At 41.4% G+C, this 140,771-nt stretch overlaps 1 protein-coding gene across 7 annotated transcripts; it reads left to right on the top strand.

The window, feature by feature from the left end:
- The first annotated feature begins 26,256 nt into the window (after positions 1 to 26,256).
- Positions 26,257 to 130,442, top strand: tada1 (transcriptional adaptor 1). Of its 7 annotated transcripts, none has more exons than XM_072274275.1 (10): positions 26,504 to 26,591; positions 34,657 to 34,747; positions 50,641 to 50,755; positions 51,776 to 51,867; positions 60,766 to 60,831; positions 62,082 to 62,179; positions 70,931 to 71,140; positions 79,001 to 79,152; positions 90,979 to 91,141; positions 129,149 to 130,442. In XM_072274275.1, the coding sequence occupies exons 2-10, from the start codon at positions 34,705 to 34,707 to the stop codon at positions 129,296 to 129,298; spliced, it is 1,089 nt and encodes a 362-aa protein (XP_072130376.1). In that variant the 5' UTR covers positions 26,504 to 26,591; positions 34,657 to 34,704; the 3' UTR covers positions 129,299 to 130,442. The 7 variants fall into 7 exon arrangements, with proteins under 7 accessions (XP_072130379.1, XP_072130376.1, XP_072130380.1 ...); XM_072274277.1 differs by lacking the exon at positions 26,504 to 26,591 and adding an exon at positions 28,787 to 31,726; XM_072274279.1 differs by lacking the exon at positions 34,657 to 34,747 and having other exon boundaries at positions 26,505 to 26,591.
- The last annotated feature ends 10,329 nt before the right edge of the window (positions 130,443 to 140,771 follow it).

Genomic DNA, 140,771 nt, shown 5'->3' with positions numbered 1-140,771 from the left:
TGGAATGCACTGCCTGAGTCAGTGGTAGAGGCAGATACACGAGTGAAGTTTAAGAGACAGCTATATGGAGGAATTTCAGGTGGGGGGGGTTGTATGGGAGGCATGGTTTAAGGTTCAGCACAACATTGTGGGCTGAAGGGCCCCTATAATTTACTGTACTATTATATGTTCTATGTTCTATATTGAATAGATTAAAATCATGCAAAAACAGAAATAATATATATTTTAAAAAGTGAGGTAGTGTTCATGGGCGCAATGTCCAGTAAGGAATCGGATAGCAGAGGGGAAGAAGCTGTTCCTGAATCACTGAATGTGTGCCTTTAGGCTTCTGTACCTCCTACCTGATGGTAACAGTGAGAAAAGGGCATGCCCTGGGTGCTGGAGGCCCTTACTAATGTACACTGCCTTTCTGAGACATTGCTCCCTGAAGGTGTCTTGGGTACTTTGTAGGTTAGTACCCAAGACGGTGCCGACTAAATTCATGACCCTCTGCAGCTTCTGTCCGTCCTATGCAGTAGCCCCCCCCCCGCCCCGCCCGTACCAGACAGTGATGCAGCCTGTCAGAATGCTCTCCATGGCACATCTATAGAAGTTTTTGAATGTTTTTTTTTAACATACCAAATCTTTTCAAACTCCTAATGAGTTCTAGACGTTGGCTTGCCTTCTTTATATCCACATCCATCCTCTCATCCATAGGTTAGGTCCTCGGAGATCCTGACTCCCAGTAACTTGAAACTGCTCACTCTCTCCACTTCTGAGCCTTATATGAGGATTGTTATGTGGTCCTTCGTCTTACCCTTCCTGAAGTCCACAATCAGCTCTTTCGTCTTACTGATGTTGAGTGCAAGATTGTTGCTGCGATACCACTCCACTAGTCGATATATCTTGTCACAAAGACTATAAAGTCTTCAGATGCTGGAAATCCAAGCAACACACACAAAATGCTGGAGGAACTCAGCAGGTCAGGCAGCATCTCTGCAAATGAGTAAACAGTTGATGCTTCATGCCGAAACCTTTCATCAGGCCTGGAAGAGAGTGGGCAGTTGTTTGCAATTCACCTGGCGAGGGCATCAGTCATTGAGCTGTTAGTCTGCATACCAGTGAGTGTTCAAAATGGCAGGAATGGAATTTTTGATATGTGCCATTATCAGCCATTCAAAACACCTCAAGCTGATCACCGGCAGTACCACTGGCCGATAGCCGTTAGTTCTGAAGGTGTAGAGTTCTTTGGTACAGGGATGATGGTGGCTGATTTGAAGCATGTCGGGACAGCAGCCCGAGTGAGTGTTGAAGATGTCCTTGAAGATATCAAAGAGGTGATGTGCTCACTCCCTGCGTACTCAGCCTGGGATGTTGTTTGGCCCGGCCACTTTATGTGGGTTGATTCTCTGCAGAGTCCTTCTCACAGACAGTGGCTGTTAATCTGGGAGAGGTACTTCCCTCAGCTTTTGTGGCTGGCATTTTATTGCATGCCTCAAAACGTGCATAAAATTTGTTTCACCATTTGGAAAGTTTTGCTTTGAATAATAACAGGAAAAATAAAATGAAATAAATTTTGCTTTTAATCAGTTATCCAGCACTGGTGCCCCAGTGCTAGTTAAAACAGGAAATTCTATAAATGTGTAGAGGATCAGGCAACATTTGCAGAGAAAACATAGTTCAATGTTTCAGTTCAAAGGCCCCTCATTAGAACAAATATAATATGGAAAACATTAATTTAAATCATATAACCATATAACAATTACAGCACAGAAACAGGCCATCTCGGCCCTTCTAGCCCGTGCCGAATTCTTACTCTCACCTAGTCCCACTGACCTGCACTCAACCCATAAACCTCCATTCCTTTCCTGTCCATATATCTATCCAATTTAACTTTAAATGACAACATCGAACCTGCCTCAAACACTTCTGCTGGAAGCTCGTTCCACGCAGCTACCACTCTCTGAATAAAGAAGTTCCCCCTCATGTTACCCCTAAGCTTTTGCCCTTTAACTCTCAACTCATGTCCTCTTGTTTGAATCTCCCCTACTCTCAATGGAAAAAGCCTATCCACGTCAACTCTATCTATCCCCCTCATAATTTTAAATACCTCTATCAAGTCCCTCCTCAACCTTCTCTGCTCCAAAGAATAAAGACCCAACTTGTTCAACCTTTCTCTGTAACTTAGGTGATGAAAGCCAGGTAACATTCTAGTAAATCTTCTCTGTACTCTCTCTATTTTGTTGACATCTTTCCTATAATTCGGTGACCAGAACTGTACACAATACTCCAAATTTGGCCTTACCAATGACTTGTACAATTTCAACATTACATCACAACTCCTATACTCAATGCTCTGATTTATAAAGGCCAGCATACCAAAAGCTTTCTTCACCACCCTATCCACATGAGATTCCACCTTCAGGGAACTATGCACCATTATTCCTAGATCCCTCCGTTCTACTGCATTCTTCAATGCCCTACCATTTATTATGTATGTCCTATTTTGATTAGTCCTACCAAAATGTAGCACCTCACATTTATCAGCATTAAACTCCATCTGCCATCTTTCAACCCACTCTTCTAATTGGCCTAAATCTCTCTGCAAGCTTTGAAAACCTACTTCATTATCCACAACTCCACCTATCTTAGTATCATCTGCATACTTACTCATCCAATTTACCACCCCTTCATCCAGATCATTAATGTAAATGACAAATAACATTGGACCCAGTACAGATCCCTGAGGCACACCACTAGTCACTGGCCTCCAATCTGACAAAAGGTTATCCACCACCACTGTCTGGTGTCTCCCATCCAGCCACTGCTGAATCCATTTTACTTCTTCAATATTAATACCTAACGATTGAACCTTCCTAACCAACCTTCCGTGTGGGATCTTGTCAAAGGCCTTACTAAAGTCCATATAGACAACATCCACCGCTTTACCCCTCATCAAATTTCCTAGTAACCTCTTCAAAAAATTCAATAAGATTTGTCAAACATGACCTTCCACGCACAAATCCATGTAGACTGTTCCTAATCAGACCCTGTCTATCCAGATAATTATATATACCATCTCTAAGAATACTTTCCATCAATTTACCCACCACTGATGTCAAACTCACAGGCCGATAATTGCTAGGTTTACTCTTAGAACCCTTTTTAAACAATGGAACAACATGAGCATTACGCCAGTCTTCCGACACCATCCCCATTTCTAATGACATTTGAAATATTTCTGTCAGAGCCCCTGCTATTTCAACACTAACTTCCCTCAAGATCCTAGGGAATATCCTGGGAGGACCTGGAGACTTATCCACTTTTATATTCCTTAAAAGCTCCAGTACTTCCTCTTCTTTAATCATCATAGTTTCCATAACCACCCTACTTGTTTCCCTTACCTTACACAATTCAATATCCTTCTCCTTAGTGAATACCAAAGAAAAAAAATTGATCAAAATCTCCCCCATCTCTTTTGGCTCCGCACATGGCCGTCCACTCCTTTCAATCTAACAGGAACATAAAGATTCCGTACTCTCAAAATTTCACCTTTAAATGACCTCCATTTCTCAATTACATTCTTCCCATAAAACAAATTGTCCCAAACTACTCCTTCTAAATCCTTTCACATCTCCTCAAAGTTAGCCTTTCTCCAATCAAAAATCTCAGCCCTGGGTCCAGACCTATCCTTCTCCATAATTATAGTGAAACTAATGGCATTGTGATCACTGGACCCGAAGTGCTCCCTAACACGAACCTCCATCACCTGACCTATCTCATTCCCTAACAGGAGATCCAACCCTGCCCCTTCTCTAGTTGGTACCTCTATGTATTGCTGCAAAAAACTATCCTGCACACATTTTACAAACTCCAAACCATCCAGCCCTTTTACAGTATGGGCTTCCCAGTCTATGTGTGGAAAATTAAAATCTCCCACCATCACAACCTTGTGCTTCCTACAAATATCTGCTATCTCCTTACAAATTTGCTCCTCCAACTCTCGCTCCCCATTTGGTGGTCTATAATACATACACCCCCGTAAGTGTTACTACACCTTTTCTATTCCTCAATTCCACCCAAGTAGCCTCCCTAGACGAGCCCTCTAATCTATCCTGCCAGAGCACCGCTGTAATATTTTCTCTGACAAGCAATGCAACACCTCCTCCTCTTGTCCCTCCGATTCTATCACACCTGAAGCAATTAAATCCAGAAATATTTAGTTGCCAATCACACCCCTCCTGTAACTATGTTTCACTAATAGCTACCACATCGTACTTCCAGGTATCAATCCATGCCCTAAGCTCATCCACCTTTCTTACAATGCTCCTAGCATTAAAATAAATGCATTTCAGAAATTTTCCACCTCTTACTCTCTGTTTATCACTAAAGGTGCAAACAACTTTACTATTTTCTTTTTCTTCCTTCTTTCCTACATCTGTTCCTACACTCTGGTTCCCCTCCCCCCTTGTATCTAGTTTAAACCCACCGGAGCCTCTCTAGCAAACCTAGCTGCAAGGATATTTGTCCCCCTGCAGTTCAGATGTAAACCGTTCCTCTGGAACAGGTCCCACCTTCCCTGGAAAACTGCCCAATTATCTATAAATCTGAAGCCCTCCCTCCTGCACCATGTCTTCAGCCACGTGTTGATCTACGCTATATTACTATTTCTAAACCCGCCTGCATGTGGCACTGGTAGCAATTCTGAGATTGCCATCCTGGAAGTCCTGTCCTTTAACTTGGCGCCTAACTCCCTAAACTCACCTTTCAGGACCTCCTCACTGTTCCTACCGACGTCATTGGTCCCTACATGGACCACGACATCCGGCTGCTCACCCTCCCTCTTGAGAATACTGAGAACATGATCCGAGATATCGCGGACCTTGGCACTAGGGAGGCAACAGACCATCCGGGATTCTCAATGTCTTCCACAGAAGCGCTTATCTGTCCCCCTAAGAATCAAATCCCCTATCACTGCTGCTTTCCTCTTTTCCTTCCTTCCCTTCTGAGTTGAGGGTCCCATCTCTGTGCCAAATACGCAACCACTGCAACTTGTCCCTGGTAGGTCATCTCCATCAACAGAATCCAAAATGATGTACTTATTATTGGTGGGAATGGCCACAGGGGGGAACAGCCACAGGGGTGCTCTGCTCATTCTGCCAATTCCCCTTCCCTTTCCTGACAGTCACCCAGCTACCTGTCTCCTGACTCTTAGGGGTGACTATCTCCCTGTAACTCCTGCTCATTTCTACCTCTGCCTCCCGAATGATCCGAAGTTCATCCAGCTCCAGCTCCAGTTCCCTAACTCGATTTGTCAGGAGCTGCAGCTGGATGCACCTTTTACAGGTGTAGTCGTCAGGGATAATTGTGCCCAACTTGACTTCCCACATTCTGCAAACAGAGCACTCAACTGCCCAAACTGCTGCCTCCATTACCTACTTTTAAGGTAATTAGATTTATTAAAAGAACTTACCCGGCCTTGCCTCACTTGGAGTGAAGCTCGTCCTCAGCCTCTGCTCGCCGAAGCCGCTCAAGCTAAAGCCTTCCTACTCTGTCTCCCTCTACTCTGTCGCCCGCTCCGTTAATCTGCTCTCTTTTAAGTACTCCTGCTGCCTCACGGTTCGACTTACACGCGCTTGCGCAGTCGTGCCCCATTCAACTGCTGAAGAAATGAACGACTTCCACACACTTCTCTTTTTTAAACACACTCCCGCTGCCTCACGGTCCGACTTACACGTGCTTGCGCAGTCGTGCCCCGTTCAACTGCCAAAGAAATCATTAAGTCATTCACTGTGTTTCTCTCAGCATTGATGGTGCCTGACCAACTGAGTAACATACACATTTATTTTTCTGTTTCAGACTTCCTGCAGCAGCTGAATTTTGCTTTCAAAAACTGTTTGCTCTTACTGTAATGACTGATGAATGTTCACAAGTGCTGTCTGTGAGCTACAGTGCTATAAAAAGTATTCACAGCCCTGTTTTCATGTTTTATTGTTTTACAACGTTGAATCACAGTGGATTTAATTTGGCTTTTGTGATACTGATCAACAAAAAGAAGACTCTTTCATGTCAAACTGAAAACAAATCTCTACAAAGTGATCTAAATTAATTACAAATATAAAACACAAAATAATTGATTGCATAAGTTTTCACCTCCTTTAACATGGCACACCAAATCATCACTGGTGCAGCCAATTGGTTTTTGAAGATACATAATTAGTTAAATGGAGATCTGTTTTTGGACACTTGTGTGCAGTCAAGTATTTCAATTGATTGTAGTAAAAATACACTTGTATCTGGAAGGTCCAGCTGCTGGTGAGTCAGTATCCTGGCAAAAACTACACCATGAAGACTAAAGAACACTCAAAGCAACTCTGGAAAAAAAGTTTTTGGAAATCATAAGTCAGGAGAAAATTTCCAAGTCACTGAATATCCCCTGGAGTACAGTTAAGTCAATCATCATGAAACGGAAAGAATATGGCACAGCTGTAAATCTGCCTAGAGCAGGCCATCCTCAAAAATTGAATGACTGTGCAAGAAGGGCACTAGTGAGAGTGGCTACCAAGAGACCTGTGACAACTAGAGTTACAAGCTTCAGTGGCTGAGATGGGAGAGAATATGTGCATACAACAACTGTTGCCCGGGTGCTTCATCAGTCACAGCTTTATGGGAGAGCGGCAGAGAGGAAGCCACTGTTGAAAACAACTGACGTGAAATCTCGGCTGGAGTTTGCCAGAAGGCACGTGGGAGACTCAGAAGACAGCTGGAAGATGATCCTATGGTCTGATGAAACTAAAATTGAGCTTTTTGGCCATCAGACAAAACGCTATGTTTGGTGTAAGCCAAACATGGCACATCATCAAAAACACACCATCCCTACCATGAAGCATGGTGGTGGCTGCATCATACTGTGGGGATGCTTCACTGCAGCAGGCCCTGGAAGGCTTGTGAAGGTAGAGGGTGAAATGAATGCTGCAAAATTCAGGGAAATCCTGGAGGAAAACCTGACGCAGTCTCCCAAAGATATGCAACTTGGGAAAAGATTTGTTTTCCAGCAAGACGATGACCCCAAGCATAAAGCCAAAGCAACACAGGAATAGATTAAAACAATAAAGTTATTGTCTTGGAGTGGCTTGAGCAGTTTTGTAAAGAAGAATGGGGAAAAATTGCAGTGTCCAGATGTGCAAAGCTGATAGAGATCTATCCACACAGATTCAAGGCTGTAATTGCTATCAAAGGCGCATCTGCTAAATACTAAATTGAAGGGGGTGAATACTTATCCAATCGATTATTTTGTGTTTTGTATTTGTAACTAATTTAGATCACCTTGTTGAGATCTGTTTTCACTTTGACACAGAAGAGTCTTTTTTCCATTGATCAGTGTCAAAAATGCGAATTTAAATCCACTGTGATTCAATGCTGTAAAACAATGAAACGTGAAAACTTCCAAGGGCTGTCGATACATTTTATAGGCACTGTATGTGTGCACAGTGGTTTTAGTTTATGTTACAGCAGATGTGTACATATTGCTACAGTTCACACTCACTACAGTGAGGGGCACGTCCTCACCAATACTGGATATATTAGCTCTTCCTCTGGAGAGTGAGTACCCACCGAAACTGAATTCCCTGGTTACTTTTAAAGACACCTGCCCACCCCAGTACTGCTTCCTGAGTTACAGGGAGTAATGTCCATCACCAGTTGCGGTTCCTCTGGCAATTGTTGTAAGTGTGCAACCGCTAATACTTGTTGTTCTTGTTCTATTGACAGATAAAGTATGTACCCACCAGTCTGGTTTACAGTAACGTTATCTGTTTCTTCACAGAAGCTGCAGGACATAGTCAGTATTTCCAGCAGGATCTGTTGTTACCTATAGCTTTTCCTGAGTTTACCGATCTGGCAGCAGGTTCAATGAATAAAGAAGTGAAGGAGCATTATGAGCAGTTTTGGGCCCCTTATTTAAGAAAGGTTGTGCTGATGTTGGAGATTGTTCAAAGCAGGTTCATGAAAATGATTTCAAGAATGAAAGGCTTATTGTATGAGAAGCGATTGATGGCTCTTTACTCACTGGAATTAGGAAGATGGAAGGGGTTCTCATTGAAACCTATCTAATATCGGTGAAAGGCCTTGAAAGAATAGATTTGGAGAGGATGTTTCCTATGCTGGGGGAGTCTAAGACCAGAGAGCACTGCCTCAGAATAGAGACTTGTCCATTTAGAACAGAGATGAAGAGAAATTTCTTTACCCAGGTTACTGTGGAGGCCAGGTCATTGAGTGTATTTAAGGTAAGTTCTTGTATTGTCAGGACATGAAAGGTTACAGGGCAAAGGCAGGAGAATGGGGTTGATAGGGAAATGGATCCGCCATGATCCATTTAGGGAATGAGATAGGTCAGGTGATGGAGGTTTGTGTTGGGGAGCACTTCAGGTCCAGTGATCACAATGCAATTAGTTTCAATATAATTATGGAGAAGGATAGGTCTGGACCCAGGGTTAAGATTTTTGATTAGAGAAAGGCTAACTTTAAGGAGATGCAAAAGGATTTAGAAGGAGTGGATTGGGAAAATTTGTGTTATGGGAAGGATGTAATAGAGAAATGGAGGTCATTTAAAGGTGAAATTTTGAGGGTACAGAATCTTTATGTTCCTGTTAGATTGAAAGGAAAGGTTAAAAGTTTAAGAGAGCCATGGTTTTCAAGGGATATTGGAAACTTGGTTCAGAAAAAGAAAGATATCTACAATAAATATAGGCAGCATGGAGTAAATGAGGTGCTTGGGGAATACAAAGAATGTATAAAGAATCTTAAAAAAGAAATTAGGAAAGCTAAAAGATACGAGGTTTCTTTGGCAAGTAAGGTGAAAATAACTCCAAAGGGTTTTTACAGTTATATTAATAGCAAAAGGATAGTGAGGGATAAAATTGGTCCCTTAGAGAATCAGAGTGGACAACTATGTGCGGAGCCAAAAGAGATGGAGGAGATCTTGAACAATTTCTTTTCTTCGGTATTCACAAAGGAGAAGGATATTGAATTGTGTAAGGTAAGGGAAACAGGTAGGGAAGTTATGGAATATATGATGATTAAAGAAGAGGAAGTACTGGCGCTTTTAAGGAATATAAAAGTGGATAAGTCTCCGGGTCCTGACAGGATATTCCCTAGGACCTTGAGGGAAGTTAGTGTGGAAAGAGCAGGGGCTCTGACAGAAATGTTTCAAATGTCATTAGAAATGGGGATGGTGCCAGAGGATTGGTGTATTGTTTATGTTGTTCCATTGTTTAAAAAGGGTTCTAAGAGTAAACCTAACAATTATCGGCCTGCGTTTGACGTCAGTGGTGGGTAAATTGATGGAAAGTATTCTTAGAGATGGTATATATAATTATCTGGATAGATAGGATCTGATTAGGAACAGTCAACATGGATTTGTGCGTGGAAGGTCATGTTTGACAAATCTTATTGAATTTTTTGAAGAGGTTACTAGGAAAGTTGACAAGGGTAAAGCGGTGGATGTTGTCTATATGGACTTCAGTAAGGCCTTTGACAAGTTTCCACACGGAAGGTTAGTTAGGAAGGTTCAATCATTAGGTGTTAATATTGAAGTAGTAAAATGGATTCAGCAGTGGCTGGATGGGAGATGCCAGATTGTGGTGGATAACTGCTTGTCAGATTGGAGGCCGGTGACTAGTGGTGTGCCTCAGGGATCTGTACTGGGTCCAATGTTGTTGATCTGTACTGGGTCTAATGCATTAATGATCTGGATGAAGGGGTGGTAAATTGGATTAGTAAGTATGCAGATGATACTAAGATAGGTGGCGTTGTGAATAATGAGGTAGGTTTTCAAAGCTTGCAGAGAGATTTAGGCCAGTTAGAAGAGTGGGCTGAAAGATGGCAGATGGAGTTTAATGCTGATAAATGTGAGCTGCTACATTTTGGTAGGACTAATTGAAATAGAACATATATGGTAAATGGTAGGGCATTGAGGAATGCAGTAGAACAGAAGGATCTAGGAATAATGGTGCATAGTTCCCTGAAGGTGGAATGATGTGGATAGGGTGGTGAAGAAAGCTTTTGATATGTTGGCCTTTATAAATCAGAGCATTGAGTATAGGAGTTGGGATGTAATGTTAAAATTGTACCACGCATTGGTAAGGCCAAATTTGGAGTATTGTGTACAGTTCTGGTCACCGAATTATAGCAAAGATGTCAACAAAATAGAGTACAGAGAAGATTTACTAGAACGTTACCTGAGTTTCACCACCTAAGTTACAGAGAAAGGTTGAACAAGTTGGGTCTTTATTCTTTGGAGCATAGAAGGGTGAGGAGGGACTTGATAGAGGTATTTAAAATTATCAGGGGGATAGATAGAGTTGACGTGGATAGGCTTTTTCCATTGAGAGTAGGGGAGATTCAAACAAGAGGACATGAATTGAGAGTTAAAGGGCAAAAGTTCAGGGGTAACATGAGGGGGAACTTCTTTACTCAGAGAGTGGTATCTGTGTGGAACAAGCTTCCAGCAGAATTGGTTGAGGCAGGTTCGATATTGTCATTTAAAGTAAAATTGGATAGCTATAGGAACAGGAAAGGAATGGATGGTTATGGGCTGAGTGCAGGTCGGTGGGACTAGGTGAGAGTAAGCATTTAGCATGGACTAGAAGGGCCGAGATGACCTGCTTCTATGCTGTAATTGTTATATGGTTATATGGGTATGATGAAATGGAGCATACCCGATGGGCTAAACAGCCTAATTCTGCTCCTATGTCTTAGGCGTGAAGTGGTAATGAGGCTTTCACCAGGGCAGCAAGAAGGCAGTGGGTATCAGTGAGTATGGCAACAAGAAGGCAGACTACGGCTTGTGTGTCAATATACATGACTATAAATAGCAATATCTGGTGATGTGCACTTCAAATTTAAAAAATCCCTCAAACGTAGTTTCTTTTGTAAATGTGACAAGCCGTCTAACATTTTTAGGGACAGATGTTTGCCTATTATTACTATTTCAGTTTGCTGCAATGCAGTGTCAGAGCTGTACATCCCAATCTGATTCAGTCCAGAACAGCCCCAGTCAAGGTACAAGACTCAATCCATTCCCTCACTGCCTATTCTGGGCTCATAACTCACGCAATCCCTGACTTTCTCATCTATATTGTTATGTCACTACTGTCCAACACTCAATATAATGCACCAGATCTCATTTCCTGTTCGAAGTGTGTGGTTCACTTTAGTGTTAGTACCTCCCCACTAATCTCCCTTCTGACACTTATCCCTGCAAGTGGCCAAGGTGCTACACCTGCCCATTCACCTCCATTCGGGCCCCAAATAGTCCTTCTATAAGTCCATAAGACCATAAGATATAGGAGCAGAAGTAGGCCATTTTTAGGTGAGGCAAAACTTCACCTGTAAATCTGCAGGGATCATCTATTGTATCTGGGGCTGCCATTGTGGCCTCCTCTACATTAGTAAGAACCAAAGTAAATCGGGTACTGCTTTGTCAAGCACCTCAGCTCCATCTGACAAAAGCTGAACTTCCTAGTGGCCAAACATTTTAATTATGATTCCCATTCCCATCTGCCATGTTGGTCCATGGCTTCCTCTTGTGCCATAATATTCCATCTGGGAAGCCTCTAACCTGATGGCATGAATATTGATTTTTCCCTCTGGTAAAAAAAAATTCCCTCCCCTTCCCCTCTTCTTCAATTCCCCAGACTGGACTCTTATCTCTTCTCACCTGCCTATCACCTCCCCCTGGGTCCCCTCCACTTTTCCTTTCTCCTATGGTCCACTCACCTCTCCTATCAGATTCCGTTTCTCCAGCCATTTACCTTTTCTACCCACCTGTCTTCACCTATCACCTTCTACCTATCGTCCTTCTCCTCAACCCACCGTTTTTTATTCTGCATCTTCCCCCTTCCTTTCCAGTCCTGAAGAAGGGTATTGGCCAGAAACATCAACTGTTTATTCATTTCCATAGATGCTGCCTGACTTGCTAAGTTCCTCTGGCATTTTGTGTATGTGCGGCTGTTAACAACAACTGTACTTTTACTTTATCTCGTCCCACTATTTAGCATCTCAAAACCTCCCTTTGGCTGGAGAGCAATTTGTGTGCATTTCTCCTGCACTTAATGCTCACAATATGGTCTCCTTTCCATCAGGGCAGACGGGGAAAACACCTTGCAGTATATCTCAGGTCAACTTAAAAGAGTAATTTTGAGCTTCAAGTGCCCTTAATTCTCCCTCCCAATCTCACCCACATTGCCTTTTCTCCTGTGGCCTTCTATCTTTGTTTATATTAGAGATACAGCAACGTAACAGGCATTTTCAACCCAACAAGCCTGTGCTGCCCAGTTATTCCACGTGACCAGTTAACCTACTGAGTCATATATTTTTGATGTGAGAGGAATCCCGAACACCCCAACAAACCCCAGTGTAAGCTCACAAAACAGCATCTTGCCATCTGACAGCATTTACCCCTCACAGCCTTTTTCCTAGGGCTGAAATGTCTAACATGAGAGGACACAGTTTTAAGGTGCTTGGAAGTAGGTACAGAGGAGATGTCAGGGGTAAGTTTTTTATGCAGAGAGTGATGAGTGCGTGGAATGGGCTGATGGCGACAGTGGTAGAGGCGGATACAATAGGGTCTTTTAAGAGACTCCTGGATAGATACATGGAGCTTAGAAGAATAGAGGGCTATTTTCTAAAGTAAGATAATTTCTAAAGTAAGCACATGTTCAGCACGGCATTAGGCTATTGTGCTGTAGGTTTTCTATGTTTCTAACTCACTAGTGAAGATAACCTCAACCACAAACTGTTCCAGCTGCTACCATCTGGGAAACCGTACCGCAGCATTAAAGCCAGAACCAACAGATTCCGGGACAGCTTCTTCCACCAGGACATCAGACTGACTAATTCACACTAACACGTTTGTATTTCTAAGCTATATTGATTGTTCTGTTGTATATCTTACTGTACATACTATTTATTACAAATTGCAATCATTTGCACATTGCACATTCAGATGGAGTTGTAATGTAAAGATTTTTACTTCTCAGATATGTGAAGGATGTAAGAAATAAAGTCAATTTAATTCAATATTTTTAAATGCATTCATATTTGTGATTCTGATCATTGCTGGCAAGGACAGTGTATATTACCCATATGTAATTGCATTTAAGCAGATGCTGGTGAGCAGTCATCTTAGGATCAAAGTTGTATAGCACGGATGCAGGCTGCTTCTAAGTTAACAAATTTCACGACACATGCCGGTGATAATAAACCTGATTCTGATTCTTCAGCCCACCGTGTCCATGCCTAAATATGCAATTCCCATTGCCCACATCCAGTCTGTATCTTTCTATGCTTACGCGAGTGCCTGTTTAAATGTCTAGTAATCGTAGTGATTGTATCTGACTCCACAACCTCCTCTGGCGGTGACTTCCAGATATCCACTACCTCTTTGCATAAAACAAATTTCCCCTCTAATCAACTTTAAAACTCTTTACACTCACTTCAAACCTATAACCTCTTGCTACTGATAAGCCTTCTATGCCGGGGTAGGGATACATGTCTATGAAAAGAGGTGTAAGGCACTCCTTCCCTCCACTAGCCCACAGGTCACCCTTGGGCAAGGTATAGCACCTGCATAGATCCCCTCCTCCCACCCCAATCAGGGTCATATGAAGTTGTGGGAGCGAGTGGTGGATGGGTGTATGAGCAGCTGGTGCGTATGACAAGTCCTGGATATGTGACTACTAGACAGCCAATGATAACGGCTGAGGTCACCTGTCTTGTAAAGACACTGGACAGAAGAAGGCAATGGCAATCGCTTCTGCAGAAAAATTTGCCAAGAACAATCCTGGTCACGGAAAGACCATGACCACCAACGTCATATGACATGGCACATAACGAACGATCTATGGGAAAGAGATTCTGGTGATCTAGCCTATCCCTGTTTCTTAAAATTTTTAAATCTTTAATAGGTCACCCCTCTGCCACCTTTGCTCAAGGGAAAACAAACCTAGCCTCCCCATAACTGAAGTCCTCCGATACAGGAATCATCCCGCCAAATCTACTCTGCACCCTCTCCAGTGCAACTATATCGTCCCTATACTGTGAGGATCAGAACCACACAGCATATTCCAAATACAGCTGAACTAGTGCTTTGTAAAGTTGCAATATAACATTTAAATTTTCCCTGACCTATGAAGGTAAGCATGCCATGCGCTTTCTTCACCGCTCTACCTATCCCTGTTACTGTTCTCAGAGAACTATGGACATGCCACACACCCAATGGGCCCACTGCTCATCAACATTCCTTACTCTATTTGTCCCACCCCTACTTACATTCCCAAAATGTATAATCTTTTTGGGATTAAATTCCATTTGTCTACATCCTGCCCCATTTTCCATCTCAACTATATCTTGCTATAGGATGAGACAACTTTCCTTCCTATTCATCCACAATACAATCAACTTTCATGCCATCTGTAAATCTAGCAATCATACTTCAAATATTCGCATCCAAGACCTTAGTATCTATCAAAAACTTAGACTACTGGTTACAGACTTGCAATTGGAAAAGCATTCTTCTACCACTGTATCCTATCACTTTGATCCAATTAACCAGTTTGTTAGATCCATGTGCCTTTATCTGCTACCATGAAAGACCTTCTCAAATACCTTACATATATACATCATCTACAGGCCTGATTTTCATCACTCTAAGTTCCTCAAAAACACAGTTGAATAAATAAGGCAGGATTTCCCCTACACACAGTAACTATCCCTAATCAGCCTCTGCCTTTCAGATTCAGATATAATTATCACATGTACATTGAAACATACTGTGAAATGTATCCTTTACATTAACAATAATGTTCTGGAGGCAGCCCGCAAGTATTGCCACATATTCTGGCGCCATTATGGCATGCTCACCATATTGCACCGAACAACACGAGCATACAGTAAAACAAGACAACAGCAAAACAAGCCCCTTTACCATCTCATCTACACACCCATTCACAAACCCAGAAAGACCTCCGATCCAGAGACAGGCTACCTCCAAACCTCCAGTCCTTGTCTCCAGGTTCTCAGATTCCGTGTATACAAGTCCTATCACTTCAGATTTTCTCTAATGATTTATCTACTACTGGCATAAGATTGACTGGCCTGTTGATACCTACCTTATCCCTGATTTTCTCTTGGAATTCACCGGTGGCTAGCGTAAAGGCAAAAATCGCTGTCTTGGCCACAGCTACTGCGAAACTTCTCTCGCTTCCCATAACAACCTAGGGTATATCACAGCCAGCCCTGGGATTTATTAACTCATATGACATTCAACCTTTCCTCCTTCTTAGTACCAGACTTGCTCCAGATAATCTGCATACCTCTCCCTGAAGTCACCACCTCCCTTGTCCTTTTCTTTGGTGAATACAGATAAGTATTTACTTAGGATCTCACCTGCATCACCTGGCTCCGCACATTAATGACCCTTTTGGACATATTCAAGAGATGGTGCCTCAAGAGGTTAGCATTCATCAGGAAGGACTCTCAACATTCAGGACAAGCCCTCCTTGCATTACTAACACAAGGGAGGAGGTACAGGAACCTGAAGACCCACACTCAATGATTCAGAAACAGCTTCTTTTCAAATCTTTTTATTGTTATATTATACAAAAAAGTAACATGAGTACATTGAAGTAACAACACTTACAATGTCTCAAAAAAAGACATTATCTTAAAGATTGAAAAAAAAATTTTTGTGATAACAAAAAAAACCTACTAAGCAGCAAAGTGAAGAAAAAAAGAACCCATTAGGTGTACAACCCCGGAGTCATGCGTCATACAAAAAGCTTCTAAAAATAAACATCAAACCGCCAGCAAGAAAAGAAAATATTAGTAACAAAGTAGAGTGACCTTGTAAAAGAAACAATAAAGTCTCAGCAAAGGTATTTACGTTCCATCAACTAATAAACAAGAAAGAACCAAAATAATGTTATCTCTTAGAGAGAAAAACCAGCGCCATCTTTAAGTTTAATATTAATTCCCTAAAAAAGCTTTAAATTCAATTATAAAATGTTATAATGAAACAGAAAAAAAAATTAATAGTCTATTTGACCCAGGTGAATTTTCAAAAAGTTTGATTAATAATAAGTAATTAAACCCTCCCAAATATATATATAAAAATATATAAAGCCCTATTTATATATATAAAGCCCTGTTAGTAGGAAAAAACTACCAATTAGCTGATTAAAAAAAGAAACAAACCAAGTATTAAAGGAACAAATCCCCTTATCTTCTTCTCTCAGTCAGATGTTCAGATGATCATTTAGACTGTCATACTTGAGCCATAAATCTTCTTTCCAAAGGAAAACCAACAATATGCAATAATGAACTCTCCTTGTCTTTTTTAATAAGTCTCTGAATGAAATACACAAATAAACTTCATAAATTTTCTTTCCAAAATGTGAATAATATACAGATAGCCAAACAGCCTTTCAGATAGTTCATTCAGCAGCGGCGTCAGTAATAGTGGCGGGTATAGCCTGAACAAAGTCCAGTGCAGCTTTTGGATCAAAAAAGCTACGAGGAGGAGAATTAGCAGGAAAACTTTAAAACAGGAAAAGCTTCTTCCCCTCTGCAATCAGATTTCTGAATGCTCCATGAACACAGTCTTATTATTCCTTTTTATTTTGCACACTATTTATTTTATCATTTACAGAAATTTCATGTCTGCACTGCTGCCAAAAATCAACAAATTTCCTGTTATGTAAGAGAGTGATAAACCTGATTCTGATGAACACCTACTATTTGCCTGACTATATCCTTGCTCCTGATATTAGAATGTCTTATAATTCTCTATAATCTTATTTGCCAAGCGCATTTCATGGCCCCTTTTTTGCCCTCCTAATTTCTTTGTTATCTCCTCTCCTACACACTCTGTATTCCTCAAAGGATTATTAGATCCCATTTGCCTATACCTATCACATGTTTCCTTTGTTTCCTGATCAAACCTTCGTCCCAACCTTACCATTTTTTACTTTTCACCCCTACTGCTACAGGTTGCCCCGAGCTCTTACTATCTTTTAACAATTAACACTTGTCAGTAATTGTTCCCAGTGCAAGGCCCTCACTTACACACTCGTCAGCCTGGGAAGGCAGTCCATCTAAGAGAGGGAAAACTCCGATTTCAAACGGCTTCGGGAGTAAACCCTGCAGACAAATCCAGAGCTGGCGTCCCTAAGGCAGTGTCACGTTGCTTTCAACCTTGTTCTGGCAACTCCTGTGACAACACTGGTGCCAAGCTGTATCGGCCCTTGCCCTTCCCTTGGACAGCATCGGTGTCGTGGCGAGGGGAGACTTGCTGCATGGGCAACTGCCGGTCTTCCATACAACCTTGCCCAGGCCTGCGCCCTGGAGAGGACACTCCAGACTTTCCAGGAACAGATCCATGGTCTCGCGAGACTAACGGATGCCACCACAGTATTTCATTTCGGCCACAAAGCACCAAATTTCACAGTATGCATATACCATGGATAATAAACTAGATTCTAATTCTGTTCCCAGAGCATCGCACCACCACCTGCCCAGCTTGCAATCTTCATGGTTGATGTGGTTCCTTTGAAGGCATTCCCACAGTGCTACACTTTTCAATGCCTTGGTAAAGCAGCCAGAATAATCAAAGATCTCACCTCCCCTGGACATTTTCTCTTCCCCCATCCCACTGGGCAGAAGATGTATCTCCAGGCTCGGGGACAGTTTGTATTCTACTGTTACAAGGATATTGGATGGTTCTCTAGCATGATAAGATGAACAATTGAACTCATGGTCTAGTTCATTGTGATCTTGTATTTTACTGTCTACCTGCACTACATTTTCTCTGTACTGTAACATGTTATTCTGCACTCTTATTATTTTGCCTTGTGCTACCTTGATACACTGTTGTAATAAATTAACCTGTATGATAGTATGCAAAATAAGTCTTTTACTCTACCTCAGTACATATTACTTTAATGAGCCATTCCAATCCAACTTGGATATAGTTGCAAAATTTGTTGACGTGGCAAAGCTAGGTAGGAAATTAAATTGTGAAGAAAATAAAGAAGTGGCTGAGAAATAATAATAGACTACATAAGTGGTCAAACATCTGTTCAGTAATGTTTAAAAATATGAAATTACTTTAAACTGTATCAACCTATGCTTAGCACATACAGAGGATGAATTCACCAACTGAAGAATTTTTTCCCATTTTTCAGTCGGTATATTAATCTCAAGTTCTCTTTCCCAGTCAGCTTTAATTTTATTAGAGGCATCAGGACATAAATTCATAATTATATTATATACAATTGCTATTACACCTTTCTGAGAAAGATTTAAGTCTAAGATTTTTTAAAAAGTGTCCATTGGATATGGGTGTGGAAAATTAGGAGAAACAGTAATTAAAAAGTTTCTAATCTGTAAATATCTAAAAAAGTGAGATCTGGGTAAGTTATATTTATTAGAGAGTTGATCAAAAGACATAAAACAGTTATCCAAGAATAAATCGCGAAAAGATATTATACCTTTGGTTTTCCAATCAAAGTAAGCTTGATCCATCATGGAAGGTTGAAAAAGAAAATTTGATATAATGGGACTTGCTAGAATGAATTGATTAAACCCAAAAAGTCTTCGGAATTGAAACCATATACGTAAAGTATGTTTAACTATTGGGTTATTCATTTGTTTATATGATTTAAAATAAGTAAAAGGAAGTAAAGTTCCTAAGACCGAACCCAAGGAAAACCCTTGTAATGAATTAGATTCAAGATTTACCCAATGAGGGTTTAAAGATGCGTCCAAATCTTGTAGCCAAAATTTTGATACAGTTGATACAGGTTGATACAGTTTAAAGTAGTTCACAGGGCTCATATGTCCAAAGATAAACTATCTCGTTATTCCTCTTATATTAATCCAATATGTGACAGATGCCAGTCTGAGATTGCTTCTTTAACTCATATGTTTTGGTCATGTCCCTTGTTGGAGAAATATTGGAAAGATATTTTTGATATTATTTCAACGGTCCTAAATCTAGACTTACAACCTCATCCAATTACTGCTATCTTTGGATTACCAATGATAGACTCAAATAATTTAACCTCTTCATCACAAAGGATGATTGCATTTCTTACTTTAATAGCTAGAAGGTCCATCTTGTTGAATTGGAAAGAGATCAACCCTCCTACAGTATTTCATTGGTTTTCACAAACTATGGTGTGTCTGAAATTGGAGAAAATTAGAAGTGCAGTTTATGACCCTTCTATTAAGTTTGAAAAAATTTGGAGGCCATTTATTCAGCACTTTCATTTGATGTAATTTGATCATTTCCAAACTGGTTTTATTTCTCTGTACTGTTGTTGGAGGGGAATGGAGGCGTCGACGCTGAGGTTTTCTTCTTTTCCATTTTTAAGTTGTTAGTTTTGCCCAAGTCTTTTAGTTTAGTTTAGTTGTTTTTCTTTCTTTTGGGATGGGTTTTTTTTTCTTTTTTTTGTCTTTTTCCTTTTTTTTTGCTTTATATTATCCGTGATCAGTTCTACATGTATGGGAGTTTTGGTAATTTCCACTATTTGGTTTTGCAATTACTCTTTTTTTAAATGTAACAATACATCTCATATTATCTGTATTATTGCTATGTTTTGTTTCTATATTTTGAAATTAATAAAAAGATTGAAAAAGAAAAAATATGAAATTATACCTGACAACAAAGATTTTGCTTCCTAAATACTTCTGGATGTATCTTATGGATTTTGAGCTACTGATCATGAAAATCACCATGAAATTTCCTTATCACACACTTCTTTAAAAAATTGCCTATATATTTGTAATTTCAATTCATAATTAAGGTCAGAATAACTGATGCCAAGATTAAGAAAGGCATTTTTGTTGGTCTACAAATCAAACAAGTCATCAATGACAGGCAATTTGAAGAACTTCTGGTTGAGAAGATTGCATGGAAACCATTCAATGATGTTGTTGAAAATTTTCTTGGCAATTACAGAGCACCAAACTATGTGCAGCTAGTTGACAACATGCTTCAAGCACACAAAACCATGAAGAGCAACATGTCACTAAAGTTTCATTTTCTGCATTCCCATTTAGACTTCTTCCCTATAAACCTTGGTACTGTCAGAGATGAGCACGGTGAAAGGCTTCACCAGGACTTTGCTGTCATGGAGAAATGGTATCAGGGCAAATAGAATCAAAGCTGGCTGATTATTGTTGGACTCTTAAGATAAAAGTCCCAGACAGTTCAAACAAAAAACATCAACAAAACAGTTTTACCTTAGTTGAACTATTGCTTAGTTGGTCTATTGCAAACAATTGCATTATACAATTAAGTGCATTATATTCAATAAAAGCAACAACAAAAAATGCTGCAAGAACTCAGCAGGCCAGGCAGCATATATGGAAAAGAGTGAAAAAAGATGTTTCGGGCCAAGACTTTTCATCAGGACTGGAGAAAAAAGATGTTAAGTCAGAGTAAGCAGGTGCGGAAGGGAAGAAAGAAGTCCAAGGTAGTAGGTGATAGGTGAAAGGTGAAACTGGGAGGGGGAGGGATGAAGTAAACAGCTGGGTAGCTGGTGAATAAGATAAAGGTCTGGAGAAGGGGAAATCTGATAGGAGAGGACAGAAGGCCATGGAAGAAAGGGAAGGGGAGATGATGGGCAGGTAAGGAGATAAGGTGAGAGAGGGAAATAGGAATGGAGAATGGTGAAGGGTAGGGAGGGGGGAGTTACTGGAAATTGGAGAAATCGATGTTCATGCCATCACGTTGGCGGCTACCAAGACGGAGTATAAGATGATGCTCCTCCAACCTGAGTGTGGTCTCATTGTGGTAGTAGAGGAGGCCATAGACTGTCATGTTGGAATGGTAATGGGAAGTGGAATTAAAATAGGTGGCCACTGGGAGATTCTGCTTTTTCTGGTGGATGGAGCATAGGTGCTCAGCAAAGTGGACTCCCAATCTATGTCAGGTCTCACCGATATAAAGGAGGCCCACTAGGAGCACCAGATAGAGTAGGTGACTCCAAAAGACTCACAGGTGAAGTGTTGCTTCATCTGGAATGACTATTTGGGGCCTTGAATGGTAATGAGGGAGGAGGCGTAGGATCAGTTGTTCTGCTTACAAGGATAAGTGCCAGGAGGGAGAACAGTGGGGAGGGATGAATGGACAAGCGAGTTGCGTAGGGAGTGATCCCTGCAGAAAGCGGAAAGTGGAGGGTGGGAAAGGCACTTGGTGGATCCCACTGGAGATGGTGAAAGTATGGGAATTATGGGCTGGACACAGATGCTGGGGTGAAAGGTGAGGACAAGAGGTACAGTTCAGGTAGCTGTGAAAATCAGTGGGTTTATAAAACATATCAGTAGATAAGCTTCTCCATAGATAGAGGCAGAGAGATTGAGAAAGGGGAAGGAGGTGTTGGAAATGGACCAGGTAAATTTGAGGGCAGAGTGGAAGTTGGAGGCAAAGTTGATGAAGTTGACAAGCTCAGCATGGGTGGAGGAAACAACACCAATGCAGTTGTCGATGTAGCATAGGAAAAGTTGGGGAGTGATACCAGTGTAGGCTTGGAATATAGACTGTTCCATGTAGCCGACAAACAGATATGCATAGCTGGCACCATGCGAGTGTCCATGGCTACACCTTTGGTTTGAAGGAAGTGGGACCAGCCGAAGGATAAATTATTTAGAGTGAGGACCAATCCTGCCAGATGGAGGAGAGTGTTAGTGGAGGGGAAATGCTTGGATCTGGTGTCCAGAAGGAAACAGGGAACCATGAGGCCTTCCTGATAGAGGATGGAAGTGTGTAGGGTCTGGACATCCATGGTCAAATAAGACAATTGGGGCCATTGAACTTGGAATCTTTGAAAAGATCAAGAGTGTGTGAAGTGTCATGGATGTAGGAATGAAGGGGCTGAACCAAAGGGGATAAAACATAGCCAAGATATGCAGATATAAGTTTGGTAGGGCAGGAAGAAGAAGAAACTATGTGTCTACCTGTACAGGCAGGTTTGTGGATCTTGGGCAGATGGTAGAAGCGGGTGGTGTGGGGTAAAGGAACTATGAGATCAGTGGCAGTGGATGGGAGAGCCCCAGAGGCCTGTCCTGCTGAGTCCCTGCAGCATTTTGTGTGTGTTGCTTTGATTTCCACCATCTGCAGATTTTATTTTGTTCCTGATATTCAATAAAAGTTAACTTCATGTTTCTTCAAATTCCTATGCGATACAAGTAGTCTGAAATTATATTTGTGTTCAGCTTCAAGCAGTCTATCATAACCCAAAAATAACTCTGAGGAAGCAAACCTTTCAAAAAAATATTGTTGTCCAATGCTATCTATTTTGGCAAGAAAAATTAGTAAAGAAGCACGTTATCTGGATGGTGAGAGACAGCAGTGCTGTGAAAAACAGAGGGGTCTGTGTGTCCCAGGACAGGACTCGAAAAATGCTTGTTAAGTAGGAAAGATAACGTTGCTATTTATTGCTAGAGGAATAAATATAGATGTTGGGAGACTATACTTCAGTTATATAGAGCATTTGTGAGACATATTTGGAATTCTTTGTACTTTGACTGCTTATCTACAGAAGGATGTTAATGCCTTGAAAGAATTAGATCAGCCATGAACTTCTTGAATGTTAGCACTGGCCTGAAGTCTTGAGAAGCCCAATGGTTCTCAATGTGGACAATATGGCCCCCGGGGGGGGGGGCCACGCCAAATTTTGTAGGGCCACAAGTAAATAAACAAGAAACTGGGGCCACAGGAATTGCTGAATAGGCCATGATAAGTTTACTGTTTTAATGAAATATTACTGAAATATATAAATAAAAAAGAAATGAATATATGTAAGTTAATTGGAATGGGAAAATATGCAAGTTGGCACAAATGAGGCAGCAAAACAGGTGTGTGTGTGTGTGTGTGTGTGTGTGTGTGTGTGTGTGTGTGTGTGTGTGTGAGAGCACATCAATTGTTATCTTCAATCCTGCTTTACCATGCCAAAACACCACTCACACCCTGCGGAGCAGTCTGCTAAGCCCCGCTCCATGTCCACCCTAAATCACTGATTTTACAGTGAGCAGGCAGGTGTGACCCTGCAACGTGCTCTACCAGCTGGTGATTATGAATACTTTGTTATTCAAAAAAATTGCATGGATATTTGCATGACACCCTTGCTGCTGTCAACTTCTGTGACGGGGTCCTGAATTACCCCTATGAACTGTGCTTTTGAAAAGAGAGAGAGCGAGTTATTTTTAACACCGACATCTTGTTTTTGAGAGAGAGAGAGATAGAGAGAGAGAGCGCACGCGCGCGCGCTTTGGATGATGTTACGGGTTTTCTGCAGCATGTTTACATTTTTACAAGGACACTGGTTTCAGCTTCTATATTCTTACAGAGAGAGAGGGGAAGAGCTGGTTGATGGACAGTTAGTATTCAGTACAGTGAGATAAACAGAAGGTCAGATGATAAATGGACAGACACATGGGTTTGGACACTGAATGAGCTTTGATGTGCCCACAGAAAAAGTGGGTTTTGGAGGATCGATCAGTGGCTCTCGCAGTGTGAACAGGGGGTGATCGTTGGGGAGTTATTTGTGTGCTCAACCCTTGCCTGGGTTGATAATTCCACCATGGAAGAACGGTCCCCTTTGTTGTGGTCACAGTCAGTGACTTCTAAAGGATTTCGGAGGACAACGGGAAGATTGAAGGCATAAGCTCACCTGACGGACTCAAATCTCTCCCTCTCGGTCTCCATCACTACTCAACTCAATACCACGAACTGAAGTGAACTTTACTCATCATCGTAAGACTATCTATTTACCCCTAGGCTTGAAGAAGCTTGGTTTTCATATATTCCCACACTTACTCTATATAATCATTGCTAACCTGTTTGATATATCTGATTTTATATTACTGTATTGCGTAGATACTAATAAATACCATTAGTTAATAGCAATACTGGACTCCAAAGTGTTTTCCATTTCTGCTGGTTCTTTAACCCGTCATGGGGTACGTGACACTTCATCAAATTAAATGCACTTTGAGATCGTCAGACTGAAGCTATTTTTTCTATATTATTATGTATTGCATTGTGCTGCTGCCGCTAAGTTAACAAATTTCACGACATATGCCGGTGATATTAAACCTGATTCTGCTTCCTAATTGCAACAATGTTTTCTTTTCTCACTGCTATCCTCATTCATGGCCTTCCAATTACAGCAGGGGTTCCCACCCTTTTTTATGCCATAGACCCCTACAATTAACTGAGCGGTCCATGGACCCCATGTGGGAACCCTGACTTACACCTCTCCAGACAGAACAGCTGAGAATAACAAAACTTTACCACACTCTCAGTCTTTCTCTCTTGATCTCCACCCTGCCATGGACATTGCAAATATTTTTTCTAGATCAGTCTTCTTTAAAAGTATCACAATAACATTGGAAAATCAAGTGACTATACATGGAGAGAAATGAACTTAAAACAATTCTCTAACACCAGAGACAGATACCACACAAACTACTAAGACCCTAAGACATTAAGACAGAATGGAAAGAGTCACCAAATCCCTTGAATTTATATCAACACATCTTAAAGGAATTGGTTACAATTTTACAAGATGTTGGTGAGGGCACACCTAAACTACTGTGCACAGTTTTGGTTCCCTTACCTAAAAGGGGGGGGGGTGTACGCATCATATAGGAAGGGGTAGTACATCTGGTAAAGGGGGCTTGTTGTGTCCATTCTGGGGCAACTCACTCACCTTTGGTCCCCACTGGACACTCAGCTCTCATCTGTGGCTCCAGGTAGCTGTTTGCATGCAACAGCGGCCACACCCCTGAATACCACTTCGACAGGCAGGCTGAACCAGGTGAGGGGTGCCAGCAGCCTCATACCCTATGCCTATCCCAGCACGTAAAGACAGCTCCAAGGGACTGGGTGGGTGAGATCTACAGTAAGATGCAATGGCTAGGAAGGCAGTACTGCAAAGCTCTGTGGAGAGCGAAGGGCATGACAAGACACAGAAGATGTCATGGCCATCCATTACAACCAAAGAAGACCCCAGTTTGTGATGCTTGTTCGTTCCACTGCACCAAGATTTCTGAGGTCAAGAGAGTGGCACTGCACCAGTGCAATGGCTTTTCCACTTTAAAAATTCTCCTGCATAGATTCTGTCATTGTTGGTCATGACACACAACTACCACCTAAAAGAGGATATAGCAGCAGTGGAGGCAGTCAAATAAGGTTCCCAAGGCTACTTCCTAAGATATCAAAAGAAACTAAAATGTTTGGGTTTATAGTCCTTCAAGTGTAATAGAATGAGGAGTGATCTTACTTAAACATTAACATCTTGATAGGGGCAAGACAGGGTAGATGAAAAGGTGCTTTCACTAGTGGGTCTCAAACACAGCAAACAGTTCCAGGATAAGGGCCAGTGATTTAAAACCGAGCCTTGTAGAAATTTCCCCTTTCAAAAAATGGGGATAGGTAAATATTTTAAGGATTGAAGTATTGAGGGAAAGGGTGAAGTGCACAGATGAGGAGTTGGTGTCAACACATCAACTATAATCATACTGAATTGCAGGGCAGGTTTAAAAGGCTGGCCCATCATTCTTTTGCGAGTTGTGGAGATAATGGATGGTTGTAATCTATTCAAATTATCCATATTCTGGAAAGCTTCCAGAAAAGAGGAAAACACAAATGTTTAAGAAAGGAAGAGACAGAAAGCTGTAAACGATAGTCCAGTTAACCCAACGCGATAATTAGGAAAATGTTGAAATCCATTACTTAGGCGACCATAGGCTATTTAAAATAGTCAAAGGACAAACGACTCCTACTCCTGATCTCTTTCTGGTTATTTAAAACTATGTGATTTTTCTTACTTTTCACGAACGTCACTAGGTCAGTGTGCTGTTTACTGCTGCATGCATTTTGAATATTTCATTAACATGGTAATAACTTGCTTGAAGAGCTGTGTGGGTGCACCTTGGTTTGGTTGTATATGTATAGACAGATGACAATAAACTTGAACTTCTGACGCAGGGTTATTGACCCTGATATTTTGACGCAATTTCTCCTTTCACAAGTGTTGCCTGACCTATTGAATGAAGGCTTCCAGCACTTTCTGGTTTCCTTTCAGATTTCTAACATCTGCAGCTTTCGATTTGTGAGCTGCCCGATTTACTTAGGTTAAAATGTGACCATTACTGTATCTGTCCGTCGGTGTAGAGGTATAGTTCAGATGCTGGCAGTCGCGTGTAACCAGCAGGGCGAGGCTTGGGGATCTCGTCCCACTCTGAAGTAGGTTGCAGTGACTCGGGTGGCGTGGCGGAGTTAGCAAATCCTCCCGACCGGGCAAGGACGGCGCTGCGGGTAATGAACCTTCCGGCCGGCAAGCAGTGGGGCGAGCGGTCCTCCGCTCCGACAGGGGGCGCCTGGTGGCAGATTGCTGCCCATCGCCGTGCGACAGCCACTACCCGCCCCCCTCCCCTCCACCCGGGCTCCGGCGAGGAGGAGGTCGCGTCATGGCGACTCAAGTTAGCGAGCTGGAGGCCGCCAAGAAAACCCTGACGGAGGCGCTCGGAGAGAACGTGAAGCAGTAAGTGCAGTGGCCTGTCGGCGATATCGCTGTTGAACGGCGACAACTCTCGGGAGTGGGCCTGAGCTCAGGCCCCGGGCTCGGAGTCCACGGCTCCCGGTACCGTGTCGTGGGGCTCCGTCGCTCCATTCAACTGCAACGCCCCCGACTCGGGTGGCAATGCGCACGGGGTGGAGGATTCAGCCTAGCTGGCTGGGGTGACGCTCCAACTGGGGTCTAGAGGATGGTGGAGGACCTACTTCCACCTTAGTGCCCTGGATTCCGAGGTGGCTAATGAGGCCAATCTGCAAAACACAGTCTCTTCCATAGGGCAGCTGTTGAGTGGCTAGTATTGTACTTGCACTGCAGAAGCAAGGTGTTTGTGACCTCCTGATGCCTGGGTATCAGGCTCCTCTTTACCATTCCGAACCTTCTTCCTCCAGTTTGAGTGGTCATGAACTGTAGACTCCCAGGATCCACTGGGGATGATTAAGGAAGCTTTGGACAGTGCCCTTCAATATTTTACCCTGTCATTTTCTTCTATGTTAGAACTTGGAATAACATGTTTTAGCAGACATGATGTTGGAATCTGGTGTGACATTGTTCTTCTATAGATGCTGCCTGACCCACTGAGTGGGAAATGGACAGCAGGTGTTTTAGATCAAGACCCTTCATCTGGGCAATTGACCTGAAATGCCAGCTGTCCACTTCTTTTCATTGATGCTGCCTGTCCTAGTGAATTCTTCAGCATCTAGAGTAGGGGTGACAAATCTCTTTGAAAGTATGTTCCCAAACTTGCAATAATCTTCTAAACAAATTCTCATGTTTGCAATGGTAATTTTGAACTAAGATTGTCCTTGATTAATGAATTAATATCAATAATTATGGACTTTTAATAAGAACGCCTGAGTCCTGTTGTTAATTTATATGTGTATTCATTGTTTTGCTATTAATAAAAGTATAACAGATTGAAAAAAATGAAGCATTTTAGAAAATGTTTAAAAATTCTTAATATAATCTTAAAAAGACAATAGAAAAATAGCATCATTTCTAAATTGTGTTTGAAATATTTAACTGATAAACTTAAGTAACATAGTCTTAATTTCAAAATAAATTTATTATCAAAGCCCTTACATGTTACCATATACAACCCTGAGATTTGTTTTCTTGCTGGCATACACAGTCAATCCAAGAAAGACAATATGATGAATGACTTTGCCCAACAAGATGGATTATCAACCAATGTGCAAGAGACAACCAACTGTGCAGATACAAAGAAAAGCAATAACTCTCAGGGACTTGAGATGAAGAGTCCTTGAAAGTGCATCTATATGTTGTGGAAATAGTTCAGCAAGGGGATGAGTGAAGTTGAGTAAAGTTCTGGTTCAAGAGCCTCATGGTTGAGGGGTAGTAATTGTTCCTGAACCTGGCGGTGTGATACTTAAGGCTGCTATACCACCTTCCCGATGGCAGCAGCAAGAAGGGAACATAGTCTGGATGGAGGGGGTCTTTGATGGATGCTGCTTTCCTGTGACAGAGCTCTGTGTAGATGTGCTGAATGGTAGGGAAGCCTTACCTGTGATGGACGGGGCTGAATCCACTACTTTTTGTAAGATTCATAGGAAGAAGGTTGAAAATCTGGCTGAATGGTGCCAGAACAACATCCTTTTACTCAATATCTCCCAAGACCAAGGAGCTGATTATTGACTTCAGGAGGAGGAAACCAGAGGACCACGAACCAGACTTTATTGGAAAATCAGAGGTGGAGAGGGTCAGCAACTTTAAATTTCTTGGTGTTATCATTTTGGAGGACCTGTTCGGGGTCCAGCACGTTAGAGCAATTATGAAGAAAGCACAACAGCACCTCTACTTCCTTTGGAGTTTGTAAAGAGGTCGTGCTGAATCTAAAACTTTGACAAACTTCTATAGATGTGTGGTGTGAAGTATATTGAGTAGCTGCATCACAACCTGGTATAGAATCACCAAAGCACTTGAACAGAAAATTCTCCAAAAAGTAGTGGATATGACTCAGTCCATCACAGGTAAAGCACTCCCCATCATTGAGCACATGTATATCTAGTGTTGTTGCAAGAAAATGGTATCCATCATCAGAGCCCCCCCCCCCACACCCCCGGCCACTGCCCCAGGTCATTCTCCCTTCTCATTGCTGCCATTGGGAAGAAGGTATAGGAGCCTCAGGACTCTCACCACCGGGTTCAAGAATAGTTAGTACCCCTCGACCTTCAGGCTCTTGAACCCAAGGGGGATAGTGTCACTCAACTCCACTTGCCCATCATAGAAATGTTCCCACAACCTATAGACTCACTCTCAAGGACTCTTCAACTCACGTTCTCGATATCCTCTCCAATAGCTTCTTTACCACTGATGTGAAGATCATTGGCTGATACTTACCTGGATTAGTCCCATTTCCCTCTTGAACAAAGGCATAACATTTGCTATTCTCCATTCCTCCAAGACTCACCTGTTGCTAGCAGAGACACAAAGATACTTGTCTGAACCCCAACAATCTCCTCACTTGCTTCTTTCAATATTCTAGAATATATGCCATCGGGCCCTGGGGTCTTATCCACTTTAATGCTTTTCAGAAGATCTAGCAGGATCTCTTCCTTAATCTCAATATCCAGGCATATTAGCATGCTCCACTCAGTTTTCACTATCCTCCAATTGTTTCTCCTTGGTATATACTGAAAATACTCCCTTAGCAACAAAGCTACTTCCTCTGACTCCAAGCTCATTTATTGTCTTTATTATTGAGTTATTTCTAAGTTATTGTAATGCGTTGGGGTTCTCCTTGAGCCTGCTGTCCAAGGACATTTCATGGCTGCTTTAAGCCTTCCTAATCATTTGCTAAACACATTACTGTTATCTTTATTTCACAAGGGCACAGTTTGATTTTTATCTTCCTGAACCTTAAGTATGCTTGTTTTTCCTTCCTGACTAAATTTTGGATCTCTCTGGTCATCCAAGGTTCACTTACTTTCTCATCCTGATCCTGAGCTCTGCTCAGCCGGTCTTTAATTAACGCCCACATATTTGATATCCTGTCACAATTTGCCTTACCCTAATTTTGTAACTCCCTACGAGATCCAATTTTATCTTTACTGATAACTGTCTAAAAACAAAATGAGTTGTTGTTACTTTTCCCAAAATGTTCACCTGCTGTTAGGACAGTTACTTGGCTGTCTGATTTCCTAGAACTAGGTCCAGTATATTCTCTTCTCTGGTTGGACTCTCCACATACTGTTTCAAGAACTTTGCTTGGATGCACTGAAGATATCCTGCCAAACTAACCTTCTTGTACTAAGGAAGCGCCAATCAATATCGGAGATGTTAAAGCTTCCCACTATGACAACCTTGTTGCTCTTATATTTTTCTAATTTTTCCATAGTTTGCTTACATATCTGTTCCTCCATCTCTAAGTAGCTGATGGGGAGGGGTCTGTAGTTTAATCCACTCAGTGTAATTGCACCTGTCCCATTTCTGAAATTGGCTCGAGATGAACCCTGCAGTATGCTTTCTCTAAGTACTGCTATTATTCTCCTTTATCAGTATGTCTAAATTGGGGAAAGGCAAATTACGTTTAAAACAACACAACCTGTGAAATTTGAGTTAACCAGCACTGTCTCTCATGCAACAAGGTCTCTAATGACAACATAATAAGGATTTTTTAAAAGATTTGCTTTATTTGTCGCGTGTATATGGAAGCATAGTGTGAAATACATTGTTTTCATTAATAACCAGCACAGTCCAAGGGTTGCTGGAGACAGCCTGCCTCTGTCACCATTTTCCTAGCATGCCCACAATTTACTAATCCTAATTTCCATCTTTTTGGAATGTGGGAGGAATCTAGAGCGCCTGGATGAAACCTATGCAGTCACAGGGAGAATGTACAAACTCCTTACAGACAGCAATGGGAAATAGAGCAACACATACAAAATGGTGGAGGAAATCAGTAGGTCAGACAGCATCTATGGAAAAATCTCGGCAAGTCTGAGCCCAGATCGCTGGCGCCAAAAAAGCATTATGTTATTTGCCACGCTACAGCGCCCACCCAATTCCTTCTATTGATCCAGATTTCAAAATCAACCTCCTTACCCATAATAGTGTTAATTCGAAATAAATACATTTTAGCACATCATTTGCACCACAATTGTTAGCTAGTCCCTCGCTGTCCTTCCTCTTGGTCTGACTTGATAAACCTTATTTCTTGCTCTCAACTTTACTAACAGTTGTTCTGCTGCAGTGCTTCCCATCACCTCTGCCACTCTAGTTTAAATGCTTATGATTGAAGACTGATCCTTCTGGACGTCATCAGTGCAGAGAAGAAAGGCACAGAACCTTCTTGGAATGTATAATGAATGGGAAGGAATGGAAAAGACAAACTTCTGTGGTGTCTTTCAATTCACAAGGTGTGTGGGTGATGAACATAATGAACATTCTGCTTTGTCAGCAAGGCAATGATAGGATGTAATAACAATATGACTGATGTATGCAGCGGCATCTCATAACTCACAGCGACCTCAAAGAACCTGAAAGTGTCTGCACCACTTAATGCCATGTTCCTGGTGACGACTTTACTGACCACAACCTGATCCACTTTTATCTTCTCCATCAGTCTGACCCCAGAATATCAGTGTCAATGAAGCATTGTCCAGATCAATCTTGGAGCTCTCAAGGACAACACAAGCTTGACTTATGTCAGACAGTGCCACACAAGCAATCTATCATCTTGTAACCCATAAGGAGGCCTAATGCATTCACCACTTATAGACAGTTTTCCTGAAGGCAATAGGAACAGCTCTACAGACTTGTGAAAGCAGAAAGCCAGAGAAAATTGCAGGACCTAATTAACAGATGGAGGATAGAGAGAGTGAAGAGGGCGAGAAGCTCATTGATTGAAACCATATGAAATGTGTTCTTCAATGCTCTAAAAGCCATTCTCAAGTACCTCCCTGATGAGAGATAAGGATGGAATAAGCTCATCAGGAGCAAAGGCACAAGCTGAGAAGAACACTCTGAGGACCTCGTCAAGAATAACTCCATCCTTGAGTGCACTTGCCTCCACACCACGGTAACCGAACTGGGAAGAAGCTGAGAAGGTCATATTGCAGCGGAGGGGTTACGCAGTATTAGAGGTGACGTTTTCCACATGAAACTTTACATTGAAATTACTTCCACCAGTGGTTCATTGGTACTATTTTGAAGTAAACTGTTGAGTTAATCACATACAGCATTAATTCCTTGCTCACTGTTTCTTTTGGAAAACCCCATCTTTGCCATGTTGATGCCTGTGAGATCTTTCTATGTACAGAATTGTTGACGTGCTACTTTCACTGGCTGTATGTCTTTGGGGTATTTTGAAAATGTTGTAAAAGGTGCTGTATAATTGGTAACTATTTCACTATCATTTGTGTAGCTTTTGGAATTGGCTGCTCCCTGGGTCCTCCCAACTGAATTTGTGCTCACCAGATGGTGCTTTGCATATTTGTTTTCCTTATAGGTAAAAATGTAGATTCCGGGACCTCTACTTTTCAAGATTTTTATTAATCACCTGGATGTGGGGGTAAAAGGGTGGGTTGGCAAGTTTGCAGATGACACAAAGGCTGGTAGGGTTGTGGATAGTGTAGAGGATTGTCGAAGATTGCAGAGAGACATTGATAGGATGCAGAAATGGGCTGAGAAGTGGCAGATGAAGTTCAACCTGGAGAACTGTGAGGTGGTACACTTTGGAAGGACAAACTCCAAGGCAGAGTACAAAGTAAATGGCAGGATACTTGGTAGTGTAGAGGAGCAGAGGGATCTGGGGGTACATGTCCACAGGTCCCTGAAAGTTGCCTCACAGGTAGGTAGGGTAGTTAAGAAAGCTTATGGGGTGTTAGCTTTCATAAGTCGAGGGATAGAGTTTAAGAGTCGCGAGGTAATGATAGAGCTCTGTAAAACTCTGGTTAGGCCACACTTGGAATACTGTGTCCAGTTCTGGTCGCCTCACTATGGGAAGGATGTGGAAGCATTGGAAAGGGTACAGAGGAGATTTACCAGGATGCTGCCTAGTTTAGAGAGTATGCATTATGATCAGAGATTAAAAGAGCTAGGGCTTTACTCTTTGGAGAGAAGGAGGATGAGAGGAGACATGACAGAGGTGTACAAGATAATAAGAGGAATAGATAGAGTGGATAGCCAGCGCCTCTTCCCCAGGGCACCTCTGCTCAATACAAGAGGACATGGCTTTAAGATAAGGGGTGGGAAGTTCAAGGGGGATAGTAGAGGAAGGTTTTTTTACTCAGAGTGGTTAGTGCGTGGAATGCACTGCCTGAGTCAGTGGTGGAGGCAGATACACTAGTGAAATTTAAGAGACTACTAGACGAGTATATGGAGGAATTTAAGGTGGGGGGGTTGTATGGGAGGCAGGGTTTAAGGTTCAGCACAACATTGTGGGCTGAAGGGCCTATACTGTGCTGTACTATTCTATGTTCTATAATGAGGAACATTCTTGTTTACTTCCCACTCAACTTTCTATTATTCTTAATTATTAGCTTTGGTGATTACCTTTGATTTGGAATGTTTGACAGATAATGATAATAGCATCTTTTATATTTCAGACTATTTAAAACCATTTTACAGTTAATACTATTTTTTGATGTTTAGTAACATCAGAAATACAAGAGTTAATTTGAATGTAGTGTTACGGTGTAAGCAACAATGTTACTGATTACTTCTGATAACTGAACAGCGCAGAGGATTATAAGTCACTGGTGAAGGCTCACTTGGAGTATTGTGAGCAGTTTTGGGCCCCTTTTTTGAGAAAGGATGTGCAAACATTGGAGGAGGTTCATGAGAATGATTTCGGAAATGGAAGGTTTTACGTATGAGGAGCGATTGATGTCTCTGGGCCTTGACTCACTGAAATTTAGAAGAATGGGAGAATGGGGCGGGGGGGGAATCTCATTGAAACCTATCGAATGTTGAAAGGCCTAAATAGATTGGATGTGGAGAGGATATTTCCTATAGTGGGTGAGTCTAGGACCAGAGGGTACAGCCTCATAGAAGCACGTCCATTTAGAACCGAGATGAGGAGGAATTTCTTTATCAGAGGGTGGTGAATCACAGGCAGCTGTGGAGGCCACATCTTTGGGTATATTGAAGGCAGAGGTTGATTGGTTCTTGATTAGTCGAGGTGTGAAAGGTTACGGGGAAAACGCAGGAGAATGAGATTGAGAAGGAAAGGGATCAGCCATGAAATGACAGTAGACTCAATAGGTCGATTGGCCTAATTCTGCTTCTATGTCTTATGGTCTAATTAATGTTGATTGAGAGACCTGTCTAGGTTGGGTCACCAGGGATAGCTAACCTCTGCTCTTGAAATAAAGACATGGCATCTTTTACATTCATCTGGGTCGCAGGCTAGGCTTTGGTTTTACATCTCATGAGAAACGAATCACTGCTGATGCTGCAGTTTTTCCACTGTTGCACTGAAGTTCCAGCATCATACCTTTCAATATATTTTCCTAATCAAACACTGCCAGCTCTCCATTTCATGGTTCCCTTTGTTGTTAGATTTAAGACCCTAGATTCTAATTGAGCTTTATCACTTCCATACTCATTCTACTTTACAGTCAACCATCTACTTTTGTATCATAGCTAAACTTTAGTCATGTCTCTTATATTTAAGTTTACATAATTAGTAAATATTTCTAAAAGGAAGTGATGAAGTTCTGAGGTCTTTAAAATGCTACTGGTGATTATTTTTCTCTAACAAAATCACCCCTCAACTATTACCCTTTGTTTCCTGCTACTGTTAATTTTGATTCCAAATTGCTAACTACAGGTTGAGTACCCCTTATCTGAAATTCTAAAATCTGAAATCTTCTTGGGTGCTGAGATGACGTCACAAACAGAAAATTCCACAAGGCACTGCGAAGGTTCCCAGGTGACGTGCAGGTCTTTGTGCATCACAGATAGTTCTGAGAAGTGACCTCACATATGTAATGAGTGAAAGTTAGTAGAAAATAGAATAACACTGTATAAGGTGAAAAATGAAGAAATCAATATTGTTTTGAAATAATAGATTCGTCAGTGTTGAAGCGAACATGTGCTACTTAACGGTATTCTGATCATGAAACAAGCAAAGATTTGTCACAGCAAGCTGGAAACTGAAGGTAATTGTAAGCATTCGTCAGGCTGGTTTTAGTAATTTAAGAAACGTCACCACATTAAATTTTTTAAGATTTAAAAAGTTTAAAAGATAAAGTGTCTGCGGGTCATGAAGCATTCATTGATAAGTTTGTGAAGATCATTACTAATGAAAATCTAACATCTGAACAAGACTACACTGCTGATTGTTTTTATATCTTGTATAAAACCTTGAAAAAAGTCAAGTACAAATAGAGTGTATTGTAAGCTTTTAATCACAACACGGCATTGTAGGTGGAGACTGAAAGCCTGTCATTGTTTGTTGCTTAACAGCTGATTCAGGTATTCTCCTGATGCTGCTTTTGTTACCCTGCACACAGTATATTTTCATGATATTGATGGTGTGTAATAAGATTTCTTTTAAATACATAATGTGTGATGAACAAGCGTGAGATAGAAACTGCTTATTGTAGCACATAAGTTCAGAATCAGAAATGATGGCGACCCCAAGCTATCTCATTAAATTTTCCAAAATCCAAAAAAATCTGAAACCCTTCCATCCCCAATCATTTTAGATAAGGGGTACTCAACCTGTACTAATCTCTATTACAGATTTATTTAAGTACTTGTATCTAAACTCCCCAATTGGATTGATGGGATTAGAATTTGCAATTCTGAATTAGTGATACTAATCCATTTAAATATTGTGCGTACTGGGTCATGTAATCTAATTTTGTAAAAAAAAAGTCTTCTTAGCTGATCTAGCCTTTTTCACATAGAGTTATGGAAGTCTGAAATTTGCTGCTCTTAAAGGCTACTAGAGGTAGAAAGTGGATGCCTTATCCTAAAAAGACTGTGGTCAGAGTAGGATTAACATTCTTGTGTGTGGCAGATTTTTATGAATCTGATTAGAACAGCAGAGGAAGTTGGCTCATAATCTCTACACGGAGCACAGTGCCAAATTAAACCATCTCTTCCCTGTACATGATCTTCACCCCTCAATTTCCTGGGTATTCATGGGTCTATCTAACAGTTTCTTTTACACCACAGCGAACACTTGTAACATTTTATGAACAAGGCTTTGGTCATATGCTCTGAACTGGTTTTTGAGTGTTATACTCATATCTAATACAATGTTCCTTTGCGGTTGACAAACAAATTTGCTGTTTTACTCCATGAAGAAAGTTGTTTTTTTCTGTATAATGTGTGAACCCTATGTCTGCATAGAAGATAATTTTGCAGGTCATATACAGATGATGTCTGTTACCTGTGCACCACTCATTTGCGCACTTGCAGCTAATACTGGATTCTGTTTTACTGCTTTGGAACCGTTGAGAGATTCTCATAAGACTCTAGGTTCCTGTTGCACTCCAGATTAGACCATAAAACATAGGAGCAGAATTAGGCCATTCAGCCCATTGAGTCTGCTCTGCCATTCTATCATGGCTGATCCCGGATCCCATTCAACCCCATACACCTGCTTTCTCACCATATCTTTTGATGCCCTGACCAATCAGGAAACGATCAACTTCCACCTTAGGTATACAGTATGTGGTAGAACGTCCCACAGATTCACCACTCTTTGGCTAAAAAAAATTCCTCCATACCTCTTTTCTAAAGAGTTATCCCTCAATTTTGAGGCTTTGCCCTCCAGTATGGATACCCCCACCGTAGGAAACATTCTCTCCACATCCATCCCCATTTAGATAATGGTCCGCACTATTGTTCTTTTAACCACGATGCATTATCATACGTTTCTGAACTCTGTATTCCATCTGCCACTTTTTTGCCCAATCTTCCAACTTGTCTGGGTCCTGCTTCCCCAGCATTACCTACCCCTCCAACTATCTTTGTATCATCCACAAGCTTTGCCACAAAACCATCAATTCTATTAAACAAATCATTGACAAACAATGTGAAAAGTAGCGGTCCCAATACTGACCCCTGAGGAACACCACTAGTTACTGGCAGCCAACCAGAAAGGCCCATTTTATTCCCACGCACAGCCTCCTGTCTGTCAGCCATTCTGCTATCCATACCGGTATCTTTCCTGTAATGCCATAGAATTTTATCTTGTTAAGCAGCCTCATGTGTGGCACCTTATCAAATGCCTTCTGAAAATCCAAGTAAATTCCATCCACTGCCTCTTCTTTGTCCACCCCGCGTGTTCCTTCCTCAAAGAACTCCAACAGATTTGTCAAGATTTCCCTTTAGAGAAACCATGCTGACTTTGACTTATTTTATCATTAGTCTACAAGTACCCCGAAACCTCACCCTTAATGATAAACTCCAGCACTTCCCAACCACTGATGTTGTGTTGACTGGCCTATAATTGCTTTTCTTTTGCCTTCCTCCCTTCCTAAAGAGTGGAGTGACATTTGCAAGCTTCCAGTCCTCCAGGACCATTCCAGAATCACGTGGTCCTTGGTAGATCCTGACCAATGCATCTGTTAACTCTTCAGCAATCCCTGAACTTGCCTGCTGGTCGCTGATGGAGTAACAGGTCTTTCCCGGTGCTCCTAGTTTACTTCCTTTTTTGTTTCCAATCTTTTGAAATATTACTGTTAAACATATTATTATCTTACTATGACTACCAAAGCAGCTTTGGGATCCATTATGGGCTTGCTTCAAAAGATCTCTACAGACACTCAAAAGCTTACCCAGGAGTTTCATCAGTTCAGAAAAGAAGCGTAGACCGATTCACAACAAATCAGCTTTGAAGTTAAACAAGTAGGTACAAAACTGGATGTTATTCAAGAAACTTTAATTGAGTATGATAAGAGGATAAAAGAGCATGAAGAGATTATAACGATATTGGATAAGAAAGCTGATGATCTGCAAATGCTGTATGAAAAACAATACAAGTCCAACGGAAAACTGAGACAGAAGATTATTGATTTGGGAAATAGAAGTTGGAGAAACAACTTACAAATCTTGGGACTTAAACAGTTAATGGAAGGAGATAATCCTAAGGAATTCTTTGCAAATCTTCTGATGGAATTATTCCCTGATATTATACAGTCTTTACCTTTGATTGATCGTGTTCACAGATCGCCTATTTATAGATTGACTTCAGAATCAAGACCAAGATTGGTCATCATATGCTTTCATGAATTTCAAACAAAGGACCTTTTGATTCGTGAATCTCGTCAGAAAGGGTCAGAAGATTCGTATTGTTGAAGATTTCTCTTTGGAAGTTAATGGAAGAACGTGCTAAGTTATAAAGGTTATGGCGGAACTTCATAGCAAAAACTTCAAGCCTTCTTTTCGCTATCCCCTTGGCTGAGAATTACAATGCAAGATGGCTTAAAGAAATAGTTTCTTACGAATGAAGAGGCTCAGAAATTTTTAGACTTAGGAATATAACTTTAATATTTTTCAGTATGAATAATTGTGTTTGGTAAAACTGTATAAGTTTTTTTTTACTGCATTTTGCTTTGTCTTGGTTGGAACAGTATTCAACCTTGAATTCTGTGGGGCGGTTCCAGCAGGCTTTTCTGGGGGATGATATTAGTGAGGGTAGGCGTCGGCTGCCTTTTGGCCGATTTTCTCTCTTTGGGAGGAGGGAGGAGGATGGGGAGATTTTTCTTGAAGCTGATTTGGAAATTTAGTCAACTCTGTTGCCTAGTTACCATATCTCAAAGTTTATTGTTTGCGTTTAATATACATTCTTCTGATTGTTACTTTAACCTTTCTTATAAATAGTTTTAAAATGGATCAAAGTATTAATTTACTTAGTTTTAATGTGAAAGGACTAAATCACCCTATGAAAAGAAATAAGTTTTTTGCCTATATTAAAAAAACTTAAGGTACCAATTTGCCTGTTTAATTGATGGAGGGCATCTCATTTCCATTCTTCATTTCAGGCCAAAGCCAGAGACGTTTCGATCCTTACAGATAATAAAGAGTTTCCTTTAACAAAGTAAAGTAATTTCTGATACTAATGGGCATTATGTTATTGTATCAGGGAAGCTAGATAACAAATTAATGATATTTGCCAATGTGTATGCTCCGAATATAGATGACCCAGGCTTCTTTGAGCGTTTTTTTTCCATTTTTGCCAGATCTGAGTCTGTACTCATTGGTGATGGGAGGACATTTTAATTGTTTGGATCCAGCTTTAGATTGTTCATCTTCTAAACTAGTGATACCAAATAAATCAGCTGTGTTTATTAAATCTTTTCTAATGAAATGTGGTATTGTTGATGTTTGGCATTTGTTTTTCATCCAGTAGACAGGGATTATTCTTTTTTCTCTCATGTCCATCGTACATATTCCAGGATTGATTACTTTTTTATTGATAGCCAAATGATTCCATTAGTTCGATCCTGTGAATATAAAGAGATTGTTGTCTGTGCTCTTATCTTTAAATCTCCCTGGCCTTCTTCAGACAAACAGGTTTTGGCGTTTTAATCTAACTTTGTTATCTGATAAAGATTTTTTAAAGTTTATGGAGAGACAAATTACTCTTTTTTTTGAAGAGAATACATTAGAGGTGACTTCTAGTCTTATCAGCTGGGATGCCTTTAAGGCGTATACTGGAGGACAAATTATTTCTTATACTGCAAGTATTAAGAAAAAAGCTAATAAAGAGAGAAGTGATTTAGCCAACTAGTTGAAACAATTGGACCAACAGTATTCCTTGGTTCCAGATCCTGCTTTATGTAAAAGGAGTGTTGAAATTAAAACTAAATATGATCTCCTTTTAACCTATCCAATTGAAACTCAACTCCTAAAAGGTAGAAGTCAATTTTATATTCATGGAGACAAAACAGGTAAATTATTGACTAATCAAATTAAAACCTTTATAGCTAAACAGCAGGTTAAAGAAATACGTAAAGCTAACAGTGATAGGACAACTGATCATTTAGAAATAAATGGTACTTTTAGAGAATTTTATTCTAGACTCTATAGCTCTGACTCTCCTAAGGGTAACACTGTAATGAACAATTTTTTAGACCAATTAATCATTCCCACAATCTCTGTTGACTACAGAAAGCAGTTGGAACAACCTATTTCTTTTGAGGAAATTGTTGAGGCTGTGCGCTCATTGCACTCGAGGAAAGCTCTGAGTCTAGATGGATTTTCTGGACAGTTTTATAAGACCTTTTTCTCACTGCTTATACCTCATTTATGTTCAGTTTTTTCGGATTCATTTAAGTTTGGCAGGCTGCCTCAATCTTTCTATGAGGCTTCCATTTCGCTTATTCTCAATAAGAATAAGGATCCAATTGAATGTTCTTCCTATGCTGATACTAAGATTCTATCTAAAGTTCTGGCCTGTAGGATTGAAAATATTTTACTATCTGCTATTTCTGATAATCAGACTGGATTTATGAAAAATCGATATTCTCATTTTAATATTTGTCATATATTAAATGTTATCTATTCTCCTTCTGAGGAGATAACGGAATGTGTGGTATCCCTAGATGCTGAAAAGGCTTTTGACAGAGTTGAATGGAATTATTTATTTAAAATTTTAGAAAAATTCAATTTTGGACCTGATTTCATTCAATGGATTAAATTACTTTATTTAGCTCCCTCTGCTAGGGTTATTACTAATTCTCAGAACTCCAAACCATTTAAGCTTCAACGTGGCACCAGGCAAGGCTGTCTGTTGAGTCCTTTGCTTTTTGATTTGACCTTAGAACCCTTAGCCATAGCCTTTCGAGAATCTAATGATATCACTGGTATTCTAAGGAGAGGCACTATCCACAAAGTATTGCTCTTTATGTCTAATGTCGAGACTTCGTTATCCCAAGCGCTTTCTTTACTCTCCGGTTTTAGCCAGTTCTCAGGCTATACAGGTGTCCCCCGCTTTTTGAACGTTCGCTTTACGAAACCTCACTGTTACAAAAGACCTACATTAGTTACCTGTTTTCGCTAACAGAAGGTGTTTTCACTGTTACGAAAAAAACGCGCGAAAAAGGCAGCGCGGGATAAAAAGCAACGTGCGCCCCGAGCAGTCGCTCTCCCCCGGATTCGTAGCGGCATTCTCTCCGGCATTGCTTAAACACGTGTCTGTGAGCAGCCGTTTGTGAGATGAGTTCTAAGGTATCGGAAAAGCCTGAAAGAGCTTGTAAGGGTGTTACACTTAGCGTATAACTAGACATAATTAAGCATTTCGATCGTGGTAAACGAAGTAAGGACAAAGTGAGTTTGGCTTGTGGAAGTTGACGAAGATGATGTTGAAGAGGTTTTGGCATCCCATGACCAAGAACTGATAGATGAAGAGCTGATGCAATTACAAGAGGAAAGGATAACAATCAAAACCGAATGCAGTAGTGAATGGACCGGAAGTGAAGTTGTCCAGGAACTGAATATGAGGCAACTACGTGAGATTTTCGCTGCACTGATAAAGTACGACTTTAATTTTGAAAGGGTATGCCGGTTTAGGACATATTTGCAGGATGGTTTGAGTGCTTACAAAGAACTGTATGGTAGAAAAATGCGCGAGGCTAAGCAGTCAAGCATACTGTCATTTTTCAAGCCTTCCACATCAGCCACAGCAGACGACGAACCTCGACTTTTGACGTCGAGGCAGGCAGTCAGAGAAGAAGATGACCTACCTAGCCTCATGGAAACAGACGACGAGATGACACCCCAGTGTCCCACCACCCCAAACCCTGGGCCGCAGAGAGATACCGATCCGTGGAGAATGTAGCAGTAGCTGGGAGGCACCCAGCACATCTTTAAGAAAAAAGCTGAAATAAACAAGCTAATTAGTTAGGTGCCGTCCGGCACGTAAGTGTCGGCCCAGATCAGAGACGATTGCCGATTGTGTCGCCTCTGATCCGGGCCGATATTTACGTGCCGGGCAGCACCTAATTAATTAGCTGGTTTATTTCGACTTTTTTCTTAAAGATGTGCTGTGTGCCTCCCGGCTACTGCTGGACCCTGCATGCTCCGCGGATCGGTATCGGTTTGCTGCCTGGAGGGTGGGGACCACTGCACTACCCCAACTCCCAACAACTCAGCCTAACACACCATCATCAGTGTGCTCGGTGCTGTCCCAATTCCGGTAAGTAATACTACACTGTACATACATTATTTCTACTTTATACCGGCTGTGTATTTTTATGTGTTACTTGGTATGATTTGGCAGCTTCATAGCTTAAGGGTTACTGGAGAGCGCTTGTGCTGTGTTTTTGCCGAGAGCACTTGCGTGAGATTTTCTCTATGGAGAACAGTGCAGGCAATTATTGTGGAAAACTATTTCTACTTTATATAGGCTGTGTATTCATCATATCATTCCTGCTTTTACTATATGTTACTGTTATTTTAGATTTTATATGTTACTTGGCATGATTTGGTAGGTTATTTTTGGGTCCGCGAACGCTCACAAATTTTTCCCATATAAATAAATGGTAATTGCTTCTTCGCTTTACGACATTCCGGCTTACGAACCGTTTGATAGGAACGCTCTACCTTCGGATGGCGGGGAAACCTGTAAACTGAATTTCCTTAAGAGTGAACTTTTTCCTTTGAATAATTCGTTATCAACTAATTCTAACCTTCCTTTTAAAATTGTAAAAAACCAATTTACTTACTTATATATAACAATTACTAAAAATTATAAGTGCTTATTTAAAGAAAATTTTCTTACCCTATTGAATTATGTAAAAAGAACGCTATCAAATTGGTCGCCTCTTTCGTTGTCATTGATTGGTCAAATTAATTCTATTAAAATGATTATTTTACCTAAATTTATATATCTTTTTCAGGCATTACCTGTTTTTATTCCTAAATCTATTTTTGATTCTCTTGATTCTATTATGTCATCCTATATATGGAAAAATAAGCGTTCTAGACTAAACAAAATTCATCTTCAGAAAGCTAAAAAGAATGGAGGGCTAGCTTTACCAAACTTTAGGTTTTATTATTGGGCAATTAATATACGTAATCTTACATTTTGGTTATATTACATTAATCGTGAAGATTGTCCAATGTGGGTTTCTTTAGAAGCCAGTAAATTTTCTGCAACACATATAAAAAATTCTGGTGAACGCAGCAGGCCAGGCAGCATCTATAGGAAGAGGTACAGTCGACGTCTGGGACCGAAACCCTTTTCTATTTCTCTTCTTGGGTCCTCACTTCCTTTATCCCTGAGTAAGTTAACTGACAATTTGGTAGTTAAACATACTATGAGAATTTGGATACAATTCCGAAAATACTTTGACAATAGACAATAGGTGCAGGAGTAGGCCATTTGGCCCTTCGAGCCAGCACTGCCATTTACTGTGATCATGGCTGATCATCTACAATCAGTATCCCTTTCCTGCCTTCTCCCCATATCCCTTGACTCCAGTACTTCGGCTAATTGAGATTTTCTCTTTCAAGTCCCATTTTTTCTAATTATTTTTTAAAATCTTCTATGATAGATGTGGCTTTTAAAGAATGGGATAGATTAGATATTAAATGCTTCCAGGACTTGTTTGTGGAGGGAAGTCTCCTTTCATTTGAGCAACTGTCAGCTAAATATAGCTTACCCAGAACTCATTTTTTTTGATACCTACAAATAAGAGACTTTTTAACGGTCTCAAATATGTACATTTCCTAAAAGTCCTGATAAGAATCTACTAGATGTAATTTTTAATTTGAATCCTTTTTATAATGAATCTATATCTAATATTTATATTATGTTGCTGTGAATGGAAGTGTTCCTTCAGATAAAATTAAAAATCTTTGGGAACAAGACTTACAGACTTCAATTTCTGAGGAAACTTGGAATAAAATTTTTAAATTGGTTTACACTTCATCGTTATGTACTCATCACTCTCTCCTACAATTTAAAGTGGTCCATAGGGCCCACATGACCAAGGATAAGTTGTCTCGCTTTTATTTAGATAGATCTCCTTATTGTGATAAATGTAATAATGGAAAAGCTTCACTCATTCATGTGTTTTGGGCATGCCTGAGTCTTGAAAAATATTGGAAAGAAGTTTGTATGTGTGATTCAGTATAATGTATTTGATATACTTTTTTCTTGAACTCTGTATTCTCCTATGTAGAAGATTAATAAAAATATTGAAAAGGGAAAGCAATCCCTCTCAGGACTCTGGGATGTAGTCCATCTGGTCCAGGTGACTCTTCCACTTCAAGACCTTTGAAATTGCCTAGCAGTTTTTCCTTTGTACAAATGTTTGTAATAGCAATAGCACTTACTCTTTCCCCCTGACACTCATGGACCTCTGGCACACTTCTAGTGTCTTTCGTCATGAAGACAGATGCAAAGTACTCATTAAGTTCATCTGCCATTTCTTTGTCCCTCATTACTACCTCACCAGCATCGTTTCCAGCGGTCCAATATCAACCCTCACCTCCCTTTTACTAAAAATACTTATGGTATCCTTCTTTATATTATTGGTCAGTTGACTTTTCTTGGACTTTAGAAGCTTCCCAATCATCCAACTTCCCACTCACTTTTTCCTACCTTGTATGTCCTTTCCTTGGCTTTTATGCAGTCCTTAACTTCCTTTGTCAGCCACGGTTGTCTACCTCTGCTATTTGAGAACAACTTCCTCTGTGGGGCATATCTATTCTGCACCTTGTGAACTATTCCCAGAAACTTCAGCCATCTCTGCTCTGCTGTCATCACCAGTGTTCTCCAATCCTGGGCAAGCTCCTCTTGTCATGTCTCTGTAATTCCCTTTATTCCATTGCAATACTGATACATGTGAATTATGCTTCTCCTGCTCAAATTGCAGTATGAATTCAATCTAATTATGATCCCTGTCTCCTAAGGGTTCCTTTATGTTAAGCTCCCTAATAAGATCTGGGTTATTACACAACACCCAATCTGATAGCCTTTCCCTGAGTAGGCTCAGCCACAAGCTGCCCTAAAAGCCATCTCATAGGCATCTAACAAATTCTCTCTCTTGTGATCCAACACCAACCTGATTTCCCCAATTCCCTTACATATTGAAGTCCCCCACTACAATTGTGTCATTTCCCTTGTTGCGTGCCTTTTCTAGCTCCCTTTGCAATCTCAACCCCGCATCTTGGCTACTATTTTATCCTTGCTGTTTCTTAGCTCCACCCAAAAAGATTAAACATTCTCTGACCCTATGTCACCTCTTTCTAAAGATGTAATTCTTTAAATTATGAGAACACTCAGTCCTCGTTTATTGTCATTTAGAAATGCATGCATGCATTAAGAAATGATACAATGTTCCTTCAGAGTGATATCACCGAAAAACAGGACAAACGAAAGACTAACTCTGACAGAACCACATAATTATAACATATAGTTACAGCAGTGCAAAACAACACCATAATTTGATAAAGAATAGACCATGGGCACGGTAAAAAAAAGTCTCAAAGTCCCAAGTCAATCGACTTCCGAGGCCCTGATAGCAGGCGGCAAAGGGAGAAACTCCCTGCCATAAACCTCCAGGCACCGACAACTGCCGATGCATTGGAAGCACCCGACCACAGCCGACACTGAGTTCGTCCGTCCGAAAACTTCGCGCCTCCGACCAGCCTCTCCGATACAGTCTCCCGAATGCCATCCTCTGCTGAGCGCCCTCGACCTCGCCTGGCTGCCGAAACAAGCAAAGCTGAGGATTCGGGGCCTTCTCCGGAGATTCCGGACCACACAATAACAGCGAGAGCGAAGCGGGCATTTCAGAAGTTTCTCCAGATGTTCCTCCGTACACTCACGTCTGTCTCCATCAAATCAGAATTGTGCACAGTCCCCTACTTGACAAATAACAGATATCACCACCAAAGTGGCCGCGCAGCTGCGTCACGCCGCCATCTTCTCCTGTTCCATCTCTTAGCAACAAAGTCACACCACTGTCGATGCCTTCCTGCCCACCATTTTGATACAAAATATATACTTTGATGTTAAGCTCCCAACTGTGGCCTGCTTTCAACCACGACTCAGTGATGCCCACAGTGTGAGACTGACCAGTCTCTAATTGTGCCACGAGTTCGTCCACCTTACTCAGAATGCTGCACACATTTAAATACAGCACTTTTGGTCTTGCATTCTTTGCCCTTTTGAACTTTGCCTCTAGGGTACAATTTAACTCTTTACTTTATCTGCATTTGTACAGACATCAGCTTGTCCTTCCTTACATTCATGTTACACCTATCATCTACTTGTAAACCTGCTGGTTCCTCCTCAGGTTCAAATGTAACCCGTCTTTTGTACAGGTTCCACCTGCCCCAGAAGGGGATCCGATTATCCAGAAATTGAATCCCTGTTCCCTGCTCCAATTCTTCAGTCTCACATTTATCTGCCACTTCGTGCTATTCTCATACTTACTGTCACGTGGCATAGGCAGCAATCCTGAGATTACTACCTTTGAGGTCTGCTTCTCAGCTTTATTCCAACTCCCTGTATTCTTTTTTCAGGATCTCCACCCTTTTTCTTCCTATGTCCTTGGTATCACTATGCACCACGGCTTCTGGCTGTTTACCCTCTCCTTTTCAGGATATTGTGGACGCCTCCAGAAACATCCCTGACCTCCGCACCTTGGAGGCAAACTACTATCTGTGTTTCCTTTTCACATCCACAGAATTGCTTATCTGTCCCCTTGACTATGAGTCCCCTTTGGCCAACTGCTGCCATCCTCTTCAGTTTCCTACCCTTCTGAGCCTCAGTGCCAGAGGCACGACTGCTGTTGCTTCCCACAGGTAGGTTATTCCGCCCCCCCCCCCCCCCCACCAACAGTACTCAAAATGGAGTACTTATTGTTGAGGGGGACAGCCACAGGGGTGCTCTCCACTATTTAATGTTCTGCCTTCCCTCTCCTGACAGTCATCCATTTATCTGTCCCCTGTAGCCTTGAGGTGACTACCTCCCTGTAGCTCCTATCACTGTTTCACTTTCCCTAGCAAGCTGACGGTCATCAAGCTGCAGCTCTAGTTCCTTAACACAGTCTCTAAGGAGTTGCATCTTGATGCGCCTGGTGCAGATGTAGCCATCGGGGAGGCTAGGAGTTTCCTGGAAATCCTGTATCTGACATCCAGAACAGAAAGCTGGCTCTATAGGCATACCCCCTATTCTCTCTAAAGTTAAGTAAGAAATAAGGAATGAATTTACCTAGCTTCCATCTGTTCTTGTTGAAGCCCTGTTTGAGCCGAAGCTGTACTATTCTGACTCAGGACTACTCCGACAATGACCGCTCACACGATGACTACTCCACTATACTGTACCTCCATTTTACGGAGTCTGGGCTCTTAAAATCTCTTTGTCGGACCTGCGTGGGAGCACTTCTGTTGCGTCTGCCTAGTACTCCAATGAACAACTCCTGTTGAAAAACTTGCTGCTTTTTCAAGCTTTGTCAGACCTGTGCAGGAATGCTCCTGTTGCGTCTGTGCAGTACTCCAAAAAAAAAGGCAGATTTTGCACCTTTCCCATTTAAAGGATCATGAAACACATTTCACTTATTTCCACTTTGCGCCAGAGTATAGTAGAGATAGCTTAAAGCTATCTCAGAATACTGAATGAGCCATGTTGTTAATCATTTATTACCTCGTTCGTGGAAGCATTTGTGGTTAATCCACAGATATGCCAAGCAAGTTGGCCCTATTGGAAGGGCATCATAGACTAGTAACCCAGTATGAGGAAGGGAAAACAACCTTATCAGCAGATGCTGTCATGCAAGTGTATAGAGAAACCACTGGGTCTATCTCCGGTTCTGCAAGGAAGATACATATTTCAGTGAAAGGTTAGCAGTAACATCCATCTACAGCTTGTTGGCAGAGATCTGGATGTGAACCAATGCCTAATATGTTATGTGCTTTATGTCTACGTTAAGGTCACTGACATCTTGAACTTCCTAGACTCAGCATTATTCCAGGCAGCAGTGGCAGATCAATGCTATGTGTGTTGTTCATTGCAGCATTAGCAAGGTCATGATCTGTACACATGAAAATTGGTCAAGTAAAGAAACATACTTTTGGTAATGGATCAGTATGTTATTGTTTAAATGAAGGAATGTAGGCACACAGATCTAAGAGGTTTACAAGCTACTGAAGCCTGCAATCTTTTTCTGAACCTTTAAGTGATCCACTGTGCTCTTGATGCTTCAAGTTTGCCTCAGGAACTCAAAGTATTGTGTACTTCACATCAGCAAAATATCTGAAACCGGGAGAAGAAATTTCCCTTGGTCAGGCCCTAATTGAAGTAAAGGATATAAACTGGAATGCAGTACTAAACCTCACTCAGTTATTGTTTTTTTAAAATTAAATCTGCATTGGCTTCCTATTTTACCACAGATTAGTTTAAAGTGATGGCTTTCATTCCAGCCAGGGAGCCTTGCAAGGTTATGTGGTTGTCATTTTGATGAACCCAGTTGCAGAATTTTCAGTGAGTCCGCGTGCATGAGGTGATTATGTAGAGGTTGTTATCAGTTCTTTGAATGTTGTTTCTAGACATGGTACCTCATTAGTTCAATCTAATCTAGTTGGTAGAGTCACTTGAACATAGGTTGCTGGGAAGGAACTTAAGGTTTCTTTCTGCAGAACGCATTTGCCCATCAGTCCGATCCAAAAATACCAAGGTGTTATTCCAGAATGGACTCACATATAGGCTTTATCTTAATAAAATCAGCCCAAAGTAAAGCAAGGGGGAACCTGACCTGGAGATTTGCTGGAATGTCACATATGAGTATGGCAGGAATACTCTTCACTATGAGGACCCATACATTTGCTCCAGCTGGCCTCCACTACCGTCCCATATTGCCACACATGCTGCTTGCCACAATTTGTCTTTGAAACACGTAATTCCCTATTTATAATGGCTTAACAAAATTACCACAAAATATTTATTATCAAACCAGCTATTGTGGGAGATGGTCTTTAGATTTGTGCTAAAGGTACAAGCTCATTGACCAATTTGAAGAAGACAAGAAACATCTGATGTAGAGAGTAAATGTCTCATCAATCCGCAGCAGCAGAGATATCTGGTTTTATATCCACATGGATATAAAGAAGCCAGAGGCAAAGACTTTGATTTCTTCCAAGAAAGCCCTTGTTAAATTCCTGTGATATTTACTTGAAGCAGATTAATAACTGCTTTAAACTCCATATTTATGCAGTTACATTGATGGGGAACAATAAATCCCAAGACCTAAAGACAGTGGACAGATCTCATCAGACTTGATACAGGCCTAGGACTGTACTCTTACTGGAATTCAGAAGGATGAGAGGAGATCTTAATAGAAACATAAAAAGTTATAAAAAGGATGGATAAGATGGAGGCAGGAAAGTTGTTTCCACTGGTAAGTGAGACTAGAACTAAGGGATATAGCTTCAAGATTCGGGGGAGTAAATTCAGGACGGAGGTGAGGAGGAACTGCTTTTCCCAAAGAGTGGTGAATATGTGGCTACCTCAGTAAATATATTTAAGACAAAGTTGTATAGATTTTTGCATCGTAGAGGAATTAAAGTGTTATGGGAAAAAGGCAGGTAGGTGGAGATGAATCCATGGTTAGATCAGCCATGATCTTATTGAATAGTGGAGCAGGCTGGATGGGCCAGATGGCCTACTCCTGCTCCTATTTCTTATGTTCATATGTTGTCAGCTACTGCACAACTGGAACATGTGTGATGAGACAAAATTCATCTTAGGCCATGAGTCCAATACAATGTGACGCAGTTTATCAATCTGCATTAGGTTCTGTTAGAGGAGCCATTTTGTTTTTCTGTGTGGCACTTCAGGAGGATGTTGAGTGCATTGGGTGTTCTACAAAAGAAAGAGAGTGCATTCACTGCCTTGAAATCTACTTAAAATATATAGTTAGTTAACATGAATCTAAATTACTGTACATTATATTCCTCCATTGTCCATGATGAAGTTATGATGAAATATTTAAGTACTGAACTCTACTTTTTTCAATTGTCTTCCACACTTATTTCTGCATCCACAAACCCTCCAAAATATCTATCCCATTGATTGCATCTTTGGTCAACAAAACCTTTCCCAACTCCAGTTTAACTTTTCAAGTTCTTTATACCTTTCTATGTTAATGTTGTGATTTAAATGCGGAGTTTAAAACTGTTGTTGACTTTAGACATAGTCATACATCATAGGATTAGGCCCTTTGGCCCAGCTGATTCATTCCAATTGTGTTGGCCAGAAAGCTAGTTCCTTCTCCATTATTTGGCCTGTAGGCTTCTAAAACTTAGCTATTCAAGTACCTTTATAGATGGCTTTTAAGTTCTGCTTGTGTGCCCACTTGAACCACTATTTCTAACAACATTCCAAATATGCATCAGCTTTTGTATGAAGAAGCTGCTGCTGGTGACCCTTTTCAATCTCTTACCTCTGATCTTGAAACTATAACCTCTAGTTTTTTAGCATCTCTCCCCTAGGCAAAAGAAAAAAAATGTTCTAAATGTACAGATCTATGTTTATTAAAGGAACTTAAGGTACAATGTATCAAGCTTGACAGTTCTCTAAGGAAATACCTAGCCTCTTAGCAGTTTTTGAGTTTTTGTTTTGTTCCTTGAATGTTTTACAAATTTGATTACTAATCTCTCGTTTACTGCTATAATATGGGAATAGAAACTGTCATTTAGAATGCATTTGTAAGAGAAAGATGCACTCTCTAATAACATGTGCGTTCGAGATGAGAATCCACAATAATTAAATTTTAATCCATGTATGTCCTTTTTGTCATTGTCTCTTCCTTTGCAGTGAAAGTTAATAATTCGAATAAAGGAACTGAAATAACAGGAGTGAAGTGGGGGGGAGGAGGTTATTGCCAAAGTAAATATGTCTTGAATGCTTGAATGAAAAAAAATAACTGTGGCTTTAGGTGTAAGCTTAACTTGTACCTAAGACAATATTGCTGGCTGAGAACGCCTACCATAGGTATTCATGATAGAACCAGTTTCTGCAGTGGTAACTCTATACCCTCCTTTGCTATACTTGATTTTTCTACTGCCTCTGTTACGAGTACAGGTCGACCTTCACTAATCCGGCACCATTGGGACCTGAGGAGTGCCGGATTACAGAAGGATCACATTAAGCATAATCAGTACCGGACTATGAAAGGAACCGGATTACGGGTAGTCAGGTTAGTGAAGGTCTACTGTAATAATAATATCCTCAAGTGGTTTTCCTCAATTATCCCCGTTGTTGGAATTAATTGTTCTCTAATCTGTCCTGACGAAGGGTCTCGGCCTGAAACGTCGACTGCACCTCTTCCTAGAGATGCTGCCTGGCCTGCTGCATTCACCAGCAACTTTTATGTGTGTTGCTTGAATTTCCAGCATCTGCAGAATTCCTGTTGTTTGTGTTCTCTAATCTGGTTGTATTTTGTGTATCTTCAATCAGATTATTTGTTCTAGCAAATTCCAGGGATTATCATTGGTAGTGTTTTTCTCATGCGTGCATTGCCCTTAGTTACATCAATTGCAGATCAGGCTGTTACCTTCCACAAGCCCACTGCTAATATTCAGTTTTGACTTGATTCCTTTGCTCGCATAGTGTTGGTCTGTTATTCAAAAGCGAATAGGCTGAAATTTCTACCAGATAAAGTTTAGTGAATAAACAACGGACTGCATCGGTTCCCTGCAGACTTTGAACGCCTACCAGTGATTGCTTGAACATTTTCTGAATCTGAATGAGGCAGTTGTAACTTTTGCACCCAGATGACCTCCAAGCTTGAACTTTAACCATTTCATCTTACAACACTTCTATTTACATTTCTCTTGACTTTTGGTAATTCATGACCTGTCGAATTTTAAAATCATGTTTTTGTCCAAAAATTCTCCCACCCTTCTAATTGCAGTATCATTTTTAACCTAACACTGATTTCTCTTTCTGTGGCTTTTTATCTCTTGAGTACCTCTGTGCTCTGCCTAGCCTGACAATCGGCAGCCATGCTTCAGTTGCTACTGTGTGAGACTGTCCTAAGAGCTTACCTCTTTCTTGACATAGTTAATCATTGTTTCTGATATTTCCTAGTTCATTTTAATTTAATTTTTGAGTATGTTGTACCATGTAATGTGGTATTTCTCTTTTACAAGGTACTACTTAACAATGATTGGTTGAAGATGTGGTTCTTATCTCCCATCTCCTAATTTTTTTCCAGATATTGGGCAAACTTGAAATTGTGGTTCAAGCAGAAGATAAGTAAAGAGGAGTTTGATTTGGAAGCCAGGAGGCTTCTTACTCAAGATAATGGTAAGATTCATAACTTTTTCATTTTCTTATCTATGAGAATCTATAAACCTTGTGACTGAAAACCTTGTATACTGAATCACTGTCAGGTGACTTTGCAGTAGGTACTTCAAAAGGATACAGATTACACTAATGCTTCAACTTGGACAAGCTGAATTAATAGTTTTCAATAGGTACATTTAATGTCAGAGGAATGTATACAATATACATCCTGAAATTCTTTTTCTTCGTAGACATCCACGAAAACAGAAGTGTCCCAAAGAATGAATGACAGTTAAAACGTTAGAACCCCGAAGCCCCCCCAGCTCCCCCCTCCCATGCAGAAGCAGTAGCAAGGCAACAACCCCCCCACCAACAAAAAAACATTAGCATCCTCCTCTGAGCACTCAACCATGCAGCAAGCATCAATAAAGACACAGACTTGCAGTACCCCAAAAACTACTCGTTCACCCAGATATTCGACATACCACAGTTCTCACTCTTCCTAATAGGGTGCCCCCGTTTCACAGCGAGAGGAGAGGCAAAACAAACAACTTGCTGATTTACGATGTTAAAAGTCTGTTGTGTTGCTTTTTTCGAGCTCTGCACCCAGAGAGTTGGCAGCAGAAAGGCGTAGCTCTCTGGGCACACAACCCCCGGCAGTTAGCCCTGATGTTCTGTGTTCTCCCTCAACGCTTTGGTCAGGGGCACTGGCCTAGAATCAGCATGTCTCCAGAGCCACGAAAATCTGGGACCCTGAAGGCGCGCTCGCTTTCCAGGCTGCGTCCCTTGGATATCAAAATGCAGCCGGCCGTGAGGCCCTGAGAACAGGTCCCACTCCTACAAAGAGCTGAAGTCAGAGTGTAACTTCAGGTCATGGTCTTCAAAAGAACCTTGAAAAAAGAGATATCAAAGATAGAAATAGAGCTGTTTCCGAAGGCGCAAGCAGAGGAGTCGCCATTTAATGCCATCTTAACTTTGTTCCACCTCTTCTAGCCCACTTAGACTGATGATAAGATCATCCTCTGTATTGACTGTGAGGATACAAAGTAAAATGTATTTGGGTAATATTCAATTCAGTGATCCCTAATTTGCCAATGACAATCTCACTGCAGACAAGCACGTGAATGAGTGGAGGAAATAGATTTGAAAACTGGATTGGATATGAATGTGAACAGATGGAGAACATTTGTATATTGATCAAGAAAGTGATTTGAACCAATTCAACATTTTTTCCCCCTTGCTTCTGTAAATTAATTAATGCATTTTTATCGGTATGATAGGGCATATAACTATATATGCAATACCGGGGTCCGTTAAATTTAAGGGTCAGGAACTGTCGATTTAATTTAAAAGCAGAAAACAGAGACTGGGGTAGATGGGGTTTATTTTCAGACTAAAGTAAAGTAAATAGTCAAGTTCCGAGGAGTCAATATTGAGACAAGTCTTCTAGAGCAAAATCAGTTTACGAGGCTTCTGGAAAGAGAGAGTGAATAGGATTAACATAATTTTTCTATTAACAGTGAACTGGGGTTTATTTTCAGACTGAAGTAAAATAAATACTTTAGGAAAGGAGAGGAGAAGATGGTGGCGCGACGCAGCTCCCAGTGGACACTACGGTGGTGATGTCTGTTATTTGTCAAGTAAGGTGCCATGCACAATCCTGATTTGATGGAGACGGACGTGAGAGCATGGAGGAACATCTGGTGAAACTTCTGACAATGCCTGCTTCGCTGCTGCTGCTACTGTGTGGTCCAGAATCTCCGGAGGGGAAGGCCCCAAATCCTTGGCTTTGCTTGTTGCTCGGCGGCCAGGGTGGGGTCGAAGCACTCGGCAGAGGATGGTGCTCGGTGTTGAAGGGCTGGTCGAAGGCTCGAAGTTTTCGGACGGACTTGGAGTCCGCTGTGTTTGGGTGCTTCCAGTGGTGCTGCATCGGCAGGTTTGCAGCACTTGGAGGTTCATGGCAGGGGGAGCTTCTGTCTTCTACCGTCTGCGTGAGATGATGAGGCTATCGGGACTTTGAGACTTTTTTTTACCGTGCCCATGGCCTGCTCTTTATCAAATTACGGGATTGCTTTGCACTGTTGTAACTGTATGTTATAATTATGTGGTTTTGTCAGTTTTAATCCTGGTTTGTCCTGTGTTTCTTGTAATTTCATTCTGGAGGAACATTGTATCATTTTTTAATGCATGCATTTCTAAATGACAATAAACGAGGACTGAGTGTCCTCATAATCTAATCTAAATAGTCAAGTTCCGAGGAGTCAATATTGAGACAAGTCTTCTAGAGCGAAATCAGTTTCCGAGGCTTCTGGATAGAGTGAGTGAATAGGATTAACGTAATTTTTCTATTAACCGTGAATTAGTGGCTGAGTAATGGGTGTAGCTTAGTGGGGGTGGGGTGGGGATCAGAGCATTCTATGCCACTACAGCAAAAGTTGATGACTCACCTTTTCTTACGCTGCCTCAAACTTACTTAGGAGATTGAGTAGGTAGGTATTGGTGAGTAGGTTCAAGCCCTTGAACTTGAAATTGGAGTTGTGTTCTTTCCGTAGGTATCTAGCTAAGAGTGATAACCAAGCAGGTAGAAGAATGATTGGAAATTAGTCGTAAAGGGTGTATTAACTATTTTTAATCCACATGTACAACTAGTTATGTTTCTTTATTTGCAAAATCAATATTTAAATTCTGGTTAATTAAATTAAAACTACTCTAATTAAGATATTATTGTCAGTGTGCTTTGAGGATCCTTTGTTTTATAACTTGCCCAATCATTACTAATGGTAGAGTTTTGGTTTAAAAAGTACAGTTCAGGATTACTAAATATATTTGAAGTTGTCTTGAGGCTTTTATTTCATGAATTAACTTTGGCTGTAAAATGTTCTCTTGGACAGAAGAATCAAAGCTTCAAAGAATATTTATTAACGCAAACACGAGGAAATCTGCAGATGCTGGAATTTCAAGCAACACACATAAAAGCTGCTGGTGAATGCAGCAGGCCAGGCAGCATCTCTAGGAAGAGGTACAGTCGACTAGTAGTCCTGACAAAGGGTCTGGGCCGGAAACGTCAACTGTACCTCTTCCTAGAGATTCTGCCTGGCCTGCTGCGTTCACCAGCAACTTTTATGTGTGTTGCTAAGAATATTTATTATCAAAGTATGTATGCAGCATATAAACCTGAAATTCATCTTCTCACAGACAGCCAACAAGACAAAGAAAACCATGGAACCAGTTCAAAGAAAAAATACCAAACACTTTCCCTGTGCAAAAAAAGCAAATCACTACAGTACTTGACTTTACAATGTCCCAGATAAATTTTTGACCTTTATCTGTCACAAAACCAATTTCTAAAGTTAAAATATCTTATTTCCATTGGAGCCTAAATTTGATAGATAGATACGTTCTTGATTCCAAAGGAAATTGCAGTGTCACAGTAGCATTACCAGTGCACAGATGTAAGTATTAGAAGAGAGGAAGAAAGAATAAATAAATAAGTTACCTCTAACAGGATAGGGCATCACTTCCTGGCTATAGATGGCATGCAACGAGTGAGAAACATTGTCTAGAATTGCCAAGATTTTCCATAAGGTCCTTTGTTTCTACCACAACCTCCAGTGTGTTGAGATTGACTCCTGTAACAGAACCAGCCTTTCTAATCAACTTATTGAGCCTGTAGGCATCACCCATCTTGATGGCCCCTAGCACACAACCACATAGAAGATTGTACTGGTGACAACAGACTGGTGAAGGAGAGGCCTGCATACTCCAAAGGACCTCAGTTTCCTCAGCAAGTAGAAGTGACTCTGGCCCTTCTTGTACATAACCTCTGTGTTGGTACTCCATTCAAGTCTGTCATCCAGGTATATCCCCAGGTACTTGTAGGTCCTCACCACATCCACGTCCTCACTATCAAAAGTAATAGGGACCAATGCAGGCTTAGTCTTCCAAAGGTCCATCACCATCTCCTTTGTATTACTAAGATGATTCAGCCTGCACCTTTTAACAAAGTCCTCCACCAGGGCCCTGTATTATCCTCCCGTTCCCCTCTTTATACACCCAACTATTGGTGAGTCATCAGAGAATTTCTGCAGATGACGTAACTTAGTGTTGTATCTAAAATCCGAGGTATACAGGGTAAACAGGGAAAGAACCAATACAGTCCCCTGTGGGGTCCCAGTGCTGTTTATAACCATGTCTGACGCACAACTCTGAAGCCGCACATTTGTGGTCTGCCAGTCAGTTGTCCATTATCCAGGATACATTGGAGCGCCAATCTATATTGAATGGGGCTTTTCCCTCAGCAATGAGGTCTGTATGGTATTGAAGCACCTGAGAAATCAAAAAACATGATTCTTTCAGTGCTGCCCTGCTTATCCAAATGAGAGTAGACTCTGTTCATTAGCTAGATGACAGCATCATCTCCTCCAGTGTGCTTCTTGTAGGCAAAACTGCAGAGGATCAGGGGCTGATCTGACCAGCGGTTGGAGGTGAACCAGGATCACCCTTTCTAGTATAAGCTTGCCTTGCAAACAGAACAAGTGCAACACCTGCCCCTACACCACCTCCTTCACTACCATTCAGGGTCCCAAACAGTCCTTCCAGGTGAGGCGACACTTCACCTGTGAGTCTGTTGGGGTCATATACTGTCTTCGGTGTTCCCTGTGTGGCTTCTTGTGTATCAGTGAGACCTGACGTAGATTGGGAGATGGCTTTGCCAAGCATCTGCACTCCATCCGCTAGAACAAGCGGGATCTCCCAGTGGCCACCCGTTTTAATTCCATTTTGCTTTCGCATTCCTATATATTCATCTGTGGCCTCCTCCACTGTCAGGATAAGGCCACATTTAGGTTGGAGGAATAACATCCTATTTTCTGTTTGGGTAGCCTCCAACCTGATGGCATGAACATCGATTTCTCAAACTTTCAGTAATGTCTCCCCACCCGCTTCACCTTGTCCCTCTCCTATGTTATCTCCTTGCCTGCGCATTGCCTCCCTCTGGTGCTCTCCCCCCCACACCCTTTTTCTTTCTTCCATGGCCTTCTGTCTCTTCACCAACCAACTTCCTAGCTCTTTGTTTCATTCTTCTCCCTCCAAGTTTCACGTATCGCCTGGCGTTTCTCTGTCCCCTCCTTTCACCTTTCAAATCTACTCTTCAGCCTTTCTTTCTCCAGTCCTGCCGAAGGGTTTCGGCCCGAAATGTCGGCTATACTTTTTTCCATAGATGTTTCCTGCCTACTGAGTTCCTCCATCATTTTTTGTGTGTTGCCCAGCCTCTCCAGTGTCTTCATTATGTGTGAGGTTAGGACCAGTGGACGGTAGTCATTTAAGACATTCGGTTGGCCCTTCTTAGGTACTGGGACCATGCCAGGCTGAGACTAACATTGAAAATTTTTATAGAAATTCTAGAATTTCAAATGATTAAAATTTGTAGATTTTCTCTATTTCCTTCCTGAAATTATTAAATCTTTACCGGATGGGCATCTAATAATGACATCTATTAATCTTACAAATAGCTTTTCATTTGTCTCTCTGCTTTATTACAACATCTTATATCTATGTCTCACATTGAATTTTAGCAAAAGGTGGCACTGACTAATACTTCCATTCCCCAAATGAAGGGTGTTGATGCGAAATGCTGCAGATGCTGGAAATCTGAAATCAAACTGAAAACTCCATAAATTCTCAGCATTCAGGTCAGGCAGCATCTGTGGAGAGAGAAACAGAGTTAATGTTTGAAGTAAATAATCTTTTCAAAGATCTGTAGCAAATTAGAAAGGAATTTTCTTTAACAAGTAGCGCTCAGCTCTACTGGGCCATGTTTATCTAGGAGAAACCCCGTCCACCCGCCAGACTGTGTCTCGCAGTTTGCGTGGTTCTGTGTAATGCCACCTGGTACACCCTCACGCATCAATTATCAGACAGCACACAATGTACACTTTACAGATTACACTTTATAAATCTTACTCGGACTATTAGATTAATAGAGATACAATATAAAAGAGAAAGAAAAAGGTGCCAGACTTATGGAAGTTCAGCTTCTTCATGCATACAAGTTGGAGTTCAAATAACGGGGTCTTCTCTTCACCCTGCGATCCCCTCCGACTCGCCGCTCAGGACCAACCACAGTGGTTGACCAGAGCGCTTCCAGCATGTCCTCCTTCTCCCCGGTATCCTCCTGAAAAGCCCGCCCAAACCACACGGTTCCCAGCCATATGAGACAGAATATCACCCACAAAAAGAATAAAATGGACACCCATTGGTTCATCCTCCCCCCCCATCAATAATATAACCCAAATAAGCTGCTAGAAAAGAACCACTGTCTCAGCAGTTAACATTACAGAGAAGCCATTTTAATTACAACATAACAAAGAAGCCATTTTGACTAGCCTACGTAGTAACATAAAAGAAGAAACCCCTTACACCAACAAAGCAGCATCTATTTTGATTTTGGTTGTGTGCTGATAACCTCTTTCATGCTTAGTACAAGACCTTGTGTGCAAGTGACCTGAGTATTCCCGTTGTTGGGTACTAAAATTGTGCAGTTATGTGTATTCCTTTCTAATGTTGAGTTTGGTTTGGAGAGTGGTTGTGGGTTGCATGGACCATGGTGGTTGCAATGAGGCATCTACAAAATGTATTGCAGTTGCTCTCTGATATTACAGCACCTGCAAAAATCTGTACCCTTTACCACTAAAACCGATCAGAGTATGGTTTGGTTGGGAGTACCACCTCCCGCAGTTTCCACTCTAAATTGTATATCATCCTTATTTGAAAACGTTAGTCCTTCATAATTGCTGGTACTCACTACAAAACAACACTGTAAGAATACTTCCAGTTAATAGACTACAGAAAGCTGTTCACCATCACCTATGGAAGGATAATTAGGGATGAGCAATTAATATTTGATTTCCATTAGGGCTAAAGCTCTCATAGAAGCTACAGTGGCAAGCGTATCTGAAAGATGAGTAAATAAAAAAATACAACTATTATATTTGTGATGCCTTTATGACTCCTAAGGCAGTGGTCCCCAACCACCGGACTGCAAAGCATGTGCTACCGGGCCGCGAGGAAACAATATTATTTGGCGGTATGAAGCGATATGAGTCAGCTGCACCTTTCCTCATTCCCTGTCACGTCCACTGTTGAACTTGAACGTACACGAGGTCATTACCCACGCGAGGTCATCAGTTGGTATGAGTAAACAAACGTCGTTTCAGAGTTTCTTTGGAAGAGGTGGAAGAGGACATAAAAGGCCTAACGATGATGATAACGCAGGGACTGCAAAAAAAAAGAAAGTTTCCTTCAACAGAAAATACGACGAGTCGTACATAAAATATGGCTTTATTGCGATCGGTGACTCACACGCTCCAAGCCCCCTGTGTGTGATATGTGGAGACAAGCTGTCTAATGAGGCAATGAAGCCCTTAAAACTGCTTCGGCACCTTGAGTCCAAGCACTCTGCACTTAAAGACAAACCCGTTGAGTTTTTTGAGAGGAAAAAACGTGAGCAAGCGAGACAGAAGCAAGTGCTGAGAGCCACCACCTCCACAAATGTCGTTGCTCTGAGAGTGTCGTACTTAGTGGCTATCTGTGTGACATCTTCAACCTGCTCAATGAACTCAGTTTATCACTTCAGGGGAGAATGCAACTGTCTGCAAGTTGGCAGATAAAGTGTCTGCTTTCAAAGCCAAACTGGAACTGTGGGGATGGCGAGTGGACAGGGGCATATTTGACTTGTTCCCAACATTAACTGGGATCTTGAGAGAGACTGAGGCTGCACCGTCTTTCTCACAGCTGGTGTGCGATTACGTAACTTCACTGTTGGCAGAATTCGAGCGTTACTTCCCAACTGCAAATGAACCAAGACATGCAAAGGAATGGGTCCGTGACCCATTTGTGAATGTTCCTGGTGAATCATCCATGTCAGAGTGGGAAGAAGATCAACTCCTCGAGCTTGCAAATGACAGTGGGCTAAAAAGTACGTTTGACATAACATCTCTGCCGGCATTCTGGATCAAAGTCAAGGCTGAATATCCTGAGATAGCCACGAAAGCACTGAAAATGTTGCTTCCATTTCCAACATCATACCTACGCGAAGCAGGATTTTCTGCAATGATTGCAACGAAAACTAAATTGCGGAATAGACTGGACATAAGGAACCCCCTTCGAGTATCGCTGTCTCCCATCACCCCTCGATGGGACCATCTTGTTGCAGGAAAGCAAGCCCAGGGCTCCCACTGATTCACTGATATTGGTGTGTTGCAATGATTTTATATGTTCATACGAGGAAAATATGCGCTGTGTGTTTAATATCCAAACATTACTTAAAATGTTATGATGCTATTGACTTATAAGTGACTTATAATTGACATCACTATATTCATGGGAGGAAAATATGCGCTATGTGTTTAATATTAAATTTGTTAGGTAAACCCTTTTAGAAATGAAATTGAGTGTATTATTAACCCCTTATAAGTGACTTATAGTTTCACCTATATTCCAGTCGTGATTAACATCCCCCACCCCCATCGGCCGATCCGCAAGAATATTCTCAATATTAAACTGGTCCTCGGTGCAAAAAAAGTTGGGGACCGCTGTCCTAAGGTACACAGTTTGCCAGTGCTTGGGCTGCAACACAATTAAAATAATACTTCAGGATGATCACCTGAAGCCTTATCTCTTTTTCCCTCTTTTCATATGTTGTCTGACTTGAGTATTTCTGGCATTTTCTGTGGTAGATTCAGATTCCCAGCATATTTTTTTTTCGCTTTATCAATTGATTTGCTCTTGGATTACCAAAGAATATTGACACAGTATTTAGATGAAAATAAATATCCATGACACCTTTTCTCTGATGCTGACTTGTATCTAAGCTGTGATGGATTGAGTATATTACTAAAGGAAAATGATTTTGTTTTCCAGTGCATTCCCATAATGACTTCTTGCTTGCGATCCTCACTAGATGTCAGATTATGGTTTCAGCTCCAGGTAAATGGGATTGTAATGGCTTGAGTAAAAATACCCATTAATTCTCTGTTTTAATGCTTATCCTGTCACACAGTCTCCTCACCCTTCTGCATGCAGACTTCAGACTTCTTGCGCAGTGCCTCCAATTAAAATCCTGACCAGTTTTTTGCGAAGCCCTCATGCTGTTTTCCAATATTCATCTTTCTCATTTGTACTTCTCCACGCGTGGTCTCTTGATTTTACAGAAAATTTAAATGATCATACCTGTTTCATTTTTTACATATCTGCTGTCACTCCTTCCTGTCCCACCAGAACAAATCATGAATCCCTAAGTACCTCATCAGCCTCACATTGAAGGGATCCTTCCCTGTAGTTTCTTATTCCTCCAATTTGATACCATCCTCGGATACATCTTCTCCTTTGCACCTTTCAATATTCTGAAGAGACCTTTTCCACCAGGATGCTCTGGTTTGCTTTTGGATCTCCACCAACACCCACTCCCTCTCACAGCATTTTCCCACATGACTGCTGGAGATGCAATGTTTATATTTTCACCTGCACGTATCCTGATGTCCCTAACATTCTTTCTAGGTCAAGTAGCACTTGCGCTACCAGTTTAGTAAATACCATTTGATGTTCATTGTGTCATTACCTCTACATTTTAAAAAAAAACAGATTGAATGCAAAGGACCTCTGTTCAATATGAAAGAGATACCCTAAGTATCCAGTTTTCTTTATGTTTAAAGCTGCATCCCACTTATACAGTTATTTTTGGTTTCTGTAAATAAAACTCAAAACCCTTCAACTTCCACGTGAGAGCATTCTGGACTCAATATTGAATTCAACTATTTCACGTAATCAGCTATTCTAGCATTGTGTCTCACACTTACAACTTTCAGTTTTTTGCTTTTTGTGGTAATTTCAGGATCATCATCTGCTAATTACACCTCCCATTTGTCCTTTTTAATGTTCAATAGCCCTTACTACTTTCTATCAGCTGACACCACCACTTGTATCATTCAGTACTTCCTAGTCTACACTCTTAACACAGAAACAGTGCAGTAGGACTTTCCCATATTGTATTGATCAAAGTGGGAAATACGTATGTATAAATTCATTTTGTTGTTTTTAAATTGCCTTGATTTAATTGATGTTAAATTTCTGGTGAGAAATTTAAAGTGTGTTAATAGGATAAATTATCAATTGTGTTATGCAAAAGCTGCTGACCATTCTTTGAAAAATATGACGTCTTTGCACCATTTGTGTTTCAGAGGGAACATCCTCTCTACTATGGAACAGTCAATCGACTGCTAAACCTGGTAAACCAAAAAGCAAAAAAAAATTTCCATCTCTTCGGGCGAAATTTGAAGTGAGTTATTTTCAACATCAATGAATATTTTCATTTTGGCGACTAGGATTTTGCCATAAATCTTACTGATCTCTTAATCAGACATTAGTAATGGAATGCAAGCTAAGAGAGAATGTAGCAGAGTTATGAAAAAAGTAAGACAAAATTAGAATGGGAAAAAGACATTGAAGTTGAAGCAATGAAACAGTAAAATATTTTTCAAATAGATTAATACAGACTTTATAATGGAATTATGACCACTAATGAATAGTTGGGGCAGTACTCTAGGAAATGGTTAACAGAATGCAGAAATAATAAATAATTATTTCTTTCTAATATTTATCATGGTGATAGAAGATTTGGGCATGTTCATTTCATCACTCAGTGTTTAAAAGAAATGCAGTTAAAATGAAAATGGGATATTTTAAATTTAATATGGATAAAACTAGTTCAACTGAAAAGAAACTGGAGAGATTGCAAAGCACCTTATAATATATAAGGTAAAACTATGCTTTCAGATGAATGTTGAATATCTAAAATAATACCTTTTATTCAGGAAGAACGTTAGAACATGTCCTAATAACTACCTGAACATTATTGTTAGGAAACTTAATGGAATTCCAATGAGAAGAGAAAATAGAAGAAAGATGAAAAATATATAAAATAAATAAGTGGTTGGATTTCAAAAGTTACGAGGGGTGATTGATAAGTTCGTGGCCTGTGTTAGAAGGAGTCAATTTTAGAAAACTTAGTACATTTATTTTTCAACATAGTCCCCTCCTACATTTACACACTTAGTTCAGCGGTCGTGGAGCATATGGATCTTAGACCTCCATAAAGTGTCCACAGAAGGGGTGATTGATAAGTTCATGGTCTAAAGTAGAAGGAGATATACAGCTCTTGTTACATGCACCTGCAGGTCAGCTCTTTGAGTGATTGTGCAGAAAGTTTAAAGTTAATAACTCATCTCCTTCTGCCTTAGGCCACGAACATCAATCACCCCTGATGAATTATTAACTTCAGACTTTCTGCGTAATCACTCAAAAGAGTTGAACTGCATGTGCATGTAATGAGAGCTGTATAACTCATCTCCTTCTACCTTAGGCCACGAACTTATCAATCACCCCTTCAGTGGACACTTTATGGAGGTCTAAGATCCGTATGCTCCACGACTGCTAGACTAAGTGTGTAAATGTAGGAGGGGACTATGTTGAAAAATAAATGTGCTAGGTTTTCTAAAACTGACTCCTTCTATCTTAGGCCACAAACTTATCAATCACCCCTCGTAAAATCTTTCTTAACTAACGTTATTGAATTTTTAAGAAATGGCTAAAGCTCTAGCAGGAAAACTGTCCATTCCTTAGTGGTTGTATGTTAAGAACATAAGAAATAGGAGCAGGAGTTGGCCATCTGGCCCATTGAGCCTGCTCCGCCATTCAATAAGATTATGGCTGATCTGACCATGGACTCATTTCCACCTACCTGCCTTTTCCCCATAACCCTTAATTCCTCCATTTAATTCTCCCACTATGCAAGAATCTACCCAGCTTGTCTTAAATACGTTTACTGAGGTAGGCTCCACTGCTTCGTGGGCAGAAGATTACACAGATTCACCACTCTTTGGGAAAAGCAGTTCCTCCTCATCTCTGTCCTAAAGTTATTTCCCCAAATCTTGAGGTTATGTCCTCTAGTTCTAGTCTCACCTGTCAGTGTAAACAACTTTCCTGTCTCTATCTTATCTATCCCTTTCATAATTTTATATGTTTCTAGAAGATCTCCTCTCATCCTTCTGAATTCCAGCGAGTACAGTTCCAAGTGACTCAATCTCTCCTTGCAGTCTAACCACAACCTGGTGAACTTCCTCTGCACCGCCTCCAAAGTCAACATATCCTTCCTCAAGTAGAAGGAGACCAGAACTGCATGCAGTACTCCAGGTGCAGCCTCACCGGTGCCCTATACAGTTGCAGCATAATTTCCCTGTTCTTAAATTCAATCCCTGTAGCAATGAAGGCCAACATTCCATTTGCCTTCTTGATAGCCTGTTGCACCTGCAAGCACCTTGCGATTCATGCGCAAGAACTCCCAAGTCCTTCTGCACAGTGGCATGCTGCAATCTTTTAAATAACCAATGATAAGTCATTAGGTGAAAATCATTCAGATTTTCAGAAAGCATTCAATAACATATTCTATATTGAGCTGAGCAGTATTGTCTGAAAATGTGGAGTCAGGAGTCTGCAGAGATTCAGCATGTCATCAAAAAGCTTTGGCAAAATTCTATATATGTGTGTTGGACAGTGTACCGACTGGCCACATTATGACCTGGTATGGGAACACCATTGCCTTTGAGCGGAAAATCCTACAGAAGGTAGTGGATTTGGCCCAGTACATCACAGGTAAAACCTTCTCAACTATTGAGCACACCTACATGATACATTGTAGTAGAAAATCAGCATCCATCATCAAAGATCCTCACCAGCCAGGCCATGCTCTTTTCTAGCTGCTACCATCAGGCAGAAGGTACAAGTGCCTCAGGGCTCACATCACCAGGTTTAAGAACAGTTACTACCCTTCAACCATCAGGCTCTTGAACAAAAGGGGATAACTACACTCATTTTTCTGATATTCTCATAACCTATAGTCTCACCTTCTTAAGGACTTCCTAACTTGTTATTTCATGCTCATTATTTATTGCTATTTATTAATATCTGCATTTGCATAGTTTGTTGTCTGTTGATCCTGTTTACAGTTACTGTTCTATAGATGTGATAAGTATGCCCACAGAAGAAGAATCTGTGGGTTATATGTGTGACATGTATGTACTCTGATAATAAATTTTACTTTGACTTTTGAACTTTGAATAGATTGCTGGTTTGAGTCAGGATAAACTACAGAATGGGAATAAAGAGTAGCTATGCAATTTAGGAAGGTGGGTAGTGCAGTTTCACAAAACCACAGGTGTTCACAGTATACATTAGCAATTTATAAATTTGCAGGTGATTCAGTGTTGAAGAGAACTAAACTAAATTGCAGTATTTTGATAAGGAAAGCTAGAAAGGCTGCTTCTAGAATGAACAATCCAGCTGTGGGCGGGTAGAAGAACATAGGGATCCTAGACTACAAAGGCACCAATCACTAAAAATTGTGCCAAAAGTTAGCACGACAGTAGAGAAAGTAAACTGAACATTAATTTTTATTTTGAGAGGGACAGAATTGAAAAAATATATGCCAAGTATGTATCACACCTTTGTTAGACCACAAAATACTGTGTAGAATTCTGATTATCATCTAATAAAACTGACATAGTGTCAGTAGAAAGGGTACAGACAAGGTTTACAGGGCAATAACAGAAATACAAGAGTAAATGAATAGTCTTGTGTCTCCTGTGTAAACAAGGCTGAGGTCTGTAAAATTGTGTAGAGTTTTGTTAGATAAATGCAGAGGGAGTATTACCATGTAGGGATGAACAGGAGCCCATCAATACAAGATGAACTCCAAGGAATCCAGCAAAGAATTCAGAAGAAATAGCTTTACCCAGTGGTGAGAATGTGAAACTCACTACCATAAGCAATGGTTGAAATCCATAGTACAGATATATGTAAGGGAAGGGGACCTGTGCTACGTGCCAGTGAGGGTAAGAATAGGATGCTCTGGAGGATGAGCAAGTGGCTGAGGAACTGGTGTAGGGGGCCAGGGTTTCAGATTTCAGGATCATTGGGACCTCTTCTGGGGCAGGTGGGACCTGTACAAGAGAGACGGGTTACACTTGAACTACAAGGGGACCAATATCCTTTCAGGGCGGTTTGTTGGTGCTGTTGGGGAGGCTTTAAACTAGATTTGCCGGGGGATGGGAACCAGAGTGCCAGAGCTGACATAAATTATGTTAAAAGTTCAAGCAAAGCCGCAAATAGAAAGGTTGTGAGTGGTGGTAAAAATCTCCTGAGGTGTATATATTTCAATGCTAGGAGTATTGCGGGGAAGGCGGACGAGTTGAGGGCGTGGATTGACACGTGGAATTATGACGTTATAGCAATTAGTGAAACTTGGCTACAGGAAGGGCAGGACTGGCAGCTTAATATTCCAGGGTTCCGATGTTTCAGATGTGACAGAGGCAGAGGAATGAAAGGTGGGGGGGGGGGTAGCATTGCTTGTCAGGGAAAATGTTACAACAGTGCTCAGGCAGGACAGATTAGAGGGCTTGTCTACTGAGTCCTTATGGGCGGAGCTGAAAAACAAGAAAGGTATGGCCACATTAGTGGGGTTGTATTATAGACCACCCAATAGTCAGCGAGAATTGGAGGAGCAAATCTGCAGAGAGATAGGCAACTGCAGGAAACATAAAGTTGTGGTGGTAGGGGATTTTAATTTTCCATATATTGATTGGGACTCCCATACTGTTAGGGGTCTAGATGGTTTAGAGTTTGTAAAATGTGTTCGGGAAAGTTTTCTAAATCAATCGATAGAGGTACCAACTAGAGGGGATGCAACATTGGATCTCCTGTTAGGAAATGAGTTAGGACAAGTGACGGAAGTGTGTGTAGGGGAGCACTTTGGTTCCAGTGATCATAACACCATTAGTTTCAACTTGATCATGGACAAGGATAGATCTGGTCCTAGGGTTGAGGTTCTGAACTGGAAGAAGGCCAAATTTGAAGAAATGAGAAAGGATCTAAAAAGCAAGGATGTGATCGGTAAGTGGGAAGCCTTCAAAGGAGAAATTTTGAGAGTGCAGAGCTTGTATATTCCTGTCAGGATTAAAGGCAAAGTGAATAGGAATAAAGAACCTTGGTCCTCAAGGGATATTGCAACTCTGATAAAGAAGTAGAGAGAGTTGTATGACACGTATATGAAACAGGGAGTAAATATGGTGCTTGAGGAGTATAAAAAGTGCAAGAAAATACTTAAGAAAGAAATCCGGAGGGCTAAAAGAAGACATGAGGTTGCCTTGGCAGTCAAAGTGAAGGATAATCCAAAGAGCTTTTACAGGTATATTAAGAGTAAAAGGATTGTAAGGGATAAAATTGGTCCTCTTGAAGATCATAGTGGTCGGCTATGTGCGGAACCAAAAGAAATGGGGGAGACCTTAAATGGGTTTTTTTGCGTCTGTATTTACTAAGGAAACTGGCATGAAGTCTATGGAATTAAGGGAAACAAGTAGTGAGATCATGGAAACTGTACAGATTGAAAAGGAGGAGGTGCTTGCTATCTTGAAGCAAATTAAAGTGGATAAATCCCCAGGACCTGACAGGGTATTCCCTCGGACCTTGAAGGAGACTAGTGTTGAAATTGCAGGGGCTCTGGCAGATATATTTAAAATGTCGGTGTCTACAGGTGAGGTGCCGGAGGATTGGAGAGTGGCTCATGTTGTTCCGTTGTTTAAAAAAGGATCGAAAAGTAATCCAGGAAATTATAGGCTGGTAAATTTGACGTCGGTAGTGGGTTAGTTATTGGAGAGAGTACTAAGAGACAGAATCTACAAGCATTTGGATAGACAGGGACTTATTAGGGAGAGTCAACATGGCTTTGTGCGTGGTAGGTCATGTTTGACCAATCTATTGGAGTTTTTCGAGGAGGTTAACAGGAAAGTGGATGAAGGGAAGGCAGTAGATGTTGTCTACATGGACTTCAGTAAGGCCTTTTACAAGGTCCCGCATGGGAGGTTAGTTAGGAAAATTCACTCGCTAGGTATACAAGGAGGGGTGGTAAATTAGATTAGACATTGGCTCAGTGGAAGAAGCCAAAGAGTGGTAGTAGAGAATTGTTTCTCAGAGTGGAGGCCTGTGACTAGTGGTGTGCCACAGGGATCAGTGCTGGGTCCATTGTTATTTGTCATCTATATCAATGATCTGGATGATAATGTGGTAAATTGGATCAGCAAGTTTGCTGACGATACAAAGATTGGAGGTGTAGTGGACAGTGAGGAAGGTTTTCAGAGCCTGCAGAGGGACTTGGACCAGCTGGAAAAATGGGCTGAAAAATGGCAGATGGAGTTTAATACAGACAAGTGTGAGGTATTGCACTTTGGAAGGACAAACCAAGGTAGAATATACAGGGTAAATGGTAAGGCACTGAGGAGTGCAGTAGAACAGAGGGATCTGGGGATACAGCTACCAAATTCCCTAAAATTAGTGTCACAGGTAGATAGGGTCATAAAGAGAGCTTTTGGTACATTGGCCTTTATTAATCAAAGTATTGAGTATAAAAGCTGGAATGTTATGATGAGGTTGTATAAGGCATTGGTGAGGCTGAATCTGGAGTATTGTGTTCAGTTTTGGTCACCAAATTACAGGAAGGATATTAATAAGGTTGAAAGAGTGCAGAGAAGGTTTACGAGGATGTTGCTGGGACTTGAGAAACTCAGTTACAGAGAAAGGTTGAATAGGTTAAGACTTTATTCCCTGGAGCGTAGAAGAATGAGGGGAGATTTGATAGAGGTATATAAAATTATGATGGATATAGATAGAATGAATGCAAGCAGGCTCTTTCCACTGAGGCAAGGGGAGAAAAAAACCAGAGGACATGGATTAAGGGTGAAGGGGGAAAAGTTTAAAGGGAACATTAGGGGGTGCTTCTTCACGCAGAGAGTGGTGGGAGTGTGGAATGAGCTGCCAGACGAGGTGGTAAATGCGGGTTCTTTTTTAACATTTAAGAATAAATTGGACAGATACATGGATGGGAGGTGTATGGAGGGATATGGTCCGTGGTGGGACTAGGCAGAAAATGGTTCGGCACAGCCAAGAAGGGCCAGAAGGCCTGTTTCTGTGCTGTAGTTTTTCTACGGTTTCTATAGTTTCTAAGGCTGACTAATCACAAGGGAGAAGTGAATGGAGGATTTACATTGATGGATTTAATAATAGGCAACCATTAGTTTCGTGAGACCATGGATTTGTGCCTTGGGAGGTTTCCAGGTTGCAGGTGTGGGCAAGGTTATATGGAAGACTGGCAGTTGCCCACACTGCAAGTCTTCCCTCTCCACGCCACTGATGTTGTCCAAGGGACGGGCACTAGGGCCGATACAGCTTGGCACCGGTGTCGTCGCAGAGCAATGTGTGGTTAAGTGCCTTGCTCAAGGACACAACACGCTACCTCAGCTGAGGCTCGAACTAGTGACCTTCAGATCACTAGACCAACGCCTTAACCACTTGGCCACGCGCCAACACTGATGGACTTTGCTCTGACAAGATAAGAAAAATGCTCAGCTGGAGCATTATCGCCGGCATAAACTTTTTGGATCAAATGATCTGTTATTGTTTAACATTTTTCTGAACTTTTCTTTCAACTGCTGCAATAAGGCAGTGCAACAGCTAATTCAATCAGTAGGGTAAGACAGTTGGGTTTACATGGAAATAGTAATAGTTCAATGGCAGTGGCATTTTATTGTTTTGTATTTTGTGTGAACCATGATTATTCATATAGTTTGAGCTTTATTATGTTATTAAAATCTTGTTACTACAAAGCAGTGTTCCCTAATTTAAAATCTTTGTGGTTTAAATATTAAAAGCAGCAGATTGTAGTCACCCAGCATACATCTCCAATACAGATGTGGGGTTGGAGACCTCATTTATTTCAACAGGCACTTTAGGCCTGAAGAAGGCAAAAGACAAAAGCTCTTATTAATTAATTTACTTTGGTTTATTGAGGTGTGCATGTTTTTAATGGGTTTTGGTTCACTTGCTTTCATAATTGACATCAACTTGTTCTTAAACGCCTCTGAACATGAGAGCCTCTCAGGCTACGTGGATGAGAATATATAACTGGGCAGGGCCTCGGCATTATGCTTTTCTAGGGCTTGTTGTACCGCAAAGGATCAGCAGGATTGGCCTTCGAAAGGTCAGTATGGATAAGCGTTAAGTTGAATTCAGCAAAATATGTCCAAATGAATTGCACTGGTTGCTTTATAATGGAGATCATATTATAATTGCTGTCAAATGCAAAGCAGTGTTATAAATAATAAATTTGGAGTAACTTTAAATTTGACCATTTCCGGACATCCCACCCTGCAAAAACTGATTTCAGGGAGGTAACACTATCAATTTGCGGGAGACTTGCAGGAGACTTCTGGGAGAGGTGGGATGTCTGCAATAGAGTAGCTCCTTAGTAGCCAGCCAGCTAGTTTAAATAACGTTAGCTATGCTAATGAACGAATGACACCTGTTAAACTCACCTCAGCATATCTTTTACAGTCTTAACCCACCATGGGCAATAGAAAAGTCACTGTTGCAAGCAGTGCAGCGAGCAACACTGTCATTACTTTTGACCCCTATTAGGCAGGGATGCACTTTAGTGTAGTCTGGGGTGACGTACGTTTTATATTTTCTTTTTTTTTGGAACAGTCTGCCATGGCGCTCTCTCGCTCGCGCTCTCTCTCTCTCGTGGTCGCTCGCACGCTCTCGTGCTTTCGCTTGCTTTCTCTCTCGCACTCTCACTTTCTCTTGTGCTCTCGCTTGCTTGCTCTCGTGCTCTCTCTCGCTTGTGCGCTCTCTTGCTTGCTTTCTCTCACTCGCTCGCTCTCTCTCAAAAAAATTGATTTCTGTGATATTGTATATAATTTGCGGGCATCAGGGAGCCACTATTCATATGTGGGAGACTCTCGGAACTTCCGGGAGAGGTGGAATGTCTGCATTTCTTGTTAAGATAATGCAAGGACAGATCCCATCTTTTTAATAGTAAACGTAAACGTTTTAATTGGCTGTTTTGTATTAGATTTTATAATTCATTTTTAAATGTAATGACTTCAAACTGTTTGGTTTTCAAGTTATTTTCATTTGTCTTCAGCATCGTTTTCAAGCTCAGAATCCTTTATCAGGAGCACAACACTTTGTGGTAAAGGATCCCCAAGAGGAGGATGATGTGAAGTTTTGCACTCATACCATGGTGCTTCCCACAAGAGGGCAGTTAGAAGGTCGGATGATAGTAACAGCATATGAATGTGGATTGGATAATGTTTCTGAAGATGCTGTGTCAGCAGTGGTTCATGCATTGGAGGTACTGCATTGATGTTAATTTTTGGTTGACTGTAGACTGTTCATTATAACCAATGTTCATTATAGTTATGTACATTTTCTGTGCTCTAATACATAACTATTCCTTTGCCCCCACAAATCCCTCCATCTATGAGATCAGGCAAGATTACCCAGAATCTACATTTGAGGTTTATTTTGCTAAAATGCTTATTAGGATATGATGTTTGAATTGCGATTTCGTTTGATAATGTTACTCCCACTTCCAAAAGTAGTAATCCTTAATTCATTAATTACAGGTATAGATTAATTGAATCTACACAGCAGATGTGAAACAAAAATGCTAGAAATAGTCTACCAGTCATTCAGCCTCCAAAGAGAAAGTTTAAGGTTTTGATTTGATATCTTTTCATTGGAACAATAAGTTTCAGATTTCCAATATCTGCAATATAATCTCTTTGGTTTAAAGCAGACAGCCAATTTAGCCAGTGATCATATTAATTAGATACCATGTTAGATTTTTTTTCAGAAGTTCTTAGCCCTTGAGGTGTTGACTGTTCCATTTCTGTCATGTTTACTCTTTTTAGAAAAACTCACCCTTGGCTCTTCTGGTTTGTAAATTATTAATATATCTTAAGTTGTCATCTTTACAGAATCCTGAAGTATGCTGTTGCTTACAAAATCCTTATCCATCTTGGAAATCAATATTTGAATCACTCCTGCTCACTTTCTGCCAATCCCATAGGGCTAAAATGACAAATGACATCCTTTGTTGTTGTAGTACAGGTTGACCATCTAGTAATTAGTAATCTCTTTCCACCGTTGGTTCAGACATGACTTTCGCCAGCCTTATTTCAAATTTTCTGTGCCACCACGCCAACCCCTCGCCAGTGTTTTGGTGGTGCCATTAGCAGAATCAGCTGCTGACATAGTCTATAAAAGAAGCAAGTTGTTCCTCTGTGCTATTCTGCGTTTATTTTTATAACCTGTGCTTACAGTGGCATGCAAAAGTTTGGGTACCCCTGGTCAAAATTTCTGTTACTGTGAATAGCTAAGCGAGTAAAAGGTGACCTGATTTCCAAAAGGCATGAAGTTAAAGATGACACATTTCTTTAATATTTTAAGCAAGATTACTTTTTTATATTTCCATCTTTTACAGTTTCAAAATAACAAAAAAGGAAAAGGGCCCGAAGCAAAAGTTTGGGCACCCTGCATGGTCAGTGCTTAGTAACACCCCCTTCGGCAAGTATCACAGCTTGTAAACGCTTTTTGTAGCCAGCCAAGAGTCTTTCAATTCTTGTTTGGTGGATTTCTGTCCATTCTTCCTTGCAAAAGGCTTCTAGTTCTGTGAGGTTCTTGGGCCGTCTGGCATACACTACTCTTTTGAGGTCTAGCCACAGATTTTCGATGATGTTTAGGTCAGGGGACTGTGAGGGCCATGGCAAAACCTTCAGCTTGCGCCTCTTGAGCTAGTCCATTGTGGATTTTGAGGTGTATTTAGGATCATTATCCTGTTGTAGGAGCCATCCTCTTTTCACCTTCAGCTTTTTTACAGACGGTGTGATGTTTGCTTCCAGAATTTGCTGGTATTTAATTGAATTCATTCTTCCCTCTACCAGTGAAATGTTCCCCGTGCCACTGGCTGCAACACAAGCCCAAAGCATGATCGATCCACCTTCGTGCTTAACAGTTGGAGAGGTGTTCTTTTCATGAAATTCTGCAGCCTTTTTTCTCCAAACATACCTTTTGCTCACTGTGGCCAAAAAGATCTGTTTTAACTTCATCAGTCCACGGGACTTGCTTCCAAAATGCATCAGTCTTGTTTAGATGTTCCTTTGCAAACTTGCATTTTATGGTGAGGACGCAGGAAAGGTTTTCTTCTGATGACTCTTCCATGAAGGTCATATTTGTGCAGGTGTCACTGCACAGTAGAACAGTGCACCACCACTCCAGAGTCTGCTAAATCTTCCTGAAGGTCTTTTGCAGTCAAACAGGGGTTTTGATTTGCCTTTCTAGCAATGCTGCAAGCAGTTCTCTCGGAAAGTTTTCTTGATATTCTAGACCTGAACTTGACCTCCACCGTTCCTGTTAACTGCCATTTCTTAATTCATTATGAACTGAGGAAACGGCTACCTGAAAACGCCTTGCTATCTTCTTACAGCCTTCTCCTGCTTTGTGGGCATCATTTATTTTAATTTTCAGACTGCTAGGCAGCTGCTTAGAGGAGCCCAATGGCTGCTGATTGTTGGGACAAGGTTTGAAGAGTCAGGGTATTTATAACGCTTTGAAATTTGCATCACCTGGCCTTTCCTAACGATGACTGTAAACAACATCGCCCTAACAAGATAATTAAGGTCTGAGACCTTGATAAAAGTTACCTGAGAGCTCAAATCTCTTGGAGTGCCCAAACTTTTGCATGGTGCTCCTTTCTTTTTTTCACTCCAAAATTGTACAAAACAAAAATAATACATTAATCTTGCTTAAGATGTTGAAAAGAATGTTTCATCTTTAACTTTATGACTTTTGGAGATCAGTTCATCTTCTACTCACTTAACTATTCACAGTAACAAAAATTTTGACCATGGATCCCCAAACTTCTGCATGCCACTGTATCTAGCCGCAGTCATGATTAAAGGAAGTGCTTCTCGTGGTGTAAAGCGCAAGCGCCATATGTTATCTATACAACATAAGGTGGAAGTTCTGAAAAATACTCGATACTGGTGTATCTGTAAAAAGCATATGCGACTTGTATAACATTGGCTCTTCCATAGTTTATGACATAAAGAAACAAGAAAAGTTGCTCCAGTTCGTCGCTGGCAGCGAATCAAAAAAACAGATGTGTATAAAACATAGACACATAGAAAACCTACAGCACAATATAGGCCCTTCGGCCCATAAAACTCTACTGAACGTGTCCTTATAGAAATTACCTAGGGATACCCATAGCCCTCTGTTTTTATAAGCTCCATGTACCTATCCAGGAGTCTCTTAAAAGACCCGATCGTATTTGCCTCCACCACCACTGCCGGCAGCCCATTTCATGCATTCACCACTCTCTGTGCAAAAAAACCTTACCCCTGACATCTCCTCTGTACCTACTTCCAAACACCTTAAAACTGTGCCCTCTCGTGATAGTTATTTCAGCCCTAGGAAAAAGCCTCTGACTATCCACACAATCAGTGCGTCTCATCATCTTGTACACCTATCAGGTCACCTCTCATCCTCCGTTGCTCCAAGGAGAAAAGGTCGAGTTCACTCAACCTGTTCCCTTAAGGCATGCTCCCCAATCCAGACATCATCCTTGTAAATCTCCTCTGCACCTTTTCTATGGTTTCCACATCCTTCCTGTAGTGAGGCGACCAGAACTGAACACAATACTCCAAGTGGGGTCTGACCAGGGTCCTATATAGCTCTAACGTTACCTCTTGGCTCCTAAGTTCAATCCCACGATTGATGAAGGCCAATACACTGTATGCCTTCTTAACCACAGAGTCAACCTGCGTAGCAGCTTTGAGTGTCCTATGCACTCGGACCCCAAGGTCCCTCTGATCCTCCACACTGCCAAGAGTCTTACCATTAATACTATATTCTGCCGTCAGATCTGACCTACTAAAATGAACCACCTCACATTTATCTGGGTTGAATTCCATCTGCCATTTCTCAGTCCTGACGAAGGGTCTTGGCCCAAAACATTGATTGTACCTCTTCCTAGAGATGCTGCCTGGCCTGCTGATTTCACCAACAACTTTTATGTGTATTGCCATTTCTCAGCCCAGTTTTGCATCCTATCGATGTCCAGCTGTAACCTCTAACAGCCCTCCACATTATCCACAACACCCCCAACCTTTGTGTCATCAGCAAATCTACTAACCCATCCCTCCACTTCCTCATCCAGGTCATTTATAAAAATCACAAAGAGTAAGGGTCCCAGAACAGATCCCTGAGGCATACCACTGGTCACCGGCCTCCATGCAGAGTATGATCCATCTACAACCATTCTTTGCCTTCTGTGGGCAAGCCAATTCTCGATCCACAAAGCAATGTCCCCTTGGATCCCATGCCTCCTTACTTTCTTAATAAGCCTTGTATGGGGTACTTTATCAAATGCCTTGCTGAAATCCATATACACTACATCTATGGCTCTACCTTCATCAATGTGTTTAGTCACATCCTCAAAAAATTCAGTCAGGCTCACAAGGCACAACCTGCCTTTGACAAAGCCATACTGACTCTGCATAATCATATTATGCCTCTCCAAATCATCATAAATCCTGTCTCTCAGGATCTTTACCAACCACTGAAGTAAGACCCACTGGTCTATAATTTCCTGGGCTATCTCTACTCACTTTCTTGAATAAGGGAACAACATCGGCAACCCGCTAATCCTCCAGAACCGCTCCCGTCCCAGTTGATGATGCAAAGATCGTTGCCAGAGGCTCAGCAATCTCCTCCCTTTTGCCTCCCACAGTAGCCTGGGGTACATCTCGTCCAGTCCAGGTGACTTAACCAACTTGATGCTTTCCAAAAGCTTCAGCACATTCTCTTTCTTAATATCTATATTCTCAAGCTTTTCAGTCTGCTGTAAGTAATCCCTACAATTGCCTAGATCCTTTTCTGTAGTGAATACTGAAGCAAAGTATTCATTAAGTACCTCTGCTATCCCCTCCAGTTCCATACATACTTTTCCACTGTCACATTTGATTGGTCCTATTCTCTCATATCTTATAAGGAAAACAATGAAAGATGGAAGACGTTCACAATGAGATAAAGTTCTCATAAAGTAGTTTAAACACCTTGTCAGCGAAGGTGTAGCACTATTAGGAGGGATGGTGAAGGAACAAGCAAAATTATTTCATGAAGAATTAGGACTGGATTATGAGTGTGATTACAGTGAAGGGTGGCATAAAATTTTATGCAGTGTGTGGTGAAACACAGTCAGCAGACAAGGAACAAGGAAGCCATTGCTGAGTTCGTTGGCAAGTTCTCTAAGTTAGTTTCTAATGAAAATTTAAGTCCCGAGCAGGCCTGCAAGGCAGACGAAACCGCCTTGGATTGTTGTTGTTCTTCAAGACAAACACTGACCAAAGGATGCAGAATCACCAACAGGTTATGAAGCATCAAATAACTGTGTTGCTATGTTGGTCTGTTCTAACACTGTAGTAACCCACAGGTGGCAAAAGTATACGTCCCTGCGACTCTCTGGGTGTCGAGAGTCGGGTGAGGTTTGATTGCTGTGGGCGCCAAGCTGATTTGGAGAGGTCGAGAAAGGCTTCTCCAAGAGTGAAATCTAAGCCTGCAGTGATTCGCCACGGCCGGTCCTAATGTGAGGTTCGGGCAATTTAAACGCCGGCCCAGATAGTCTGGGGACTCCTTGCTCTGCGATGCTAAGGTTGTAAGACTGTCCCGGCTGTTGTGCTTCGTGTCTGCAAACTTTGCAGTGATTTACTCCACTTATAATGAGCTGCATACTGAGGCTTGGGGCCTACTCTGAGGTGCTCTGGGATTTGGATCAGAATGCTGTGTTGCTCGCCCCTGTTATTTGCATGATTTGTTTTGCTTTGTTGTTTTTTTCCTCTTTTCTCTGTGGGCACTGTGGGTTGGTCTTTCTTTAAACTGGGTTCTTTCAGGTTCCTTGCTTTGCGATTGCCTGTAAGCAAACAAATCTCAAGGTTGTATAATTTATACACTCTTTGATAATAAATGGACTTTGAATATTTCAAAGGTATAAAGCAGTTTCCAGTAACTTACCGTGCCAACAAAAAAAAGACAGATTACAACTGACATTCCATTGGAATGGTTTAAATGTTACTGTGTTCCAGAAGCGAGAACTCACTGTGACTCTTTTGGTCTGGACAAAAATTGTGAAATGATGCTGATTTTGGTTAACTGCTCTGCACATTCAAAAGCAGAACTCTTGGTAAACAATAATGTTTACAGTTCACCTAACTGTACATCATTAATTCAATCCCTGGATGAGCCTCACCACCTGTGATTGGGCAAAATCACTAATCATGACAGATTTGTGGTGGCAAACCTGTAGTAAACTATCTCCAGTTATCAGTATTGTCCTCTGCCAACTACAAATGGTAGTTAACCCTTTAGTTGCCTAGTGATGTTTGACACTTATAGTGGTGTTTCTTTTCCTACTCTCATACTTTTGAATATTTCCAGTTATCTATTCCTGGGCTCCTCCTGCGACTGCCCTTCAACATCAGCAAAAAAGTAACATGCTAATTGCATTTGTACCCTGGTAGCAGTCTGATATATGCCACCATCATCTCTGTTTCCCAACTACAATTGTCACTCTGCTTAACTAACAGTTAGGAAAAAAGAACTATTCTCTTTATTTCTCCTAAGTATTGGAAAGACCAAAGCTATGACCTTAGCTGGTCACAATTTCTGTTCCATAGCCACTGATTCCATTTTTCTCCTTGGCCAGTGTGTGACAATTAACCTGATTGTTTGTAATCTTTGGTATCATGGTTAACCTGAAATAGTTTTTGAATCGTGTCACCAAGACTGCCTGTTTTTGTCTCTAATGTTAGCTGCTTCAGTGTCTGCCTTGCTTTCTCAGATACTGACATGCATCTAACCCTTTGTTATATTTGGACATGGTATTCCGAAGTGTTACTGGGGAGACTCTTTCTTTCACCCTCCTTTACGTGTTATTGGAGAGACACCCTCAGTTACATTAATCACTCTTATCATCATCATCATCATCATCCTAACACTGACTAGGTTGAGCTGACACATCACGTGTGAGTTCAGTGGACTGCATAGCTTATAGTTGAACATTGCTTTTATTTTAAAGTTAGCATTATTCTCATCCTTGGCATGGAAGTCACCCTTTCCCGGTAATCTTCTCAAGCCCTGCAGCCTACTTTGTTTTTAGCAATTTGGGCATCCTCAAATCACTGAAATGTTGACTATTGCTTCTGCTTAGTCTTATTTTGTCAGTGTTGTTAAGGATGGTTTGCATTTTTGATGCCACAAGATTTAATGAGAAGCTAATGGCCACTAAATATACAGCTTTTCACTTTCTTTAATTACATTCAGCTCATGATTATTGCTGTAATTTCTTGGCACAAATGGCTTCTTTAGAATTGCTGGAGCATTTTGAAGCTGCCTTGAAGGCAACACAAAATGGATTGAATCATAGCAACCTCTATGACAACACAATGGATGGAAGATGCCAAGGGCGCATTGATCCATGGTGTATTGCTTGCAGAAACTTTAGTACAAGGCATTCCTGTGTGTCCTCCTTATATCAAAAAATAACATGGTAAATTGTAAGCATGTGCCAATCAAAGAGCGATGACATTTAGTAAAAATTTGTAAATTTATAAGTAATGGAAATACTAAATTTGAAAACATTTTTTTACTTAATTAACATTTGAATATTTCTGAATTTTTGGGGTAATTGGAAACTTTGTACATCCCTGACAACAAGAAAAGCTAGAGTGTGATTTTGCTAGATGTCATACATTTAATTTATTAGCTTGCAGGTAGAGCTAGTTAAGGTCTGTCCAATTGGGCACAGTTTATAATGCAGAGTCACGTTGTCACTCTAGGTTATGCCATTTTTGATCCATAGCCTGCTTCCAAACATATTAACATCAAGGATAAAGACTTCAGTAGGGAATGTGAGTAGATCAGAAGTTTTCAGTTGCCTTTACTAAACACAAGTTGTGGGAAAATCAGGACTAGACCATGGGATTAGATCAACACAGAAGGCAAAATATGAAGTTGAAATAATGTAAAGAAAACTCATAACATGTACTCATTAAGAAACAAGAATGGCTAATCAGTGCAGAAATCATGATTATGAAAAATCATTAAACTGAAATGTTTTCTCTATGGTTTCACCAATGTGTTTCTCCTGTAGAATCATCTGAAGGACATCTTGACGGCGGTGATATCTAGGAGGCGGTCATACCGTTTACGTGATGGTCATTTTAAGTATGCATTTGGAAGCAGCATTAATCCTCAACCATATTTAAAAAACAGCATTATTGCATATAACAACATTATTGACTGGTAAGTAAGATATAAAATTTATATCAACATATTACGTATTTTTGAAAAAAAAGTTGGTGAAAAATGACCTATAATCCTCAGGCTCGCCCAGCTCACGTTCATCTAGGGGAATCAGCCTCCGGCCCTGCCAAACTGAGTAATCACATTTGTATGGATGCTGTGTAATGTACCGCCAGTTACAAATCCACAACGCAAAATATCAGATAGTACACCATATGCAATTAAATGATAGACTTTATGAATCTTAATCTGAATATAGGGTTAGTAATGAAAAGAAACAAAACATAAAAAGGGCCCAGGTCAAAAATCAAACTTCCCGTTGGAGCTCACTCAGTAGTCATTCTTCCACCATCGAGCTCCTCTGAACATCGCCGACTTTCGGACCCTCAAGTCCCAATCCACTCTGTCCGGTGGACTACCAGCTCTCTCCACGTCCGTCCTCCCTCTTCATCTCTCCTTGACAAAAGACTGCGAAAAAAACCCAGCTCCCAGACACACAAGAAAGCACGACATTTCTCCCATTGGATAGCCACTGAATTCCAAAGTCCCGTTATCTCTAGTCATCATCCAAACATTGCTGCTACGGAAACCATTACCTTAACAATGGAACATTACATAGAAGCCATTACATTAGCCTTAGCAGTGAAACCTTGCAGAGTGTTACAGACCTAAATATGTATTTGCAAGATAAATCCATATCATTTGAAAATTGAATAAACTATGACAAAATATAATATTTTGTCACTGCTCTTATCTGCAATTATTTTAATCTTTTCAAATGATAGTATTTTGTCTTCAGTTCATTTGCAATATAGAGTTGCAATAAATTGCTGCTGATGCCTCTAGACTGCTGTGTTGTAGCATTAGGAAAGATACTTGAAATTATTTAGTGCATGTCATTAAGTTGAACATTACAATTCATGGCATGTAATTAAATATCCAGGTTGTTGCCACTTTCATAAATTGAAAGTGAAGCAGCCAATCTCTGCAATTTCAACTCTTGTAAATAGCAGTGAAACATGTGATTAGATAATCTTTTATGTTCATCTGATAGGACCAAGAGGCTACAGTGTAACATGTAATTGCAACAATGAAAAATTAAATCACAACCAAAGTATTTGTTATGCACCTAACTTAAAGCTAAAGGAAGAAGAGAGAAGGAATATTTGTGAAATTACCATTCAATTTAATTGTTTATTCATAAATAAGACTCATTTTTGTAGCCTGAAAATAATTTGAGGTAAATGCTGGTGGTTTGCTCAATAAGCAATTTGATGGTGTTCTAATATGCTATTTAAATGTAGTGACTGGATCCTAGACCTAGAAGTTCAATTTTGTGGGAGCCCCCTCTCTATTCGGGTTAAAAAGTGTTAGCAGTGGGAGGGTGTTGTAGTTATAAAGTTAGCATTATTCCATGTTTTCTTGTTTTAATTAAAATTGTGCAGCAGAAACAAATCTATGATTAGAGAAAATGCAGAGTCCACCTCCCCCTTGTACCCCACCCATTATTTATTTATATACACACATTCTTTCTCTCTTTCTCTCTCCTTTTTCTCCCTCTGTCCCTCTCACTATACCCCTTGCCCATCCTCTGGGGTTTCCCCCCTCCCCCTTTTCTTTCTCCCTGGGCCTCCTGTCCCATGATCCTCTCATATCCCCTTTGCCAATCACCTGTCCAGCTCTTGGCTCTATCCCTCGCCCTCCTGTCTTCTCCTATCATTTTGGATCTCCCCCTCCCCCTCCCACTTCCAAATCTCTTACTAGCTCTTTTTTCAGTTAGTCCTGACGAAGGGTCTCGGCCCGAAACGTCGACTGTACCTCTTCCTAGAGATGCTGCCTGGCCTGCTGCGTTCACCAGCAACTTTGATGTGTGTTGCTTGAATTTCCAGCATCTGCAGAATTCCTCATGAGAGTTTTTGAGAACTAGTCTATATTAATGTGTCTCATAAGTCTCATAAACAAGTCAACAATATATTTAAGTACAATACCTGTTTAAAAAATCGTGAGGACTTCCGGTAGAGCTCATGGAGTGAAGTCGTGTTCCTGACTCGCTCCATTACTTCTGAGTTTTATCTTACGATCAGCTACATTTAAGCTAACTTTTAAGGCACCGACTTTTACAATACCTTGCAGCGGATTGCTATTATATATTTGGATGCTCTTAAGGTCCACTATGTCTAAGAACGGGAAAGACAGCAAACCTCCAGTTAGACCGAAAGTTACCGACCCCCCTCCGATTGAACCAGCGGTAACTATGCAAGCTATATCGGATCTGATTCGTGTGGAAATTTCAACTAAACTGCAGAAAATCATCGATGAAATTGATGAAATGAAAACATCTATCACGGAACATCAGACTGCTATATCTAACCTCGAAGTATCCACGCAACAGAATGAACTCAAGACGGGGAAAATTGAAGAAACAATTACTGCAATGAAGAAAAAACTTGACTTTCTGACCTTTAAAAATTCTGACTTAGAATGCAGAATGCGACGGCAGAATATAAGTATTCTTGGTCTTCGTAAAGCTGCTGAATCTGATGACCCTATGAAGTTTTTCTCTCAACTTTTAAACGATTCATTTCCTACCTTATTTCCTGATCAACCACCACTATTGGATCGGGCTCAGAGAGTCCCATTATATTTGCCTAAGTCAGATAAACCTCGGCATGTTATTTTACGATTTCATTATTTTCAAGACAAGGAGAAGCTGCTTCGCTTTGCTCGACCTAAAGGTTACATTGATTTCTCGGATCTCCGCTTTCGATTGGTGGAAGATTTTAGTAAACAGGTTCGTGATCAACGTGTCCGTTACAGATCTGTGATGTCGGAATTCTACAAGATAGATTTAAAACCAGTGTTGCTTTATCCCGCACGTTTGAGGATTCGATTGTCTGATGGGTCTTGCCGTTTTTTCGACTGTCCGTTGGAAACCCAGAGCTACCTGGATCAACACTTGCCTTCAACATCTTAATCGGACTATTAAATCATCTCTCTTTAATCAGAGGCAGTTAATCTGTTGGGTTTAATTTTTTTCTTTTGCTTTATATGAGGGCAGAAATGTTTTTTTTTCGGTTTAATTAATATGGTTGCCAAACTTTTTTTTAACTGCGTCATCCCTTTCTTCTTCCCTGGGGATTCTGGGTGGCCATTCCCACAGCATCATTTTACGCATATCCCTGGAGGCCTTAAACTTTGTGGTTTTCAAAAGTACTTTTTGTAGTTTTCTTGGCTAGTCTATGGTAATATTTCATTTTCTTGTTTAATTATATGGTCTGTTGTAGGTTAACGGTTTTCTTTATATGTACCTTTTTTTTGTATTATATCGTTTTCGTTTTAATGGGTGTACTTTTTTTTACTCCTTTACTGTTTTATAACTTTAGCTGATCTTTTTATGTATACACTTTTTTTAAGTGAGCGTCTATCGGAAGTCATGGGTGTAGATCTAGTGCTCGCTTCTTTCTGGCCAGTCTATCTTAGATTTAGCTTTGGGGTTACGGGGCAGCGGGGTGGGGGGGCTTCACTTTTTAGATTTTCTTTCTTCTTGGGTTACTTATATTACTGAAGTATTTGTCGTGTTCTCTTTCTCGTTATCTCTTGTCTATTCTGTTCCCTTTCTGGGTTCGTGGGTCGAACCTATTGTCAATCCTCCTTTATTTGAAGGTTGCCTTTAGGGATTATGGAGTCTACTATTAATTTTGTCTCTTGGAATACTAACGGTTTTAATCATCCAATAAAAAGGAAAAAAATCTTTAAAGTATTCCGGAGACTTAAAGCACATATTCTATTTTTACAAAAGACCCATGTGCGGAGGGGGGACAGATTACGTTTTTTTAAGTTCTGGAAGGAGTAACACTTCCATTCGAATTCTAACGCCAAAATTTGAGGAGTTTCTATTTTTGTAGATCCCTCAATCACTTTTGTGCAACACAATATTATCTCTGATCGGAATAGTAGATTTCTATTGGTTAGTGGTTTACTCTTTAATAAAAAGGTAGTTTTGGTTAATGTCTATGCGGCTAACCTGGACTGTCCGGAATTTTATAAATCATTATTTAATTTGTTCCCGAATTTGAATGAATTTTCACTAATCTGGGGCGGAGATCTTAATACTTGTTTATCCCCATTATTGGACCGTTTGGCTCCTTTACGGACTCTACCCAATAAATCTGCAACCTTGATTAATTCATTTCTCTCAGATTCCGGGTCGACGGACATTTGGCGTTTTTTGCATCCTCAGGAAAAAGATTTTTCTTTTTTTTCCACATGTTCGTCATTCCTATTCAAGAATTGATTATTTTTTTTATTGACTCTCGTCTTATTTCTTTAGTGATTAAATGTGAATATGACTCTATAACCATTTCGGATCATGCTCCACTTAAGCTTTCTATTAAAATATTGGCCAATACACAAAATAATAGACAATGGCGTTTTAATTCGCTGTTGCTTCAGGACTTGGGTTTTATTAACTTTATGAATGAACAGATTGATCTCTTTTTTACAATTAACTGTACAGAGGATATATCCATGAACACCCTTTGGGATACTTTTAAAGCTTATATTCGTGGCCAGATCATCTCGTACTCTGCTGCTTTGAGGAAAAGGTTGAAGGAGGAGGAGCTGGTTCTTGTGGATGAGGTTAAGGAAATTGATAAGAGATATGCTGCAGCTTCCTCTGAGAAGTTGTATAAGCAAAGAACTGAACTTCAAATGGAACACAGTTTATTACTTTCGTCCTCTATTGCAAATCAATTAATGAAAACAAGAAGTGAATTTTATATACATAGTGACAAAATTGGTAAACTGTTGCCTAATCAGTTGAAGACTAACTATACTAAATTTCAAATTAATCAGATTTATAATCAAAAAAATCAACTGACATTTGATCAAGCTGAGATTAATCAATCCTTTTTTGACTTTTATTCCTCCTTATATCAATCAGAGTCTCCACGAGATTCTAAACATGTGTATGACTTTTTAGATAACCTAGATTTCCCTAAGATTTCACACGATATATCTTCTATGTTAGACACTTCCTTTACCATCGAGGAGATTAAGAATGTCATTTTTTCTATGAACCCGGGGAAAGCTCCTGGTCCTGATAGGCTTACCGTGGAATTTTATAAATTTTTTGCATCCTCATTAATCCCTTGGCTATTCAGGGTTCTGGAGGCCTCATTAAAACTTGGTAAACTACCCGAATCCTTTTATAGAGCAGCGATCTCTTTAATATTAAAGAAGAATAAAGACCCTGCTCAATGTGCATCTTATAGACCAATATCTTTGTTAAATGTTGACTCTAAAATTTTTTCTAAATTATTATCAAACAAACTAGAAAAAACACTTCCTTATCTCGGAAGACCAAATGGGTTTTATTAAGAATCGTTACTTTTTTTATAATATTCGCACACTTTTAAACATTGTCTATACCCGTCACAAAATGATCCTGAATGCGTCATTTCCCTAGACGCTGAAAAAGCCTTTGACAGGGTCGAATGGCCTTACTTATTTAAGGTGCTTGAAATGTTTAACTTCAGCCCGAAATTTATATCCTGGATCAGATTATTGTATCATTCTCCTATGGCCTCAGTTCGTACTAACTCTTTAAATTCACCTTTTTTTCCTCTTTTTCGAGGTACCGGACAAGGTTGTCCTCTTAGTCTTTTATTATTTTATATTGCATTAGAACCTCTTGCAGTTGCTATTCGAGAATCTCCTAGTATTATTGGTATAACTCGTGGTTTAAAGTCTCATAAAGTATCACTTTATGCTGATGACTTACTTTTATATATTTCTAATCCTCAAAAATCTATTCCTGCAGCTTTAGATTTATTAGTCTTTTTTCAGGTTATAAGTTAAATCTCAGTAACAGTGAACTTTTCCCGATTAATAAGCAAGTTCCCTTATATCAGAACCTCCCGTTTAAATTGGTTAATCATCATTTTTCATATCTTGGGATTAAAATTACCTGTAAACATAAGGATTTATTTAAGACTAATTTCCTACCCTTAATTGATCACATTACACAACTTTCATTTAAATGGTCTCCACTTTATTTAACTTTGATTGGTCATATTAATGCTGTTAAGATGTTTATTCTGCCAAAATTTTTATATATATTTCAGTCATTACCGATTTTTGTTCCAAAATCCTTTTTTGACAAAGTTGACTCTAAAATTTCTTCATTTATTTGGCAAAATAAAAACCCCAGACTGGGTAGAATACATCTACAGAAAGCTAAGAGAGATGGAGGTTTGGCATTACGTAATTTTAGATTCTATTATTGGGCAATTAATATTCGACACATGAAATTTTGGTTACTTGACCAAGATACACTATCCGTTCCTAAATGGGTAGTATTGGAATTACAATCTGCTCAAGGTTATGCACTTGGCTCCATTTTAGGTTCTTCTCTTCCTTTCGATTTGAAACGCCTTAAACAGGTTTGTAACACGATAGTTAAACATGCCTTATGCATTTGGTTTCAATTCTGAAAATTTTTCGAACTTAATCAATTTGGGCTAGCGATTCCTATTTTAGGCAACATATTCTTTCCCCCCTCTCCTATGGACCGTGCCTTTCAAATTTGGAAGACCAATGGTATATCACAGTTTTTGGATTTATTTTTAGATGGCTCCCTTATGTCTTTTGAACAATTATCTAACAAATATAACTTACCAAGAATATATTTTTTTAGATATCTCCAAGTTAGAAATTTCCTAAGTACCATACTTTCTTCCTTTCCGGCGTTACCCCCTACATATATTTTAGATACTATAATTAACCTTAACCCATGTCAGAAAGGTGTAACGGCTATTATTTATAATCCTATCATGAAACTTAGGAAAGCTCCATTCGATAAGATTAGGTCAGATTGGGAAAAGGAATTGGGCTTCACTATTTTGGCGGATGACTGGGCGCATATTTTACAACTAGTCAATACTTCCTCTATCTGTTCCAAACATTCCCTAATTCAATTTAAAGTTGTTCATAGAGCACATATGTCTAAAGATAAATGAGCTCGTTTCTATTCTCATGTTAACCCTCTTTGTGACAGATGTCATGGGGAGATAGCTTCCTTAACTCATATGTTTTGGTCCTGTCCTACTTTGGAAACTTTTTGGAAAGACATTTTTAATATTATCTCAAAGGTATTGAATACAGATATTTCTTCCCATCCTATTACTGCTATCTTTGGATTACCTAAAATTTCCAGTAATCTTTCCCCTTCAGCCCGTAGAATGATTGCATTTCTTACTTTAATGGCGAAAAGATGTATCTTACAACATTGGAAGGAGATTAATGCCCCAACCACGTTTTTTTGGTTTTCTCAGGCGATACTTTGTTTAAATTTGGAAAAACTCAGAAGTAATCTTTATGACACTTCAGTTAAATTTGAACAGACCTGGGGACCTTTTATTCAACATTTTCATTTAATGTAACTTTTTTTTTTCTCTTTGCCCATATTTACATTCCCTTCTTGCTTTTTAATTGTTTTTAATGGAGGTCGGGTTTGAGGACGTGATTGTTTTAAGTTGTTTAAGTCTACTTGATACTTAGTTAGCCCATTGCTTTGCTTTGCTTTTTAGATTAGTTGCACGGTGGTTTTTTTGGGGGGGGTTTTTTTGGGTTTTTTCTTCTCTTTATTGATATATCTGGAAAATTAGTATACTATTATATTACCTTGTTATTTTATAACTAAGCTGCACTGTTTGTACTACTTTTTTTGGTGTATTAATATCTCTTGTAAATTTATATCGCAATAGTACATTAGTTTCTACATGGTTTACCCTTTGTGTACTAATTCAATAAAAAGATTTAAAAAGAAAGAAAAAAAAATTGTGATCTTTCAACAAGTCACTTTGGGAACTCTTATTGTTGTGTATGGCTTTGGCAAATAACTTTGATGTAAATAATATCTTTCATGATCAAAGGGAACTCAGTAAAGAGCAGAGTGGAGCAGATAAAATGACCAGGGCCCATTTTCCTTCGACAAAAATATCCACTTGACTTGGCATGTACAAGTTATTTTTATTATTTGAGAATGTTTTAGAATGCTCCACTCTGAGAAGTGTCAAGCATAAATCCTGCTCAGCAGTTTTAACATACCATGTTATTTGTAGCCAAAGTAATTTCACTTTGCAAAGTAACAACAGTAAAGCTATCTCATTTGTGATTCCACTGAAAGCTAGTGTTAAAAAGCTTGTAATCTCAAATAGTGTTGATGGCCAAGCTATAGTTATTAGGGTTTTGATGATTAGTTCAAGAAATTAGTGGACTACTTATATTTCTGATCACCAGTCCTAAACTTCAAAGATCTAGTCCTTAGCAGTTTGCAAATCTCCTGGTTCATCCCTGGCTTCTGGTTGGGGAAGTTTCTGAATACTTTTATGGGGATACACTCATCCATGCATGTCCTTATGAAGTCAGTGATAACTATGGCATATTAATTTAGGTTCATTGATAAATCCTTTAACATGTTGCGGTCCACCGACTAGAATTTGCTTCTCTACTTTTGATGTCCAGCTCTTCATGGTGATCTTCTCCAGTGTCATGTTCTTCAATCTCTGTCTGTTCACAGGCAGAAGAAGAAAGCTAGACAGTCAGGTGGGAAATGGAGCAGTAGAAGTGGTGGAGTGTGTTGAGCCCTCTAGAAATGCAGGTGATGTGTTGATAGTTAGGTAGGATGCTGGTTGTCCAGGATGCTGTCCAAGTTGCATTTCATCTTGGACAGTGTCTCCCATCAACTACATGATGTACTGGTTGGGCACAGGAGTACATTCAGCCAGAGACTCATTCCACTGAGATGCAACACAGAGCATCATAGGAAGTCATTCCTGCCTGTGGCCATCAAACTTTACAACTCCTCCCTTGGAGGGTCAGACACCCTGAGCCAATAGGCTGGTCCTGGACTTATTTCCTGGCATAATTTACATATTACTATCTAACTATTTATGGTTTTATTACTATTTATTATTTATGGTGCAACTGTAATGAAAACCAATTTCCCCCGGGATCAATAAAGTATGACTATGACTACTATGAGACTTTTTCAAGCTAACTTGATTAAAGTCTCCTGCCACAATGTGAGTCAGCAGGGTACACTGATCCATTTTTGTTGATCACAACACATCATTTCTCAAGTGCTAGCTTGATATCTGCCTGTGGTGGGATGTAAACTGCAGTCAGGATAATGGTGCAGAGCACCCATGGAAGGGTTATCATAAAGCAGACACCTGCGGGATATAAGTTTCACTTGTAAAGTCAGCATTTATTCTCATTCCCTTGCCCCAGTGTTTTTTTTAATCAACATAAGTAGTTCCTCTGAAGGTTTTTCCACAATGCTGACCATGAAAATGTAGTAATTTATTTCCAAGTCAGGATGGTGGAAAGAAGCTTGCAGTTTGTTGAAAACTGCCTTTATCTCTTTTGGTAGTAGGGTTTTTCGGTGCAAGATGCCGTGGAGAGTTACTGCACTACATTTCAGAGATGATAGGCATTGTAGTTGCTCTGTTAGCAGTATAGAAAGTTAACTTTTAAGGTGGTGGGTGGGTGCCAACCAAGCAGGCTGCCTTGTCATGGATGTAATCAAACCTCTTGAATGCGGTTGGAGTTGAACTCATTCAGGCTAGTGCTGAATATTCCATCACATTTGTAATATGTTTTCAAGATGATTAAAAACTCTGTCTAAATCACCACAGATTACTCATTCTCTGACATACCATATTTGTTTGTGTATGCCAAAACTATTTTGACAATGCTTCTCAGTTCCATGTTCCCAGTTCTTTGCAAGTCTAAATCCTGGAATTCCCTAACCCAACAAAGGTTTGATAGCAGCCTTACTAGAAAGATGCAGTGTTTCAAAGTTCAAAGTAAATTTATTATCACAATCACCATATATGTCACATGTCACCATATATTACTTTGAGATTCATTTTCTTGCAGGCCTTCACAGTAGAACAAAGAAATACAATACAGTGAATGAAAAACTACACACAAAGACTGGCAAGCAATCAGTCTCTATGTGTGGTAGTCAAGAGGACAGTATGCAACAACACCACCACTTTGGGTAATTAGGGATGAACAAAGAGTGCAGACGTTGCCAACGGTACTCAAAAAAAAAAAAAATAAGATTGAATGTCAGCAGTTCCCAGACAGATGTAGATGTGAGGAAGTGAATAGACTAGGAGGGGTAAGTCTACCTGGAGTGAGATGATGTGCTGGAGTAGCTTTGAGGAAACAAGATTCAGCATATTTTTGTGTTACATCATGATACATTTTAGTTTGCTACTGTGCACAGCTTTTCTGTTATGAATGCGTCTTAAGAACCTTTAAGCATTGAATTCACATACCTGTTGGTTACTCGCTCCTTAGCTACACTTTATTTCACTGGCAAGTCTTTTCTCATTATTGAAGAGCATGTTTGTGCTGTCTTTCCAGCAGAATTTAAAGTAAATACATAGATTTCATTCTTTCAATTTATGTTTTGCTGCCACCTTCAAAATTAATCAGACTTAGCTTGCAGTAGGCTTTAAAACATCGAGATTGTAATTGACTTATGAGTTATTTGATTTAATTGTTCAGAACATGTGAGTAATATGGATTCACTGGAAAGAGTGAAAGACCACTGACAGGTATTCCTTGGCTTTTGGTGTGGTACTTAAACCTTCACCTCTACTCTGCTTCCACCTTCTGCTTCTTTTCTTCCTCTTCTCAGAACATCAGGAACTTAAACTAGTGATCGATGTAATCTGGTTTCCAGATCTTCAGTGGATTATACCTACGCTTTGCTTACTCTTGCTGCTATGACACTCCACTATAGTAGAATGATTGAAGCAGTACTTTTGAAAAGGTTGAGCAAATTGGGTTTATTTAATGTATAGTTTAAAAGTGCAAGAGATAATCTCATTGAAACATTAGATTTTGAATGAGATTGAAAGGTTAGCTGCTGGGATGTTGTTTCCTTTAGCTGATGAATCTGGAAGCAGATGGCGTAGATTCGGGATAAGAGGTCTTACATTTAGCATTGAGAATAGGAAGAATTGGGAACCTCTGCTCTGAGGGAATTCATCAATGGGATGAGGCAAGAAGATGTTGAAACTTTTGAGTGATAGAGCGGACATGCTAGGACTTGCTTCTGCTTTTCTTTTTATTTTCAAAACCCTACTTTGAATGTACATGTTCTCCAGTCTTTTGTTCATTTTTAATATGCAGCAATTGTTTGGCACTGATTTTGTCACACCAACAGTGTGCTACGATGTGATTCTGCATTAAAGAGGACTTAAAACTGTATGTAGACTGCTGCTGTGGTCAACATAACTAATCAAGTGGCATAACTGAGTTTGGCCATGTGAAGTAATAGTTCCAATAATTTTACTGAGTAACCTACAGACTTATGATATATTTGTTGATATATCTAAGCCAGTTTAAAGGCAAAATCAAGTTAACTGTTACACTTTTGTATTGTTGTATGCGTGGTTTCTCACAGTAGGATGTTTACTCTGATGTCTTTTTTATGAACGTTTTGTGCACTGTGGTAGTGTTTGCAATCATGTTTGTTCTTTTTATTCTGTAATTTAACATTTTAATCTAATTTAAAGTGATGATTGTTTAATTAATGCTTATTTGAATTTTCTGCAGTATATTTTGAAACTCATTAAGAAGCAATCCTAAAATTAGCAATGGATGTTTTAATCTTCCAGCTTTTTATTTTGGTTCATAATCTGCTTGTTAATTTGTGAAGATGAGCTTGCATTCTAGAGAAGAATGGAAATGTTTTTGTCCAGAGGAATATGGATTTTCTTTATTTTCTTCCTTCTGACCTAGCCCCCCTCCTGGTATGCCGCAAATTGCTGGACAGAACTCAGGTCCTCACATCTCATCAGATGATGTGGAGCAGCAGGCAGCCCTTCTTTTGGCCTGTTCTGGTGAAGATATGCTAGCTACTCTTCCACCTGTGAACATGTATGACCTTCTTGAAGCCCTCCAGGTAAATTGTATTGTGTAAGCATTGCCCTAGTTTTGTGGAATTAGTTTTATTATTAAATATGTGAGTAAATAGCCTACCATGAGAAAACTGCAGAGTGATAAAGATTTAAGTAAATTTGCTAATTCCTTCACATCTAATTTCTTGGCTGTGTTTGACCATAATGTAGAACTTTTATGTCTATTTGAACCCAAATTTAATCATTATCACTCATAGAGTCATAGAAGAATACAGCACAGAATGAGGTCCTTCAGCTCAACAATTCCATGCTAACCACTTTGTCCACCTTGGTAGTCCCAATTTCCTACATTCAACCCATATGCCTTTAAGCCCAACATTCTCATGTATCTCCCTGAGTGCTTCTTAAATGATACTATTGTACCTGCCTGAACCAAAACCTTGGATATTGAGGCACCATTTCAAGAGATTACAATTTTCAGAAGGGATATCTATTTCCTGTGTTTCATATTTCACAAAATGTTATTATATTTGTGTTTACTTTCATGGCAAAGGTAAGTATTGCAGCAGTTCAGATTGTTACATACTGATTGTGTCATGCAGGTGTTAGTATTGAAACTGCATGGAAAAGTACATGCACAGTTCTTAAAGTCAACCATTATTTTGTTGCTACCTTTTCCACCACCTTGAACATTCACTCCGCTCACCAGCAGTGTATAGTTGCTGTAGTGTGTACAATCTACAAAATATACTGAAGTTATACACGCAGATTATTCTTAACAGCACCTCCTTCTATTAGTTCCTTCGTATCTCTCCCACATACAGATTGGAATTCCATTATGCATTTCCTCATACTTTGTGATTGTTCGCAATTTATGGCTTGGAGCTAGCCATGCCCAGACTACACCCTATATAAACCAACTTCCTGTTGGTTGTGCTTATATTTCCACAACTCTCCTGATGTTACCTTGCATCGTGCACAAACAAGAATTATGTGTGCCCACATTGGCCTAGGAATTATCCAAGTCTCTTCAGTAAAATGGAGAAAGCTTTACTGAACATTTTATTTTGCTTCTGTAATGTTAAGAATTGGACCAGTACAACAATCCTAATTCCCCCTTTTCATCCTAATTGCATCTTAATAATTTTTCTTTAGCCTTCTTAACTTGAGAAAATAAATGTCAGCCTGGTTATTCATCTTATTGAGAAAGTAGGCTAGGCCTCTTCCCATTATCAAAGTTGCATCCCTTTTGGCAAGCCGTATACCATCCCTGACTGTCTTTTCCCACTTATAGACTTGACAACCCAATCTCTCAATCTTTTTCCATCCATCCTCTGCCATCGCTCTCACATCTAGCCCGCGAATGTCATTGCAGAATGGTGTGAAATACAAATATGCATTCAACATTGATTTCTTGTTTCACTTGTTATATTCACAACTTAAATTGAACTAATTTCTTCGGATAAGGGGATCCTGAATTCAGTGTCTGGTCTAAACCCTATTATCTGTCCCCTCCTCTGTAGTGAATATAGGGGTCTCACACATGAAATTAGAAAATGCTGAAAGTAACCAGCAGCTCAGGGAGCCTTTGTGGACAGAGACATAGAGTTAACTTTTCAAGTGGGTGATCAGTCGCAGTGAAGGATGGTGAGAACAAAAGAGACCACAAGGAAGTGAATGACACAAATGGTGCTGAGTGGGAAGAGATAATCAAGTTTTGTTAATGGTAACTGTTCTCTCTGCCGAAGATTTGAGTAAAAGATTTACAGACGAGGTGGTAAATGCGGGTTCTTTTTTAACATTTAAGAATAAATTGGACAGATACATGGATGGGAGGTGTATGGAGGGATATGGTCCGTGTGCAGGTCAGTGGGACTAGGCAGAAAATGGTTCGGCACAGCCAAGAAGGGCCAAAAGGCCTGTTTTTGTGCTGTAGTTTCTATGGTTTCTATTGCAACTAATTTACAAAGATGGAGGAGGTAAAACTTGATTGAGTATAAATCAGTTATGTTAAATATCATTGGTAGATGATTAAACTTGTAATTGTGAAGTACAAGTACAGTAGTTTCTGGTTAATTGGGCCATTGGTTAATCAGAGCAGCTGCTGACTTAGGACAATGCTTAAAAGAACAAAAACTAATCAAGAAAATAGCTGGGATTCCCTCCGTTTATTTGGGACACTATGCTGCTTAATTGGGACAGGAGATCTGTGGCTATTAGGCACCACACCGTACTTAGGAGTGATCAGTTCTTAAGTAGTATCAATTACGTGTGTTTGTGTTCAAAAAGCAGTGATTTTTTTTGTCACTGATGGTTGGCAAGAAATAAGCAGTAAGACAACTCAGAACTGTTTTACTTGTTGCGGTTTCAATCATTCAGGCTTGGAGAAGTCAGAAACAGCCAGGAGTGAAAATGAAACAATTTCACTACTTCAACAAGTTAGTGTAACGCTCAGCTACATTGGCTCGTATTTACCTGGGGGAAACCCCGTCCGCCACCCACCTTGTCTCCGGGTTATGTCAGCTGCTGTACAAATGCCACCTGATTCGGCTTCAAACATCAATCATCAGCCAGCACACAATGTACGTTTTACCAATTGCACTTTATAGATATTACTAAGTCTATGAGATTAATAGAGGTACAATACAAAAAAGGAATGGAAAAGGCGCCAGACTTATCAAAGTTCAATTTCTTCGTGCACACGTTGGAGCTCGGGACCTCCTTTCTTCCCTCTGCGACCCACTCTGATCCCTTCAACTGGCAGCCCGGGACCATCCGCAGTGATTGACCAGAGCACTCCCCGCACGTCCATCATCCTCACGGTCTCTCCTGTCGTCCTCACATTCTCTCCTCCAACTCCCCACCAAAACCCCCTGGTTCCCAGCCATATGATCGTCCTCACGGTCTCTCCTCCAACTCCCCACCCGAAGTGATTGACCAGAGCACTCCCCGTACGTCCATCGTCTTCACGGTCTCTCCTCCAACTCCCCACCCGAAGTGATTGACCAGAGCACTCCCCGCACGTCTGTCGTCCTCACGGTCTCTCCTCCAACTCCCCACCAAAACCCCCTGGTTCCCAGTCGTATGATCGTCCTCCCGGTCTTTCCACCAACTCCCCGCCAAAACCCCCTGGTTCCCACCCATATGAGACAGCATATCACCCCAAGAAAGAATAATATGGACACCCATTGGTTCATTTACTCTGTTATCTATAATATAACCCAAGCAAACTGCTAGCTAGAGACTTTATCAGCGTTTAACATAACAAAGAAGCCATTTTAATTAACGTATGCAGTAGCATAAAAGATTAACAAAACAAAAGAAGCTATTTTGACTAACATACGCAGTAACATAAAAGAAGAAACCCTTTACATTAGGAACTACAAATAATTTGAAGGTATTCACAATCATCTTGAATGTTACAATGAAAATGAAGATTTGAAGGATGCAATCATTGAAATTATTGTATGAAGGCAGTTTGTTATCTACGTTAAGTGTCTGCTGATTTTGTTCATTTACAGTCAATCAAAAGAACAGGGTATACAGGTTGAATTCCTCTGTCGATAACTTATAGTCAATAACTATAGTACAGGTGCACATTCCTTTATCCGAAATACTGAAATCCAAAAAGCTCCGAAAATGGAATTTTTTTCGCCAACAGCTGACATCACTCAGGTGTGTCGTGACAGCACTAGCAGAGGCCACCAGATGTCAGTTGTGGCTCAGCGCTCGTACTGGTTACACATGCATTTGCTGTTTGCTGATATTTTGTGTTCACTGTTGACTTTGTGTTTAATTCCACTGTGAAAATGTCAAAAAGAGCTGCAGATACCCCTATGGGTAACAATGAGAAAAAGAGAAGGAATCTTCTCTATCAATAACGCAGAAAGTGGAGTTATTGCAGAAGCTTGATCGTGGTGTGTTTGTTCGGCATCTTACTGAAGAAAATAGTGTCAGAACTACCACTGTATGTGATTTAAATAAACAGAAAGACAAGTTACTGAAGTTTTATAGTGACACTGACATTCTACATTTATTCCAATAAGTCATTTACCATGTGTTTGATTCGGTTCATTTGAAGCTGTGTATCTTTATGTTTTATTGAATGTTTTTGTTGGAAATAAAATTTCGTCTTGTCATTATTCCCTAAATAATACAGTATAACAATTATTTACATAGCATTTACATTGTATTAGGTATTATAAGTGGACACATGGCCAAATGGTTAAGGCATTCGACTAGCGATCTGAAGGTTGTGAGTTCGAGCCCCAGCCGAGGCAGCGTGTTATGTCCTTGAGCAAGGTACTTAATCACACAGTGCTCTGCGACGACACTGGTGCCAAGCTGTATCGGTCCTAATGCCTTTCCCTTGGACAACATTAGTGTCGTGGACTGGGGAGACTTACAGCATGGGCAACTGCCTGTCTTCCATACAACCTTGCCCAGGCCTCTGCCCTGGAGAGTAAAGACTTTCCAGGCACAGATCCATGGTCTTGCAAGACTAACGGATGCCTTTAATTTAATTTCGGTATTATAAGTAATCTAGAGATGACTTAAAGTATATGGGAGGATGTATGTAGGTTTGGTGAGCCGCTGGGTCCTAACGTCCACTGCACTGAGACAGGTTAAATAAGGGACTTGAGCATACATGTTGTTTGGTATCGGGGGGAGGTGGGGTCTAAAATCTGAAAAATTCTGAATTCCGAAATGCAACTGGCCCCAAGGATTTCGGATAAGGGATTGTGGGCCTGTACTGTTGCAGTTTTTGAAGTGTTTTAATTTGTTCTGTATTTCATTTAAATGCATAATTTGTTACTCCATTGAACAGTAGTTTGTTTTTTTAATACCTTCTTTAACTACTTCCAAGTAACTTTGACTAATTGGGGCAGTGGCTTAATTAGTCCAATATGTACTGATCCCAATGTGTCCCATTTAGGGTAAGGATAATACAGTAATCCACTAATACTTTCAATTTATCAGCACATACTTGAATGCTGTCTTAAGTGTCTTACAGTATGTAGGCATGGAGTGCATGATTATTTGAGGAACTGCAAATGAATGTCAGTGAATGCCTCATCTTATTGAAGATTCTTTCCTGAAATAATTAAAGACATTTGAGCTTGGAATAATGCTCAGGGCAGTTTCCTGTGGCCGCCAAGATTTCTCTTAAACAACCACTCTCATCTTCCATGTGCTGATTATGACTTCAGCCAGTAGCAAGTTTTCTGCCAATTCTACTTGATTGCAATCTTTGATGCTGCATTTTGCCAGTTACTGTAAAAGCATTTACTTTCTGCTCAGCTTTAGAATTCAGATTTTACTTGCATTTGGTTTGTCTTTATTCTGGTCTGGAGCTTTGTGGTTTGGGGAGAACCACAGCTCACCCATCAGTAAGCAGGCTGTAAATGATTAGGTGTAACTTGGGAATCCTGTTAATGCTCTCCATCTACTTACTGATGTTTGAGACTTTAATGGTGGGGGAGTGGTAGTAATTACAAGTTAGGATTTGTTCTGCATTTTGTGGATTATATCTTATGAGCATTTTCCCACATTGTTTAGAAGATGCCACTACTCCATTCATTGTGGTACATTTATCTAAGGCTGCAGTTAATTCCTGAGCTTGTCTTCACTATCTGCAGTTTGAATGTTATTGGTCCCAAGTCTTGGTGTTCTCAGCCATTCCTTAATAGTTTGTATTTTTTTAGTATTTTGTTGTAGTGGAGACCTCTGGAGGGAGCCAGGGCTGTGGTGGGGAGAAACCACATGGATTAATTTATTGAAACAAAGGAGTTATTTAATTCTTGGTTGTTATTTGCCACTGAATGTGAGAGAACTGAAGAAAGATGGCGCTGGTGATACACAAGTGTTTTATGGACAGCTCACAAAACTTCTCAGTATACGTTTTCTAAGCAGCTATTGCCGCAATCTGCTGCCTTTCATATCGCTTTAAGAATGTAGTTTTGAACCGTCTAAAGAAACTAATGATTTTTCCAATATTCTGAAGGGCTTGGCGGACTTGACTCTCAGGAATCTGGTTCTGAATAGATTCAGTATCAGTTCCTGTGGACTGGAGGGTGGCTAATGTTGTCCCTCTCTTCAAGAAGGGAGGAAGAGAGAAAACAGGGAATTATAAACCGGTTAGCCTGATGTCGGTGGTGCGAAAGATGCTGGAGTCAATTATAAAAGATGAAATTACGACACATCTGGATAGCAGTAACAAGATTGGTCCAAGTCAGCATGGATTTACGAAGGGGAAATCGTGCTTGACTAATCTTCTGAAATTTTTTGAGGATGTAACTATGAAAATGGACAAGGGAGAACCAGTGGATGTAGTGTACCTGGACTTTCAGGAAGCCTTTGATAAAGTCCCACATAGGAGATTAGTGGGCAAAATTAGGGCACATGGTATTGGGGGCAGAGTACTGACATGGATTGAAAATTGGCTGGCTGACAGGAAGCAAAGAGTAGCGATTAACGGGTCCCTTTCGGAATAGCAGGCGGTGACCAGTGGGGTACCGCAGGGTTCAGTGCTGGGACCGCAGCTGCTTACAATATATGTTAATGATTTAGATGAGGAAATTAAAAGTAACATTAGCAAATTTGCCGATGACACAAAGCTGGGTGGCAGTGTGAAATGTGAGGAGGATGTTATGGGAATGCAGGGTGATTTGGACAGGCTGGTTGAGTGGGCAGATGCATGGCAGATGCAGTTTAATGTGGAGAAATGTGAGGTTATCCACTTTGGTGGTAAGATCAGGAAAGCAGATTATTATCTAAATGGAGTCAAGTTAGGAAAAGGGGAAGTACAACGAGATCTAGGTGTTCTTGTACATCAGTCACTGAAAGCAAGCATGCAAGTACAGCAGTGAAGAAAGCTAATGGCATGCTGGCCTTCATAACAAGGGGAATTGAGTATAAAAGCAAAGAGGTCCTTCTGTAGCTGTACAGGGCCCTGGTGAGACCACACCTGGAGTACTGTGTGCAGTTTTGGTCTCCAAATTTGAGGAAGGACATTCTTGCTATTGAGGGAGTACAGCGTTGGTTCACAAGGTTAATTCCCGGGATGGTGGGACTGTCATATGTCGAAAGATTGGAGCGACTGGGCTTGTATACCCTGGAACTTAGAAGACTGAGAGGGGATCTTATTGAAACATATAAGATTATTAAGGGATTGGACACGCTGGAGGCAGGAAGCATGTTCCCACTGATGGGTGAGTCCAGAACCAGAGGCCACAGTTTAAGAATAAGGGGTAGGCCATTTAGAACGGAGTTGAGGAAAAACTTTTTCACCCAGAGAGTGGTCGATATATGGAATGCTCTGCCCCAGAAGGCTGTGGAGGCCAAGTCTCTGGATGCTTTCAAGAAAGAGATGGATAGAGCTCTTAAAGATAGTGGAATCAAAGATTATGGGGATAAGGCAGGAACTGGATACTGATTGTGGATGATCAGCCATGATCACAGTGAATGGCGATGCTGGCTCGAAGGGCCGAATGGCCTACTCCTGCACCTATCGTCTATTGTCTATTGAATGCAGATATGGCACCTTTAAGGGAACAAAGCTTGGTCATCACCACGGCTGGAAGAGAGGTTGGCAGGGAACACTTCAAGCCAGACTAAAATGGCAGGATGTAAAACTTCCTCTACCCAGTGTCTCATTGGGAAATGCACAGTCACGGAGAGCAAGGTAGAACACATGAAGGCAAGATTGCTGTATCACAGGGAAATGTAGCATTGTTGTGCTCTCTGTTTTATAGAGACATGGCTCACCTTGGACAAGCTAGATATGGCGGTTAGTCTCAAGGGTTTTTCGATCCACCTTATGGACTGGGCTGCTGATTTGCAGAGAGCAAAAGGTAGTGGTCTGTGTTTCATGATAAACTCTTTCTGGTCTTCAGACGTAGTGGTCTTGTCACAATCTTGTTCTCCCAACCCGAACACCTAATGATTAAGTGCCATCCATTCTATTTACCAAGAGAGTTCTCTGTAATCCTGACTGCAGCTTACATGCTGCCAAAGGCCGATGTTACGTGAGCACTCGATGTATTAAGTGCCACAATTAACAAAGAAAAATCAGCCTACTCTGACACCTTTCAAATCATTGCTGGGGACTTCAGTCAAGCTTGCTTAAAGAACCTTCCTGAATACTTTTGGGTGTATCTTAAGGATTTTGGGCTGCTGATCATAAAAATCACCATGAAATTCCCTATCACTGACATATCACCTGCAGCACTTGACCACTGCTACACTACCATAAAGAATGCCTACAGTTTGATGCCTGGACTACATTTTGGGAAATCTGATTATCTGGCTGTCCTCCTCTTACCTGCATACAGGCAGCGGCTAAAGTGCATGGCTTCAGAAGTAAGGATAATGAGGAGGCGGCCACGGGAGGCAGAGGAGCAACTGTGGGACTGCTTAGACTCAGTGGACTGGGCAATGTTCCAGCACACGTCAAAAAATCTGAACGAATATGCCATGGTTTTTATAGACCTTATAGTCAGTTGTGGATGAACGTTGTGTATTTAGTAATTGAGTAATACTTGAGTAATGTTGTAGGTGTACTGGTTATTTAAGCATTGTAACACTCGCTTTGCCTAGTGGCATGATCTTGGGGGTGGTGCCCCCTACCTGGCCAAACTTTAGCACTCTTCTTTGGGTGGACATTGCATGTTGTGTCCCCTCTGTAACATCCGTATCTCGAAATAACATTCAGTCCACAATGTGCAGTTAAACGAGTAAGATTTGTTATTCAAGTATGGGGTTAATAGAGAAACAAAAGAAAAGGAAAACAAATAAAAGGTGCCAGTAATCTCATAATCATGTCCAGTGCACAAACGTTGGAGCTCATGGATTCCCTTTCGCTGATCCTCCTTTGCTAGTCAGACCCTGGGCTCCCGCCCCGAGCCCAGGCCCAGCGGGTCCAGCAACCGTCTCCTCAAGCCACATCTTCTCTTTTCATCCTCCTCGCGCCTTCTCCCTGAAGCCCACGCAAACTAACAGCTTTCACACAGACAGAAAGAATAACATCTATCCCAATTGGTTAGCAAATAAATGCAAGTCCTGTTATCGCTAATTATAACGCAAACATACTGAGAACCACTGTCTCAGCAGTTAACAGTACAGAGAAGCCATTTTATTCACCGTAGCAGTAACGTAAAAGAAGAAACCCTTACACATTATTTGTTGTTTATATAATAAATTGCAGGTTATATGTAAAAGTACGTAAATGGCATACATCATCACGCCACCACATGATACATATGTGCCTTGCCTAAAGTAAAAATCAAAGTTAGACTTAGATTCCTGGCTCTCTTGTTTTCCTTTAAGTGAGTTTTTGTGTCTTGAAGTTACAAAACATAAGAGTGGTGACAAGGAAGTTTTAAACAAACCTGAGATGACTACCTACCTGTTGAAGTTCAGTGAGACGTTCCAGTTTAAAAAAAATGCAGCGAGAAACGGTCAAGTTAAAAAAAAAATGCATCGCATGTTCTTCAGAAGGGACAGATGCTGTTGGGTTTTTAAAAAGGGAGAAAATAGACAAATTCACGAGATTTTTCCGTCTGCCATCTGATTTCTAAATGGACATTGAACCCATGAACACTATCTCATTACATTTTATTACTTTTTTCTATTTTTGCACTACTTAATTTAACTATTTAAATATATATCGTCGTCATCATCATCATCATCAGGTGCCATGCCGAGTTTGAGCTTTGACTGCCATGGCTCACACACTCCTGTTTTGGGTCAAGTGGATCAATTCATTGGTCTTCATTTCCAGTTCTCTGGCTGCTGTTTCCATCATCATTTGCCCTTATCTTCCTCCTGCCTTCTTCCCTTCAATCTTTCCCATAATTACCATGCATTCTAACTCCTCTTTCCTAATCATATGTCCAATGAAGTTACATTGCCTTTTCATGATCTCATACATTACTTCTCTTTTGTGTTTGCTCTGTTCATGACATCTTCGTTAGATATTCCTTTCGTCCATGATATTCTTTTTATCCTCCTCAAAAACCATATCTCTGCTGCTACAATTCATTTCCTCATATTACTAGATATTGTCCAATATTCTGAGCCATATAACATAACTTGATAAATATATATACTTACTGTAATTCAGTTTCTTTTTCTATTATTATGTATTGCATTCTACTGGTATTGTAAAGACAACAAATTTCACACCATAATGGTAAGACTGTTGGCAGTGTGGAGGATCAGAGGGATCTTGGGGAGGTTGACTCTGAGGTTAAGAAAGCATAAGGTGCTTTATCAATCGTGGGATTGAGTTTAGGAGCCGAGAGGTAATGTTGCAGCTATATAGGACCCTGGTCAGACCCCACTTGGAGTACAGTGCTCAGTTCTGGTCACCTCACCACAGGAAGGATGTGGAAACCTTAGAAAGGGTGCGGAGGAGATTTACAAGGATGTTGCTTGGATTGGGGAGCATGCCTTATGAGAATAGGTTGAGCGAACTCGGCCTTTTTTCCTTGGAGCCACGGAGGATGAGAGGTGACCTGATAGAGGTTATAAGATGATGAGAGGCATTGATCGTGTGGTTGGTCAGAGGCTTTTTCCAAGGGCTGAAATGGCTAAGATGAGAGGGCACAGTTTTAAGGTGCTTGGAAGTAGGTACAGAGGAGATGCCAGGGTAAGTATTTTTATGCAGAGAGTGGTGAGTGCGTGGAATGGCTGCCGGCAACGGTGTTGGAGGCGGATACGATAGGGTCTTTTAAGAGACTCCTGGACAGGTACATGGAGCTCAGAAAAATAGAGGACTATGGGTAACCCTAGGTAATTTCTAAAGTAAGAATATGTTCGGCACAGCTTTGTGGGCCGAAGGGCCTGTATTGTGCTGTAGGTGTTCTATGTTTCTGTCTTTCTATGTCGGTGATATTAAATCTGATTCTGAAAAGTGAGTGGGTGATAATAATCGTGAAAAGTAAAAGGGCTACATCAGAAAGATTGACACATTTGAGTACACAGCATGTGACTGGATATTGTTTATGGAATGAATTGAGCAATATTTTAAACCAAATGATATAGCCAATGAGAAGCAAGTGCCAAATTTGATGAATGCATTGGATTGAAAAGCATGTAGTTTCCAGAACATTTTTGGTTTCATAAGTGAAAACAAAAGGGGGTGATCTGTTTCAACATATATGGCTGACTTGAAGAGATTGAACATTGTCAGTTCACTGATGGGCTTAATGATGCCCTGAGAGATCATACAGTTTGTGGAATCTTATAAGAAAGCATTCAAAAACAACTTGTAAATGAAGCACAACTTACATTTGAAGGAACAGTTGAAATAGCTGTATCAATGGAGACAGCAGATGGACACATAACTGAGTTGCAGTCAGGAATGAAAATGAGTGTGAACAAAATTGCAATGTCTAAGCAGAAGCCAGACTGGCCAAACTAGTTATGCTACCGTTCTGCTAAGGGCTCACATACACCAGACCATCCAGGTTTAAAGGCGAAACTTGCAGAAAATGCAATAAAGTAGGATGCATACAAAGAGCATGTTGGGCAGGCAAATATAAATGGAGTGCTTAGGGAGGAAGAAAAGGTCAGAAGTTAAGTTGCAGTTTCAAAAAGAGCACTAATCTGCATGCTGTTAATGAAAAATCTGATAATGGTGAGAGTGACACAGTACCGCGTAGCCTTGAGATTTACAATTTGAAAATTAACAATAGACAAGCAATATAGCTTAAATCATGCATTGTGGGTTATATGTAAAAGTACATAATTGGTATACATCATCATGTCACTATGTGATATGTACACACTTCACTTAAAGTAAAAAATGAAGTTAGACTCACATTCCTAGCTCTCTTGTTTTCCTTTCAACTAGTTTTTATGTTTTGGAGTTGCACAATATAACAGATGTATCCCCCAGAAAATCATTTAGTCTTCCCCAACCAGAAGCCCTGTATGAACCAAGAATTCCCATATCTGCTCAGGGCTTGATCAGTGGCTTTCAAGGAGAGGAACCATCCTGTCAGCACTTAACCTGTCCAGTCCCCTTGGAATCATACGTGCTTCAATAAGACTAACTGTTATGTTTCTAAGCAATGAGTTGTGTGGCAGTCTGCTTACACTTTCCTCGAGACAATTTGCGTTATTGGGCCCATTCCAGTGAAGCTCCTATGAACTGCATCCAGTGAAATAGCATGTTTCCTTTTAGGAGAGAGACTGAAAGTATTCAGTGTTCCAGGTATCAGTGCTGGGTCCATTGTTATTTGTCATCTATATCAATGATCTGGATGATAATGTGGAAAATTGGATCAGCAAATTTGCTGATGATACAAAGATTGGAGGTGTAGTGGACAGTGAGGAAGGTTTTCAAAGCTTGCAGAGGGATTTGGACCAGCTGGAAAAATGGGCTGAAAAATGGCGGATGGAGTTTAATACAGACAAGTGTGAGGTATTACACTTTGGAAGGACAAACCAAGGTAGAACATACAAAGTAAATGGTAGGGTGCTGAGGAGTTCAGTAGAACAGAGGGATCTGGGAATACAGATACAAAATTCCCTAAAAGTGGCATCACAGGTAGATAGGGTCGTAAAGAGAGCTTTTGGTACATTGGCCTTTATTAATCATAGTATTGAGTATAAGAGTTGTAATGTTATGGTGAGGCTGTTTAAGTCATTGGTGAGGCTGAATCTGGAGTATTGTGTTCAGCTTTGGTCACCAAATTACAGGAAGGATATTAATAAGGTTGAGAGAGTGCAGAGGAAGTTTATAAGGATGTTGCCGGGACTTGGGAAACTGAGTTACAGAGAAAGGTTGACTAGGTTAGGACTTTATTCCCTGGAGTGTAGAAGAATGAGTGGAGATTTGATAGAGGTGCGGTGTCCCCTGCTTTTTGGACGTTCGCTTTATGAAACCTCACTGTTATGAAAGACCTACATTAGTTCCCTGTTTTTGCTAACAGAAGGTGTTTTCACTGTTACGAAAAAAGTAGCGCGCGAAAAAAAATCAGCGTGTGTCCCAAGCAGCCGCTCTCCCCCGGATTCGGAACGGAATTCTCGCCGGCATTACTTAAACACGTGCCTGTGAGCAGCCGTTAGCAAGATGAGTTCTAAGGTATCGGAAAAGCCTAAAAGATTTCGTAAGGGTGTTACACTTAGCGTAAAACTAGACATAATTAAGCGTTTCGATCGTGGTGAACGAAGTAAGGACGAAGTGAGTTTGGCTTGTGGAAGTTGACGAAGATGATGTTGAAGAGGTTTCGGCATCCCATGACCAAGAACTGATAGATGAAGAGCTGATGCAATTGGAAGAGGAAAGGATAACAATCAAAACCTCAGTGTCTCACCACCCCAAACCCCGGGCCACGGACAGATACCAATTCCCGGAGATTGCAGCGGTAGCCAGGAGGCACCCAGCATGTCTTTAAGAAAAAAGCCGAAATAAACAAGCTAATTAATTAGGTGCCGCCCGGCACGTAAATGTCGGCCCAGATCAGAAGCGATTGCGGATTTCACTTGCTCTATGTAATCAGCAAATGCTTCTGATCTGGGCCGACATTTACGTGCCGAGCGACACCTCATTAATTAGCTTGTTTATTTCGGCTTTTTTCTTAAAGATGTGCTGGGTGCGTTCCAGCCACCGCTGGACTCCACGCTTTGCGGATCGGTATCGGTTCGCTGCGCGGAGGTTGGGGGCCACTGCACCACCCCAACCTGCGACGGCTCAGCCTAACACACCATCATCAGTGCGCTCGACACTGTCCCAATTCCGGTAAGTGATACTACACTGTACATACATTATTTCTACTTTATATAGGCTGTGTATCTTTATGTGTTATTTGGTATGATTTGGCAGCTTCATAGCTTAAAGGTTACTGGAGAGCGCTTGCGTGAGATTTTCTGCCGTTGGCGCTTGCGCCGTTTTTCTGCCAAGAGCGCTTGCATGAGATTTCCGCTACGGAGAACAGTGGAGGCAATTGTTGTATTTCTATTTTATATAGGCTGTGTATTTATCATATCATTCCTGCTTTTATTATATGTTACTGTTATTTTAGGTTTTATGTGTTATTTGGCATGATTTGGTAGGTTATTTTTGGGTCTGCGAACGCTTACAAAATTTTCCTATATAAATAAATGGTAATTGCTTCTTCGCTTTATGACATTCCGGCTTACAAACCGTTTCATAGGAAAGCTCTACCTTCGGATGGCGGGGGAAACCTATATATAAAATTATGACGGGTACAAATAGAGTGAATGCAAGCAGGCTTTTTCCATTGAGGATAGGGGAGAAAAAAAAGAGGACATGGGTTAAGGGTGAAGGGGGAAAAGTTTAAAGGGAACATCGGGGGGTGCTTCTTCACACAGAGAGTGGTGGGAGTGTGGAATGAGCTGCCAGATGAAGTGGTAAATCTAGGCTCACTTTTAACATTTAAGAAAAACTTGGCTGTACATGGATGAGAGGTGTATGGAGGGATATGGTCCAGGCGCAGGTCAGTGGGACTAGGCAGAAAAATAGTTCGACACAGCCAAGAAGGGCGAAAAGGCCTGTTTCTGTGCTGTAGCGTTCTATGGTTCTATGATACGATCTCATTCATGTTCTTGTAAATTGCAGTAAAATTTTCCTACCTTACTCCGACTGCCTCTCTTTTCCTGTTTAATTGCCCAAAGGAGCATTTATTGCTCAGTTTTGTATTCCTTGCAAAATTTCCATCATTATATGCTTTTTCTCACTATGTTATTATTTTTAGTCTTCCTTTTCTGGTTTCTGAATTTTTCCCATTATTCAGATCAGTTGGAATTATTTTCCTCCTTATATATGTTCTATTTTGATGTAATTCCTTGCTTAACTGTAGTTTGCCACTGTTGGTTCCACCCCTTAGAATCATTTTTTCCTTATTGGATACATTTTTGCTCAGTATAATGAATTACTTAAATGACTGCCACTGCTTGCCAACTTTCCTTCCTGCTATTCTATTGGCACTTTCTAAGCAAACTCTATCAAACTCTATCTCATTCCATTGTATTTCCCTTTTTAAGTGATTTACTGTTGTTTCTGATCCAACCTCCTCCTTATTCATGGAGCACTACAGCACAGTAATAATGCCCTTCGGCCCATCTAGTCTGTGATGAATTGCAATACTATCTAGTCCCATCAACTTGCACCTGGACCAGAGCCATACATAACTTTCCCATCCATGTACTTACTCAAATTTCTCTTAATTGTTGAAATTGAACCCATATCCACCACTTCCAGTGGCAGCTCTTTCCACACATTCTCCACCCTCTGAGTGAAGAAATTCCCCTTAAATATTTCAGCTTTATCCCATAACCTAATAACTCTAGTTCTGTGCCTACCCAACCTCAGTGGTGAAAACAACCTGCTTGTGTTTATCCTACCCACATCACTCATAATTTTGTATACTTCTATCAAATCTCCCCTCATTCTGCTACGTCAGGGGTCCCCAACCTTTTTTGCACTGCGGACCGGTTTAATATGGACAATATTCTTGCGGACCTGGGGTGGGGTGTTAATTACGACCGGAATATAGGTGATAAGTCAACTATAAGTAACTTATAAGTAGCTAATACACTCAATTTCGTTTTTAAAGGGGTTTATCTAACGAATTTAAACACACAGCGCATATTTTCCTTACATGAGTATAGTGATAAGTCAATTATAACAGTGGTCCCAAACTTCTGGTCCGCGAAGAATGCAGCGGTACAGCGGTGGCCAGAACGCACCCAGCACACCTTTAGGGAAAAAGCCAAAATAAACAAGCTAATTGATTAGGTGCCGTCTGGTACGTAAATGTCGGCCCAGATCAGAGGCGATTACCGATTGCGTCGCCTCTGATCTGGGCCGACATTTACATGCCAGGCGGCACCTAATCAATTAGCTTGTTTATTTCTGCTTTTTTCTTAAAGGTGTGCTGGGTGCATTCTGGCTACCGCTGTACCACTGCATTCTTCGCGGCCCAGAGGTTGGGGACCACTGAATTTTAAGTCACTTATAAGTCAATAGCATCATAACATTTTAAGTAAAGTTTTTGATAGTAAACACACAGCGCATGTTTTCCTGGTATGAACATATAAAATCATTGTGTGACGACAAACCAAGTTATCAGAAGATTGATGCTGATGAGAGAGATAAGGGAGACAATGGAGAAACATTCAAAATGCTAATAAGAGAGAAGAGAGAGATTAACAAGAAAGAAACACATTTCAGAATATTGACAGACCGGTTGCTTTGAACCTGAACTGTTTGAAGTTTGATGGACAGGCGATACCCCAGCAGGGGGATAAAAAGAGCAGGTTCGCTAAGGCACGACACACACCACGAGATCACGAGATAACGAGACCCTGGAAGAGCGGTGTGCCCCCACAAGTTGTTGAGAATTGGAGGTCTGGATCAAGGGAACCAACCATAGACTGACAGGGTGAAAAGGGACAATCGGCGGGAACCTGGTGTGCGTGTCCGCCCTTGCCTGGGTGCCAGGTTCACCGCGGAAGAATGGTCGTATCTGGAACGGAGGGATCACAGTTGGTGACCACAGAAGACATAAAAGGGTTTGCCCGAAAGCTAACTGCAAAGAACATCAAAGGTCTGTTTGAATCAAAATTTGCATTCTCTCTCCAACGGCACAACAGCGATTACTGCGAACTGTACTAAGCTGAACTGAACTCTGCATCACTTAAGACTGATCATTTTACCCCTAGACTGCGATAGAGCTTGGTTGATTCCTGTTACCCTCGTTCTGTGTACACGCGTGTATTATCATTGCTAACCTGTTGCATTTACATCCTTACGATTAGAGTACTGTGTTACTTATTTCTTTAATAAAACTTTATTAGTTTCTGTTAAACCAGACTCCAACTAAGTGGTCCATTTCTGCTGGTTTGGCAACCCAGTTACGGGGTACGTAACAATTGCAACACACCAATATCGCTGAATCAATGGGAGCCCTGGGCTTGTTTTCCTGCAACACGACAGTCCCATTGAGGGGTGATGGGAAACAGCAATACTTGAAGGGGGTTCCTTATGCCCAGGCTATTCTGCAATTTAGTTTTCGTTGCATTCATTGCAGAAAACTCTGCTTCACAGCGATATGATGTTGGAAATGGAAGCAACATTTTCAGTGCTTTTGTGGCTTTCTCAGGATATTCAGCCTTGACTTTGAGCCAGAATGCCGGCAGAGATGTTATGTCAAACATACTTTTCAGCCTACCATCATTTGCAAGCTGGAGGAGTTGATCTTTTTCCTGCGTTGACATGGATGATTCACCGGGGACATTCACAAATGGGTCATGGACCCATTCCTTTGCACGTCTTGGGTCACTGATGACCTCGCATGCGTTAAAGTTCAACAGTGGGCATGACAGGGAATGAGGAAAGGTGCAGCTGACTCATATCGTTTCATGTCGCCAAATCGTATCGTTTCCTCGCGGCCTGGTACCTGGGGACCACTGTCCTATGCTCTCAGAGAATAACGTCTTTACTTACTCAGCTTTTCCCTATAACTCAGATACTTGTCCCAGCTGGGTCAGGTCCTGCTGCAAGCATTGATAGCTGCTTGCACTGTGCACTACGCCCCAGTCTTGGTGCCATCTGCAAACTTGCTGATCCAGTCTACCATGCTGAAATAGATGACAAACAACAATGGACCCAGCACCGATAGTGGCCACACCACTAGTAACAGGCATGTAGTCAGAATAGGAACTATCTATTACCATTCTCTGGCTTCTCCCACGAAACCAATAGCTTTTCAGTTTCTATGGAAGAAAGTACAATCGGCGATTTGGGCTGAAACCCCTTGGCAGAACTGGAGAAAAATGGTGGGGGAGGGGAGAGAGAAAAATGCCAGGTTAGTGGTAAACATGGAGGGGGAGGGATGAAACAAAGAGCTAGGAAGTCGATTGGTGAAAGAGACAAAAGGCCATGGAAGAAAGAAAAATAGAGGGGGGAAGGAAGAGCACTAGAGGGAGGTGATGGGCAGGCAAGGAAGTAACATGAGAGAGGGTGGGGGTGGGGTTGGCATTTCTAGAAGCTTGAGAAATCGACGTTCATGCCATCAGGTTGGAGGTTACTGAAACGGAATATAAGGTGTTGTTCCTCCAACCTAAATGTGGCCTTATCCCAACAGTGGAGGAGGCCCTGGATGGACATCCCAGAATGAGAATAGGAAGTGGAATTAAAATGGATGACCACTGGGAGATCCTGCTTGTTCTGGCGAACGGAGCGTAGATGCTCGGCGAAGCGGTCTCCCAATCTATATCGTGTCTCACGGATATACAAGAGGCCACACTGGGAGCCCTGAACACCGTATATGACCTCGACAGACTCATAGGTGAAGTGTTGCCTCACCTGGAAGGACTGTTTGGGGCCCCAAGTGGTAGTGAGGGAGGAGGTGTAGGGGCATGTGTAACACTTGTTTTGTTTGCAAGGATGAGTGCCAGGAGGGACAAATGGACAAGGGAGTCACGTAGGGTCCGACCCCTTCGGAAAGCAGAGAGTGGGGGTGGGGTGCGAACAAATGTTTTTGGTGGTGTGATCCAGTTGGAGGTGGTGGAAGTTTTGGAGAATTATGTGCTGGATGCAGAGGCTGGTGGGGTGGTAGGTGAGGACAAGAGGAACCCTATCCCTGGTAGCATAGCAGGAGGATGGGGTGAGAGCAGACGTGCGTGAAATGGAAGCGATGCGGTTGAGGGTAAAGTTGATGGTGGAGGAAGGGAAGCCCCTTTCTTTGATAAAGGAGAACATCTCCTTCATTCTAGAATGAAACTCCTCATCCTGAGAGCAGGTGTGGTGGGATCAGAGGAATTGAGATAAGGGGATGGTGTTTTTACAAGTAGCAGGGTGGGACAAGGTATAGTCTAGGTAGCTGTGAGAGTCCGTTGGTTTATTACAGACCGGTGGATAAGCTGTCTCCGGAGATAGAGACAGTGAGATTGAGAAAGGGAAGGGACGTGTCGGAAATGGACCAGGTGAATTTGAGGGCACGGTGGAAGTTGGAGGCAAAGTGGATGAAATCGATGAGTTCAGCACGGGTGCAGGAAGCAGCATCAATGCAGTCTTCAATGTAGCATAGGAAAAGTGTGGGACATCACCAGTGTCGGCTTGGAACATAATTTCTCCTTTGGGTCCTCCCACTTCCTTTAAGCAAAGGTTTTAGATTTCTCACGCAGAAAGAAAATAGATATTGCGCTGTTACAGGAAACACATCTTAAACCTAATGACATTCCCAGGGTTCAAAACCGCTTTTATAAACCTGTTGCGGCATCAGCTGATGGTACTCGTACGAAAGGAGTTATGATATTATTTGAGACGTAATATTTATCAGTTGAAAGGACTGGCGCCGACATTAAAGGACGCCTAGCTTTTTGCTGCACATCCATTCAGGGTAAAAAAGTTGCATTCATTAGCCTATATGCCCCAACTATATTCCAGGTTGAATTTTTTCCCTCAATTACCTCACAACTACTGAAGTTGAGTGACTACCAGCTATATGTTGGTTCGGACATGAATGCTTTGGTAAACATTAACCTTGATAAATCTTCCTCAACTATATGAAGCTCTCAAGAATCTGCTTCCAAAGCACTTAACCTTTTTCTAACGGATTTAGATTTAACTGATGTGTGGAGGGTGCATAATCCATCTACTAAAGACTATACCTTCTTCTAGACAAGATGTAAAACATTTTCTCGGATAGATTACATTCTTATATCCTCCAGTCTGCTGCCTTTGGTACATGCAATAGAATTTTTGCCCAGACATCTATCTGATCACAACCCAGTCAAATTTACTTTTAATTATGGCAAAATTAAAAATAAGGCTACTAGGTGGAGGTTTAACTCCACTCTTCTAAAAAAAAATGACGAATTTCTATCTCAACTGAAAACAAAAGTGGCAGAATTTATGGATTTAAATAAAAACAGTGTCTCGGATGTGACAGTGATTTGGGCCTCCATCAAGGGTTTCTTATGAAATAACGCCATATGGTTCAGTTCTCATTTACATAAAAGCCGGCTTCAAAAGATTTCCACCCTAGAAGAACAATGTAAGGTTTTGGAGAATGATCTCAAAAGGAGATACACCATAACAAAAGAAAACAAGCTCAAAACAAAACAAGCAGAATTAAATGATTTATTAAGAAGCAGGGCGGAATATATGGTCTATATAACCAAACATAAGTATTATGCAGAAGGCAGCAGACCGAGCCATCTTTTGGCACTAACGCTCAAACAACAGGAAGCTAAAAGGTCTATACCAGCGATTAGATGTGCTAAAAGTGGAATAGTATCTTCAACAGAGGAAATAAACGAAACATTCAAGAATTACTGTAAAGAACTGTATACAAGTGGCTCAGTTCCTTCTGAGAATGACTTCACAGATTTTTTTAGTGGATTAGACCTCCCTATGTTGTCGTTAGAGGACACCAAAACTCTAGACTCTCCTATTACACTGGATGAGCTACTCAAAGCAGTTAAAGCTACAAATAAGGGCCGTACGCCAGGCATAGATGGCATACCTGTGGGACTTTACCTAGCACTTTGGGATATTCTTGGGCCAGTATGGTTAGAAACATTAAATTATGCTTTTGGAAATGGCGCTTTCTATAGAGATCTAAACACAGCCCTGATCAGTTATACCTAAGCCCAGTAAGGACCCCTTGGAGTATGCCAATTTACCATTCAATCTCCTTGCTAAATGCCGACCACAAGATATTTTCCAATGTCTTAGCCAGTAGACTTGAGACAGTAGTTGGGCAAATAATTAGCTCAGATCAAATGGGCTTTATCAGGGGGCGTCTCACATCTGATAATATCCACCGGCTCTTACACATACTGAGCGCAACACATAAAATCCCGCCTGCCTGTGGCCTGCTATTTCTAGATGCTGAAAAAGCATTCGATCGTCTTGAATGGCCATATCTTTGGAGAGTTCTAAAAGAATTTAAGTTTGACGATAAATTTATCAATATGATTCAAACACTGTATGCTAATTTTCAGCCCGGGTATGTGTGGGAGGAGGTTTCTCAGAGTTATTTGACATAGGACGGGGCACACAACAAGGGGACCCTTTGTCTCCTTTAATTTTTACTATATCTATTGAACCGCTTGCACATTTAATTAGAAACTATCCTCAGATCTCCCCTATTACAATAGGTGCAACATCACATTCAACATCACTTTACGCGGACAACACGCTAGCTTACTTGGCAAATGTTCAACAAACACTCCCCCATGTTTTAAAAATACTGGAGCAATTTGGATTTCTTTCAGGATACAAAGTTAATTTGTCAAAATCAGCACTGATGCTGATTAATACGGATAAAAGTAAGGTGTCTCTCCCTCCCCAGATTAAGGTTACAAATGAGGTTCTCTACTTGGGTATTAAAGTTAATACTTCCCTATCATCTGTAGCTAAAACAAATTACTCTTTAATTTGAAAAAAATGAAGATGATACTAATAAATGGAGACACCTGCCAGCATCAGTCCCAGCCCGTATATCGGTCATTAAAATGAACATCTTACCCCGCATTAATTTTATCAGCTTAATGATCCCACTTGCACCTTCAGCAAAATATTGGCAAAAAATAGACTCCTTACTACGATGCTATGTTTGGAATGGTAAACGACCCAATATAAAGTGGTGGTCAGCTCTACAATTCAAAAAGTCGGATGGGGGATTGGCATGTCCAAATTTTAAATTGTATCACTGGGCATTTGTACTAAAAAGTCGTAGCTATTGGATGGAGGAGGATAAAGTTTCATCACGGAAAAATATAGAACAAGAGCTAATAGCACCAAAAAGGTTGAAGGACTTTCTCCTTATTGGTATGTCAACCAAAAAGTGTTATTTGTATTACAGTCCAATTTTAACCCATATGCTACAAGTGTTTAGAGCAGCAGAAAAATTCCTAAAATTTAAAAGCTTATGGTGCAAATCATCTCCATTATGGAACAATAATCGTTTTCTATCGGGGAGGGACCATTCACTAACAGAACTTGGGAGGATAAAGGTATTACTACTCTTCAAGATATCAATGGGGCAAGTACTATCCTTAGCTTTCAAGAACTGATATCTCGATATAATATTGATAAACACTCTCTTTTCTTCTACTTTAGAGTAAGATCAGCTTGTAAAGCCTACGGGGTTCCCTGGGGGTCAGATTTAAAGGACCATCCCATTTTAAGTTGGATACAGAGTGCTCCAGGACAGATAGTGTCATATATCTATGATAAATGAAACTCCCAGAAATATATGCCCACATCAGGAATGAAAGCCTGGGATAGGGACATATCTGAATTGGGACAAGACTTAGATTGGGATGTGATTTGGGATAATGCTGCCGGTGCTTCGAAAAACCCAAATCATCGGTATATACACTTGAAATTTTGTCATAGAGCATACTTAACACTGAGAATTAGACATCAAATGGGACTGGTTCCTGACCCTTATTGCTCATTTTGCCCCCATGGAACTGTTGGCTCTTTTATACATGTTGTATGGGAATGTCTAGGGGTTTTTGGTTTGTGGGGAAGGTTATCAGTACTCTTACAGAACTAACGGGGGTACAATTACCAATGGACCCCGCTGTACATCTTCTAAATGATGACTCCCACCTTTTCCTTATGGAAAAAACACGCAAAGTCTAGCTGGCAGGCCTGACTGCAGCTAAGAAGATTGTAGTCCAGCGTTGGAAACCTCCCCATGATATTTCAAATACTCACTGGCTTTGGAGCTTCTTGGACATTTCTTACCTGGAACTTTTATCAGCAAGAGTAAATGATGCACGACCAAACACAATCTTAATGTGGACAAATTTGATAACTTAAAAGATCTTTTGTTAAAATAGGAATGCTTTGTCTGTCTATGCACTACTATTCAGTTGGTTGGTGGAGAGGAGAGGGATGGGGGGAGAGAGGGGTGGAGGGGGGATAGCGATGAAGGTTGGGGGGGTGGCTGGGTTAAACAGTCAAAATGTAATTGGCAATTGGTTGTATTGAATGTAATTTGTTAGTGTGGCAATAAAACAATAGTTTAAAAAAAGGAGTAGCAATGGGTACTCTCATGGGTCCCAGCTATGCTGCTTGTTTGTCGGCTACATGGAACAGTCTATCCTCCAAGCCTGGCCTGCTGAGTTCCTCCAGCATTTTATGTGTGTTGATCAGATTTCCAGCATCTGTAGAATTTCTCTTTTTTGTGATTTATTCCAGTTAACTGCCTAAGACTGAATCTTCTTTACTAGTCTTCCATGCGGGACATTGTCCATGTAGACAATGTCCTCTGCCTTGCCTTCATCAATTTCCCTGATAACTTCCTCAAAAAAAACTATAAAATTGGTTGTACATGACCTACCACACACAGTGCCATGTTGACTATCCCTAATCAGTCCCTGTCTATCCAAATACTTCATATATCTGATCCCTTAGAATACCTTCTGATAACTTGCCCACTACTGTTGTTAGGCTCACTGGCCTATAATTTCCTGACTTTTTCTTGGAGCCTTTATTAAACAATAGAACATTACCTTTCCTAATCCTTCAGCACCTCACTCATGGCAAAAAACATTTTAATATCTCTGCTAGGGTCCCTGCAATTTCTGCATTAGTCTCCCACAGGGTCCGTAGGCACAACTTGTCAGGGCCTGGGGATTATATCTACCCTAATTTTCCTCAAGACAGCAAAGACCACCTCCTTTGTCATCTGTTTCCATTCCATGACCTCATTGCTGTTTTGCCTCACTTCTGTAGACCCTGTGTCTGTCTTCCAATTAAATATAGATGCAAAAAATCCATTGAAGATTTATCCCAGCTCTTTTGACTCCATGTCTAGATGACCACACTCATCTTCCAGATGACCAATTTTCTCCTTTGCTATCTTTTTGTTCTTAATATATCTGTAGAAGCCCTTGGAATTCTCCTTCACCTTGTCTGTTATAGCAATCTCATGCATTCTTTTAGTCCTCCTGATTTCCTTAAGTGTTCTCTTGCATTTCATATGCTCATGTACCTCATTTGTTCCTTCCTGCCTTTTCCTGCTGTGCACCTCCTTCTTAACCAGGCCTCAGTACATCTCAAAAACCAATATTCCCTGAACCTGTTAGCCTTGCCTTTTATTTTGACAAGAACATAGAAATTCTGCACTCTCAGCATTTCACTTTTTGAAGGCCTCACTTTTGCTAAGTACACCTTTGCTGGAAAACAACCTGACCTAATCCACACTTGGCAGATCCTTTCTGATACTATCAAAATTGGCCTTTCTCCAAATGAGAATCTCAACCCGAGGACCAGACTTATCCTTCACCATAATTATCTTAAAACTAATGACATTCTGATCACCAGAGGCAAAGTGTTCCCCTACATAAACATCTGTTACCTGCCCTGTATCATTCCCAAGTAGGAGATCTAGTATTTCATTTCTTCTAGTTGGGACCTCTACAAACTGATTAAGGAAACTTTCTTGAACACAAACTCTATCCAATCTCAATCCAGGAGGGCATTAACGGACCTACTGATTGCATCACTGGCTACACCGCCTTCTGTATTGACACTGTAAACTATGAAAGACTTCTGTTTTCCTAACAACAAGCCATGGCTCACCAGTGATCTGAAGGCTCTTCTCAGCCACAAAAAGAGAGCCTTTAGATCAGGAGACAGGGAGGAATTGAAACGTGCAGAGGGAGCTGAAGGAGAAGATCAAAGTGGCTAAAGAAGAACACAGGGGAGACGTGGAAAACAAGCTTGGGCAGAGTAGCATACAGGACGTGTGGAGAGGCATGAAGAACATCACTGGCTTCAATCAGCCTAGCCTCAATGTAGCCATGAATGGACTAATGAGTTAAACCAATTCTTCAGTAGGTTTGACAATTTCACTACTGTTCACACCCCCCTCAGCACACCAGTCCAGGTGCAGAGGCACCCACTCAGCACCAATGCGTCCCCTCCTCCCTCGTCTCCTCTCCCCTCCAGTTCAACATGTGGATGAACAACACAGGCTACCACTGTCTACATCCCTTCCTGGTCCTGTGCCTACCATCTACACCTCCACATACCAACTGCTAACATCCCAATTTTCACCTTCCAAACCCCCACCCATCAACTCTCCGGACATCATGGACTCACCTTCATTACTAAGCAATGTGAGAAGGGCTGTGGGGAAACTGACACAGCAAAGCATTGGGATGAGATGATGTGAACCCCAATATCCTGAAGCAGTTGTGTGGAATTCTCCAGCATATTTTCAATCTGAGTCTCAGCCTGGAAAGGGACCCAAATATGGAACCTATGATGTGTGGTCTCAGTACCCAAGAAGGGCCAACCAAAAGTCTTGAATGACTACGGTTGTCTGGCCCTGACCTCACACATCATGAAGACCCTAGAGAGGCTGGTCCTGGCCCTCCTCTGACCTCTAGACAGATCAGCCCTCGATCCCCTGCAGTTTGCCTACAAGGAGCACATTGGAGGAGATGATGCTGTCATCTAGCTGCTGAACAGAGTCTACTCTCATTTGGATAAGCAGGGCAGCACTGTGAGGATCATGTTATTTGATCTCTCAAGTGCCTTCAATACCATACAGCCCTCATTGCTGGGGGAAAAGCTCTGTTCACTGCAGGTTGACACTTACATTGTAGCTTGGGTAATGGACTACCTGACTGGCAGGCCACAGTTTGTGTGGCTTCAGAGCTGTGTGTCAGACATGGCTATAAGTATCACTGTGACCCCACAGGGGACTGTATTGGCTCCCTTCCTGTTTACCCTGTTTACCTAGGACTTTAGATACAACACTGAATTATGCAATCTGCAGAAATTCTCTGATGACTCAGCAATAGTTGAGTGTTAAAAGGGGGGATGGGAGGATGAATACAGGGCCCTGGTGGAACACTGTCAAATGGTTCAAGCTGAATCATCTGCAGCTCAAGATTAGTCACACAAAGGAGATGGTGATGGACTTTAGGAAGACTAAGCCTGCATCGCTCCCTGTTACTATTGATAGTGAGGATGTGGATGTGGTGAGGACCTACAAGTACCTGGGGGTGCACCTGGATGACAGACTTGAGTGGAGCACCAACGCAGAGGCTACATAAGGAGGGGAGGAGAAGACAGCGGTGCTACGCAGTGCACGCGACCGCTCCAAAATGATATCTTATTTGTAAGTAGGGGCCATGCACAATCCTGATTTGATGGAGACGGACGTGAGAAGCATTGAGGAACATCTGGAGAAACTTCTGAAATGCCTGCTTCGCTGCCTCTGCTACTGTGCAATCGACAATCTCCGGAGCGGAAGGCCCCAAATCCTCGGCTTTGCCTATTGCCTGTTGCCAGGGCTGGGGTCGAAGCGCTCGGCAGAGATGGTGCTCGGTGCTCAGTGTCAGAGGGCTGGTCGGAGGCTCGAAGTTTTCAGACGGACTCGAGAGTCGGCTGTGGTCGGGTGCTTCCAGGATGCTGCATTGGCAAGTTTGCGGCGCTGGAAGTTCATGGCAGGAAGAGAGTTTCTCTTCCTTCTACCGTCTGCATGAGGTGATGGGACTTTCGAGAGACTTTGAGACTTTTTTTTTACAGTGCCCGTGGTCTGTTCTTCATCAAATTACGGTATTGCTTTGTACTGTTGAAACTATATGTTATAATTATGTGGTTTTTGTCAGGTTTTTTTAGTCTTGGTTTGTCTTGTGTTTCTGTGATATCATTTTGGAGGAACATTATATCATTTCTTAATGCATGCATTACTAAATGACAATAAAAGAGGACTGCGTGTCCTCATAATCTAATCTAATCTAATCTAATGTACAAGAAGGGCCAGTGTCAATTCTACTTCCTGAGGAGACTGAGGTCCTTTGGAGTATGCAAGCCTCTCCTTCACATGTTCTACCAATCTGTTGTCACCAGTACGATCTTCTATGCAGTGGTGTGCTGGGGTAATGGCATCAGTAGTCTCAATAAACTGATTAGAAGGGCTGACTCTGTTATAGGAGTCAGACTGGACACATTGGAGTCTGCGGTAGAACAAAGGACCTTACAGAAAAACCTGGCAATTCTGAACAATGTTTCTCACCCTCTGCGTGCCACCTTGGCTGAACAGAGGAACACTTTTAGTAATAGACTAAGACAACTGTGTTGCTCTGAAGATTGCTATATGAAGTCATTCTTGCCCTTGGCCATTAGGCTCTATAATGAGTCAATCTTTAGCCGGGGAAGTGGTGACACCATCCTGTTAGACAGTTTGTGGTAACTTATATTTTACTTTTCTACTTATAATATTTATTCTGTGCACTTGTAATGCTACTGTGACATTGAAATTTTCTTTGGGATCAATAGAATATTTATGTATGTATGTATTTATCTATGAGGGGTGATTGACAAATTCATAGCCTAAGGTAGAAGGAGTCAATTTTGAGAAAACCTAGCACATTTGTTTTTCAACATAGTCCCCTCCTACACACTTAGTCCAGTAGTCATGGAGCATACGGATCTCTTCTTTGTAGAAGTGGTCCACAGCAGCAGGGGTGATTGATAAGTTTGTGGCCTAAGGTAAAAGGATATGAGTTATACAGCTCTTGTTACATGCACGTGCAGTTCATCTCTGAGCGAAAATGCAGAAAGTTTGAAGTTTCTCCTCATCTGCTTCTACATTAGGCCACGAACTTATCAATCACCCCTGCTGTGGACCACTTCTGGAGTTCCAAGACGCCAACTTCTACAAAGAAGGGATCCGTATGCTTCTCGATCGCAGGAGTAACTGTGTAAATGTAGGAAAAATAAATGTGCTAGGTTTGATAAAACTGCCTCGTACCTTAGGCCACGAACTTATCAATCACCCCTCTTATTTCATAATACTGGAGTACCAGTCAATATGTAGAAAGGTAAAATCATTTACTATCATATTCTTATGTTTCTTGCAATAGTCTGTGAACTCGCTACAAATTTGCTGCTCTGAATCTCACTGACTCTTGAGTACTCTAAATATAATCCCATTATATTATAGACCACCAGCAGCATTGATCTTTTGATTCCATTAGTCCACCAGCGTCAACCTTTTGATTCCAACATCTTAGCGACATCTTTCTCCATAACCACTGCACTCTCTATTCTGGCGCTCTAGTTCACACACTTCCCCCTCTCCCAGAACCTCTTTGTAGTTGGGACCTGTATATATTGATTAAGGAAACTTCCTGAACACATTTGATAATCTCCATCCCATCTATCCCTTTTACGGTATGGTAGTTCCAGTCAATATATGGAAAGTTAAAATCACCTATTATCACAGCCTTATTTTTCTTGCAACTGTCTACTATCTCTCCATAGATTTGCTCTTCTGGACCCAACTGACTATTGGGTCTATGATATAATCCTACTAATCCATGTGGTCACCCCTTACTTATTCCTCAGTTCTGCCCATATAGCCTTAGTAGATGAGCCCTCCAACCTGTCCTGGCTGAACATTGTTGAGATATTTTCCTTGACTAGTGACGTCACCCCTACCACTCTGTCATGTCTAAAACAACGGATTCCTGGAGCATTGAGCTGCCAGTCCTGCCTCTCCTGTAACCGTCTCACTAATGGCCACAATACTCCTCGTATTGAAATATGCCAGACTCAGAACATTAATACCAACAGCATCAATCTTTTGAATCTTGTCTTTGTATGTAGGCTTAACATCATTTTTCTCCACAACTACTTCACTATTTGTTCTGGCGCTCTGGTTCTCACTCCCACCCCCGCAACTCTAGTTTAAATCCACCTTGTGCAGCGCTGGTAAACCGTAAACTTTCCTGCTAGAATATTAGCCCCCCCCCCCCCCCCCCGCCTGCCCCCTCCAGTTCAGGTGCAAGCCATCTCATCTATACAAGTCCCACCTTTCCTGTAAGAGAGCCCAATGATCCCTCCATGCTACACCAACTCTTTCGCCACATGTTAAACAGTATGACCTTCCTATTTCTGGCCTCACTAGCACATGGTACAGGGAGCAATCCTGAGACCACAACCATGGAGGTCCTAACCTTTAATTTAGCACCTTATTCATTGAGCTGCTAGTCTTGCCTCTCCTGAAATCAAGTCTCACTAATGGGTACAATATCATAATTCCAGAGGTCCATAACACTATAAGACATTGGAGCAGAATTAGCCATTCAGCCCATTGAGTTTGCTCCACTATTCCATCATGGCTGGTCCCAGATCCCACTCATCTCCATACACCTGTCTTCTCCCACATCTTTTGATGCACTGACCAATCAGGAGACAATCAACTTCCGCCTTAAATATACCCACGGACTTGGACTGCACTGCTGTCTGTGGCAGATCATTTCACAGATTCACTACTCTGGGTAAAAAAGTTTCTCCTTACCTCTGTTCTAAAAGGTTGCCCCTCAATTTTGAGGCTGTGCCCTCTAGTTCTGGATACCCCCATCATAGGAAACATCCTCTCCACATACACCCAATCCAGTCCTTCCAACATTTGGTGGGTTTCAGTGAGATTCCCATGCATTCTTCTGAATTCCAGTGAGTACAGGCCCAATGCTGCCAAATGCTCCTCATAGAGTAGGAATGCGATGAGGTGGAGGATAAATGTGTGGCTGAGGGATTGGAGCAGGGGTCAGGGATTCAAGTTTTTGGATCATTGGGACCTCTTTTGGCGCAGGCGTGACCTGTACAAAAAGGACGGGTTGCACCTGAATCCTAGGGGGACCAATATCCTGGCAGGGAGATTAGCGGGGGCTACTGAGGTGACTTTAAACTAGAAAGGTTGGGGGGTGGGAATCAAATTAAAGAGGCTAGGCGTGAGGAGGTTAGTTCACTACAGGGGGATGGGAACTAGTGCAGAGAGACAGAGGGGTGTAAAGTGAGGGTAGAAACAAAAAGTACTATGGAGAAAAGTAAAAGTGGCAGGCCGACAAATCCAGGGCAAGCATTAAAGAGGGCCACTTTTCAGCATAATTGTAAAAGGACTAAGAGAGTTGTAAAAGAGTGCCTGAAGGCTTTGTGTATCAATGCAAGGAGCATTCGTAATAAGGTGGATGAATTGAAAGTGCAGATTGTTATTAATGATTATGATATAGTTGGGATCACAGAGACATGGCTCCAGGGTGACCAGGGATGGGAGCTCAACGTTCAGGGATATTCAATATTCAGGAGGGATAGACATGAAGGAAGGGGAGGTGGGGTGGCGTTGCTGGTTAAAGAAGAGATTAACGCAATAGAAAGGAAGGACATAAGCCGGGAAGATGTGGAATCGATATGGGTAGAGCTGCGTAACACTAAGGGGCAGAAGACGCTGGTGGGAGTTGTGTACAGGCCACCTAACAGTAGTATGAGGTCGGAGATGGTATTAAACAGGAAATTAGAAATGTGTGCAATAAAGGAACAGCAGTTATAATGGGTGACTTCAATCTACATGTAGATTGGGTGAACCAAATTGGTAAAGGTGCTGAGGAAGAGGATTTCTTGGAATGTATGCGGGATGGTTTTTTGAACCAACATGTCGAGGAACCAACTAGAGAGCAGGCTATTCTAGACTGGGTTTTGAGCAATGAGGAAGGGTTAATTAGTGATCTTGTTGTGAGAGGCCCCTGGGGTAAGAGTGACCATAATATGGTGGAATTCTTCATTAAGAGGAGAGTGACATAGTTAATTCAGAAACAAAGGTTCTGAACTTAAAGAGGGGTAACTTTGAAGGTATGAGACGTGAATTAGCTAAGATAGACTGGCAAATGACACTTAAAGGATTGACGGTGGATATGCAATGGCAAGCATTTAAAGGTTGCATGGATGAACTACAACAATTGTTCATCCCAGTTTGGCAAAAGAATAAATCAAGGAAGGTAGTGCACCCGTGGCTGACAAGAGAAATTAGGGATAGTATCAATTCCAAAGAAGAAGCATACAAATTAGCCAGAGAAAGTGGCTCACCTGAGGACTGGGAGAAATTCAGAGTTCAGCAGAGGAGGACAAAGGGCTTAATGAGGAAGGGGAAAAAAGATTATGATAGAAAACTGGCAGGAAACATAAAAACGGACTGTAAAAGCTTTTATAGATATGTGAAAAGGAAAAGACTGGTAAAGACAAATGTAGGTCCCCTGCAGACAGAAACAGGTGAATTGATTATGGGGAGCAAGGACATGGCAGACCAATGGAATAATTACTTTGATTCTGTCTTCACTAAGGAGGACATAAATAATCTTCCAGAAATAGTAGGGGACAGAGGGTCCAGTGAGATGGAGGAACTGAGGGAAATACATGTTAGTAGGGAAGTGGTGTTAGGTAAATTGAAGGGATTGAAGGCAGATAAATCCCCAGGGCCAGATGGTCTGCATCCCAGGGTGCTTAAGGAAGTAGCCCAAGAAATAGTGGATGCATTAGTGATAATTTTTCAAAACTCGTTAGATTCTGGACTAGTTCCTGAGGATTGGAGGGTGGCTAATGTAACTCCACTTTTTAAAAAAGGAGGGAGGGAGAAACCGGGGAACTATAGACCGGTTAGCCTAACGTCGGTGGTGGGGAAACTGCTGGAGTCAGTTATCAAGGATGTGATAACAGCACATTTGGAAAGCGGTGAAATGATCGGACAAAGTCAGCATGGATTTGTGAAAGGAAAATCATGTCTGACGAATCTCATAGAATTTTTTGAGGATGTAACTAGTAGAGTGGATAGGGGAGAACCAGTGGATGTGGTATATTTGGATTTTCAGAAGGCTTTTGACAAGGTCCCACACAGGAGATTAGTGTGCAAACTTAAAGCACACGGTATTGCGGGTAAGGTATTGGTGTGGGTGGAGAGTTGGTTAGCAGACAGGAAGCAAAGAGTGGGAATAAACGGGACCTTTTCAGAATTGCAGGTGGGTACCGCAAGGCTCAGTGCTGGGACCTCAGTTGTTTACAATATATATTAATGACTTGGATGAGGGAATTAAATGCAGCATCTCCAAGTTTGCGGATGACACGAAGCTGGGTGGCAGTGTTAGCTGTGAGGAGGATGCTAAGAGGATGCAGGGTGACTTGGATAGGTTGGGTGAGTGGGCAAATTCATGGCAGATGCAATTTAATGTGGATAAATGTGAAGTTATCCACTTTGGTGGCAAAAATAGGAAAACAGATTATTATCTGAATGGTGGCCGATTAGGAAAAGGGGAGGTGCAACGAGACCTGGGTGTCATTATACACCAGTCATTGAAAGTGGGCATGCAGGTACAGCAGGCGGTGAAAAAGGCAAATGGTATGCTGGCATTTATAGCGAGAGGATTTGAGTACAGGAGCAGGGAGGTACTACTGCAGTTGTACAAGGCCTTGGTGAGACCACACCTGGAGTATTGTGTGCAGTTTTGGTCCCCTAATCTGAGGAAAGACATCCTTGCCATAGAGGGAGTACAAAGAAGGTTCACCAGATTGATTCCTGGGATGGCAGGACTTTCATATGAAGAAAGACTGGATGAACTGGGCTTGTACTCGTTGGAATTTAGAAGATTGAGGGGGGATCTGATTGAAACGTGTAAGATCCTAAAGGGATTGGACAGGCTAGATGCAGGAAGATTGTTCCCGATGTTGGGGAAGTCCAGAACGAGGGGCCACAGTTTGAGGATAGAGGGGAAGCCTTTTAGGACCGAGATTAGGAAAAACTTCTTCGCACAGAGAGTGGTGAATCTGTGGAATTCTCTGCCACAGGAAACAGTTGAGGCCAGTTCATTGGCTATATTTAAGAGGGAGTTAGATATGGCCCTTGTGGCTACGGGGGTCAGGGGGTATGGAGGGAAGGCTGGGGCGGGGTTCTGAGTTGGATGATCAGCCATGATCATAATAAATGGCGGTGCAGGCTCGAAGGGCCAAATGGCCTACTCCTGCACCTATTTTCTATGTATGTTTCTATATGTTAACCCCTTCATTACCGGAATCATCCTCGTGAACCTCCTCTGGGCTCTGTCCAATGACAACACACCTTTTCTGAGATATGGGGCCCAAAACTAGTGTCTCTTATAAAGGCTCAGCATTGTCTCCTTGCTTTTATATTCTATTCTCCTTGAAATAAATGCCAACATTGCATTTGCCTTCTTTACCACAGATTTAACATGTAAGTTAAACTTCGGGGAGTCTTGTGCAAGGACTCAAGTCCCTCTGCACCTCTGATGTTTGAACCTTCTCCCCATTTAAATAATAGTCCACACTTTTGTTCCTTTTACCAAAATGCATTATCATACATTTCCCAACACTGTATTCCCTCTTCCACTTTTTTGCCTATCCAATTTGTCTGAGTCCTCCTGCAGTTGCATTGCTTCGTCAGAACTGCCTACCCCTCCACCTGTCTTGGTATCATTTGCCAACTTTGCCACAAAGCCATCAATTCCATTATCCAAATCATTGACAAACAATATGAAAAGCAGCAGTTCCAATACTGACCCCTGAAGAACACCACTAGTTACCGGCAGCCAACCAGAAAAGGGCCCTTTTATTCCCACTTGCTGCCTCCTGCCTGTCAACCATTTCTCTCTCCATGCCAGTATTTTTCCTGTAATGCTAAAGGATGTTGTCTTGTTAAGCAGCCTCATGTGTGGTATCTTATCAAATGTCTTCTGAAAATCCAAGTAAATTCCATCCACTGCCTCTTTTTTGTCCACCCTGCTTGTTACTTCCTGGATGAACTCTTAACAGATTTGTCAGGTAAAATTTCCCTTTACAGAAACCATGCTGACTTTGATTTATTTTATCATTAGACTCAAGTACCCGAAACCTCATCCTTAATATTAGACTCCAGCACTTCCCAACCAATGAGGTTAGGCTAACTGGCCTATAATTTCCTTTCTTTTGCCTTCCTCCCTTCTTAAAAAGCAGAGTGACATTTGCAAACTTCCAGTCCTCCAGGACCATTCCAGAATCAAGTGATTCTTGAAAGATCCTGACCAATGCATCCATTATCTCTTCAGCAGCCCCTCTCAGGACTCTGGAATGTAGTCCATCTGGTCCAGGTGACTTGCGCACTTCAAAACCTTTGAGCTTGCCTGGCACTTTTTCTTTTGTAATAGCAGTGGCACTCAACTTCTGCTCCCTGACACTCACGGACTTCTGGCACACTTCTAGTGTCTTCCACAGTGAAGACAGATGCAAAGTACCATTAAGTTCATATGCCAATTCTTTGTCTTTCATTACTACCTCACCAGCATCATTTTCCAGTGGTCCAATATCAACTCTCACCTCCTTTTTACTCTTTATATAACTGAAAAAATATTTGGTATCCTTCTTTATATTATTGGCTAGTCTGCCCTCCTATTTAATCTTATCCCTTGTAGATTTATTTCGTTGCCTTTTAGAAGCTTCCTAATCATCCAACTTCTCGCTCACTTTTTCTACCTTCTATATCCTTTCCTTGGCTTTTATGCAGTCCCTGTCTTCCTTTGCCAGCCATAGTGACACAGAAGGGAAGGGAGCAGAGGAGGTAAGCTGTGGTGATAGCGGATTGGTTAGTTAGGGGAACAGAAAGGAAGTTCTGGGAATGTGAACAAGATTTCTGGATGATATGTTGCCTCGTGGGTGCCATGGTCTGGGATACCTTGGATCGAGTCACAGCATTTTTAAGTGGGAGGGTGAATGGCCAGAAGTCATGGTCCATGTAGGTACCAATGAGGTTCTGATACAAAGAAGAGTGATGAGTTTCTTCAAAGAGTGTTCAGGGCGTTAGGTGCTGAGTTAAAGGGCAGGATCTCTGGGGCTGTGATCTCAGGATTGTTACCGATGCCTGTAACAGTCTGAAGGCTTTAGAGGAACAAACTTGTAGAGAGATGGCAGACTGCTGCAAGAAGCATAAGGTAGTTATAGTAGATGATTTTAACTTTCCACATATTGACTGGGACTCCTATACGTTAAAAGGACTAGATGGAATAGAGTTTGTCAGATGTGTTCAGGGAAGTTTTCTTAATCAGTACATAGAAGTCCTAACGAGAGAGTGTACGATACTTGATCTACTATCAGGGAGTGAGATAGGGCAAGTGAACACTTTGCATCTGCAAATCACAATGCCATCAGTTTCAATGTAAATATGCAAAAAGATAGGTCTGGTCCACAGGTTGAGATTCTAAGTCAGAGAAAGGCCAAGTTTGATGACATCAGAAAGGATCTGTCAAGTGTATTTTGGGACAGGGTATTTTCTGGCAAAGATGTACTTGGTAAGTGGGAAGCCTTCAAAAGTGAAATTTTGAGAGTATAAAGCTTGTATGTGCCTGTCAGAATAAAAGGTAAAGATAACAGGTGTTAGGTACCTTGGTTTTCAAGAGATATTCAGGCCTTGGTTAAGGAAAGTAATTAGTTGCATTGCAGGAACAAATGAGGTACTTATTGAGTATAAGAAATGCAAGAGAACACTTAAGAAATAAATCAGGAAGGCTAAATGAAGTCATGAGGTTGCCTTAGCATACAAGTGAAAGAGAATCCCAAGAGATTGTACAGATATGAGAACAAAATGATTGCAAGGGACAAAATTGGTCCTCTTGAAGATCAAAATGATAATCCATGTGTGGAGCCAAAAGAGATGGGGAAAATCTTAAATGCATTTTTTGCATCTGTATTTAGTCAGGAAACAGACACAGAGTCTATCAGGCAAAACAGCGTCAATTTCATGGACTTATTCAGATTACAAAGGAGGAAGTTTTTGCTGTCTTGAGACAGATTAGGATGGATAAATTCCCAGGACCTGGCAAGGTGTTCGCACAGAACCTGCGGGAGGCAAGTGCAAAAATTGTCGGGACCCCAACAGAGATACTTAAATCATCCTTAGCGGCAGGTGAGGTATCAGAGGATTGGAGGATAGCCAGTTGTTCTGCTGTTTAAGAAAGGCTCTAAAATTAAACCAGGAAATTATAGCGCAGTGAGCCTGACATCAATAGTGGGAAAGTTATTGGAAGGTATTCTAAGGGACTGGATATATGAGTATTTGCATAGACGTGGACTGATTAAGGATAGTCAGCATAGCTTCATGTATATTAGGTTATATCTAACCAATCTTAAGAGTTTATTGAAGAAATTAACAGGAAAGTTGAGGAAGGCAAGGCAGTGGATGTTGTCTACATGGACTTCAGCAAGGCATTTGACAAGGTCCCGCATGGGATATTGGTCAAGAATGTTCAGTTGCTCGCCATTCAAGGTGAGGTGGTAATTTGGGTTAGGCATTGACTTCTTGGGAAAAGCCAGAGAGTGGTAGTAGATGGTTGCCTCTGTGACTAGTGGAGTCCCACAGGAACTGGTGCTGGGTCTGTTGCTGTTTGTCATATATATCATCAATCTGAATGATAATGTGGTTAACTGGATTAACAAACAATCAATGACACCACATTGGGAGTGTAATAGACGGCAAGGAAGACTGTATGGCTTGCAGGTGGATGTGGACCAGTTGGTAAAAAGGGATGAAAAATAGCTGATGGAATTTAATGAAGACAAGTGTGAGGTGTTGCAGTTCAGTAGAACCAACCAGGGTAGGTCTTACACAGTGATTACTAGGGCACTGAGGAGTGCAATAATACAAGGGGATTTGGAAATACAGGTCCATAATTCATAGAAAGAGTTGATAGTGTTGTAAAGAAAACTTCTGGCACTTTGGTTTTCATAAATCAGTATTGAGTACAGGAGATGGGGTGTTACGTTGAAGTTTTCTAAGACATTGCTGAGGCCTAATTTGGAGTATTGTGTGCAGATTTGGTCACCTACCTACAGAAATTAGTATAGAGAAAACTTACAAGGATGTTGTCAGGTCTGGAGTACCTGAATTATATGGAAAGATTAAATAGTTTAGCATTTTATTCCTTGGGTAGTAGAAGACTGAGGGGAGATTTGATAGAGGTATACAAAATTATGAGGAGTATAGATAGGGTAAATGCAAGCAAGCTTTTTCCATTGAGGTTGGGTGGAACTACAACTAGAGATCATGGGTTAAGGGTGAAAAGTGAGAAGTTTAAGGGGAACATGAGGGGAAACTTCTTCATTCAGAGGGTCATGAGAGTGTGCATCGAGCTGCCTGCGTAAGTGGTGCATGCAAGATCGATTTCAATGTTTAAGAGAAGTGTGGACAGCTACATAGATGGTAGGGGTATGGAGGGTTATGGTCCCAGTTTAAATGTCTCGGCACAGACTAGATGGCTGTACTTTTCTATGATTAGCTCTGTATTTTGTATTCAACTGGAAGAATATGCACCATTGTGGAATGTATGGCTAACAATGTTATTAATTAAACCAAGGTGGACCACATCAACTCTTCACATGCACATCTTTTGGTTCTGGCCTGTAGATATATTACAGCTTCAGTTGCAAATGAAGGAATGTTCAATGTCCACAACCAAATCCAACAAGAAAGAAGCTAACTGGTTGATCTATGTGCATCTTCTCCTCTTTGTGGCTAAAGTACCAAGGGCAGAAATTAATCCTTACTATGCCTGGAGCTTTGGGCCCCAACTCGACCACTACACCAAACCTCAGAAAGCAGCCACTAACACTCTTCTGCCTCCCGCCTGACCTGCTGTGTAGTTTTTGTGTTTAGTTCGGATTCCTGAGTTCATGATACGTCATTTTCTGAATGGTTCCTAGGATGTGTTTCTGCTACTTTTGGAAACAAAACTTCCATCAAAATGCATTATGTTATAAATCTGTTAATTCAGTTTCTCTAGCAGTTGTGAGCTGAGATGGGAAAAGTTAATTCCAGATTGTCAGGATAACTGAGTTTTGGGTAATTGGTTTAATTATTAGTGTTAAATAGTTAATTTTATATTGCTGCAGGACTCTTAATTTTTAGCAAAAGAGAAAAATATAGATTTGAGTCCATACTTGAACTCAGCTCAGGATGAAGCCAAACTGAAATGATCAAAGCTTCTCACCTCTTTATATTGACTAACACGCCTCTATACTCAGTTTAGATACTAAAGGGTTTAGATACTTTAGGGTTTTGTCTGAAACATTGCCTCTGCCTCCAGAGACACTGCCTGACCCACTGTGTTCCTACAGCAGTTAGATTTTTTTTAATAATGAACTTACCAAAATTACAATTTCTATGAAATGTTCACATTAATCTGTTGTCTTTTATTGTACTTAAGTATCTTTTTTTTCTTTGTAGGTACACAGAGAAGTGATACCAGCACACACAGTTTATGCCTTGAATATAGAAAGGATATTGGCTAGACTCTGGCACCCAAGCCATGAGGAGTTAGAGCAGGATAAAATCCATCGACAAAGACTGGCAGTCAAAGAGGGCCTTGTTTGTTGACTGGTTGCAGCCAATTCTGGAGCTCAGAACATGCTTTGCATTGGCTGTTAAAGAATAAGATAACTGCTGATCTAAGTTAGATCCCTCATCAACGGTCATGTTGTGTCTATACCATCAATGGATAATCCCTGCACTAGGAAGCATTATTGCCTGTAGCTAATGACAAATGTGACTTTAAATAATGGACAATGTTACTTAAATTTGACAGCTTTGATAAAATATTCATAATAAATTTTATAGCTGTGTGTTTCCCTTCCTCTATTAAGCAGCTGCATTGCTGTTATGCATTCCAAAAAATTGGTATGGCCAAATTTGCTTTGAGTAATCTGATTTGAGGTTGCAAAGTGTGATATTTGTGTACTAATTCCCTACTCATATATTTCCTTGCAACAGAGAAGGTGATCATTTGATTCAAGTCAGTTGTGACCATCAGATAAATCCTATTGCCCCATTTATTTCCCTCTAACGTATTCTTTGTGACATGCTCATTAACATATCCTGATTCACCCACCAGCCACCTACTCAAAGGGTAATTTATAGTTTGGCAAGTAACCAAACAACCAGTGTGTCTTTGGGATGTGACAGGAAACCATGCAAAAAGGCAGAAAGTGTGAGGTCTACACAGAGCGCACCTGAGGTTTGGATTGAACGTAGGTTGCCGGAAGCATGACACACTTGTACTTCCTGCAGCACCACTCTGCCAGCCTATGGATTAATTCTAAAGTAAGCTGGTTTAGTATTTTGCTAAAGGTTAGAATGTCACACAAGAAACTAAGCAAGCATTTGCTAAAAGTTTGCAAAGTACTTAAAGGCCTGATTGGTTTCCCTTTTGTGCATAACACCTGCCAACTAATGTAAAATAACTTTACTAGGTAGATCCTGATTCCTTGTGCAAGTTTAATTAAAGGAAAATACCATTATCAATGGGCAAAATGTCTTAAGTGCATGTTTACCAATGCATTGTAATAACAACATTGAATAAGTTTATTTTTGTATGATAAAAATTGAGATTTAATCTGTATAATACAGGTTCTTTTGTATACAAGTTTTTTTTTACATTTGTTTTACATGTTTGTGTATTTATAATTTTATTTTGTAGTTGATCTGGAAAAATGCTGTAGTCGATTCATTTAAATATCAATAAAACCAGATGTCATTTAGCTTATGTTGAAAAATTTACAAGTATTAATCTCTGAATTTTGAGTATACAACTCGAAATTGATTTTAAAAATTGTCTAAAATCCTTGGAGGGTTGCGAATGTTGTTCCTTTATTCAAGAAAGGGAGTAGAGATAGCCTAGGAAATTATAGATCAGTGAGTCTTACCTCAGTGGTTGGTAAGTTGATGGAGAAGATCCTGAGAGGCAGGATTTGTGAACATTTGGAGAGGTATAATATGATTAGGAGTAGTCAGAATGGATTTGTCAAGGACAGGTCGTGCCTTAGGAGCCTGGTTGAATTTTCTGAGGATGTGACAAAAACACTTTGATGAAGGAAGAGTAGTAGATGTGGTGTATATGGATTTCAGCAAGGCGTTTGATCAGGTACCCCATGCAAGGCTTATTGAGAAGGTAAAGAGGCATGGGATCCAAGGGAACATTGCTTTGTGGATCCAGAACTGGCTTGCCCACAGAAGGCAGAGAGTGGTTGTAGACTGGTCATATTCTGCATGGAGGTCAGTCACCAGTGGGGTGCCTCAGGGTTCTGTTCTGGGACCCCTACTCTTTGTGATTTTTATAAATGACCTGGATGAGGAAGTGGAGGGATGGGTTAGTAAGTTTGCTGATGACACAAAGGTTGGGGTGTTGTGGATAGTGTGGAGGGCTGTCAGAGGTTACAGCGAGACATTGATAGGATGCAAAACTGGGCTGAGAAGTTGCAGATGGAGTTCAACTCAGGTAAGTGTGAAGTGGTTCATTTTGGTAGGTCAAATATGATGGCAGAATATAGTATTAATGGTAAGACTCTTGGCAGTGTGGAGGACCAGAGGGATCTTGGGGATCGAGTCCATAGGACGCTCAAAGCAGCTGTGCAGATTGACTCTGTGGTTAAGCAGGCGTACGGTATATTGGCCTTCATTAATCATGGAATTGAATTTAGGAGCCGAGAGGTAATGTTGCAGCTATATAGGATCCTGGTCAGACCCCACTTGGAGTACTGTGCTCAGTTCTGGTCGCCTCACTACAGGAGGGATGTGGAAACCATAGAAAGGGTGCAGAGGAGATTTACAACGATGTTGCCTGGATTGGGGAGCATGCCTTATGAGAATAGGTTGAGTGAACTCGGCCTTTTCTCCTTGGATCGACGGAGGATGAGAGGTGACCTGACAGAGGTGTATAAGATGATGAGAGGCATTGATCGTGTGGATAGTCAGAGGCTTTTTCCCAGGTCTGAAATGGTTGCCACAAGAGGACACAGGTTAAAGGTGCTGGGGAGTAGGTACAGAGGAGATGTCAGGAGTAGGTTTTTTAACTCAGCAAGTGGTGAGTGCGTGGAATGGGTTGCCGGCAATGGTGGTGGAGGCGGATACAATAGGGTCATTTAAGAGACTTCTAGATAGGTTCATGGAACTTAGTAAAACAGAGGGCTGTAGGTAAGCCTAGTAATTTCTAAGGTAGGGACATGTTTGGCACAACTTTGTGGGCCGAAGGGCCTGTATTGTGCTGTAGGTTTTTTATGTTTCTATACAACACAGTTGTGCAAAACCATTATTCTTACATGCTTGGATCAACCTACAGTTTGGTTATATAATCAGCTCCGTCACACCATTGCACTATATTTTAAGTTGATAGATTGCTTATCCTACATCCAGAACTGGATGAACAGAAATTTTTTTCCAATTTGCTCGGAAAACCAAATTTGGTTCCTGCCTGTTTATAGCAGCTAGTTCCATTCCTCTCCACTTTGGAGCTGAGTTGGTCTCTTCCCAACCTTGATATCCTGTTTGATTCTGAAATGAGGTTTAGACCTCAATTTGTGCCATCACAAAGTCATCTACTTCCACATCTGATTCTTTGCCTCACTCAGATCCCCTCATACTTTTCATTATCTCTAAACTTAATTATACAAACATGTCTCCATGGATCTTCCCCATTTTACACCATAGCAATCTGAAGGCTATCTGAACTCTGCTGCCCCAAATCTGTACTCACGCCAGGTTCTGTTCATCTGTCACATCTTAGCACAATAACTGCCAATTCACAAACAAGAGAAAATCTGCAGATGCTGGAAATCCAAGCAACAGGCACAAAATGCTGGAAGAACTCAGCAGGTCAGACAGCATCTATGGAAAAAGTACAGTCGACGTTTCTGCCGAAACCCTTCTGCAGGACTGGAGTAAAAATGCTGAGGAGTAGATTTAAAGGATGGGGAGGGGGGGAGGGATGAGACAAACACCAGGAAATAGGTGAAACCTGGAGGGGGAGGGATGAAGTAAAGATCCGGGAAGCTGGTTAAAGAGACAGAAGGCCATGGAAGAAAGAAAAAGTGGGGAAGAGCACCAGGAGGTGATGGGCGGATAAGGAGATATCATAGGAGAGGGGCAAGGGGATGGGAAATGGTGAAAGGGGGTTGGGTTTGGGGGCATTGAGAAATCTATGTTCATGCCATTAGGTTGGACGCTACCCAAACGGAATATGAGGTTTTGTTCTTCCAGCCTAAGTGTGGCCTCATCTCGGCAGTGGAGGAGGCCATGGGTGGGCATATCGAAATGGGAATGGGAAGTAGGAAATAAGACGGGCGGCCTCTGGGAGATCCCGCTTGTTCTGGTGGATGGAGCTTGGATGCTTGGCGAAGCGGTCTCCGAATCTACGTCGGGTCTTACCAATATACTGGAGGCCACGCCGGAGCACCGAACACAGTAAATGACGTTAACCAACTCACGGGTGAATTGTCGCCTCACCTGGAAGGACTGTTTAGAGCCTGAATGGTAGTGAAGGAAGAGGTGTAGGGGCAGGTCTGGCACTTGTTCCGCTTGCAAGGATTAGTGCCAAGAGTGAGATCAGTGGCGAGGGGCAAATCGACAATAGAGTCGCGTAGGAGGTGAATTCTGCGGAAAGCTGAACGTGGGCGGGAGGGAAAGATATGTTTGGCGGGGGAGGGATTCCGTTGGAGGTGGCAGAAGTTCCGGAGAATTATGAGCTGGACGAGAAGGCTGGTGGGGTGGTAGGTGAGAACAAGAGGAACCCTATCCCTGGCAGGGTGGGGCGAAGGTGGGGTAGGGTGCGTGAAATGGAAGAGGTGCGGTTAAGGGCAGCGCTGATGGTGGAGGAAGGGAAGCCCCCTTCTTTGAAAAAGGATGACAGCATTCTAGAATGAAAAACCTCGTCCTGGGAGCAGATGCGGCGGAGAGGGAGGAATTGAGAGAAGGGGATGGCACTTTTACAAGTAACGGGGTGGGACAAGGAATAGTCCAGATAGCCATGAGAGTCTGTAGGCTTATAGTAGACATCGGTAGATAAGCTGTCTCCAGTGACAGAGACAGAAGGATCTAGAAAGGGGAGGGAGGTGTCGGAAATGGACCAGGTTAATTTGTGGGCAGGGTGGAAGTTGGAGGCAAAGTGGGTGAAATCGACGAATTCAGCACGGGTGCAGGCAGCAGCGCCAATGCAACCGTTGGTGTAGTGTAAGAAGAGTGCGAGACGGTCACCAGTGCAGGCTTGGAACATAGACTGTTCCACGTGGCCGACAAACAGCAAGGTATAGCTGGGCTCCATGCGAGTGCCCATGGCTACCCTTTTTCTTTGAAGGAAGTGGGAGGAGCCAAAAGAGAAGTGAGGAGTGTTCTGCTAGGTGGAGGAGAGTGGTGGTGGAGGGAACTGGTTAGGTCTGGTGTCCAGAAAGAAGTGGACAGCTTTGAGGCATTCCTGGTGGGGGATGGATGTGCAGATGGACATCTATAGTAAAAATAAGTTGATGGAGGCCAGGGAACTTGAAATCCTTGAAAAGATCAAGAGCGTGTCAGGTGTCACGGATGAGGTAGGAAGGGACGAAACTGGTGGGGATAAAACAGAGCTGAGGAATGCAGATATGAGTTCAATGGGGCAGGAACAAGCTGAAACAATGGGTCTACTTGGGCAAGCAGGTTTGTGGATCTTCCGTAGGAGGGAGAAACGGGAGGTACAGGGTTCGGGAACTATTAGGTTGGTGGCGGTGGATGGGAGATCCACAGAGTTAATAAGACTGGTGATGGTGGGGGAGGCAATGGCTAGGTGTTCCTTAGTGGGGTCCTGTTCAAGGGGTAAGTAAGAAGAGGTGTCTGAGAGTTAGTGTTGGGCTTCAGCAAGGTAGAGGTCAGTACGCCAGACTACTATGGCACCTCCCTTATCTGCGGGTTTGATGATGAGGTTAGGATTGGTGCAGAGGGAGTGGTGAGCCGAGCGTTCGGAAGGAGTGAGATCGGAATTGGAAAGAGGAGTATTAAGAGTCTAGACAGTTAATGTTCCGTCGGCATCTGGCAATGAAAAGGTCCAAAGCAGCCAGAAGACCAAGGTGGGGTGTCCAGGAAGAGAAGGAGGGGTCAGCGGTGCGGGGCGGAGAGTGCTTGCCAAAGAAATCGGCCCGGAGACGGAGGCGGGCGGCTGCGCCGTACTGGCTGAGGTGTGGGCGCAGAGGAATAAACGTGGGACAAACAATACCTGTCGGTTAAGTTGCATCTTGATTTTAAAATGATCATCTTCACAAATCCTAACGTGTTTTTTAAAAAAATATTATGTTTGCTTATGACATAGAGGACACAATCAGAGCTAGGCTATCAGTCTTGTTCCAAAGCCCTGCTTCTTTTACTGAAAATTGTTCACGCTCAGATGTTCATCAATTCCTGTCAATTCTCCTGCCACCCGCCTACACTACAGGTAGCACATTAGTCATTTAAAGCTCTGGTATATGTTTGGGGTAAGATAGAAAACAGGAGCAGACAGGAAACCAGGCTAGTTACAGAGCAGACATGTAGATTTCACACAGCATCAGATCACGATCCAACCTCTCACGGGAGCCATCTCACAGCATGAGCTGCTACATCACCACACCATCCACTGTGTTGTCCCTCCCTGACCTCATACCAGGGTGGACAGGCCTCCTGCCACAAGTCACACGACTTTTTATCTGCATTTTCTTTTTGCTCTCAAGTTTTCTTTAATTGTGAAATGGATCATCGCAAAGTCATCGGTGCAAGGACCTGAAACTTTGTGATTCAGTTTGTGGTTGCATTTGATATTGGTTACTTCACAGATGGGGGCTTGCCTTCTGCATGAAAACTGATGTCTCCTTTTCACTTGCATTTCTTTTACATTCAATGATATAATTGCTATCTGCAAAATTAACGTAGACTAATAATACTGGACTTACGAGCAGTGAGCACCGTCTATTATACACATCCTCCGCTTTGCGGGGACATTGCAAACACACCATGTATTCACTAGAATTCCGAATATATTCTGACTGCAACCATCTCAAGGTATTGTACTGCAATGTTGCAAGCCATGTGCATGACAGATCTTGTGCATGAAATATAGAATGCTGGCATACAAGTGCCCCAAATGCTTTGGTCTTTATTGCTAGGGATTGGAGTTCAACAATGGGAAAGTACTGTTTCAATTATACAGCATATTAGTAAAGCTGCACCTAGAATACTGCACGTTCATCATCTCCTCATTTATACAAAGAATATATTAGCGTTTAAGGCAGCGCAGAAGAGATTGGTGTGACAGGGCTGTACTATTGCGAATGGCTAAACATGTTACATTTATTTGGTGAATGAGAGTCAAATATCTGCAGATGCTGGAATTATGAAAAACACCTGGCTTGATACAGGCTTCAACCTGGAACACTGAAATACACCTTTCCTGCCACAGATGCTGCTTAACCTGTGGAGTTCTTCCAGCATTCTGGTTCGTGATCTACAAATGTGACCGAGAGTGTCAAGCTCTTTCCATTCAAGAGTTAATGAGACAACATTGCATGTTGAAGTTCATGTTTATTATCATCTGAGTCATCACACAACCAAACGAAGTGTTCCTCCAGACCACGGTGTACCCACAAAACCTGTATCACTCACACCATATAAAAGAAAATATTACCGAATATTACCGTGAATCAGTTAAAGAATTGAAAATGCCTACAGTGCACAGTACAGGTAAACAGTGAACCGCTCGCTGTCCTGGTGACGAGACCTCAGTGGTGGCAGGGCATTCATTAGTCTCACAGCCTGAGGGAAGAAGTTGTTACCCAGTCTGGCAGTCCTAGTCCTGATGCTTCCGTACCTTCATCATGACTGAGGTGGGTCTAAGAGATTGTGGGATGGCTGGTACATATCCTCCACAATGCTTTGGGCCCATGTCTACAACGCTTCTGGTAAATGTGACAAATGTGGGGGAGGGGAATGGGAGGGAGACCCCGATGATCTAAATGGCGGTTTTCACTATCCTCTGTTGGGTATTCTGGTCTGATGCCTTGCAGCTTCTGCAGCACACAGTGATGCAGCCAGACAGGGCACTCTAGAATGGGAGCGGGGAGCCTTGCACGCCTCGATCGCCCCAGTAAGTGTTGACACTGTTGTGCCATCTTGACTAATGAGCAGGTGCTCTGGGTCTTGCTTAGGTCGTCCGTTATGTGCACACCAAGGAACTTTGCGCTCTTCACTTTCCACGGCAATGCCATTGATGTGCAATGGAGAGTGGTCGACACGCGCCTTCCTGAAGTGCACAATCATCCCTTTTGTCGTGTCCACGTTGAGACTCAGGGTGTAGTTTACATAGGACTTCAAGCAGATGGTTGAAAGAAAGGGTTTTTATAGGCAACATGAGAAAGGCAAGATAAACTAGTTGGAACTGTCATGGGGGGGTGGGGTGCTGGTGGCGGACCCAAATGCAAGACACAGACACTGAAGCACTAGGAACAGGACTAGGCATGACAACGCAGCAAGGGAAGAGGGGAAGAAATGACGCTGGACATTGACACAGGCCCTGGACAAGACAAGGATTCAGGGCCTGGGCTAGGACTTGGACAAGAGACATAGGACCTGGACGTGGAACTAGGAACAAAGAGCCTGACAAGGAACTCCGGAACCAAAGCCTGGACAAGGACCCAGAACCTGGGTCTTGGTTGGGACTTGGAACCTGGGTTTTGATTCGGAACTGGAACCTGGGTCTAAGCTAGGACTCGTGACTAGGATCTTGGCAAGGATTGGACGTGGCTACAGAACAGAATGTGGAACTCCTGCACAGGATGAGGCACATGGACAGGACAAGAACATGAAGCCTTGACTTGGTCGAGGGAGACAGGAACGCAGAGCCTTGGTAATCTTGAGGGACAGGAACATGGAACACAGAGCCGGGACCCCTCCTTGGAAACAGGATGTAGGGCCAGGACTGTTACGTACCCCTGGGGTTCCTTTTTGCTGTGGACTGTCACTTTAAGGCACAAGAAAGAACTGAGACTAACTTTTGGATTTCTGCTGAGAGAGAGAGGGGCAGAGACTGCCTTTCAGCTCGTGTTTACACTTTTACAAGGACACTGACTGCTGCTGTCAGCTTTTGGGTTTCCATGGAAAGAGAGAGAGAGCACCAAGCAGCTTGTAATTCGCCATGGTGACCGAGGGCGGCGTTATTTGATGGACAATCGATGTTATGGTTTCTCTGCAGCGTGTTTACTTTTACAAGGACAGCTACAGACACAGAGAAACACATGCTCGGAGTCAAGATGGATTCAATTAATGAAAGACACCAGTGAGTGAGGTCCTGGGGTGTGTTGAGATCAATCCTGAGTATTGATAAATGACTCTTACAAGTTTTCTGCTACTGAAACGAGTTTGCAGGGAGATAGAAGGGAGGAGCTACTTGATGGAGAGCTGGTGTTCAGTGTGGTGAGATAAATAGAAGGTCAGCTGATAGATTAGAAACATAGAAACATAGAAAATAGGTGCAGGGGTAGGCCATTTGGCCCTTCGAGCCTCCACCGCCATTCAGTATGATAATAGCTGATCATCCAACTCAGAACCCTGTACCACCCTTCCCTCCATACCCCCTGATCCCTTTAGCCACAAGGGCCATATCTAATTCCCTCTTAAATATAGCCAATGAACTGGCCTCAAGTGTTTCCTGTGGCAGAGAATTCCGCAGATTCACTACTCTCTGTGTGAAGAAGTTTTTCCTCATCTCGGTCCTAAAAGGCTTCCCCTTTATCCTCAAACAGTGACCCCTCATTCTGGGCTTCCCCAACATCGGGAACAATCTTCCTGCATCTAGCCTGTCCAATCCCTTTAGGATTTTATACGTTTCAATAAGATCCCCCCTCAATCTTCTAAACTCCAAGGAGTATAAACCTAGTTGATCCAGTCTTTCATCATATGAAAGTCCTGCCATCCCAGGAATCAATCTGGTGAACCTTCTTTGTACTCCCTCTATGGCAAGGATGTCTTTCCTCAGATTAGGGGACCAAAACTGCACACAATACTCCAGGTGTGGTCTCACCAAGGCTTTGTACAACTGCAGTAGTACCTCCCTGCTCCTGTACTCGAATCCTCTTGCTATGAATGCCAGCATACCATTCGCCTTTTTCACCGCCTGCTGTACCTGCATGCCCACTTTCAATGACTGATGTATAATGACACCCAGGTCTTGTTGCACTTCCCCTTTTCCTAATTGGCTACCATTCAGATAATAATCTGTTTTCCTGTTTTTGCCACCAAAGTGGACAACCTCACATTTATCCACATTAAATTGCATCTACCATGAATTTGTCCACTCACCTAACATATCCAAGTCACCCTGCACCCTCTTAGCATCCTCCTCACAGCTAACACTGCCGCCCAGCTTCGTGTCATCCGCAAACTTGGAGATGCTGCATTTAATTCCCTCATCTAAGTCATTAATATATATTGTAAACAACTGGGATCCCAGCACTGAGCCTTGCGGTACCCTACTAGTCACTGCCTGCCACTCTGAAAAGGTCCCATTTATTCCCAGTCTTTGCTTCCTGTCTGCCAACCAATTCTCTATCCACATCAATATCTTACCCCCAATACCGTGTGCTTTAAGTTTGCACACTAATCTCCTGTGTGGGACCTTGACAGACACATGGTTTTGGACACTGGATGAGCTTTGTTGTGCCCGCAGAAAGGTGGGTTTTTGGAGGATCGGTCAGGAGAATCGATCAGTGGCTCTCGCAATGTGGAGAAGGTGTGACTGGTGGGGAGTCATTCGTGTGTTCAACCCTCGCCTGGGTTGATAATTCCACCACAGAAGAACAGTCCCCTTTTGTTGTGGTCACATTCGGTGACTTTAAAGGAAGAGAAGAGAGGAGAGAAAGTTTGAAACAGGAGAAACCTAGTGACAAAGAGGTCACTGTTTGGACTCTCTCTCTGAGTAGCCCGTAAGGGTGAATTTGATTCCATTCGAATACAAAAGTGTGGTTGTTGCATAGTTAATCCACAAGAGTGGGTTCTCTGGTGTGGGGAGTACATTTGTGAATACTGTTTGTGCGTACCCTTGTTTGGGTGTGGTATTTCACCGAAGAAAGGCATCCCTGTGGCAAATCATTGTTGGAGTTATTTCGTATGTCTTGGAACTGGATAAGTGGCTATCACAGTTGTGTGTTTGGGGTCACCTTGTGTGGAAACTACCTGGGTTTGATAATCCTTGCCTGGGTTGGTAGTTTTACCACTTGAAGAAGGTCCCCGTAGTGATAGACTACTGTTGGTGATAATCCCTACGTGGATTCTGTTGGAGTATCCTGTGGCCACCACTTTGGACTGACCTGTAGCTGAATTTGGGTGTGGTACCACTTGTGTTGAAAGGATATTTGTTGAAGATCACTGTCGGTGATACTTCGTGTGTGGAGTGGAACAGCTTCGGAGATAAAATCTACCACTATTGTTATTCTGTATTGCTGTCGTGGAAACTGTGGAATATCGACATAATTCCCTTCTCACAACATTCGCCTTTGGATTACAAACATCTCGCATTAATTAACCTGAAGAATTAAATATCTCTCTGTCTCCATCACTACTCAACTTAACACCACAAACTGAACTGAACTTTACTTGTCATTGTAAGACTACCTATTTATCCCTAGACTCAAAGAAGCTTGATTTTCATATATTTCTGCACTTACTTATATATAATCATTGCCAATCTGTTTTGATTTATCTGTATTTATATTACTGTATTGCATAGTTACAAATAAATACCATTAGTTAATAGAAATACTGGACTCCAAAGTGTTTTCCATTTCTGCTGGTTCTATAACCCATCACAGGTTACGTGACAGGGACTTATACACAGAACACTGAAAGACATATTCTCACTCAAGGTAGCAGCAAATGGCCAGACCTACCCAGCGGAGGCAAGGGCACAAAGAGACAGTTGACTACACCAGGTAGCGGCAAACGGCCAGACCTACCTAGTGAAGGCGTGGACACAGAGACAGTACAAAACAACGATAGACAGTTCCTTATCTTGCTCCAGCAGTTGAACTTG

The sequence above is a fragment of the Mobula birostris genome, chromosome 12 (genome assembly GCF_030028105.1).
Source record: "Mobula birostris isolate sMobBir1 chromosome 12, sMobBir1.hap1, whole genome shotgun sequence".
NCBI lineage: Eukaryota > Metazoa > Chordata > Chondrichthyes > Myliobatiformes > Myliobatidae > Mobula > Mobula birostris.
Note: the sequence above shows the minus strand (reverse complement) of the source record. Positions and strands in the feature narration are given on the sequence as shown.

Bases quoted from the DNA above. Each gene is read 5' to 3' on its own strand.
- tada1 (XM_072274275.1), top strand. From the start codon at position 34,705: ATGAAACAAGCAAAGATTTGTCACAGCAAGCTGGAAACTGAAG. The intron at 60,832-62,081 runs GTAAATGGGATT...TTTGTGTTTCAG, and splicing joins GATTATGGTTTCAGCTCCAG to AGGGAACATCCTCTCTACTA. The intron at 62,180-70,930 runs GTGAGTTATTTT...ATTTGTCTTCAG, and splicing joins CTCTTCGGGCGAAATTTGAA to CATCGTTTTCAAGCTCAGAA.